General features: G+C 37.5%; 4 protein-coding genes and 1 long non-coding RNA gene across 5 annotated transcripts; 4 read left to right on the plus strand and 1 right to left on the minus strand.

The window, feature by feature from the left end:
• Positions 1-54,305: 54,305 nt before the first annotated feature.
• On the minus strand, positions 54,306-55,348 carry LOC145014162 (uncharacterized). Its single transcript, XR_013665438.1, has 2 exons — positions 54,727-55,348; positions 54,306-54,619 (listed from the first exon to the last, which is right to left on the minus strand). It is a non-coding gene; the product is annotated as an uncharacterized LOC145014162 (long non-coding RNA).
• Positions 55,349-88,901: 33,553 nt separating this feature from the next.
• Positions 88,902-91,676, plus strand: LOC145016325 (protein FAR1-RELATED SEQUENCE 5-like). The gene is made up of 6 exons (XM_078974679.1): positions 88,902-89,058; positions 89,489-89,657; positions 89,743-90,297; positions 90,405-90,663; positions 90,801-91,370; positions 91,533-91,676. Exons 1-6 carry the CDS (start codon positions 88,902-88,904, stop codon positions 91,674-91,676), a joined length of 1,854 nt encoding a protein of 617 aa, XP_078830805.1.
• Positions 91,677-91,709: 33 nt separating this feature from the next.
• Positions 91,710-92,144, plus strand: LOC145016327 (uncharacterized). The gene has a single exon (XM_078974680.1). It carries the CDS (start codon positions 91,710-91,712, stop codon positions 92,142-92,144), a length of 435 nt encoding a protein of 144 aa, XP_078830806.1.
• Positions 92,145-101,443: 9,299 nt separating this feature from the next.
• LOC145017489 (late embryogenesis abundant protein At5g17165-like) lies at positions 101,444-102,940 on the plus strand. Its single transcript, XM_078975513.1, has 2 exons — positions 101,444-101,688; positions 102,471-102,940. The coding sequence occupies exons 1-2, from the start codon at positions 101,459-101,461 to the stop codon at positions 102,730-102,732; spliced, it is 492 nt and encodes a 163-aa protein (XP_078831639.1). The 5' UTR covers positions 101,444-101,458; the 3' UTR covers positions 102,733-102,940.
• A 37,722-nt stretch (positions 102,941-140,662) lies between these two features.
• On the plus strand, positions 140,663-141,365 carry LOC145018037 (late embryogenesis abundant protein At5g17165-like). Its single transcript, XM_078975978.1, has 2 exons — positions 140,663-140,845; positions 140,921-141,365. Exons 1-2 carry the CDS (start codon positions 140,766-140,768, stop codon positions 141,213-141,215), a joined length of 375 nt encoding a protein of 124 aa, XP_078832104.1. The 5' UTR covers positions 140,663-140,765; the 3' UTR covers positions 141,216-141,365.
• Positions 141,366-144,179: the final 2,814 nt, after the last annotated feature.

Here is a 144,179-nt window from a genome sequence, read left to right on the forward strand (position 1 = left end):
GATGTCACTAACGCCTTCTGTATTGGCAGTTGTCCCGATGGGGGCAAAGGTTATACTTGATTCATGTCTTTTTAAAAACAGAGCCCGTAACTAGTGGGAAGAGGTAGGACATGCCTTGGGAGGTGAGGCGATTGAGTCCATGTCATTGGATGATTTTGTGACTATATTTTGAGCTGAGTTTGCACCGGTAGTTGAGGTACAGTAATTCGTGAGGGAGCTTTAGGACCTTCGCCAGACTACTGAGTCGGTGGGTGAGATCACCGCTATGTTCTGTGAGAGGGCGTTGTTGGTTCTGCATTATGTGGCTGATGAGGAGATGAAGAAGGCGAGATACCATGATATCTTAAGGAGTGATATTCGACAATTTGTGAGCTGGTCTTGTTGCAAGACATTGGATGATATGATTGTGAGAGCAAGAGAGAGAAAGATTGATCTATAGATGGAGAGGAAGAGGAAGTTGGATCAGGCTCAAGGTAGAGGGGGTTGGGGCAAGAGATGCAAGGTGTAGGATTCTAGGTCGTGAGGCCAACAGGGTCAAAGCCGTTGTGGAAAGTATGGCATGACGCACGATGAGGCGTGCAGGGTGGGTGGTATCACCAGCTCTAGTGACTCTACGGATCACTGAGGGCCGCCAAGGCAAGGCAGATGCGCTTGTGGTGAAGAGTAGGGCTTTCCAGCAGACGACTGAGGAGACTAACACAGCTCCTGAAGTGGTGACGAGTATGTATCTTATACTTATCTCTTTATTTATATTGATTTCCCTGCTTATATTTGTGTGTTTTATTTTAGGATCGTTCCTCATGAAAGGTATGTCTGCCTTGGTATTGTTTGATTCAAGGGCTACTCAATCTTTTGTATTGCTTGCGCTTAGCAAGTGGTTTGTTGGAGATCCAGGGGATCGAAATTTTCCTTTAGATGTCGAGATTGCAGATGGTCGATTTGTCCGGGTATTGAGGGTTCATCGAGGTTGTGTTCTTCGGATGTTCAGGGAGCATTATCCGATTGATTTGGTTCCCATTCCTTTGCACAGGAACAAGGTTATCATAGGGATGGACTGGTTAATCGCTAATGGGGTAGTGATCGATTGGAAGCAACAGTTAGTGTGTATTCGAACCCCGAGTCGGGGAGAGTTGGTGGTTTAGGGAGAGAGACCTCATCGTGGGCTGATTATATGTTTAGCAGCTAGGGCTAGAAGCTATCTTCATCATGGTTGTTCTAGATATTTTGCCTATGTTATGGATACCCGAGATAAGGGTAAGGAGACCGTGGATGATGTGACAATTATATGAGAGTACGCAGATGTGTTTCTGAAGGATTTACCTAGGTTCCTCCGGAGAGACAGGTAGAGTTCAGGATTGACTTTGTTCCTGGTGCGAATCTGATAGCCAAGGCATCATATCGGTTGGCTCCTCCTGAGATGCAGGATTTATCTACACAGCTGTAGGAGCTATTAGTCAAGGGGTTTATTCGTCCGAGCAGCTCGCCATAGGGAGCGCCGATCCTATTTGTGAAGAAGAAGGATGGATCTCATCATATGTGTATTGACTACTAAGAGTTGAATAAGCTAATGTTGCAGAACTCTTATCCACTCCTGAGGATTAATGATTTGTTTGACTAGCTTCAGGGTGCATCTTGGTTATCCAAGATTGATTTGTGTGTGGGTTATCGCCAGATGAGGTTCATAGAGGAGGATATGCAGAAGACGGGTGTTCGGAATCGTTATGGTCATTACGAGTTTGTGGTGATGCGCTTTGGGCTCACTAATGGTCCAGCTGGACCTCATGAACCGCGTATGTAGGCCGATGTTGGATCGGTCTGTGATTGTATTCATTGATGATATCATGGTCTATTCCAAGACCCAAGAGCTGCATGAGGAGCACTTAAGGTAGGTTTTTGAGACTCTGAGGATGGAGAGACTTTATGTAAAGTTCTCCAAGTGTGAGTTCTGGTTGTGGGAGGTGTAGTTTCTGGGGCACCTTGTCAACCAGAATAGTATTCTGGTCGATCCGGCCAAGATCTAGGCCAAGATGAGATACTAGGTTCTGAGGTCTCCATTTGAGATTCGGATTTTTCTTGGTTTAGCAGGTTACTATCAGAGATTCATTTATGATTTCTCTAAGATAGCGGTTCCTATGACTCGGCTGACGAAGAAGACCGTCACTTTTCGCTGGGGGCCTGATCAGCATACAACTTTTGAGACACTGAGACAAAGATTATGGGAGGAACCGATTTTGACCCTATGAGAGGGTGTTGAAGATTTTTTGTTTTATTGTGATACATCGATCACAGGTCTGGGTGTAGTTCTAATGTAGTGGGATCGCGTGACTTCTTACACTGTGAGGTAGCTAAAGCCTCATGAGGTGAATTATCTGACAAACGATTTAGAGCTGGGGGTTGTGGTTTTTGCCCTCAAGATTTGGCGACATTACCTTTATAGGGTCCGCTCTGCACTATTTACATGGATTATAAGTGTTGGAATAGTGTCTAAGGTTGCAACTATATTAGGCAAGTATTTGACCCGATTATGCATGGTCCTTTTGGGTTGCCTTCACCATAGCAACTTGGTAGGATGATTTATTATGAGAGAATAGATATTATTAATATATTATGAGAATAATATAAGGAATAATAATATAGTTATTTGATTAATATAAGTCATAGATTAATTAGTATTAATTTGGTGACTTAAAGAGATTAATTAAATAAGAGGGTATAAACTGTCAATTGTTTGATAGTTAAACTTTAGACTGTAAATCCTTATTGATAAAGGATTGGACGATTTCTAGGGCTAGGATAAGCCAAAATCGTCCAAAGGGTTATCAAGGAAAGGATATGGACTAACTTAAAGTCTAAATTATCCAACTAGGGTTTAAGCTGTAACCCTTAAGGAGTCTACATGTATAAATAGACCCTATGACTGAGGGAATTCGACACATGATCTAAGGTAGAGAACCCCTGGCTGAATTTCACCTCTCTCCTCTCTCTCAAATCATCCTCTTTGCTAGTTGGTGTTTGTAAGCCATTAGAGGAGTGACAATTGTGACTCTAGAGCTCCAAGACAACAAGATCGAACAAGAGAATCAAAGGTATGTTTCTAGATTTGATTTTGTGTTGTTCTTACACCTAATTAGTCATTAGAAGTCTTGGATTCAAAGCATGTTTAATAGAGAAACCTAGATCCAAGCATTACGGTTTGTATGCGCACTTAGGAATGTTCTTATGTACAAAACCCATCAGTGGTATCAGAGCCTTGATTGGTTTCTATTAAATTGATGCTTGAATGTTTGAATCTTAACTGAAAATTTTGATTTTTATGTTTCTGAGTCATGGACTCGGCGAGTCCCATAGTGGACTCGGCGAGTTGACCCGACTCGGCGAGTCCAGTGTGGGTACTCGGCGAGTCCGAGCGTCAGGATTAGCCAAAAACAGGATTTTTTCATATTTATCTTATGGAAACTTACCTTAATCATATTAGATCAACCCTAATCTGATTTTATGATATATATGACTATATTTTTGATCTAATTGAAGATAATTATCAATTAATAAAATATTTGATTTCCTTATATGATAATTATTAATCAAATATGGATAATTATGTGATTTAGATTATTTGTTATTTGATCCTTTATGTTTTAAATGTTTAAAACTAGTCCTCAAGTTTTGAAATTTATGTTTTGTGATTAAAAGTTTAATTTAGACAATTTAAATTTCAAACCCTAGAATTTTACAAGTTTAAAATACAACCCTATACTAATATAATATTACAAGATTAATATCTATATATGTATAACTTAAATGCTAGTCTTACTGTTAGTAGGCCTCATTCACGAAGCCGGTCTATAAGGTGGGTATAGGGTTGCGGCCTATAAAATGGCACTTAATGGGTGTACACTCACACCCACCGCTCGCTTGATTGGTGGAGGGTCGTTAGCCGAACGGGTAGGATAGGGCAACCTCATCCTCTCCTTAAAAGTATAATAAGAAATACAAAGTAACTACATGTTTTCTTAAAATTTCCCAATCTTAGTTACTTTAGGAAAAGTGAATTGATGTAATCCCATGAAATTACACTTTGCACCTTGCTAAGAAGTTAGTGGAGCGTGTGTGGTTTATCGGCACACTAATTGGTTCTAAGCGAAGGTGGCAAAGGGTTATTCATTGTTTATCATAGTTCGATGGAGCGTGTGTGGTTTACCGGTACATCGAATAGGTGATCGTTACAATGAAGGCACCATGTTAATTTGCATGGTATTTCACACCCTCTTTGTGATCCTCGGTATCCCAGTCACAAACGAGAGGGGCATATTGAGATTTAAACATGCCATTAAAAAGTTTCAATGAATCTCATCCGAACCTAGGAATTCTCAATACATTTAGGACTTAAAGTTATGTTTTTCATGGTGTAGAATTAGTGAATCGTCATTCAATTAACTTCAAATTGTTTGCATGTTAGATTACGACATCCCTTTTCTAATGTGTAAATATTGTTGTTGGATCCTAGCCCTAATTTTCTTATTGGGTGAATATTAGGGATTCATATTCTAATCTATCTTTGTCCTCTCTACTTATAGATGTCGAATGCCAACAATGCTGTTGCGAGTTCTTTCACTTTGATGAGCCTTTGTCAAAAGGTCACCTTTGATGGAACGAACTTTAGTGAATGGATAAGATACATTCGCACGATTGCTCGCTATGAGGATAAGGAGTATGTCCTCGATGAGAAGCTCGCAAAAATCAACCCCGAAATTGCTACTCCCGCCGAAATCACCGCTTTCGAAACTCACGAGCGTGATGCAACGAAAGTGCATTGCATCATGATCGCGACTATGAACTCCGAATTCCAAATGTCCTACGAGGACATGTATCCGTACGAAATGCACCAAGACTTATTGGAGAGATACCATCAAAATGCGAGACAAGAGCGTTATGAGATTTTCACAAACATGATTTCCGATAAGATGGGTCATGGAGAGTCTCTTACCGTGCACTTGCAAAAGATGCAAAGGTATGTCGACCGCCTTCGCAAGTTAAATGTTGACTTTGGGGAAGACTTGGCGATCGATATGGTGCTTCACTCTTTGCCTCCGAGCTACAATCAATTTAGGATGACCTATCACATGAACAAAGAAGAGGTCACCCTAAGAAAACTCCAAGGTCTCTTGAGGGTCGCTGAGAGCAACTTCAAGGACAAGTCTGTTGCACCAACTCCCAATCCGCCCGTTGCTCCTGTCTTGGAAATTGGACAAGGAAAGGGAAAGAAGAGGAAGGCTTCGTCAAAGAACCATCGCATGGTGAAAGCCCGAGATGGAGCCTCTTCTAGCCCTGCTCCAACTCGAAGGAGGCAGAGTCCCACCACTGCCACAAGATAGGACATTGGAAGAGAAGCTGCCCGGAATACCTGCAAGCCATCAAGGAAGGAAAGATCAAGCCATCTTTCGCAGGTATATATACAATTAAATCTAATGATTCCCACAATACTTCTTGGGTTCTTGATACCAGTTGTGGTTACCACATTTGTTCTAATGTGCAGGGACTAAGAAGAAGTAGAGACATGGAGCATGAAAGAATAAATCTAATCATGGGGAACAGAAGATCGTCGCCTGTGACTAAGATTGGAGTGTATTCTTTAGTGCTTAGGAATAGTTTATCTTTAGATTTGAAAAATTGTTGCTATTCGCCAGAAATGGCTAGAAACATCTTTTCTTTTCATGGTTTGTTTAGACAAGGTTTTATATTTTCTTTTAATAATGAGAATGGTTCTATTTTAGCTTATCTAAATGGTGTCTTTTACTTTGAAGTTATACCATGTAATGGAATTTATGAAACTGTTATAATTGTTGATAACTTAGGAAATGATGTTTTGTACTTGGATTCTTCCAATAGTATGGATAAGGCATCCTTATGGCATTGTCGTCTTGGACATGTCAACAAGAAACGCATAGCCCAACTCCAAAAGGATGGAGTGTTGGAGTCATTCGACCTTAGGGAAGATGACACATGCGAGTCTTGTTTACTTGGAAAGATGACTAAGTCACCCTTCGCTGGTACGTGTGAAAGGGGTGAGGGTCTATTGGACCTCATACATACCGATGTGTGTGGACCGTTTAGATCTACCACGAAGGATGGAAACCGCTTCTACATGACTTTTACCGATGACTATAGTAGATATGGGTATATCTACTTAATCAAGCAAAAGTCAGAAACTTTTGAAAAGTTCAAAGAGTTTAAGAATGAAGTGGAGAATCAATTGGGCATGAAGATCAAGATACTTCGATCCGATCGAGGAGGAGAGTACCTGAGTATTGAATTCCACGATTATCTCAAGGAGTGTGGAATAGTTTCACAATTGACGCCACCTAGGACACCACAATTGAATGGTGTGGCAGAAAGGCGTAATCGAGCCTTGTTGGACATGGTTCGCTCTATGATGAGTTCTGCTTCACTATCTATCTCTTTTTGGGGGTATGCCTGAGAGACTGCCGCCCATATCCTTAACCGAGTCCCTACTAAAAAGGTTGCCAAAACACCTCACGAGATGTGGACGGGGAAAGCTCCTTCATTAGCACATATCAAGGTTTGGGGTTGCGAGGCTTTCGTAAGATGAGATACTCACGACAAGCTCGAACCTCGTAGTGAGCGATGTATTTTCATCGGCTACCCGCAGAAATCCTTTGGTTATCTCTTCTATAGACCAAAGGACAATGTTGTATTTGTTGCGAGAAGAGGAGTTTTCCGAGAGCGAGAACTCATAGGCCAAGGAGACAGTGGGAGGCAAATCGATCTTGAAGAGATTCAAGAATCGATAGATGAAGGAACCTCAACCGCTGGCGCTCAACCCGAGGAGGAAACTCCGGTTGAACCAATTGACATATCATTACCTCTTAGACGTTCCGAGAGAGTTAGGTTTCAACCCCAGTTGTATGGTTTTCATATTACTACCGAAGGGGACACGTATATTAGTGATAGTACACTAATAAATATTGATAAACCTAATAGCTATAAGGAAGCCATGGCAGGCCCGAAGTCTGCGAAATGGAAAGAGGCAATGGATAGCGAGATCCAATCCATGTATGATAACCAAGTTTGGAATTTGGTTGATAATGTGCCCGGACGTAAGACCGTTGGGTGCAAATGGATCTTCAAGAAGATGACTGGCGTAGATGGAAAGGTACACACATATAAAGCGCGATTAGTTGCGAAGGGCTTTACTCAAACTCCCGGAGTTGACTATGAAGAGACCTTATCACCAGTTGCGAAGATAAAATCTATTAGAGTGATGCTAGCTATTGCCGCATTTCATGATTATGAGTTTTGGCAAATGGATGTCAAGACCGCTTTCCTTAATGTGAAGTTGGCTGAGGATGTTTACATGGCTCAGCCAGAGGGGTTTGTGGATCCGAAGCATCCGAATAGAGTGTGTAAGCTTGAGAAGTACATTTATGGACTAAAGCAAGCGTCTCGCAGATGGAATCTTTGCTTCGATGAGAAAGTCAAAGAGTTTGGATTTGTACGAAGCGAAAATGAATCGTGTGTATATGTCAAAGCCAGTGGGAGTGTAGTAAGCTTTCTCGTTCTATATGTCGATGACATATTACTCATAGGAAACGACGTCCCGACTCTGCAGGAAGTTAAGTCCTGGCTCGGGAAGTGCTTCGCTATGAAGGACCTCGGAGAGGCTTCCTATATTTTGGGAATAAGGATAGTAAGAGAAAGAAGTAAGAGACTAATAGCACTTAGTCAGAACACTTACTTAGAGAAGGTACTAAAACGTTTTAGTATGGAAAAGTCAAAGAAGGGAGAATTACCGATACAAAGCAATGCCAAGTTGAGTAAGACTCAAAGTCCGAGTACTGAAGCCGAGATAGCTGAAATGAGCCGAGTTCCATACGCTTCCGCAGTTGGCTCAATCATGTACGCTATGACTTGTACTCGCCCTGATGTAGCCTTTGCTTTGAGCATGGTTAGTAGATATCAAGGGAACCCTCGCAGAGCCCATTGGATTGCAGTGAAGAATATCCTTAAGTACCTTCGGAGGACGAAGGAATGGTTCTTAGTCCTTGGAGTGAGTGATGACTTGAAGGTGCGAGGGTATAGTGATGCCAGTTTTCAGACCGATAGGGACAACTACCATTCGCAGTCGGGCTGGGTCTTTACCCTGGATGGAGGAGCAGTAACTTGGAAGAGTTCCAAGCAGGAAATCGTAGCTGATTCAACGTGCAAATCAGAGTACATTGCAGCAAGCGAAGCGTCGAAGGAGGCAATATGGCTAAAGAACTTCATTGGTGATCTTGGAGTTGTACCTGCCATAAAGGAGCCCATGGAGATTTTCTGTGATAATGAAGGTGCCGTTGCCTTGACCAAGGAACCGAGAGATCATGGTAGATCACGACATATCGACAGAAAATATCACTTTATTAGACATCGTGTAGAAGAAGGACAACTCGTAGTGAAGAGGATATCATCAAAAGATAACCCAATAGATCCGCTTACGAAGGGACTGAGTAGGGTTAAGCACTTGCAGCATGCTAGGAGTATTGGGCTGAAGGATGATATTAGCATAGATTAGATAGTATTAGAAACGTGTAATAGAAAAATGTAATTAACATTTGATGATTAAATAAAGGAGTTTTATTTATAAGTAATGTTACTATCTTATGTTAATTGTTTAACTATTGTTTCACTTTGCATGTTTTGACTTCCAGAATTATTGAGTTTATTAAGAATAATCGAATTGTTCAAATTATCCACAATCTTCATGTGTCGGAAGTAGATATGAATGAAGATTGTCATGAATAGGTGTGTAGAGTGTCTAAATGGTTTTAGACATAGCAAAAGATTGCTGCAACATTCATGAGTGCTTATGAACTAGGTTTGAGCATTGGAACAAACCCGCGCTTGCTGGAATCACCTTATGGAATGTGATAGTAAATGGGTGATCGCAAGACGATAATATCATATAGTCTTAAAACCTAGATATATGGTTTGTTATTGATTAATTGATTGTACATTGATAATGCAAAAACGCATTGGTAACTCGATGTTATAAAACGCATTGTTGTGTGTAGTTGGTTAATCAATGAGTAAATGCATATAAGTCGAAGTTTATCTGTAAATTTTATCGTAAGAAGGAAAAAGTGATATCTCGGCCGCTCGATGATTTGATTTGACTTATGTGCCGGGCCCGGTCAGAACTGAATTGATGTGTTTGATTAAGTTCTATGTCAAATAAACCAGAGATCGAGAAACCAAATGCTAGACAGATCATTCCATAGAATTGTCAGCATGATATCTAACAGAGGACTGTACGATCCCTTATCTGAAGGACAAGATTGATTAGATCAGAGTTTGACAGCATCTTTGAGAGCTACGATTGCAAATCGGAATGTAACTGCGCATATAGTTACTAGACTTATCCAAGTGGGAGACTGTTGGAATAGTGTCTAAGGCTGCAACTATATTAGGCAAGTATTTGACCCGATTGTGCATGGTCCTTTTGGGTTGCCTTCACCATAGCAACTTGGTAGGATGATTTATTATGAGAGAATAGATATTATTAATATATTATGAGAATAATATAAGGAATAATAATATAGTTATTTGATTAATATAAGTCATAGATTAATTAGTATTAATTTGGTGACTTAAAGAGATTAATTAAATAAGAAGGTATAAACTGTTAATTGTTTGATAGTTAAACTTTAGACTGTAAATCCTTATTGATAAATGATTGGATGATTTCTAGGGCTAGGATAAGCCAAAATCATCCAAAGGGTTATCAAGGAAAGGATATGGGTTAACTTAAAGTCTAAGTTATCCAACTAGGGTTTAAGCTGTAACCCTTAAGGAGTCTACAAGTATAAATAGACCCTATGGCTGAGGGAATTCGACACATGATCTAAGGTATAGAACCCCTGGCCGAATTTCACCTCTCTCCTCTCTCTCAAATCATCCTCTTTGCTAGTTGGTGTTTGTAAGCCATTAGAGGAGTGACAATTGTGACTCTAGAGCTCCAAGACAACAAGATCGAACAAGAGAATCAAAGGTATGTTTCTAGATCTGATTTTGTGTTGTTCTTACACCTAATTAGTCATTAGAAGTCTTGGATTCAAAGCATGTTTAATAGAGAAACCTAGATCCAAGCATTAGGGTTTGTATGCACACTTAGGAATGTTCTTATGTACAAAACCCATCAATAAGAGCCTGAGATATCTGATGGATCAACCGAATCTTAACATGAGATAGCACCGGTGGTTGGATGTGGTGAATATTATGATTATGAGATCCTTTACCATCCAGGGAAGGCCAATATGGTGGTCGATGCTCTTATTTGTTTGAAGATGACCGCGATCACTCCGCTTTTGTAGCAGATTCGAGAGACACAGGTTGAGGCTATGAAGAAAGAACACCGGAAGAGTGAGTGCATAGTAGGTCTGGTGGATTCCTTTGATTATGATAGCCAAGGGTTATTGACTCTTCATTGGAGAGTGTGAGTTTCACATTGGGGTGGTGTACATCAGGTTCTGATGGAAGAAGCGCACAAATCAGAGTTCTACATCCATCCTGGGGCAACAAAGATGTATAGGGATCTTTGTATGGATTATTGTTGGCCCTTTATGAAGCGGGATGTGGCATGGTACGTAGAGAGGTGCTTGACTTGCAGGAGAGTCAAGGCTGGCATCAGTGGCCTCATGGCAAGATGCAACCGTTAAACATCCCCGTTTGGAAATGGGAGGAGATTACCATGGATTTCATTACAAAGTTGCCTCGGACTCCACACGGGTTGGATTCGATCTGGATCATCGTGAATTGATTAACCAATAACATGAATTTTATCGCAATTTTGGAGAGTATCTAAGCAGAGATGTTGGCTGAGATATACATCAGGAAGGTCGTTGCATGACATAGGGTGCTGGTTTCGGTGGTTTCAGACAGGGACGTCCAGTTTACTTCCAGATTTTGGAAGAGGTTCCACAATGAGTTGGGCACTCATCTGCATTTTAGTACGACCTTCCACCTTCAAAATGACAGTCAGAGCAAGCAGACCATTCAAAGCTTATAGTATATGCTCGAACGTGTATTTTTGATTTTGAATGAAGTTGGGATACATATCTCCCTTTGGTCGAATTTTGTATAACAACAGTTAGCATGCCAACATTGATCGGCCTCCTTTTGAAATGATCTATGGAAGGAAATGAAGGACCTCGATATGTTGCGGTGAGGCCGGACAACGAGTCATGGGGAGTACTGAGGTGGTACTCAAGACTACCGAGTTGATTCAGCAGGTTCGAGGTAGACTCCAGATAGCTTAGAGTCAGCAGAAGAGTTATATCGACAAGTGCCGATCAGATCTAGAGTTCCATGTTGGGGATATGGTTCTCCTTAAGGTGTCACCTTAGAAAGGTGTCATCCGATTTAGGAAGAGGGGAAATTTAGGCCCCAAGTTTATCAGTGCTTTCAAGGTTTTGGCCCAGGTGGGCCAGGTTGCTTATCGCTTGGATCTTCTTGAGGAGCTTAGTCAGATCCATAGCATGTTCCATGTCTCTCAACTACATAAATTTTTAGTAGATGATTCTGCAGTGGTTCTAGTGGAGGATATTCAGGTGGATGATCGCCTGAACTATATTGAGAGACTGGTGGCAATTCCTGACAGGAAGACAAAAACCTTGAGGAACAAGGTGGTTAAGTTGGTAAAAGTTTAGTGGTAGCACCGCAAGGGCTCATAATGGACGTGGGAACCAGAGGATGAGATGAGGGAGCACTACCCGAAGTTGTTTGGGGCAGCGGACTTTGAGGATGAAGTCTGATTCAAGTGGGGAAGAATTGTAACATTCGGAACCCTATGGTACTAATATCTTTCATTTTTGCATTGTGAGGGTCCTCACGATGTGTGACCTTGGGGCATCACGTCGTGAGTGACCATTGACCCGTTGACCCGCGTTTTAGAGTCTCATGATGTGAGTGTGGCTTAATGACCCCAAACCCTAATTTCTAGGTATTTAAGGGAATGAGGGGCTAAGGTTAACCATCCTCATCCTCTCTCACCCTCTAAGCCTCTAGAAACCCTAGTTGTTGTGTAATCTTGAGTTATTGAGTATTTTTCTTGTGAAAAGGAAGGAAAATGAGAGAAGCAGAAGTATCTTGGGAAGTAAGTTGCTTGGGATCATCATCATCATCATCAACTTCTATGTTGTTTGGACCATTGTAAGTATCAAGACTTAAGCTCTATTACATTTCATGGCTAGATCTAGGCTTTTAGTCCATTGTCTTATGTTTTGACTTAGCTAGAGTGGAGTAAGTCCATAAAGTAAGCAAATTTATGGATTCAAATGGTCCTTTGAGTCTTATATCATTCAGATCTGGGATTTGGTGGAGTATTAGATCATGCATGAGGACTTGAGGCCATATTTGAGATTTTTAACTTAAGATTGCGAAAGGACATACATGGTGCATACATGTCCATAAAGAAAGAATTATTATGAATCCTTAGGGTCTGATTTAACTTCCGGAAGAGGTGAGTGATATGTGCATATTTAGTTTGTATTAAGTATGGATTTTTATTCATTTATTAGCTAAATTATTGCATTTCATGGACAAAAGGTACTTAAAGTATTTGAATTGTATTTTCAGTCCAAAAATGAAGCTCGGAAGCAAAAGGAAGCAGGAGAAGCGGTTAGGAGCTCGGGAATTGAATAAAGAAGAAAAACACCAAAAATAGCACCTACTCGGCGAGTAGGGTCGACTACTCGGTGAGTTCAAGTGAAGATAACGACTAGGGAACCCAAATGCTTATCGCATACGGAGATTGTGAGACGGACTCGACGAGTCGATATGCAAATATATAGATAACTTCTCAGATCGAGAAAAAAACTTCTGGGACAATTATGGAGTAATTAGCTGCAATTCAGAGGCCAGAGAAACCCTAGAAGACGAAGATAGAAGCTACAATTCAATCCCGAAGGAGATTTGAGGCAAATTTCATCATTATACTTAATCTTTTGTTTTCCACTATGGTTAGACAATTAGAATTCGTTTTTATGTTGTTATTTACTTCAATCATGAGCTAAAACTCTTAACTTCTGTTTGGGGATACAAAATTGAGACTATGGTTTGATTATTGGTAGGATTAATTCAATGTTGATGATTTATTTATTATTTTAGCTTGCTAAAGAACCTTGTGTGTGAATGATAATTAATTTTCTGTTAATAGGAAGGTAATTAAATAGCATGAACATCGTTTGATTATAAACCTCATATACCATGTGACTACTTTGTTATATGTCTAGGACTAATGAACATAAAACTAGAATTAAAAACCAAATTGATTAACTATTGTGAGTCTAAAGTAATCCGAATAATTAATCTAGTGAACTAAATTGAATTAGACAACTAATCACTATTTAAGTTAGTTTATTTACTAAGGATTAGTGTAGTGAACGCGAACCTAGTCACTTGAATCGTTAACCAACAAAAGAATTAATCCATTGCACTATTACCTTGAAATCAACCATAGGATCAATTGAGTTGAACTAAACAGAAGTTCCTTCGTATTATTGAATCTAGTTAATTATTTGTTTTTCTAGTTTTTAGATTGAGTAATAGTTAGTAAGTTTCTAGTCTTGTAAAAATAGAGAAAACCCTCTACTTAATAATTAATTTAGATAGAATTAGTTTTTATTTTTAATTTGCCGTTCCCTGTATTCGATACCCTACTTGCTTGAACTATTCCACAATTGATAGGTACACTGCCTTTGTGTGCTTATTTTACAACTAAAACTAGGATTAAAACTAAGTGAGTTTACACACATCAGTGAGATTGAGGATTGAAACGATTAACTACTTTGGAAAGGATGTTTTGGCTTCAGACTGTTCTCACGACGTGAGACATAAGGTCTGCAACCGTTGTCTCTTATGTTGAATCCTCTCGGTTGTTTGAAGAACTACCTCTGTCTGACCCATCACCTGTGTCCCATCTCACCCTAACAGATTGGGGTGCAACATCTCCATCCGTACAACAACTCATATGGTGGGGGACAAATACTGGAATGAAAGTTGTTATTGTTGGAGAACTCTGCAAGGGGTATGTAGGAGTCCCAGCTCCCACCAAAGTCAATAATGCAGGCTTTCAACATATCCTCGAGAGTTTGTATGGTTCGTTCACTCTGGCCATCTGTCTGCGGATGATAGGATGTACTGGAGTGCAACCGCGTGCCCAGTTCCTCGTGGAACTTCTGCTAGAAATGGGAGGTGAACTGAACATCACGGTCTGAGACAATAGAGACTGGCACTCCATGGAGAGCAACGATCTCGCGAATATACTAGTCGGCCAGCTTCCCGGCCGATGAACTCTCCCGTATCGCTAAAAAGTGGGTGCTCTTGGTCAATCGATCCACGATGACCCAAATATTGTCGAAGCCCTTCACTGTCCTCGGTAGCTTGGTGATAAAATCCATCCTGATCAATTCCCACTTCCACATGGGAATCTCCAGGGGCTGCAGCTGGCCGTGTGGCCTATGATACTCGACCTTGACCATCCGGCAGGTCAAGCACCTCTCCACGTAGCATGCAATATCCCTCTTCATGCATGGCCACCAGTAACTCAATCACAAATCCTGGTACATCTTGGTAACCCCTGGGTGAATAGAGAAGATAGACTTATGAGCCTCCTCCAGAACAATCTCTCTGACCCTCCTATACATCGGAACCCAAACCCGACCGCAACGGTCAATAATCCCTGGTTATCTTGCACAAACTAGGTGTTCTCACCCCTAATCCTCTCAAGCTTCCAATTCTACTGCCACATACCCTCAGCCTAAGCTTCCCTGATCAAACTCATTAGTGGAGAATACACTAATATCCTCATACATATCACCAGAGTCGAATATACAGCTGACTTGCAGCTCAGAGTGTCCGTAACCACGTTCTCTTTACCTGGGCGGTAAAGGATCTCACAATCGTAGTCCTTGACCACATCCAGCCACCTCACTATCTCATGTTCAAGTTCGGCTGATCCATGATGTGTCTCAAGCTCTTGTGGTCCATGTATATGGTACAATGGACCCCATAGAAATAATGTCTCCAAATTTTGAGATCGAATACCACTACTACCAACTCCAGATCATGGCTAGGGTATCTCGTCTCGTGCAGCTTTAGTTGTCGAGATGCCTATGCTATCACCTGTCCTTTTTTCATGAGGACCACTCCGGGTCTCGTGATGGATGAATTACAAAACACTACAAAATCCTCAACTCCCTTCGGGAGGGTCAAGAATAGAGTCTCGCATAGTCGCTGTCTGAGGGTCTCAAATGCCCTATACTGCTCAGGGTCCCACCAGAAATCCACCCCTTCCTCATCATACGAGTGAGGAGTACTGTAATCTTGGAGAAATCCTATATGAATCTCCAGTACTACCCTGCCAAACCCAAGAACCTCCTGATATCTGAGGAAAATTTCGGAACCTCCCATTGCATAACCGCTTTGATTTTGGCCGGATCGACCAAAATCCCCTCCTGGTTAACAAGATGTCCAAGGAACTGAACCTCTCATAACCAAAACTCGCACTTCGAGAACTTGGCATAAAGTTGTTCTCGTCTCAAAACACTCAATTGCTCCTATAGATGCTCCTCATGCTGCTCTTGGTCTTGGAATACACCAAGATACCGTTTATGAACACGATGAACGAGCGATCGAGCATCGGTCTGCAAACCCGATTCATCAGGTCTTTAAAAACTGTTGACATGTTGGTGAGCCTCAACGGCATCACCATGAAGTCGTAATGTCCATAAAGAGTCTGAAACACGGTCTTCTCCACGTCCTCCTCTCCAACCCTGGCCTGATGATACCCATACCTCAGGTCTATCTTGGAGAACCAAGATGCTCCCTGCAACCGATGGAAAAGATCATCTATCATCGGGAGTGGATAACAGTTCTTCAACGTCAACTTGTTCAACTCCCGGTAGTCAACATATATCTGATGTGAACCATCATTCTTCCTAAGGAAGAGGATCGGCGCTCCCCACGAAGAACTGCTCGGACGAATGAACTGCTTGCTCAGCAGTTCCTGCAGCTGTGAATACAAATCTTGCATCTCTGGTGGTGCCAACCGGTAGGACGCCTTGGCGATAGGGGCTGCACCTTGCACTAGGTCAATCCTAAACTCGACCTTCCTTTCTAGAGGCACTCCGGGAAACTCCTCTAGGAATACGTCAACAAACTCCCTAACTACTGGAACCTCTAAAACAACAATCTGATCCCTGACCCGCGTATCCACCACGTACACTAAATAACTCGCACACCCATGTTGAATGTACTGTCGAGCCTTGGTAGCCGAACAAAATCCTGATCCCAATATGGTGCCCTCACCATATACTATTAGTTCTCCCCCACTTGGGGTTCAAACTACCACTCACCGACCCTCGCAGTCGATCATGACACTGAAGTGACTAAGCCAGTCCATACCCACAATCACACACACATCCCCCATGGGAATCAGAATCAAGTATATCGAGAAAGATACCCCGAATATCTCTAACATGCAACCCCAATAGAGACTCGCAAAAGACACTCTACCATGTGCTCGTTGGTGATAGAGACTCACAACAGACACTCTAGCTCTCCTACTGGCAAACCAAACTCCCTACTAAATGTCTGCGAGACAAACGACCAACTCGCTCCCGAGTCGAATAATATCAAAGCAGGTAAGGAGTTCAATAAGAATGTACTTGACATTGTACAACAAAGATAAGCATAATACAAATATAATCAGTAGGGTAAGGGATAGATACATACTGACAACCACGTTTGATGCTGCCCTGGCCTCCTCTTCCGTAAGCTAGAAGGAACGTCTATGAGCCGTCGAGGGTGCTGCTCTACCCTGACCCCCGTCAGTAATCGTCAGTGTAGCGAGTGCGGGAGCCTGTGCAGGATTGACGACTAGTAGGCGACATTAGGCCTTCATATGACCCACCTGCTCACAATGGTAACAAAGTCTAACTCCGGAAGATGGAGTCTGCTGCCTGCAATCCCTGGCAAGATGAACCTTTTTACCACACTTTTGGCACCCGCTCCCCGATCAGCAAACCCCCGAATGAGCCTTCCTGCATTTCCCACAAGTGCGGCCTGGCTGACCTCCAGACCTAGTATCTGATGGGTTTTATACATAAGAAACATTCCTATGTGCTCATACAAACCCTAATGCTTGGATCTAGGTTTCACTATTAAACATGCTTTGATTCCAAGACTTACAAACCCTATCCTAGCATATTGACAACAAAATTAACATATAGAATCAGATCTAGATGTTTACCTCTTCAAGAGTTGGCTTAGATCTTCTCTTTCTTCTTCTTTTGAGCCTAGAGTCACAAATGCAACTCCTCTAATGGTTCACAAACCCCACAAGCAAGAAGGCAATATGAGAAAGGGAGAGAGAGGCTAGAAATCGGCCTAGGGTACTCTTAGAATCAAGTGGTAGCCGAATTCAAAGCCCTGGGGTCATATTTATACTTACAGGTTACTAGGGTTTCAATCTAAACCCTAATGGACAGCTTAGCCACCAAGCAGCCCATGGAACCTTCTGGAATAAGGCCCTTGGACGAAAATATGATGGTTACCCATCATAATTTCGTTCCCCCTTAAGCCCATTAGGTTTCCTTAACCAAAAACTCAATTATCATACATTTGACAGTTTATACCCCTTTATTTAATTAATCTCTTTTGACCACTAAATTAATTCTCAATTAATTTATGACCAATACTAATTAAATAAATATGATTTCTCCTTTAATATATTACTCTTATAATATATTAATAAACCATAATGCTCTCTCTTTTTCCTTAAATTACCTTGTCAAGTTGCTTTGGAGAAGGCAACCCAAAAGGACCATGCACAACCGTGTCAAGTACATACCAAATATAGTTACGGGCTTAGACACTATTCCAACAGTCTCCCACTTGGATAAGTCTAGTAACTATATCTCACATATGACTTCATAATCCGATTAGCAATCATAGCTCTTATACTTCGCTGTCAACTCTGATCAACTTGTCCTTTAGATAAGGGATCGTATAATCCTCTGTTCTGGATATCATGCTGACAATGCTTATCGTCCAACAAGAGTTCCTTGATTTCCGATTTGTTTGACATAGAATTCAGTTGAACACATCAACTTTATTCTGACCGGGCCCGGCACATAAGTCAAACCAAATCATCAAGTGGCCAATATATCACTTTTATTCTCATAGAATAAAAGGAACAGATCAACTTCGACTCATATGCATCTATTATTTACTAATGGATCACACACAATAATGTGTTTTATAACATCAATTTACTGATGCGTTTGCACATTATCAATGTATAACCAACCAGCAAACAACAACCATATATCTAAGTTTTAAGACTATATGATGTTATCGCTTTGCGATCACTTAAGATAAAACACCACCAAGTGATACAGCAAACTCGAGTTTAATCCAATGCTCAACTCATATTCATAAGCACTCATGAACTTTGTAGCAAACCTTTGCTATGTCTAAGACCTTTTAGACAATCTACAACCAATTCATGACAGTATTCATTCATATCTACTTCCAAAATATGACCGACTGTGGACCTTTTTGAATAATCATATCATTCAGGAAGTCAAAACATGCAAAACGGAAACAATAGATAAATAACCAACATAAGATAGTAGCTTTACTCATAAATAACACAATTTATTTATTCATCAAATGTCAAGTACAAACTATCTAATACACATTTCCAATCTAATCCAAACTTATATCATCCTTCAGCCCAATGCTCCTAGCATGCTGCAAGTGTTTGACCCTACTCAGTCCCTTCGTAAGGGGATCTGCTGGGTTCTCTTCTGATGATACCCTCTTCACAATGAGGAGTCCCTCTTCTACCCGATGTCTGATGAAATGGTATTTTCTGTCAATATGTCGAGATCTGCCATGATCTCTCGGTTCCTTGGTCAAGGCAACCGCTCCTTCATTATCACAGAAAATTTCCATTGGCTCCTTTATGGATGGCACAACTCCAAGGTCTCCAATGAAGTTCTTCAACCATATAGCCTCCTTTGACGCTTCGCTTGCCGCAATATACTCTGATTCGCACGTTGAATCAGCTACGGTCTCTTGCTTGAAACTTTTCCAAGTCACTGCTCCTCCATTTAGGGTAAAGACCCAGCCTGACTGCGATCGGAAGTTATCCCAATCCGTCTGAAAACTAGCATCACTGTACCCTTGTACCCTTAAGTCATCACTCCCACCGAGGACTAGAAACCATTCCTTGGTCCTCCGAAGGTACTTAAGAATATTCTTAACTGCAATCCAATGAGCTCTACAAGGATTCCCTTGATATCTGCTGACCATGCTCAAAGCGAAGGCCACATCAGGGCGAGTGCAGGTCATAGCGTACATGATAGAGCCTATTGCGGAAGCGTAAGGTACTCGGCTCATATCAGCTATCTCTGTCTCTGTACTCGGGCTCTGAGTCTTACTCAGCTTGGTATTGCTTTGGATTGGCAACTCCCCTTTCTTGGAATTTTCCATACTAAAACGCTTTAGTACTTTTTCCAAGTATGTATCCTGACTGAGTCCTATCAGTCTCTTTTCCCTGTTTCTTACTATTCTTATTCCCAGAATATAAGCAGCCTCTCCGAGGTCCTTCATAGCGAAACATTTCCCAAGCCAGGACTTTACCTCCTGCAAGGTTGGGATATCGTTTCCTATGAGTAGTATGTCGTCGACATACAATACGAGGAAGCTTACTATACTCCCACTGGCTTTGACATACACACAAGATTCATCTTCGCTTCGCAGAAAGCCAAACTCTTTAACCTTCTCGTCAAAACAAAGATTCCATCTGCGAGATGCTTATTTCAATCCATAAATGGATTTCTCAAGCTTGCATACTCTATTTGGATGCTTCGCATCGACAAAACCCTCTGGCTGATTCATGTAGACATCCTCAGCCAACTTTCCATTAAGGAAAGCGGTTTTCACGTCCATCTGCCATATTTCATAATCATGAAACGCAGCTATGGCGAGCATCACCCTAATAGACTTTATCTTCGCAACTGGTGAGAAGGTCTCATCATAGTCAACTCCGGGAGTTTGAGTAAAGCCCTTCGCAACCAATCGCGCTTTATAAGTATGCACTTTCCCATCCATGTCCATCTTCTTCTTGAAGATCCACTTGCACCCGACTGTCTTACGACCCGGTACATTATCAACCAAATTCCAAACTTGGTTGTCGTACATGGACTGAATCTCGCTGTCCATAGCCTCTTTCCATTTTGCAGACTCCGGGCCTGCCATGGCTTCCTTATAGCTACTAGGTTCATCCAAATTTATTAGTGTACTATCACTAATAAATGTATCCCCTTCAGTAGTAATATGAAAACCATAAAACTGGGGTGGAACACTAGCCCTAGTGGAACGTCGAAGAGGTAAGGACACGTCAACAGGTTCAACAGGAGTTTCCTCCTCAAGTTGAGTGCCAGTGTCAGAGGTTCCTTCATCGCTTTGATCTTGAATTTCTTCAAGTTCAATTTGCCTCCCACTGTCTTCTTGGCCTATCAATTCCCTTTCTCTGAAAACTCCTCTTCTAGCAACGAAGACAACATTGTCACCCGGTCTATAGAAAAGGTAGCCAAAAGACTTCTGCGGATAGCCGATGAAATAACACTTCTCACTACGAGGTTCTAGTTTGTCATGAGTCTCTCGTCTTACGAAAGCCTCGCAACCCCAAACCTTGATATGTGCCAACGAGGGAGCCTTCCCTGTCCACATCTCGTGAGGAGTCTTGGAAACCTTCTTGTTGGGAACTAAGTTAAGTATGTGGGCGGCAGTCTCCAAGGCATACCCCCAGAAAGCTATTGGTAACGAAGTCCGACTCATCATAGAACGAACCATGTCCAACAAGGTTCGATTACGCCTCTCAGCCACACCATTCAATTGTGGCGTCCTTGGAGGCGTCAATTGCGAAACGATTCCGCATTCTTTTAGATAGTCGTGAAACTCAAGACTTAGGTACTCTCCTCCTCGGTCTGACCGAAGCATCTTGATTTTCCTGCCCAGCTGATTCTCCACTTCATTCTTGAACTCTTTGAACTTTTCAAAGGTTTCCGACTTTTGCTTGATCAAGTAGATATATCCATATCTGCTATAATCATCTGTAAAAGTCACGTAGAAGCGGCAAGCATCCCTTGTGGTGGATCTAAATGGCCCACATACATCGGTGTGTATGAGATCCAATAAACCCTCACCCCTTTCACAAGTGCCAGTAAAGGGTGACTTGGTCATCTTCCCAAGTAAACAAGACTCACACGTGTCATTGTCCCTAAGGTCGAATGACTCCAACACTCCATCCTTTTGGAGTTGGGCTATGCGTTTCTTGTTGACATGGCCAAGGCGACAATGCCACAAGCATGCTTTGTCTAGACTAGTAGACGAATCAATATTCAAAACATTATTTCCAAAATTATCAACAATCATCACAGATTCATAAATCCAATTACAAGGTAATGCATTGAAATAAAAGACACCATTCAAATAAACGTTAATAGAACCATTACTATTATCAAAAGAATATCTGAAACCTTGTCTAAACAACCCGTGAAAAGAAATAATGTTTCTTGCCATATCTGGCGAATAACAGCAATTTTCTAAATCTATTCCTAACCCATTACCCAACACTAAAGAATAAACACTGACTTTGGTCACAGGTGACGTTCTTCTGTTTCCCATAATCAGGTTCATCTTCCCATGTTCCATCTCCTTACTTCTTTTTAGGCCCTGCATATCAGAACAAATGTGGTAACCACACCCTGTATCAAGAACCCATGAAGTAGCAAATGATGAGTTATTAGATTTAATAGAATACATACCTGCAAATGTGGGCTTGATCTTCCCATCTCTTATGTCCTGCAGATATTGTGGGCAGCTTCGCTTCCAGTGGCCCTTTTGGTGGCAATAGAAGCACTCTGCTTCTTTTGGATCGGAAGAGGGTTTAGCAAGGCCAGCTTTGGTCCCAGTTGAGGACGAACCATCACGGGGTTTTCCTTTATGGTGGCTCTTACATGGAGCCTTCCTCTTTTTACCCTTTCCTTGACCTATCTGTTGGAATAGTGTCTAAGACTGTAACTATATTCGGTTGTGCATGGTCCTTTTGGGTTGCCTTCACAATAGCAACTTGATGGATGATTTGTTAAAAGAGAGTAAATATTATAAGGAATAATATATGGTTATTTGATTAATATAATTCATAGATTAATTGGAATTAATTTGGTGACTTAAAGAGATTAATTAAATAAGAGGGTATAAACTGTCAATTGTTTGATAGTTAAACTTTAGACTATAAATCCTTATCCTAGATAGGATGGACGATTTCTAGGGCTTGGATAAGCCAAAATCGTCCATAGGGTTATCAAGGAAAGGATATGGATCAACTTAAAGTCTAAGTTATCCAAGTAGGGTTAAAGCTGTAATCCTTAAGGAGTCTACAAGTATAAATAGACCCTAGGGGTGAGGGAATTCGAAACACATCCTAAAGCAAGGAACCTCTGGCCGAATTCCTCCCCTCTCCTCTCTCCTAAATCATCTTGTTTGCTATTGGTGTTTGTAAGCCATTAGAGGAGTGACATTTGTGACTCTAGAAGCTCCAAGACAACAAGATCAACAAGGAACTCAAAGGTATGATTCTAGATCTGTTTCATCATTGTTATTTAACCTAATTAGCTATTAGAAGTCTTGGGTTCAAAGCATGTTTATTAGAAAGCCTAGATCCGAGTAATAGGGTTTTGCATGCGCACATAGGAAAGTTCTTATGGCTAAATGGCTAAAACCCATCACTATCGCCATCACAGGAGCGGCCACAACAGGGGACGGTGCAACGGATTTGTCTTTGAGGTTGCTCTCAGCAGTCCTCAAGAGTCCTTGGAGCTTGCTCAAGGAGACCTCCTCTTTGTTCATATGGTAGGTCATCCTAAACTGATTGTAGCAGGAGGGCAAGGAGTGGAGGATTATGTCGATAGCCAAATCCTCGTCAAACTTAACATTAAGTTTGAGAAGACGATCAACATACCTCTGCATTTTCTGCAAATGAGAGGTTAGGGATTCTCCACTCCCCATCTTAGCGGTGATCATGTTAGTAATGATCTCATAGCGCTCTTGCCTCGCGCTCTGGTGATACCTGTCCAGCAAATCCTGATGCATTTCATATGGATACATGTCCTCATAGGACTTTTGGAGTTCGAGGTTCATGGTGGCAAGCATGATGCAGTGAACTTTCGTGGCATCACGCTCGTGGGCCTCAAAGGCGGCCAATTCCTCGGGAGTAGCAACATCTAGGATGATCTTCTCAAGCTTTTCATCGAGGACATATTCCTTGTCCTCGTAGCGTGTGATCATGCGAATATACCTCATCCACTCGTTGAAGTTTGAACCATCAAATGTCACTTTCTGACACAAGTTCATCAACGAGAATGACCCAGAAGCGTTGTTGTTGTTGTTTGCAGACATCTGAACAAGAAAGGAACAAAGTTTGATTAGAAATGAATCCCTAGTTAAACACCCAAATGAGAAATTAGGGCTAGGATCCAACAACATTATTTACAACTTAGAAAGGGATGTCGTACTCTAAAAGTAAATAATTTGAAGGTAAGTGAATGACAATTCACTAATTCTCACCATGAAAAACGAAAAAGCAATTTAGGTTTTAAATGTATTGAAAACTCCTAGATCTTTGAGATTCATTGAACTTTTCAATGGCATGTTTAAATCTCGATATGCATTTCAAATTTGCGACTGGGATGCCGAGGATCGCAAACAAATTTGTGAATAACCATGCGAATCAATGTGGTGCACTCAATGTCTTTATCACCTAATCAATGTGCCGGCAAACCACACACGCTCCATTGATCTATGACAAACATCGAGTCACCCTTCGCTACTAATGTCATCCCCAAATTGATGTGCCGGTTAACCACACACGCTCCATCAACGTTTGACAAGGGTACGAAGTGTAATTCCATGGATTAGCATCATTTTCACATTTTACCCTAAAGTAACTAGGAATGGGAATTTGTAAACATGTAGTTACTTTATAATTAACATTATACTTTTAATGAGGAGAGGGTTGCCCTATCCTACCCGTTCGGCTAACGACCCTCCACCAGTCAAGCAAGCGGTAGGTGTGAGTGTACACCCATTAAGCGCCATTTTGTAGGCAGCAACCTTATACCCTCCTTATAGACCAGTTTCGTGAATGAGGCCTACTAACGGTAAGACTAGCATTTTAAGTTATACATATATATATATATATATATATATATATATATATATATATATATATATATATATATATATATATTAACTAAACTTGTAATAATATAATAGTATAGGGTCGAATTTAAACTTGTAAAATTCTAAGGGTTTGAAATTTAAATTACTCAAAATTAAACTTTTAATCATAAATTCAAATTTCAAAACTTAAGGCCAAGAATTGAACTTTTCAAAACCATAAGGGATCAAATAACAAATAATTCAAATTAATCAATTAATTTCATAATTATCTATATTTGACCTAATCTTAATTTTAGTCATTAGATAATTACCAAATAATTTTAAATAATCCATATTTATCACATAAACAACTAATATTAAAAGATTTGAAATTATCTATTAGTTTGGCAAGGATAAACACTTAATTAAGATAAAATTCGGATTTTAACTTTATAAAACAAATTAAGCATCAAGTCCAAGTCAAAACAGCAGCCAAAACCCGAAAATCCCTAATTCTGACGAACTGACTCGCCGAGTCAGACCTGGACTCGCCGAGTAGGGGTCAACTCGCCGAGTCCAGATACTGACTCGCTGAGTTGAGTCGGGCAGGGACCAAAAAAAATCGATTTTCAACAAATAAAGCAGTTAAGCATCACATTCAACTGAAACCATTCAAGGCTCTGATACCACTGATGGGTTTTATACATAAGAAACATTCCTATGTGCTCATACAAACCCTAATGCTTGGATCTAGGTTTCACTATTAAACATGCTTTGATTCCAAGACTTACAAACCCTATCCTAGCATATTGACAACAAAATTAACATATAGAATCAGATCTAGATGTTTACCTCTTCAAGAGTTGGCTTAGATCTTCTCTTTCTTCTTCTTTTGAGCCTAGAGTCACAAATGCAACTCCTCTAATGGTTCACAAACCCCACAAGCAAGAAGGCAATATGAGAAAGGGAGAGATAGGCTAGAAATCGGCCTAGGGTACTCTTAGAATCAAGTGGTAGCCGAATTCAAAGCCCTGGGGTCATATTTATACTTACAGGTTACTAGGGTTTCAATCTAAACCCTAATGGACAGCTTAGCCACCAAGCAGCCCATGGAACCTTCTGGAATAAGGCCCTTGGACGAAAATATGATGGTTACCCATCATAATTTCGTTCCCCCTTAAGCCCATTAGGTTTCCTTAACCAAAAACTCAACTATCATACATTTGACAGTTTATACCCCTTTATTTAATTAATCTCTTTTGACCACTAAATTAATTCTCAATTAATTTATGATCAATACTAATTAAATAAATATGATTTCTACTTTAATATATTACTCTTATAATATATTAATAAACCATAATGCTCTTTCTTTTTCCTTAAATTACCTTGTCAAGTTGCTTTGGAGAAGGCAACCCAAAAGGACCATGCACAACCGGGTCAAGTACATACCAAATATAGTTACGGGCTTAGACACTATTCCAACAGTATCAGCGGTCTTCGACCGCTTCGGTGCCGACTATGACTGCGTCGGGGCCTGCCTCTACTCCTGTAGCTGTAACTCAATCTCCAGCTCACGCTGCCTAGCGGCCTCCTATAAATCCAGTAGTGTATCACATCGCTGGGCAGCAACAAACTGATGGATATCAGTCTTGAGAATGCTCAGATAACGTGTCATTTGAGTCGGCTCAGAAGAAAACTCCTGGAAAAATGTCGCCCTCTCAGTGAACATGCGGGTGATCTCTATCACCGACTCGGTACCCTATCTCACATCGCAAAACTCATGTGATAGCCATTCACGCTCAACCTGTGGAATGTTGCAAGCGCAGATCATCTGCCAGAACTGCTCGCAAGTAATCGGAGCTCTCTAATCATCCGAATACTACCAAGTCATCAACCTCCACCAGTCCTTTGCCTCGGACCTCAACAAGTTCAGGGTACATCTGACCTTCTGGTCAAAAGGACATGAATACGTGAAGAAACATCCCTCCACATCAGATAGCCACCTCATGGCTATGATCAGATCCTGAGTCCCATAAAAAATCGGGGGCTTTGTGTTATCAAAGTCCCGATACTGAAAATCCCGACTAGCTCCTCCCTTGTCGATGTTACAGTTGTTGTAGTCGCTACGACAGCTGTCTCAACAAGGGCTGCATATCTGTCATCAAAATACTCCATCATGGCAATCTTAATAGACACAAACATCTTTGGAATCTGACCCCATACAATCTCGACCACCTCCTCGCGGATGATCTCCCTGACACGATCCTCTATCAACACTGGCCCATCATGGTCGATAGTCTTGGGCACTGTCAGGGCATCCTGACCGCCCTGCCCTGATCCCAATCTGGATCCGGTCACAAATAGCCTCCTAACCACCATGCTGACAATACACCAGGAAGATATCAGATAACTACATAAATAACAAGGAACCATCTCCCAACTAAACCCTAGGGGTCGTGACTTCCTTGATATGCGTATGGGTCCTATGCTTTCAGTAGTACGGGCCCATACTACCTTCCACACCTATCCATATTTGTCTTAAGTATCATCATAACTCCCTAACAATATACATATGCATGGTGAGCACTCAATCCTCACTCCTAGAGGAAGGCTAAGTATCTCATAACTGGCCTATTGACCCCGCACAACCTACCCATCCATGAAATTTCCACTAACCCTGCAGCACTCATGTATGCTAGCCATACATAACTCTAGACCCTATAGACTTTTGAATACCTGACCCTACCCTTATCCCTTCATCAAACAAGAATAGTTAATAATGCCAAACCAAATATTCTCAGGCTATAAGATCTTAATTATGTATGGTCATGATGCGTACACTAAACAACTACAGTAATGATGTCAATTTCATATAAGGAAAACCCTAGGTTACCAGACATCATATAATCAGGCAATTCTATCATACAATTCCTGAAGATCCCTAGCCTAGTACTAGCATGTTGTTCTAACATATCACAAAGTCAAATAATACGTAAGGTGTTTTGGGGTCTACTTACTGGCTCCAGCTGATCATACACTCTGCGTCCTCCATTAATAATTTTGAAAACCTTTTGAAAACCATTTTGAAAATCTTTTCCTAAGTTTGAGACTAGATTCACACGATTTTTCCTCCAATTCACTCAAACTAAGGCTCTGATACAAACTAGTAACACCCATAAAAATAAAGCCAATTTAAAACTTTTTCGACCATTCAAAACCATTAAGTTATTACAAAGTGTTTTCAAAATAGTTTAAACATCAGAGTATCCCAGAAATCCAGATCATCAAAATGTGAGGAGGTGTACAATAATTCCTTCGCCTTCCCACAATCATCTGAAGTACATGAAGCAAAATCCAAAATTGTAAGCCCGAAGCTTAGTGAGTTCCCCCAAAATACCCATACACACAACAGGATACACATAATAACAAATAGCATACCATGGGTCCAATCAACCATCTGGTTGGAATACCCCAGCCCCTCAATCATCGGGTTGGAATGCCAACATACTATGGGTCCGGTCATCCTCGGGATGGAATACCCTCGACCCACAACCATCAGGTTAAATACCCACATATTAGGAGTACAATCATCATCGGGATAGAATCCTCACGGTCCACAACCATCGGGTTGGAATGCCCAGGTCTGTTAGCTCCCGCACAAAGCAGATAAGCCTCAATCACTAATCAAACATGTGCACATATATCAGAGAATCACATAACAGTCTATAAATAAATAAACCGATATAATAGATCATAACAACATAGTAACATCCTATCTATCGGGATACCGATCTAACATATAATAATAGCATAATAACATGCTATCTACCAGGATACCGATCTAACATATCATAATAGCATAATAACATCCTATCTACCAGGATACCGATCTAATAGATCATACGATATTCGAGCATATAACATATCAGGATAGTAATCCAAAGAGGGTCGGACTTGGTGCCTTCAACCCTTGAGTATAGTGAGGAAAACTCATCTCACAAATGTCGAACTGTAGTGATAAGATCAAACCCTCGAATCACAGCCACGAACTCCACCACCTATATTCACCATAAGACCACTTCTATAAATTCCCTATTTACTAAAATACCCCCAGAAGTCAAATTGATCAACCCTTGATCAAAGTTAAAGTCAACGGTCATGGTCAATAGTCCATGTTGACCCAACTCGTCGAGTGTAGCTCACTGACTCGTCGAGTCCTTCCAGAACTCGAGAAATCTTGAAAACCCTAGTTGACTCGCCGAGTTTCAAGACAACTCGTCGAGTCCATGCGTTTCCAAATGTCGAGAAAACCCTAACTGATTCGTCGAGTCTTTTCACTGACTCGCCAAGTCCATGCAGAAACCCACAGCAGTCAATCTTCATCAGACTCGTCGAGTTAATCATGGAACTTGTTGAGTCCCTTTAGTCCATTTCTTATTCAGACGTTTTTAAGCTAGCCCAAAGCTCCAAATTACATATCTAACCTCCTAGGGCATGGTTTCCACGTAAAGTTGCAAAATTTACGTACATGCATGGTCCTAAATGTCAAAACCAAGTTAAGGGAAATGTTTAACCCAAAAAGAAAGGCCAAATCTTGCTAAATCTGATAACTTTATGTCTATAGGGACTTAGAGGAGTCGATATCTGAAGTTACAACTTCAGGTCATGACCAATACCCGAAAGGATTCACAAATATGCTAAAAATGTCCCTAAACCTATGCATGAATAGATCTAGCTAAAGATAAGTCAAGGTAACGACTTGTTACCTTCAAAATGATGCCAAGAAGAAGTAGAGTCAGATCCACAAGCTTCTCTTTGCTCCAAGCTCCTTAGACTTCAAGCCTTCTTCACAAAATCCACCTTTCAAGCTTCTTAACACACAAGAATGGAGAGTAGGCGAGATTAGGGTTTTTCTAAGCTCAAGGGGGATGGTAAGGGAGGCTGAGGGAGGCTAGTGACCATTTAAATAGGATGCAAAACCCTAGAAATTAGCGTTTTATTTTCCATCTCCTACTCGTCAAGTTGGGGTCCTCCAACTCGTCGAGTAGATCTCATAAAGTCACATGGCCTGAATCGTTTCTGCACAACGAGTTGGGGAATCCAACTTGTCGAGTAGGTCTAACAACATGACTATAAACTTTAAATTTTTATACCTAGGATTCGGGATGTTACACTCAGTTTGAGTTCAGACACACCCAAGAGTGTACCTGAATCCCTCAAACCAAGGCTCTGATACCAACTTGAAACATCCCAAAAATACGGTCCAAAATTTTCATTTTTAATTTATAAATAAAACCATAGTAAACCAAATCATCTCATAAAAACATAAGTGATAGTATCTCAAACATCATATCAAAACACTGTATCAAAATCACATGTCCAAACATCAGAGTATAAACATCCCAGGCTGAACAAATGGTGTGCGCACTGCAATCATCCCGAGCTCTTCCCCTTGCTACCAGAAGTACCTAAAACCAAAAATTGAAAACTGTAAGCATGAAACTTAGTGATTCTCCCCAATCTACCACATACCATACACATAATCATGAGACTAGGAGATGCGGGCCCCGCCCACACTCCAGGAGATACGGTCCCCACCCACACTCTGCTAACTAGGAGATACGGGCCCCGACCACACTCTGATGACTAGGAGATATGGGCTCCACCCACACTCCGCTGACTACGAGATACGAGCCCCGTCCACACTCGGTTAACTATGAGATACGGGCCCCACCTACACTCAGCTACTAAGCATACATAAAAGCATCACACAGACAACAAGTATTATCAAGTCTATCAATCAGTCCTATATCCATACTCAAATAATGCTATGAGATATGGGCCCCACCCACACTCAACTAACTATGAGATACGGGCCCCGCCCACACTCAGCTACTAATCAATAAACATAGCATATACGGGCCGACCTTGGTGCCTTCGACTCATTCAAACCAGGAGAAGATGCGTTTTGAGCATTACAACATTCCTATGGTGTATATGCAACCCTAATGCTTTAGATCTAGGTTTTTCTCAAGTTATACATGAAAATAATCATCCAAATCTTAAACCCTAATACCTAGCATACTAATTTCGAAAATCACATATGATTAGGGTTAGAAACCTTACCTCACTTGTTATGTATCAATAAAAAGAACTCATTGACCTTTGAAAGCTTAGTGCCCTAAATGTTGCACCTCTAATGGAGAGGGAAGGATTTCGGCTTATTAGGGTTTTAAGGTGGAAACCATAATTTCCTTGCTTAGGCCTTAATAAATCCATGGAACCCTTCTAGAAGGCCCCTTGGACGAAATCCTTATGGGCTTCCCATAGATTTCGTTCAATCTCTTCTATTAGGAGTCCATAGCCCAACTAGCAACTAACAGTAAATTGCAATATCAATTCCCATAATTTAATCAGTCTCTTTTGATTACCAAATTAATTCCAAATTAATTTCTAATAAATACTAATCAAATAATATGATTTCCAAATAATATATTAATCATATAATATATTAATAAAATCATTCTTAGTACCAATTTATTATTCACATAATAAATCCTACTCTCTCTCTCTCTCTCTCTCCACTTGTCATCCTATCAATTTGCATGAGTGAAGGCAACCCAAAAGGAACATGCTCATAATCAAATCAAGTACATACCAAAAATATTTTTGGGCTTAGACACCTAATCCAACAAAAACTCACCGCATAGCTGACTGTGAAATCTCACGGTGATGAATCTCTAACTGCTGCTCCAACAGCTCTCCGGCTATCATTATCACAATAACACTTATTCAAGGTCCAATAATCCTCCTTAGGGTAAAATGACCATTTTACCCTAGGTCAAAGTCCGTTTTGAGCATTACAACATTCCTATGGTGTACATGCAACCCTAATGCTTTAGATCTAGGTTTTTCTCAAGTTATACATGAAAATAATCATCCAAATCTTAAACCCTAATACCTAGCATACTAATTTCGAAAATCACATATGATTAGGGTTAGAAACCTTACCTCACTTGTTATGTATCAATAAAAAGAACTCATTGACCTTTGAAAGCTTAGTGCCCTAAATGTTGCACCTCTAATGGAGAGGGAAGGATTTCGGCTTATTAGGGTTTTAAGGTGGAAACCATAATTTCCTTGCTTAGGCCTTAAGAAATCCATGGAACCCTTCTAGAAGGCCCCTTGGACGAAATCCTTATGGGCTTCCCATAGATTTCGTTCAATCTCTTCTATTAGGAGTCCATAGCCCAACTAGCAACTAACAGTAAATTGCAATATCAATCCCCTTAATTTAATCAGTCTCTTTTGATTACCAAATTAATTCCAAATTATATTCTAATAAATACTAATCAAATAATATGATTTCCAAATAATATATTAATCATATAATATATTAATAAAATCATTCTTAGTACCAATTTATTATTCACATAATAAATCCTACTCTCTCTCTCTCTCTCTCTCTCTCTCTCTCCACTTGTCATCCTATCAATTTGCATGAGTGAAGGCAACCCAAAAGGAACATGCTCATAATCAAATCAAGTACATACCAAAAATATTTTTGGGCTTAGACACCTAATCCAACAAAAACTCACCGCATAGCTGACTGTGAAATCTCACGGTGATGAATCTCTAACTGCTGCTCCAACAGCTCTCCGGCTATCATTATCACAATAACACTTATTCAAGGTCCAATAATCCTCCTTAGGGTAAAATGACCATTTTACCCTAGGTCAAAGTCAACATTCTGGGTTGACTCAGCTCGCCGAGTTTCGATGATTAACATAACCATGATAAAACGAGCCAACTTGTCAAGTCCCTCCTAGACTCGTCGAGTTCTATCCTTTACAGAAGCGGGACAAATCGTTCCAACTTATCGAGTCCATCCTGAACTCGACGAGTTCTTCAATCTATTAAGCCATCTTAATGAATTAAGCCCATATTCTTCAATTCTGAGCTTCATAATCCTCATATATACTGAAAATGTCATTTTAAGGGTAAACTTTCCAACTTTACCCGTTAATACCCTTACTTAATGGATTTAGCTCAAACCCTAACTCTTTAAGACCTAGATCTTGGTTCACAAGCCATCAATACTCCAAGTTAAAGCACACAAACTGAGATCTAGAACCTAGACACTATATGAACACGTAAAGCTTCCACCTTTCTCTCCATGCATGGCCTTTTGGAGCTTAAAAGGTCAAAATGACATCCTATAGCTTGCATGGGGCTTCAATGGCCATAAAGTTTGCACCTTTATGCCATGAAAGCCCTCCATGATTCCAGATCTAATGGTATACTCACTTGGCACATCCATTTCCCAAAGATCATGCCTCTTGGACCAAAAATCCGATAAAATGATAATAAGACGTTACTAAGCAAGTTTGGGACTTGCGTACCAGAAAATGATGAGAATACAATGGTGTCTCTAGATCTACTAGCTTCTTCTTAAATCCCCAAGCGTCTCCTTCCTTCACAAGCTTTAAACACATAAGATTCACTCAAAAATATCTCACAAGCTCATACAAAGTATTAGGGTTTCGTGATTTAGGGCTTGGGACTTGGAGGCTGGAAAGGAGGCCAGCATGTGGGGATTAGGATGTTTAAATAGGGTGCAAAACCCTGAAATTATGGTTTCACCCCGGCCGGCTAACTCGTCGAGTTGGGACTCTCAACTCGACGAGTAGACTATACAACCCGCATCTAATTCCCATTCCTACTCGACGAGTTTGGGGCCTCCAACTCGTTGAGTTTTTATACAAAAATGAATAAATCTTTAATTGAATACATACCGGGACCTGGGCGTTACATGGTACCTCCTCCGGATTCCACTTCATCCGATGCTTGAACTCAATCTCCCGCTCATGGGCATTCTCGATCATATCATTCAGGGTCTTGTACCACTAAAAGCTCACAAACTCCCTGATATCCTCTATCAAGATGCCATGGTATCTCGTCTTCATCATCTCCTCATCTACAATGTACTGCAGAACCAATAAAGCCCTCTCTCTAAATTTGGTGGTGATCTGCACCACAGTCTCAGTAGTTTGGCGAAGGTCCTGGAACTCCCTCGCCAACTGTTGTACCTCGCTAGCTGGTGCAAACTCCCTCTGGAACCTCAAAAATAAATCTTCCCAAGTCATGACTGCTATTGCTGCAGACCCAACGGCTTGGCCAACCTCATCACACCAGTCTCATGCTTGGTCCCTCAGCATGCAGGATGCAAAACCCACCTTTGCCCCCCCTCAGGTCAAAAACTCATCTGTTGGACATTCTCCATGTCAACGATCCAACATCAGCTAGAGATGGGGTCCTTAGCCCCATAGAACTCAGGAGCTCCACCAACCTTGAACTCCCGAAATGAGAAAGTTTGAGCTCCTATCTGGCCCGCAACAATCTCTAATCGAAAAGACACGAGCCTCTCATCAATCAGCTCCATAAACCCCTCATTGATGGTTGCGAACATCACAAGAGTAGCATCCGAGATGCTACGAGTAACCTCATCTGCATTGAACTTACACAACATCTAATCAATCAATTTTGAGCTTGAGTCAGAACCTGAACCAGAATCAGAGCCAAAACCTCCTCGAGTAGTCATCACCATACACAAGCTGAAACACGAACATATAAACAATCAATATACGACTCGAGGGAATCCTCACTATATAGGTCTCCTTAGAGTCCCCTTATCTGTTATTGTCTCGGGTATAGATCATGTGTTTCCAATAGTACAGGCCAAATACTACCTTCCACACCTATCAGTACCCTCCTCAAGAGTCGTCCTAATTCCTCTAAGTCACCACACTAGAACCATACACCATTTGCATGTTAAACATCATACATATCCTAGACTTTTCTAGGAATCCTCCACCCCCACTGCTCGCAATACCGAGAATCTCAATCAACACCACTGGTTGCCTCATGCATGCAAGTTATACACAACATGGAATCACATAGACTGTCAAATGATGACTCTACCATAAGTCCACAACCAAACAAGGAACATGCATGTAGCACCTGGTTCATGGTACATGAGTTTTACCTAAGTACTTGTGTTTTTAGCCGTGGACTCGGCGAGGTGGAGGCCCGACTCGCTGAGTAGAGACGAGACTTTGGGGCGCGGATAAGATGGCGACTCGATGAGTCCATATTATGGACTCGGCGAGTCCGCGATGTCTGATGAAACCCTAATTTCCAAGGGTTTGCACCCTATTTAAACAACCATTTGCACCCCAACTCCGCCCCATTCACCCCCAAAAGCTCTCCATACGTTCTAGCTCTTGTTCTTGTGAGTTTGAGGCATTTTAGTGTGTGTTCTTGAAGATTTTGAGAAGGAGGTGGAGTAGATCAAGAGGAAGGGAAGGAAGCCAAGCATTTTAGTGTTCTCTTAGTGATTTCTTTGAGGTAAAACTTGTTTTCCCCCTGTCTCTATGCTTATAACTCCATTAAAGTCTTCCTTAAGCCCTTACCCAAGCTTGTATGTGCATTATATTTCGTAATAAGTTGATTGGCCTCTAGATCTAGGAATGGTTGAGCTCCAGGAGCTCAGATCTACTACCTTTATGGACCCATGTTGCATGAAGACATTAGATCTACTCTTTTGGTGCATTTTGAACCCTAAAACCCTCATGGATGAATATCTACACGTAAAGTTGGAAACTTTAGGTGTTATTCATGCTCTAGAAACCCAGATCTATGAATGGAATGGACTAGATTCGAGCAAAATCGCGTATATGGTTCTTGCATAAAGCAGACTCGGCGAGTCGCTCATCTGACTCGGCGATTCTAATCGCGAGTCTCCGAGATTGTCCCCTTTTAGCTGTGTCGAGTTGTGTAGTGAGTCCAGGGTGGACTCGGTGAGTTGGAAGCCAAAACTCACCCATAATGGAACTCGGCGAGTCGATGCCCAGACTCGGCGAGTTCAAGGCAATCTCCTTAAATCAAGATCAGAATCGGCGAGTTGTTCATACAACTCGGTGAGTCGCAGCATAAGTGTTCATCGGATGAAGATGAACTCGCCGAGTTGTTCACACAACTCGGCGAGTAGGATGAAGGATTTGAACATTAGTTTGGATGGAGAACTTGTCGAGTCAACGCCTAACTCAATGAGTAGAAACAGAATCCAGGTCAGTAGATTGGACAGGGACTCGGCGAGTTGGCGAGCCAACTCGGCGAGTCGGGTCTACTGAAAGTTGACTCTGACTTTGACTTAGGGCATGATCAGGGGTAAAATGGCCTTTTTACCCAAAGGACAGTTAGCAGTATTTGATTGAGTAAGTTGTGGGAATTGCAGCCGGAGGATTTCCGGAGCAGCATCAGCAGCAGTAGACAGTCAGTTCCCGATCAGATCAACAGCTACTCCGAGGTGAGTTGCCTTCTAGTAGCGGTGGGTCTAAGGACACAATGCCGGCCCACCAGTAGGAAATGTATGATAGATGATTGTCTTTGTGATATCATCTAGGTTTGCTACTACTTGATATGTTATATGCTAGCATGATATGTTGTATGTGATAGTAGTAGAGTTCGGTTGTTAGGATCGAAGGGTAATCAGACACCCCAGATATGTCTAATATTATGTTTGTGTTATGATATACGTGATGGTAGTAGTAGAGGGTGAAATAGTCCCCGAGGTTCGGTTGTTAGGACCGAAGGGTAGTCAGCAACCTAGAATAGCTCGACATGGGTAGGTTAGCACCCCAGAATGGCTTGACACGGGTAGGACGGCACCCCAGAATGGCCGCACGGGTAGTCGGCACCCCAGAATGGTCATATTGGGTAGTCAGGCACCCCAGAATAGCCTAGCAGTATGTATGTTATGTATTGTATGGTATGTGGTATGATGGGGGAACTCACTAAGCTTTGTGCTTACAGTTTACAGTTTTGGTTTCAGGTACCTCTTCATCAAAGGGGAAGGAGCTGGCACGGTAGCGGCACATCATGCACACACATTGGTTTCTGCATCTATTAGATTTCTCTGGGATTTATACTTTGATATTTCGATTGGTTGTATGATTTGGATTTTATACATGGTTTATGTTGTGATGTAGTTTGATCAAACAATGTTTTTAATTATTAACGTTTTCTAAAGTAATGTTTTAAAAACGAAATTTTTTGACGTGAAAATTGGGTCGTTATAAGTTGGTATCAGAGCCCTGGTTTGAGGGATTCGGACACACCTTCGGGAGTGTTTGAACTCAAATCGAGGGGATTAAAAGATTTTGGAAAGAGAAAATGTTTTCTAAAAGGCTAAGTAAAGGGGTTTTAAGAAAGAACAAAGTGTGTGATGTGTGCGACCGGCCGAGCTCAAGTAAGTATTCCCCAATGTACCCATACAAGTTTATTTATGTTTATCCGTTTCTGTAGTACAACATGCTAGAATAGGACTAAGGATCTAGGAGTGATGCCTTATGTGCCTGCTTTATGTGCTTCAGTATATGAAAGAGTTGCATGCTAGAATTGAGTAGACAGTAGTAGGGTAGCATGTTTAGGTTATTCCTGATAGTACGGGTTTAGCATTGTATGCTAGTTCAGTTCTCTCTACGAGGGTAGAGTTGCTTGAGATTGCTTACCTTATGTACAAATGTTGTTTGCTTTGTGCTATGTGGGTTTTGAAGTGATGAAGTTAACTGTTAGGTGAATACGTTAAAGTCACATGCGATCAGTGTTGAATAATCTCAGAGTGTTGGATTTGACTCTATTGTGTAGCTCTTGTTTGAGTCCTAACCGTGGTAGAGATGAGTCCCTTACTCGAAGGATTATCCGAGCCTCATCATATGTGATTATATTCAGATAATAGTTAGTTGGCATCACCAAGAGGCCTGCAGTAGCTGAGGACTGGATAGAGTAAAGTCATAGATTTCCCTAGGGAAAGCCTAGGAAGAGTATAGCAGTGTTCAACCATAGTAAAAGGGATCTGGTGGAGTCGAGGCAATCCTTGAAGAAGGTACGGATAGATGTGGAAGGTAGGATGGGCCCGTACTACTGGAAGCAGAGGATCCATACCCGAACCAAGGGAGGCCAAGATGAGACCAGGGAACTTGTGGTAGATGTGATCCCTCAAGAAGTAGTAGTATCACTAACAGTTATTCTTTCTATATTGCAGAATGGTGGTACTACGATCGAGGCCAGCAGTGGGCAGTTCAGGTTCGGGATCGGGTTCCGAGCCGGTAGACGAGGGGCTACGTGAGTTCATCATGTCAGAGATTACCAGAGGCATCCTTGAGTCGACCCCAATTATCTTCGGGTCGATCAAGGAAGGGATCATCAAGTTGATGGAGGATCGCCTCAGGGAGTTCAGGAGCGACATGGCATCTGGCCAGTCGGGATCTCGCACGCTGTCCTTTAAGGACTTCAGGGCAGTGGTGCGCCGGATTTCCACGGGGTGAAGGACCCCATTGTTGCCAGGCGATGGATTACAGACATCGAGTCTGCACAGTTGACTAGCTTCTGCCCCGAGGGGTCGAAGGTGAGGTATGCAGCAGGGTGTTTACGAGACCGAGCTCAAGATTGGTGGGAGTCAGTGGGTGACTCTTTGGGAGCCTCAACTATCGAGGCTATGACTTGGTCGGACTTTGTGACCAGGTTCAGGGCAGAGTTTGCGCCGGCTGTCGAGCTTCGGCAGCTGGCCAGGGAGTTTTTGGACATGAGACAGACGATGGAGACCATGGCGGAGATCACCGCCAAGTTCTGGGAAAGGGCACTGCTGGTGCCCCAGTATGCGGGCGATGAGGACATGAGGAGGACCCGCTACCATGACATCCTCCGGGCTGATATCCGGGAGCACGTTAGTTTTTCATCCTGCCCCACCCTGGACTCCATGATTGCCAGGGTGAGGGAGAGGGAGATAGATTTGGAGCATATCCGGAAACGGAAGTCAGAGGAGGGACAGACAGGAGGGGCTTCGGGGAAGAAGCCCAAGGGATCAGATGGTAGGCCGAAAGGCCAGTCAGGACCGAGCCGCTGCAGGAAATCGGGCAGGCTACACGAGGGGGCGTGCAGGATGGGATCATCAGGCTGCTACAAGTGCGGCAAGACTGGGCACTATAGCAGGGATTGCACTGCTCCGGCAGCAGTTATTCAGACATCGGAGTTGTTGTGTTTCCACTGCAACCAGAGAGGCCACAAGAAGTCCAATTGTCCCCAGTTGACAGCTTCAGCGCCGGTGAAGGCGCCAGCTCCAGCGACCCTGCAGATCACAGATGGCCGGCAGGGCAAGGCAGAGGCTACAGTGGTGAGGAGCCGGGCATTTCAGCTGACCACCGAGGAGGCACGCGCAGCACCCAATGTGGTGACGGGTATGATTCTTTCCCTCTCGTTTATTTATATGATGTTATGATATTGATATGTGCTCGGTATATGTATCCCAGTTCAGGGGTTGTTCGACTCGGGTGCATCCCGATCGTTTGTGTCCCTTGCACTTAGCAAGAAGTTTCCTGAGTCTTCGAGCATGTTGGATTGCCCTTTGGAGGTAGAAATTGCTGATGATTGATCGATGTGAGCATCGATGGTGTTTCGGGACTGCGTATTGCGTTTGTTCGAGGAGCGCTACTTGGTAGATTTGGTTCCCATTCCGTTGCGTGGGAACAAGGTGATTATAGGCATGGATTGGTTGAGTCCTAATGGGGGTAGTGATAGATTGCGTACAAAAGCTAGTGCGAGTCTGGACCCCAGGTGGGGGAGAGTTAGTGATTCATGGCGAGAGGCCATAGTGTGGACCCTCAGTCTGTTCAGCAGCGAGGGCTAGACGATACCTTCAGCAAGGATGCGCATGTTATGTTGCATACGTGATGGATACCCGGGAGGCGGGTAAGGCGACAGTGAGTGAGGTTCCAGTGGTGCGAGATTTCGCAGATGTTTTCCTAGAGGAGCTTCCTGGGATACCTCCGGAGCGACAGGTGGAGTTCAGGATTGACCTCATTCCTGGTTCGGCTCCGATAGCCAAGGCACCATACCGACTGGCTCCTCCTGAGATGCAGGAGTTGTCTACGCAGCTGCAGGAGCTGCTAGACAAGGGATTCATTAGACTGAGCAGTTTGCCCTGGGGAGCCCCGATTCTGTTTGTGAAGAATAAGGACGGGTCGCACCGAATGTGTATAGATTACCGGGAGTTGAACAAGGTAACGGTGAAGAACCGTTACCCACTCCCGAGGATTGATGATCTCTTTGACCAACTTCAGGGAGCATCTTGGTTCTTCAAGATTGATTTGCGTTCGGACTATCATCAGATGAGGGTCAGGGAGGAGGATACGCAGAAGACCACGTTTCGGATGCGCTATGGCCACTATGAGTTCGTGGTGATGTCGTTCGGGCTCACCAATGCTCCTGCCGCGTTCATGGACCTCATGATCCGCGTATGCAGACCGATGTTGGATCGGTCTGTGATAGTCTTTATCGATGACATCTTGGTTTATTCCAAGACGCAGGAGGAGCATGAGGAGCATCTGAGAGAGGTTTTGGAAACCCTGAGGAGGGAGAGCTTGTATTCCAAGTTCTCTAAGTGTGAATTTTGGTTGCGCGAGGTGCAATTTCTCGGGCACCTTGTCAACCAGAACAGGATTCTGGTAGATTCGGCCAAGGTCGAGGCCGTGATGAGATGGGAGGTTCCGAAGTCTCCATCTGAGATTCGGAGTTTCCAAGGATTGGTAGGCTATTATCGGAGGTTCATTCAGGATTTCTCCAAGATAGTCGTACCCCTGACACGGTTGACGAAGAAAGTCGTAGTCTTTCAGTGGGGACCCAAGCAGCAGGCAACGTTTGAGACGCTGAGACAGAGATTGTGCGAGGCGCCGATCTTAGCCCTACCAGAGGGCATAGAGGATTTTGTGGTTTATTGTGATGCGTCTATTTCAGGGTTGGGCGCGGTACTGGTGCAGAGGGGGCATGTCATTGCCTACGCTTCGAGGCAGCTCAAGCCTCACGAGGCAAACTACCCGACACATGATTTGGAGTTGAGGGCGGTGGTTTTCGCTCTCAAGATTTGGCGGCATTACCTCTACGGGGTTCGGTGTACCATTTACACGGACCACAAGAGTTTGAGGTATCTCATGGATCAGCCGAATTTGAACATAAGGCGGCGTCGGTGGTTAGACGTGGTGAAGGATTATGATTGTGAGATCCTTTACCACCCGGGAAAGGCCAACGTGGTGGTCGATGCGCTTAGCCGCAAGGCGGCACCGATCAGGGATATTTGCTTGAGGATGACTATGGTGACTCCCCTGTTGGAGCAGATTCGGGAGGCTAACCAGGAGGCTATCAAGGAGGAACATCGGAAGAGCGAGCGTGTGGTGGGTCAGGTTTCCTCCTTCGATTATGATAGTCGAGGACTATTGACACTACACCGCAGGGTGTAGGTGCCGTATCACGGAGGCGTGCGCCAGATCTTGATGGAGGAGGCGTACAAGTCCCGATTCTCTATTCATCCCAGGGCGAAGAAGATGTATAGGGATCTTCGTCTAGATTATTGGTGGCCCTGCATGAAGCGGGATGTGGCATGGTACGTCGAGCGGTGCTTGACCTGCAGGAAGGTCAAGGCCGAATATCAGAGACCGCATGGGAAGATGCAGCCGTTGGACATCCCGTTGTGGAAATGGGAAGACATCACGATGGATTTTATCACAAAGCTTCCCAGGACTGCGCGTGGAGTAGATTCGATTTGGGTCATCGTGGATCGATTGACCAAGAGCACCCATTTTATTCCGATCCAGGAGAGCATCTCGGCCGAAAAGTTGGCCAATAACTACATCAGGGAAATAGTGTTGGGTTTTGAGCAATCTAACACTTCCTAAGTGTGCATGCAACCCTAATAAACCTTGGATCTATGGTTGTCTAAATACATGCAAAATAATAATTTTTCCAAGGTTCATAACCTATCTAACATGGCATGGGGTACTTTTAAACATAAAAGAATTAGATGAGATTACATACCTTTTGATGATGGGTTTGATTCCTAAGGAGTTTGAGGGCCAAGCACCAATAATGTGAATGCCTCAAATGGAATCACAAATCACCACAAACTCTTGGAAAACTTTGAGAGAGTGTATACACACTTATAAAATCGGCCACACACAAACACACACACACTAGTCACACTAGTGGCTATTTCATGCAACATAAGCATGCTTATATAGTGTACATGATTAGGGTGAAACCCTAATAACCCATGACCTTTCCTTTTCCAAGGATCCATGGGTTAAAAGCTCCATGGATCATCCATGGACTTCCATACAAGCCTAGCCCATTAACAAATGAGTGTTAGCCTACACCATATAAAACAAATAGCCCACAATCTAATTAGTCTTCCTTTTAATCTCTAAATTAATTCATAATTAATTTAAGACTAAGACTAATTAAATAACATGACTTCATATTAATATATTATAACTTATAATATATTAATAATCATAAGTGTATAACTCTCATAAAATTATCCATAAATAGTTTGGATGGAATGCAACCCAAATGGACCATGCCGGGTCGGGTCAAGTATGTACTAAATAAGTTATGGACTTAGACACCTTATCCAACAGACTCCCACTTGGATAAGTCTACTAACTATATTTGCGTATGTTACTTTAGGAACCAACCAGCAATCGTAGCTCTCGAAAACTCTGTTGAACTATGAAGCGCCATTTTAGATAAGTGATCATATAATCCTCTGTTCTCATGATATCATCCGTACAAATACATGGAACAACGTCGTACTTATTGTCCAGCACTTTGTTTCCCGATTTTCGATTTGTTTGACAAAGAACTTAATTGAACACATCAATTTAGTTCTGACCGTCCGGTACATAGGTCACAACAAAATCATCGAGGGGCCCAGATATCGCTTCTATTTCTAGAAGGAACAGATAAACTTCGACTCATATGCTTGTTCTACTACTTGTTGAATTGTACACAAAGGCACGTTTTATAACATCAAGTTACTGATGCGTTTACGTGCAATCAATGCACAACCAACTCATAGGTAACAACTCATATCTCTAGGTTTGAAGATTTATATGATATTACCGTCTCACGATCACTCGAGATAAATTCCATGAAGTGATACAAGTGAGCGTGGGTTTATTCCAATACTCATAACTTATGAGCACTCATGAATGTTGTAGCAACCATTGCTATGACTAAACCCATTTAGCCATCTACAAACCCGATTCATGACAGTCTTGATTCATACCTACTTCCAACATATGAACGACTGTGGAGTGTTTAAATAATTTAGTCATTCGGAAAGAATAACCTAGCTATTTTCCCTTTTGCTTTTCTTATATTGCCTCTTGCTGTCAACACAACCAATACATTTCTCGTTGTATGTATTCTATCACTTTCATAAAATCTCACTATTTTCCCTTTTTCTTTTCTTATATTGGCTCTCTGTTTTCTTTCTATGATAACGAAAATAAACACAATATTATAATATAAACTTAATTCAAGTGTCATTAATACCAGGAAGACTTTTTTGGCCTAAAAATGATAACCTGATGCTATGTTGATGTCAATACTAATGTGTTGGTATTTGATTATCTTTTGCTTGTCTCTAGATGTCAGATGCACATGACATTATTTGTCTTATTCATTTTTTTAAAACTAAAGGTATTGTAAAAAATAATGTGTAGCTTGTTTGTATTATTGTTTGTATCATTCATAGTGTTTAATTATATAAAAAGTCATAGTAAATTGATTGTATAATATATATGGTTATGTTTTTTTATTTAAATATCATATTTTTCATGTTAATTTTATTGCTTTATAAACTTTTAGATTCACAAAGCTATCAACATTTAATTCATGATATATTTTTCACTAAAATGATTAGTTGTTTATTAAAATATATCTTTTAATTGTTTATTTGTTTTGTTATTTTTAGTGTTATGTAATTGTGTTATAACTGTAAACTAACTTTAAAAAAACGTAACTTAAAAAAAATATTTATTATGGACTCCTATCTCAACTTTCAGTTTGTCGTGAGTTTGAACCAAAATGAAAGGTTTTTTTATGAAGTTTGATTTCAGTCCCCTCACTTTTATTATGTGTGTTATGCCATTGTGTGTCCAAATACACCGAGATATAAGATCATACATGTAAATGATCTATAGATGTATTGTATTAAATTGTGAATTTTGTGTTTTAAGATGTGAATTTTAATCTTTGTGTATTAAATGTATAAATGTAAATTTTAATTTGATAATATGGCTATAAATATATAATTTTTGTGTAATAAACTGTGAATTTATAGTATTAAACTGTGAATTTTATGTATTAAACTATGGATTTATTGTATTAAGAGTATTAAGTTGATAATATAGTTGTGAATTTACATTTTTTATGTGTATTTAACTGTGATATTATTGTAATAAGTTGTGATTTTTATGTTTTAAAATATGAATTAACTGTATTAAGCTGTGAATTTTATGTTTAAGCTATGAACTTATTATATTAAGCTGTTAATTTTGTGTTTTAACCTATGATATTTGTGTTTAAAAAACTAAATTAATTACATTAAGCTGTAAATTAACTATATGAAGTTATGATTTTTTAATGAATGTTGTATGAGAACATGAATGATTTTATGTATGAATGTTTATATTAACTTACTTGTGAATATATTTATTTTTTGTGTTGTATAAATATGTAAGAGTGTATTAGTTTTTATATTTATTTTGCATTAAAGTCATAATAATTGAATTAATTGGCTTATTAAATTTTGAATATAGTATTAACTTAGGATTTAAATTGTAAATTTTATAGAAGTTGTGAAATTTATGTATTAAATTGTGTATTGATTGTATTAAGTTGTGAATTTACTACATACGTTGTTAATTAACTATATTAAGTTGTGAATTTTATATATTAAACTATACATTTATTATATTAAGTTTTAAATTTGATGTATTAAACTGTGAATTAACTGTATTAAGCTATGAATTGATTGTATTAAGCTATGAATTAACTGTATTAAGCTATGAATTGATTGTATTAAACTATAAACTAATTGTATTAAGCTGTGATTTTTTTATGAACTTAATATGAGATAAAAGAAACATTATACACATATACAATTTTCTCTAATTTTGAATAAAATATGTAAATTTTAAACTGTGACTAGCGTGTAAGTTAATCGTTGAAATATTAAATTAAGTTGTGAATTAGTGTTTGAAATGATGAATTAAATTGAAAATTCTAATTTATTTTATCTAAATCTATTTTTGAGGGAAGGATGTTGGCGGTGCTGGCACTAATGAATGATGGTTGAGATGGTTGATGGTGGCATCTGGTAGTTGGCGGTGTTGATGCTAGTGGTGTTGGTAGAGTAATGATATGTTCTATTAATTTACTATACCGTCACCACTTGCATCAACACTGCCAACTACCATACACCACCATCAACCATATCGACCATCATCCATTGGTGTCAACACCGCCAACATCATTCCTTCAAAAACAGATTTTGATAAAATAAATTAGATTTCTCAATTTAATTCATCATTTCAAACACTAATTCACAACTTAATTTAATATTTTAACGTTTAATTTACACGACAATCACTGTTTAAAATTTACATATTTTATTCAAAATTAGTGAAAATCATATATGTGTATAATGTTTCTTTTATCTCATATTAAGTTCATTTAAAAAAAATCACGGTTTAATACAATTAATTTATAGTTTAATATTATCAATTCACAGCTTAATACAATCAATTCACAGTTTAATACATCAAATTTAAAACTTAATATAATAAATGTATAGTTTAATATATAAAATTCACAACTTAATACAATTAATTAATTAATTAATAACTTATATAATAAATTCACAACTTAATACAATCAATACACAATTTAATACATAAACTTCACAACTTCGTATAAAATTTACAATTTAAATCCTAAGTTAAATACTATATTCAAAATTTAATAAGCCAATTAATTCAATTATTATGACTTTAATGCAAAATAAATATAAAAAGTAATACACTCTTACATATTTATACAACACAAAAAATAAATATATTCACAAGAAAGTTAATATAAACATTTATACATAAATCGTTCATATTCTAACACAACATTCATTAAAAATCATAATTTTATACAGTTAATTTACAGGTTACTGTAATCAATTTAGTTTTTTAAATACAAATATCACAGGTTAAAACACAAAATTAACAGCTTGATATAATAAATTCATAGCTTAAACATAAAATTCACAGCTTAATGCAGTTAATTCATATTTTAAAACATAAAAATCACAACTTATTACCATAAATTTGCAGTTAAATACACAAAAAATATAAATTCACAACTATATTATCAACTTAATACTGTTAATACAATCAATTCATAGTTTAATATATAAAATTCACAGTTTAATACTATAAATTCACAGTTTATTACAGAAAAAATATATATTCATAGCCATATTATCAAATTAAAATTTACATTTATACGTTTAATACACAAAGATTAAAATTCACATCTTAATACACAAAATCCACAATTTAATACAATACATCCATAGCTCATTTACATGTATAATCTCATATAATATCTCGGTGTATTTGGACACAGTGGCAAAACAAACATACTAAAAGTGAGGGGCTGAAATCAAACTTCATAATAAAACCTTTCATTTTGGTTCAAAGTAACGACAAACCAGACAATATAAAAGTTGAGTTAGGAGTCCATAATAAATATTTTTTTAAAGCTAGTTTTTTTAAAGTTACTTTACAATCATAACACAATTACTTAGCACTATAAATAACAAAACAGATAAACAATTAAAAAATACATTTTAACAAACAACTAATCATTTTAGTGAAAAATATATCATAAATTAAATGTTGATAGATTTGTGAATCTAAATTTTTATAAACCAATAAAATTAACATGTAAAATATGATTATTAAATAAAATAAACGTAACCATATATATTATAAAATCAATTTACTATGAATTTTTATATAATTAAACATTATGAATGATACCAACAATAATACAAACAATCTACACTTTATTGTTTACAATACCTTTAGTTCTAAAAAAAAATGAATAAGACAAATAATGTCATGTGCATCTGACATCTAGAGACAAGCAAAAGATAATCAAATACCAACACGTTAGTATTGACATCACCATACTTGATATTCATGACACTTGAATTAAGTTTATATTATTATTCTGTTTATTTTCGTTATCATAGAGAGAAAACAGAGAGCCAATATAAGAAAAACAAAGGAAAAAATAGTGAGATTTTATGAAAGTGATAGAATACATACAACGAGAAATGTATTGGCTGTGTTGACAGCAAGAGGCGGAGAGTGTTAATTGAGTACATGGCTAATGGAAAGAGGTTGATCGGTAATGTTGTAACCGGAGACAATGGCAGATTCTGATGGTTAAACAACACCAGATCTCATCAACTATTGTAGATTTGGACGCCGGTGGTGCCGGAAATCAGAAATCGGTACCGGAGCTAACAGATCGAGACCGGAGTTCACATATCTGGACATCAATGGTGCCAGATGTTGTAGTTTCTGTACTAAGGTTTGTAGATCTTAACAACGTTATGGCAGATTTGGAGGTTTTTGACGACAAATGGTGATGATGATATAGGGTTCTAGAGGTGGTGATTTAAGGTGGATGTTCAAATGTAGTTAAGGAACAGTTGTGATGTATCGGAGGTTCATGGTGGCGGTGTTGAAGAGTCATTGGAGATTCCAGATTGCGTACAAGAAGGTCCAGATTTGATGTATTCGATTTCCACAATATCTAGATTTGAAATTCCGGCAATAGATATAGGTTTTATGGCCGGTGGTCGGAGGCTGCGACATGAAGGTTTTACCGTCGGCGATGTTATTATTGGTGAGGTCGCCCGTCAATGGTGGTAGAGATGGTGGTGTTCATCAGAAATTGTTGAAGTAGGTGAGAAAATATGTGTTTTGTTCTAAGAAAATAATTAGGAAAAGATAAAATAACGATGAAATGGTATCAGACTAGCATTTGTAATATGTTTCTCAAAAAGATTTTTATGCCCTTATTGTTTATTGTCATTTATAAAAAGTTTAAAAAAAATCAAAATAATAGAAAATACACAAACAGCCACTTAAAATTAGTGGTTCTTAGGGTTAACCTTTATTGTTCTTATATATATATATATATATATATATATATATATATATATATATATATATATATATATATATATATAGTTGAGATTAGTTGAGAACTCATAGTTTCCCGAAAACCTGAAAATTAAAAGGGAGCGTTGGATCAAAAGTAATTCATTAAGGACATCATCACCGTCTTACCAGTCTCATATATATATATATATATATATATATATATATATATATATATATATATATATATATATATATATATATATATAGTTGAGATTAGTTGAGAACTCATAGTTTCCCGAAAACCTGAAAATTAAAAGGGGAGCGTTGGATCAAAAGTAATTCATTAAGGACATCATCACCGTCTTACCAGTCTCATATATATATATATATATATATATATATATATATATATATATATATATATATATATATATATATATATATATATATATATATATATATATATATATATTGTTATTTAACATATTAATATAAATGTCTAAAAATTTACATCATAAATCATATTTTCATATTTTTTTAAAAATAGTATTTTTCGTTTTTTTTAATGCAGATTTTTAAATTTTTTTATAGAAAGCATGAACTTTTGAAAAAAAAAAGTTTGAAAAAAATATTTTTTTTAAAAAAAACAACAATTTTCTCAAAAAACTCCAATTTAGGAAAAAAAAACTACAATTTTGTTTTTTCAAAAAAACTACAATTTTTTTAAAGAAAAGTGCCTTTTTTATAAAATAAAAAACTGCAATTTTTTTTAAAAAAAATTGCATTTTTAATAACTACAATTTTTTTAAAGAAAGTTACATTTTTTTTAGAAAAAAAAAACTCTATTAAAAAAAAGTGCAATTTTGTTTAAAAAAACTGTATTTTTTTATAAAAAAAAACTGTATTTTTTTTATAAAAAAAAAAAAAAAAGAAGCCAATTTTTAGGTGCATATGTGCATATTTTTTCAAATGCACATATATACATTTCTTATAGTATAATATTCGTAAGTAAATCACAACAAATCTCATATTTATTAATTAAGCTATAAACATAATAGTACAAGTATTTTATTCGATACAAAATAAAATATAAAAAATAAAAAATGCTACAAATTTCAAAGCGTTTTCATGTCTTCATTTCAATATTTCCTTATTTTCTTCAATTTATCATTTTCACCTCTTCAATATTCACCACAATTTCTTCCAAATCTACAAGAAAAAAAAATTATTGATGCGAAAACACTCACAAAAATACATATGTGATTTTCATGTGATTAACATATGAATCACATGCAATTTACATATGAATCACAATTACATATGACATCATATGTAAATCACATGTGATTTATATACGAATTACATGTGAATCAAATGTGATTCACATGTGAATCAAATGTGATTCACATGTGAATCACATATGATTTACATGTGAATCACATGTGATTTATATGCGAATCACATGTAATTTATATATGAATTACATGTGAATCACATGTAATTCATATGTAATTTACATATGAATCGCATGTAATTCATGTGATTTACATGTGAATCGCATGTAATTCCCTTTATAGGGAGAATTTCATATATGCCCTTCTTAAACATCAAAATATCATATTTACCCAACTCAATTTCTAAATATCATATTTAACCTTGATAAAATTTCTAAATATCATATTTACCCTTCATAAAATTTCTAAATATCATATATGTCCTTTTTAAACATCAAAATATCATATATGCCCTTCTTAAATATTAATATATTGTATATCACTTTTTAAACATCAAAATATCAATGGTAATATTTAAAATATCCTCCATCTAGAACATAATAATAATCAACAAAATCAAAAATGAAAGAATCAAAATATACATTCCATAGAAAGGGTTGAAGATGAATCTTTTTATCTATCAAGAGGTCGACATTCCAATAATTTAGAAGTTCTCATTCCATTATAATAGACGTACGGATAATATGGTTAAATTTCTTAATCATTATAATAGTTCTAAGGTATAAAAATGATTATAAAATATTAAATGCATTATAAAAAATGATTTGGGCAAATATGATATTTTGAAGGTTTATGAAGGATAAATATGATATTAAGAAATTAAGTTGGACAAATATGATCTTTTGAAGTTTAAGAGAGGCATATATGACAAAACTACAAATTTGGTCCTTGTGGTATTCAAAAATCTTTGGATAGGGTCCAAAAAGTTTCAAACTTGCATGGAAGGTCCAAAATCAAAACATTTATGTGATTTTGGTCCAAAATTTTTTGAAAAGACTATTATACCCTTTTATTTTCTTTTTTGTATTTTTTATAATTATTCTAATATCATTTTAATTAAAAATAAAGAAAAAAGAAAAAAAAAGTATCCCCACCCAACTCACTGTTCTCTCTCTCTCTCTCTCTCTCTCTCTCTCTCTCTCTCTCTTCTCTCTCACACTCTCTCTCTCTCTCTCCGTTCGTCTTCTCAAATATCATGAACTTCATCTTCTTAAGATATCCCCAAATTGATGAACAAAATCCAAAATCAAGCCATATAAAGAAATTGAAAGCCAAACACACTAACACACATATTCACATTCCAACGCAAAGCACCAACATCGACTGGAAACAATCTCATCAATAGGATTGAGTCCAGAAAACATATATATTTGTATCGATTTCTTGTGCATCCCCACCCCAAGCTTTTTCTCCTGGAGAAGTAACTACAATCATCAATTCAAAGTCGTCTGAGGAACAAGATTGCAGGGTTCAAAGTTGTGGATGAAATCGCATATAAACTATACATACCAACGACAAGAACCAAAGAATAAATAAAAACCCATTCATCCCAAAATATTTCTTCCTCTCTCCTTCTTTCTCGTTCTAAAACCTTTCTTCTATTACCAATCAATGTGACAATCTGTTTTCAAAAAAACGTTGTAATATCATCAATTATAATGGCGGAATCGATGAGTGGTGGTGAAGGTCGGTGAATGGGCCTGTGGAACGGTTTTTGCTCCGATTTTATTGTGAGGATAAAAGATGAAAACAATTTTAGAGGACATTGATGGTGACTCTTATGAACTTCAATTGCTGACCTGAACCTTCATCTCCCTCTTCTATTGTAACCTGCAAATCGATGATCCACACATGTGTCATTCATGCTTCATCAATCTCAGTGACCAAATTGAGGGAGCATAAAACCCTAAACCGTTCAATCCGATCTAAGAACTAATGATTATAAGAAGGTGAAGAACGATAGTAAGAAGACCGATATTTGCTTACAAGATGCTGATGGTATAAGACTATGGTGAAATTCGGTGTTTCTCTTGGAGGAAGGGCAGTGACGGTAGAATGAAGAAGGTAAAGAACAATAGTGTCCAACAAATAAGGGTAAAAGGAGAGAGAGAGAGAGAGAAAGAGAGAGAGAGAGAGAGAGAGAGAGATTTTATTTTTTATTTTTTTAATTATTTAAATACCAAAATAAATAAAGAAAATAGAAAATGAAATGAAAAAGGGTAAAACCGACTTTTCAAGTTTTTTTGGACCAAAAACAATGAAAAACTTTGATTTTGGACTTTCGGTGCAAGCTGGAAACTTTTTGGACCCCATCCAAAGGTTTTTGCAAACCACAAGGACCAAATTTGCAGTTTTGTCGGCATATATGAAATTCTCCCTAATTTATATGTGAATTATATATGATTTACATGTGAATCTAATGTAATTCATATGTGATTTACATATGAATCACATGTAATTCATATGTGATTTACATATGAATCACATGTAATTCATATGTGATTTACATGTGAATCGAATGTAATTCATATGTGAATTACATGTGAATCACATGTAATTCATATGTGAATTACATGTGAATCACATGTAATTACAACGTTGAACTTTCATATGTGATTTACATGTGAATCACATGTAATTCATATGTGATTTACATGTAATTACAACGTTGAACTTTCATATGTGATTTACATGTGAATCACATGTAATTCATATGTGATTTACATGTAATTACAACGTTGAACTTTCTATAAATTAAGCTAAGTAAAAAAGAAACAACCATAGTTGTTTAGATTTATACTTGTCATGCTGCAAATGAGCCCACGCCAAGTTCCCTAATAACCTAATTCAATTCCAAAACATCAAAAAATTAAAACTAAATTTTGAAGATGACTCATGATTCTACATTTCTAGATTTCTACAACTTTGCTTGGATTGTTGTCTACTAACTATCAACAAAGATTACAAGATCAGCATGTAAAGTTATAAACCCTTAAGCAGTTCAGAATATTAGTTCAGAATCGTTTCACTTTGGCATTTTATCGAACAAATTGAGATCCTTAGAAATGTAGTTAGTTTTCTCACCAAATTAAGAACAAATTGACCACCATTCATTTGGATTCTCTACCAAAATAACATTAAAAGAAAAACCTATAAACCTTTCTAAAAATGATAACTAGAGAAAGGAATTCGCAAGAAATGATAGAAACCAACAATCGGTGAAAAGAGAAAGTAATAAATTGATCACCTGGACATGTTTGGCTCTGACATATGGAGAATCACCGGCAGGAACTTTGTGGATGACATAGAAGAGACTGTTGCTATTACTGGATTGCAATGGTGTCCATTTCTTGTCCGACGCCGGCAACGGTGGTTTCCGGATCGGGAATGGCGGAGAAGAATACATGTTTGAAGAATAGCATCGCGTTTTCTCCGGCTGAGGTAAGCAGAACCCTAGGCGATCTAAACTTCATGAATGTGGATTGATACAAATTTAAACTTCTGAATGGCTAGCGGTGGCTCCAGTAAGATGATTAATTCTATATCTCAATGGAATTGTAGAGGATCGGAGTCGATGCCTTCAAAATCGGTCGGAGATGAGAGATCGATAAGGAACAATAACTCCAGATTTGGACGATGTAGCGCTTATTATAAGGGAAACGAACAAGCTTGATGAGCGAATCATTGGCGATGGAGGTTGAGATAATCGAAACAGTAGATGATCCGGTGTTGGAGAAGAAGTTGATGAGGGAAATCATCGGAGAAGAAGGTGATTATGAGGATGAGGGCAGAGAGAGAGAGAGAGAGAGAGAGAGAGAGAGAGATGCAGTTTTAGTTTATCAGTATATTCAAGATATAATTTAATTAAAACTGTGTTTCTTATAATACCCCTAATCAAATTAATTAATATATCTTTCCTTTTTTTTTCTATTTATTTAATCAAATTAATTAATATATCTTTCCTTTTTTTTCTATTTATTTACAAAAATACCACCTTACATCTTGACTTTTTTTTTTCATCTAACATTCCACGTTTAGTTCTCTGAAACTATGAGTTCTCAAATGATTCTCTCTCTCTCTCTCGCTCTCTCTCTCTCTCTCTCTCTCTCTCTCTCTCTCTATATATATATATATATATATATATATATATATATATATATATATATATTGCAAAAAAGAACTTATCTCGGCATGAATTTCTTATCGTTACTATTTACAATGCCTAATGTCATTCATATACAAAGTAATAATCCATTTCGTATCTCTATTTCTACACCGGACCTAACTGTGAACCACCATCGATTACTTTATCAGGAGATAAGAGAGTCACCAACAATAAAATAATACCCAATTTTAGATAACATGCAAATCACGTCCCCATCTTAATTCGCACATCTGAATAACCTTTGAGTATTAAGGACGATTTTGCTTTTTGATGATAAACACAATACGTGAAACATAATGACCTTTCTCAGATCTAAGATAATACTATTGCATAAAATTATTAGAGCATGGATCAACAATAAATTAACTATCTATGTGAACAATAGAGGCAATCAAGGTCTGGTTGCGCTTGTAAGTAAACCAATCAGCCGACTAAATGTTTATATAAAGTATGATTCTATAAAAGGGTTCCAACACGTTTGATATGTCTTAACTCTGCCATTTACCTAAATAGTAATTTTCTCGCTAAATTTCCCAAAACCTATTCTTTTTTCTTTAAGCCTGTGTTTGGCTTGCTGATGTAAATTTCAATAAGATCTTGAATACTATCGTAGAAACTTCATGATTTATTCAAGAAAAGTTTGGGAATATGAAATATGAATCTTCAAATCAAACATTGAAATATTTGGATAGCATGTTTACTTTCACACTTCTGACACCATGAAGATTGATTGCATATCTTAACTGATTCTACAAGTCAACAAACTTAAAAAGAGTCAAAGGTCAGAGAAATTATCTTGACCTCCCATGGGTAACTGTTTCAAACACCAACACCATCAATTCATATCACCATGCAACCCTTCACTATAAAAACAAACCAATAATAATAACAACCCAACAAATGGTTGCTGTCAAAATTGAATCTTGAAAGCATTCTAGAGCCAAAAGTTTAAGATTTATTATTGAAAACCAAGTTTCTTCATCATGTTTTTTTTTTAATTAACTTTGGATCTAAAATCCTACATGTTACACCACATATTTTAGATGATAAAGCTAAAAGAGTGCATATTGTGTCCTCTGTGAATCTCCTTCAGAGTTCAATAAAGAATCCATCACTTACACAATTACAAATCGGAGAAAAATGATCGAATCAAGTAATAGAAGACAGATACAGATTACTATCAAGTGTAAATAAATTATATTTTTTGTTTTGTTTTTATTTGACCATGAGAGTAACAGATTAGTTTGTATGTATCAAATACACTTAAGGTGTAAAAGCAATGAATTCAATTTGTTTGATCATGGATGCAATGCACTTGCCTGTGTTGCATTTGTTTGCTGTTGACTATCAAGTGTAAATAAATTATATTTTTTGTTTTTAGAAGAAGTTGTCCTTCTACCTTGTTTTCCATCAACAGCATCAAAGGTGTAGTATAAAGATTGAGAAATTGGGAATTAAATCAATGAAGATTTATACCAAAAGTTATAAGAACTGATTCTGATGTTAATATATCTAAATGGAACCTGGTACAAGAAGAGAAGTAGTCCATGGGCAAAATGGACCCATCTTGGTGGAGCAGAATCCAAATGTGGTGAAAAGCTAAGTGAGCACAAAATGAAGATTACCCTGAATGATATATTTCAAAAAAAAATAAAAAATCTGGTTCGGGCATTTTATCGAGCAGTTGATGGGTGGGTATAACTGAAGTGTTTTCTTGGGTAGCATGGAGGCCACTCAGGTACCTGGAACAGACGACATCATCTCATCTGAATTCAGTAAATATAAACGGGTACTGATGAAGCGTTCGATGACATAATAAAAGAAAATTACTGAATTTCAAAGTTCATACTTTGTTAATGTCTTGTCCAAAATGAATGGAACCCAATTGATTTTTAGCAAGGGGGGAGAGAGAAGCAGGTGGCAAGGCAAGTAGAATGATAGTTTTATCTGCATAATCGCTGTCCACTCCTCCCTTTTGAGCACCATATAGCAACACATAGCAGCTGAAAAGCTAACAGTGGTTCCAGAATGCATCTGTTTCGGTGGAATTTGGAACGGGTATAGAATTCTGGTGGAGATTAAGGAACATGAATAAAATAGATTCGATGGCGTTCGGGGAGAAAGCAGAGGCGAGCACGGTAGGGACTGACGTTTCCCTGAAATCCCGTTCACTCCAAATCAAGAGGAATTCGAGTATGAGAGGGGTTTAGAGGAGCAATGGTATGCAGGGGGTCTGGTATGTGAGGTGGAAGCTTAGTCGATTTAGAAGATGGTGGAAGAGATTTATTGTACCGACATAAGTAAGCGATGGCGGAGATGGGAGAGAACGGTAGAAAGTCGGCAAGAAATGGAACAGAAGAATCTCCAAAGATGAAGTAGAAGAGGTGGCTAGCAGCGGTGGAAGGACCTGATTGGAAGACAATGTCGGCAGTAGTGAAAGGCAGTGGAAGATCTTATGGAGGAGATGTGCGGAAATGATTATATGTCTTTGTGAAAAAGATGTTTAAGGTAGGTAAGTATAAAATCCAAAAAAGGGCGTGGCAAATGTGTGAAATCTGGAAACCTGTGGCCTAAATCCAATTTAGTATACATTTCTTATAACCAACTTTATATATATATATATATATATATATATATATATATATATATATATATATATATATATATATATATATATATATATATAGAGAGAGAGAGAGAGAGAGAGAGAGAGAAAAAGCAGATCAAATGAAAACACCTAAAATGTTGAGAACGCGAGAACACATCTAAACCATTTAAAAAACTAAATTTAAAGTTATTATCGAATGGGCCATTTATGTAAATTCTTAAAATTACAGGAATTAAAGTGTAACTTTAAAATTTTCATAAGGGTAAAATGGTAATTGATTGTTTACTTATGTTTAGCAATTCCTATAATCTCTCTCTCTGTCTCTCTCTCTCTCTCTTATCTCTCCCTCTATATCCCTGCTTCTGCATTTTTCACAACCCTAGGGCATCCTCTTATTCCAGCCGTCGCTGGACTGTGAGGTGTGAGTCATCGGTCTTGGTGGGTGCTTTGCTCCAGTCGATAGAAGATGAGCGGATGGGTCTTCGGTTTCTTGCCTGATCGAAGGGACGAAGATAAACAGAAGCAATCGGCTAACAGGTAACCTTCTTGTTTCATTTTTTTTTTTTTGTCGACTTTTATCGATAATAAACTGGGATGTTTTCTTTTGATTGAAAATTGATAAATGTTTGGGTTGAGGCTGATTTGTTTAAATGGTCCAAACAAGTGGTTGGATCCGATTCTTGGTTGATTAATGGGTGGAAAGAAGCACCATTTGTGCTCTTGCTGTCGAGGGAAGAAGAAAGAGGAAGGAAATTGGGTTGTCGGCTACTATTACAACATTCAATGGGGTGTTTGGTTGGTTTGTTTGGACAAGGAAGGAAGAAGCCAAGGGAAGAGTTAAACGAATTCAGTTTATATTTCGATGTACTTTTATTTGTTCTTGAAGATCAAAGAAAATTTGGCCATATCAATTTTTAGATGTGAAGGACGTAATTTTGATTGTACTAAATTGATTGTGAATTGAAATGGTGCTTGTGTAAAATTGGGTGAAGAAATAGTCTAAGCATAAGAAAGAGTGCAAGGTTGTGTTAGCCAATTGGTGTGTATATTTAGTGATTTGGTTTATTGGATGATATATAATTGGATTTCTTTGTATTAATCTTTGCTTGAGTGTTCAGGAGGTAGAATGGTTGCAATGGGAGGACCAACTGGAAAAATTTCTGAAAACAGAGGCAAAGAAAGAAAAAAATCCTAATTTTCGAATTTTTTGGTAATAATTTCTTAAAGGGTGCGTGAATGGTTGTATTTATTTAGGAATAACATTGTAGTTATGTGTGAATGGTTGTATTTAGTTATGAATATCACATGTATTCATTTATGATAGAATGTGTATTAATTTATAAATAGCAGTGTATTCATTTGTGAATTGCAATGTATTCGTATGCGAATGATTGTTTTTATTTATGAATACTAGTGTATTCATGCGAATGAGTGTAATTATTTATGATTAGAGGTATTCATTTTATGAAAAAAATGATAATGTTTACACTATTTTTTATTTTCATTTTATGAAAAATGCATTCAATTATTTGTAACTTGATGTGTTTTCATTTTTGATTGGAAGTGTATTGATTTGGGATTGGATTTCTATTTTTTTTTTTTTTTGAAAAACAAAAATGTGAAATAGTAGAAAATAATATTCTTTTAAGATTTTCTTTTCAGATTTAAAATAAAAGGAAATATTAATTTTTTTAGGTAATTTTTTTGAAACGGTCATAAATATTTTTTTGGGAAAAATCATAAAAAAACATTTATATATATATATATATATATATATATATATATATATATATATATATATATATATATATATATATATATATATATATTCATTAACTAAAAGGAAATATTAATTTTGTTAGGTAATTAAAATCATTATCCCTAGATTTTAGGAAATCATTAATTAATATTTATATAAAGTTACTAATATACCTTTATAAAATGATTGGTCCAGAACTGTTCTCACGTTCTCAACCTTTTAGGTGTTCTCATTTGATCCTCTATGCCTTATTAAAATGAATGAGGACATTTTAGGGATAAAATAATTTAGTCCCTTCGATGAGATTCAATATGTTGGTTAATCAGTTCATCTTCTCTATCTCTCTCTCTCTCTCTCTATATATATATATATATATATATATATATATATATATATATATATATCTCTATCTATCTATCTCTCTCTTTCTCTCTCTCTCTCTCTCTCTCTCTCATCCTGCCTTCGACCATCCATATTCGATAATCTTTAGATCGTTGACGACATCTGGTTTGACCAAATACATGTTTCCGATGAGTTGGATGCCTAAAATCGACGGAGATTGACTGACAATCAGATATGTTGAAGTAGAATCGACGATTAATGGTGTGCACTTTCAATTCGGAAAAAGTTGCATCCGAGGGAATCACTTATCAATGAAGATACATCGTTGAAAATCAATGTAAGTTTTGATTTTTGATCTATTTTATTGAATCAAACAACACACACATACACACAATCTTCCCTCCGGCCCTTAAGCTTCATCCAATCGATCGTTCACCCTCTCTTGCTTATCAACGCATTCTGTAATTGCTGTGTTGTTTAATGTTTCTCCTTTTATGTTTGAAATACCTTCGCCTGTAAGAAGAATTCATCTCTATAGATTTGATTTTGTGTCTCGTAAGCTTACACTATTATTTGTAAATCTACAATTAGATTGTTTCAAATGTATACAAAGAATCGAAGTGTAACGACCCAATTTTACAAAGAAAAATTTTCATTTTTAAGTTAATCAAAACCAATCTCATAAACCATAGTTTCCCAAACATATGTTTTCAAAATAACATTCATTACATCATTGTTTTCCTTTAAAACGTCAGAGGGTCCCAATTACATTAAAAAAAAAAAAAAGAGAGATAGAGTGCACGCCACGTCATCACGCCTTGCCCTTGCCCTTGGGCTCAGAAGTACCTGAAACAAATCAACAACCTTTAAGTGAAATGCTTAGTGAGTTTCCCAGAGCATACCACACATATTCACATACACATATCCTGTTAGCTAATAAAGTTATAACATGCCACAGAAACCATGCAATGTAATCCATCAAGAATGTCATGGGCTACCACACATGGTCCTTACCTAGGACTTCCATGGGCTACTCCACATGGTCTTACATCCAATGCCATGGGCTACCCCACATGGTCTTTACCTAGGAATTCCATGGGATACCCCACATGGTCTTATATCCAATGCCACGGGCTCCCCCCGGTGTCTTCCATACCAACATAATATCACATAACATATCAATTCATAAATGAATAACACACACATAACATGATCACCTAATGGGCTGGCCTTGCTGCCGTAGACCCATAGGTATGGTGAGAAGAATCACCTCCAACTGCTGAATACAATAGCTACTCTCTTAACAGTCCGAAACCACTAGTGCTAAACAATAACAATATTAACCTAAGATTAGAGTTTGATCATGGCCAAACTGAAAGCTCAACCCCAAAGTCCTTTCCTAATGGCCTAAGAGTCTTCCTTAGCTAATGGGCCCCAAGGTCCACATTCAAAATTTATTAATGGACCACATGGCCCATCAAGGTCCAATTATAATACTTTCGGCCCAAGACTGATCAGTTGACCCATTAACTCGAATTATGGTCAGAACTAAAGATAGATTAAGGCCCAAAAGGCTTATGGGCCCAAAACAAGTCCAAGTCCATCAGGGGTGCATACGCCATGCATACCACCATCGTACGCGCAACGTACCAGGCTTCTGCACATTACGCGCGACGTTCTCTATGCTACGCCCATCATATGAACAGATTAAGCACTCTTTCCATTAAGTTCTTATACTCAATAGATCAACATCCCAAAATTAGATCTGAGCACATCTTAACGACCTAGGTCATAAAGTTGGCAACTTTATGACCTTGCATGCTATGAAGGACCTCAAACTTCATTTCTCACTCTAAGACCTTAAGTAAGAGCTCTCAAATCATGCATAGAGTCTTAGCACCCACCAAGCTCATAACATTATGCACTTAGCATGCATACAAAGCTCAGATCTAGACATCTCAGTCTCTGGAGTTGCTTCACATCCAAGAGGGACGTAAATGAGGCTCTACGGGTGAATAAAGTCGGGTCCAAAGGCTTAAAGGTGTTTAAATAACGGGCAAGACCACACATTAGGGTTTTGGTCCTCTGTTGCGTACGCCCTGTGTATCTTCTACGTACGCCTCACGTGCGCACAGTTTCTTCGCGATCCTTCTATCTTAGTACGCTAAGCCTACCCTTAGGTACGCCCAACGTACCCAAAGGAAACCATTAGATAATTAGTTCCATTTTGAGGGTTTAAAATTAATACCTGACTAGGAGTGTTACAACTCTCCCCTACTTGAACTAGACTTCGTCCTCGAAGTTCATAGCTGAAAACAGATCGGGATAATGCTCCCGCATCTCCTCCTCCATCTCCCACGTCCATTCGAAGCCCTTACAGTGTTGTCATTGTACCTTTACCAACTTCACTTCTTTGTTGCGAAGACCCTTCTTCTTCCTATCTAGGATGGCGACCGACTTTTCGACATAATTCAAGCTCCCATCCACTTGAATGTCGTCCAAGGAAACAACTGCGGTCTTGTCCGCAACACACTTCCGAAGCTGAGACACATGGAAGGTGTTGTGAATCCGACTAAGCTCCTCTGGTAGCTCTAAACGATATGCCACTTATCCTACTCGGGCTATAATCCTGAATGGTCCTATGAACCGAGGCCCCATCTTGCTCCTCTTACGAAACCTGATAATCCCTTTCCAAGGAGACACCTTAAGTAGTATAAAATCCCCCACCTGAAACTCAAAATCCGAGCGTCATCAGTCAACATATCTTTTCTAACGGCTCTGTGCAACTCACAACTCGTCGTGCACCTGCTGAATCAAGTCGGTGGTCTTGAGCACCACCTCCGTGCTCCCCATGACTCGATGCCCAACCTCATCCCAACACACCGTGGTCCTGCACCTCCATCCATATAACATCTCGAATGGATCTCGGTCGATACTGACATGATAACTGTTATTGTACAAAAACTCAGCCAGTGGGAGGTGCATATCCCAACTCCCCCCAAAATCCAGCACACATGCTCGTAGCATGTCTTCCAGTGTCTGGATCGTTCTCTCACTCTGACCGTCAATCAGATGGTGATATGCCGTGCTGAAATGCAGCTGAGTACCCAGTTCCTTGCGGAACTTTTTCCAAAACCTGGATGTAAACCTAACATCCCTATCCGAAACTACCGACACTGGCACCCTGTGCCTAGCCACCACTTCTCGAATATAGATGTCTGCCAACTTTTCTGCGGATATACTCTCGGATATCGGAATGAAGTGGGCACTCTTCTTCAATTTGTTCATGATGACCCATATGGCATCCACTCCCCTCGTCGTCCTCGATAGCTTCGTAATTAAGTCCATAGTCATATCTTCCCACTTCCACATGATAATGGGTAACGGATGAACCTTGTCGTGAGGCTGCTAATGCTCGGCCTTGACCTTCCTGCAGGTCAGGCACCGCTCCACAAAACCAGGCGATTTCCCGCTTCATGCAGGGCCACCAATAACTCAGTCTCAAGTCCCTATACATTTTTTTGCACCTGGATGTATAGAAAACTTCAACTTATAAGCCTCCTCTAGTAGTCTCTGCCTCACTCCCCCTGCCAATGGTAGCCACATTCGGCCACACTGAGTCAAAAGGTCGTGGCTATCCTTGACAAACAAAGGATACTGACCCTGAATTTTCTCTGTTTTCCAGTTCTCCTTCTTCAACCCCTCAACCTGAGACCCTCTGATCATATCCAACAAAGGCGAAATCATTGTGGACCCCATCACCTTGAGACTCAAAGCATCAGCCACTACGATGGCCTTCCCTGGATGGTATAGGATCTCGCAATCATAATCCTTCAGTACATCCAACCATCTCCTCTGCCGCATATTAAGGTTCTGCTGATCCATCAAATACTTTAGACTATTGTGATTGGTATAGATAAGAAACCGCACCCCATATAAATAATCCCTCCAAATCTTGAGAGCGAACACCACCGCCCCCAACTCCAGATCGTGTGTGGGGTAATTTGCCTCATGAGGCTTCAACTACCTCGAGGCATAAGCAATCACATGCCCCCGCTGCATCAATACTGCACCCAATCCTGAAATCGATGCATCACAATATACCACTAAATCGTCAAACCCCTTAGGCGGTACTAGGACTGGAGCCTAGCATAACCTCTACCTCAAAGTCTCAAAAGCTCTCTGTTGATCCTCATCCCACCAGAAAGTCACATTCTTCTTGGTCAAACGGGTCAATGGCGTAGCAATCTTGGAGAAGTCCTGGATAAATCTCCAATGGTAACCCGCTAAACCCAAGAAGCTACGAATCTATGAGGCGTTCCTCGGTACCTCCCATCACATCATAGCCTCCACCTTCGTTGGGTCAACCAAATACCTTCTTGATTGATGACATGCCCCAAAAACTGCACTTCCCGTAGCCAGAAATCACATTTGGAGAACTTTGCATAAAGCTTCTCCGCCTTCAAAGTCTCCAGCACCTATCTCAAGTGCTACTCTCTGGTTTTGGAGTAAACCAGGATATCATCAATAAAAACGATCACTGACCGATCCAACATCGGTTTGCATACCCGGTTCATGAGATCCATGAATGTTTTCGGGGCATTGGTGAGCCCAAATGGCATCACCACAAACTCATAATGCCCATAATGAGTCCTGAAAGTTGTCTTCGGTGTATCCTCATCCCTAATCCTCATCTGATGATACCCAAACCGAAGATCAATATTAGAGAACCAAGATGCACCCTGAAGCTGATCAAATAAATCGTCGATCCTTAGCAAAGGATAGTGGTTCTTCACTGTCATCTTGTCCAGCTCCATATAATCAATGCACATCCTGTGTGATTTGTCTTTCTTTTTCATGAAAAGAATCGGTGCACCCCACGGGGAACTACTCGGACGTATGAATCCCCGGTCAAGCAGCTCCTGAAGCTGCGTAGATAACTCCTGCATCTCGAGTGGTGCTAACTGATATGGTTCTTTCGCGATCGGGGCGACACCCGGTACCAAGTCAATACGAAACTCCACTTGCCTCTTCGGAGGCACACTTGGAAATTGTTCAGGAAATACGTCCCGAAATTCCTGCACAAACGACACACTACCCAAATCCGATACGGCCTCCGCTCTCGTATCTGAAACATAAGCCAGAAATCCTGAGCAACCTTGCTGTAGAAACCTCATTGCCCTCGCAGCCGAACAAAGTGCTGGTCCCTACGAGGCCCTCTCACCATGAATAACCATCTCTCCCCCACTTGGGGTACGAACTCGGACCAACTGTCACTCATAATCGATCATGGCCCCATTGGCCCCCAGCCAGTCCATCCTAATGATCACCTTCAGTCCTCGCAACGCTATAGGGACTAAATCCATGCGAAACATCTCGCCATGAATATTCAGGACACAGTCCTGAAATACCCTTGCAACACTCACAATGCAATCGTCTGCAATCTCCACCTCAAGCGGGTATTCAGAGTCCCCGGCACATGTCAGAACTTCTTGCTAAGCCCAAGAGACACGAACGATCAGGTAGCACCCAATTCAAACAAAACATGAGCCAACATATCATTGACCAAAAAGGTCCCTATGCAAAACCTAATACATAAATATAAGCAATTTTTCAAACACAAGATAGAGAAGAATAAACATATACCAGCCACGACGTCTGGTGCTGCCCGAGCCTCCTCGGTAGTCAACTGAAAAACACAGCTTTTCACCGCTGGAGCTTCCGCGTTGACAGGGCGGCCGTCAGTAATCCTCATTGTGGTGGGCACGGACGCTGCCACTGATCCTCCTCCTCCTCCCTGCAACCTCGGACAATTGATCTTTTTATGGCCTGTCTGGTTGCAGTGGAAACATATTAAGCCCTTCTTGGGGAAATCCTTACTCATGTGGCCCTGCTGGCCACAAGAGTAAAATCTGCATATCCCGGCTTTCCGACAACCCCCACTATGAAACCTCCCGCACTTGGCACATCGGACCTGGCCCTTTTGGCCCCTACCCAAAGAATTAGAGGTCTTAGGATTCTTAGCCTGAGCCCCTGTTGCCTGTACATGCTCAATCTTCCGCTTCATGCGGGACTCCAACTCCATCTCCCTCTCACGGACCTTCTCAACCATCTCGGTAAGGGTTTTTCACCCTGTAAAGCTCACAAACTCCCAAATATCGTCCCTTAACATAACATGATATTGGGTTCACCTCATCACCTCATCCATATCATACTGAGGAATTAACAAAGCTCGCTCTCGAAAATTGGCAGTGATCTCTGCCACAGTCTCAGTGATCCGCTGTAACCCATGAAACTCCCTCACCAACCGTTGCACCTCAATAGGTGGTGCAAACTCTGCATCGAAACGTCGAACAAACTCAACCCACGACATCTCAGCAACACCGTCTGCTCCCACTTGGCTAGTAACCTCGCCTCACTAATCTTGGGCCCTGTCCCTCAGCATACAGGAAGCAAATCCAACCTCTGCCTCCTCCGGGCAAGAACTCATGTGTTAGGCATTCTCAATGTACGCTACCCAGTGTCTGCTCACAATGGGGTCCCTGACCTTGGAGAACTCTAGAGCTCCACATGCCTTGAACTCCCGAAACGAGGGAGCTCGGGCTCCACCCTGACCCGCAGCAACATCAACCCTGAATTCCCTAAGTCTCTCCTTCATGATTTGCATCATACCCTCCTTGATCGTCCCAAAGATGATTGGGGTAGAATCAAGGATGCCCCTTGTAACCTCAACCGTAATCAACTCACGCAGCCTCTCATCAATACCATCAGTAGTACCGCCTGTTCCCAACCCGTGTCATCACCATGCTGAACTAAAATATCATAAATTAAAATGATCAGGATTTCAATATATATAAGGGGATCTTCCCACATTGTTCATCCTCGAGGTCGTCAGATCTAGCAATGCTTCGGGTACAGGTCATGTGCTTCCAGTAGTACGGGCCCAATACTACCTTCCACACCTACCTGTACCTTTCCCCACTGCTCTACCTTATAACTTCGATTCATCCCACAATCCAACCATATTCCATAATTAACAAATACATCAGCCTCAGGATATCCTATGACTTTCTCCACTCATATCAACCAAACCAATCATGACAGGCTCTTTTATGCATGAAAATTATACACAGAATGGATCAAATAGACTTTCGAATAAGAGATTCTACCCTAAGACTATATCCAAATGAGGAAAGGAAAATAAGGCTAAATTAATCATTCTAAGGCTATAAGCTCCTAACCGTATACAATTTTAAAAAAACTTACACTTAGCAAGTTCCATATAATCAACAAAGCTAAATATCAGTATAACATGGTTATTCAAATTGGGAAACTACTTACTTGGCTTGGCTGATCACGTGCGTCACACTCTCATCTTTTGGGTTTCTTTTTAGATTCCTCTTAGGTTACTTTTGAAAAAAATTTATCACCTCCTTAGTTTGAGTCCTGACGCACCCGAGGATGTGCCCGAATCCCTCAAACCAAGGCTCTGATACCAACTTGTAACGACCCAATTTTACAAAGAAAAAATTTCATTTTTAAGTTAATCAAAACCAATTTCATAAACCACAGTTTCCTAAACATATGTTTTCAAAATAATATTCACTACATCATTGTTTTCCTTTAAAACGTTTAAGGGTCCTAATTACATTAAGAGAGAGAGAGAGAGAGAGAGAGAGTGCACGCCACATCATCACACCTTGCCATTGCCTTTGGGCTCAGAATTACCTGAAACAAATCAACAACCTTTAAGTGAAATGCTTAGTGAGTTTCCCAGAGCATACCACACATATTCCCATACACATATCTTGTTAGCTAATAAAGCTATAACATGCCACAAAAACCATGCAATGTAATCCAGCAAGAATGTCATGGGCTACCACACATGGTCCTAGGGGTGTAAACGAGCCTGAGCCTGACAAAGCTCGAGCTCGGCTCGTTTAATTTGAGGAAGCTCGAGCTCAATTCAAGCCTTAAAATGAAGCTCGAGCTCGGCTCATGAACAATTTATTGGGCTCGCGAGCCTAATCGAGCCTAAACGAGCCTCTATGTGTGTGTGTGTGTGTGTATATATATATGTGTGTGTGTGTGTATGTATGTATGTATGTATGTATGTATGTATGTATGTATGTGTGTGTGTGTATATATATATATATAGAGGCTCGTTTAAGCTCGTTTAGGCTCGCGAGCCCATTAATTGAAGCTCGGCTCGAGCTCATTTAATAAAGGAGCCTCATATTTAGGCACGAGCTCGGCTCGGGCTCTTTTAATTCGATCTCGAGTCGATCTTTTAACGAGTCGATCCCGAGTAGCTCACGAGTAGCTCGACTCACTTACACCTCTACATGGTCCTTACCTAGGACTGCCATGGGCTACTCCACATGGTCTTACATCCAATGCCATGGGCTACCCCACATGGTCTTTACCTAGGAATTCCATGGGATACCCCACATGGTTTTATATCCAATGCCACGGGCTCCCCCTGATGTCTTCCGTACCAACATAATATCACATAACATATCAATTCATAAATGAATAACACACACATAACATGATCACATAATGGGCTGGCCTTGCTTCCGTAGACCCATAGGTATGGTGAGAAGAATCACCTCCAACTGTTGAATACAATAGCTACTCTCTTAACAGTCCGAAACCACTAGTGCTAAACAATAACAATATTAACCTAAGATTAGAGTTTGATCATGGCCAAACTGAAAGCTCAACCCCAAAGTCCTTTCCTAATGGCCTAAGAGTCTTCCTTAGCTAATGGGCCCCAAGGTCCACGTTCAAAATTTATTAATGGACCACATGGCCCATCAAGGTCCAATTATAATACTTTCGGCCCAAGACTGATCAGTTGACCCATTAACTCGAATTATGGTCAGAACTAAAGATAGATTAAGGCCCAAAAGGCTTATGGGCCCAAAACAAGTCCAAGTCCATCAGGGGTGCATACGCCATGCATACCACCATTGTACACGCAACGTATCGGGCTTCTCCACATTACGCGCAACGTTCTCTATGCTACGCCCATCATAGGAACAACTTAAGCACTCTTTCCATTATGTTCTTATTACTCAATAGATCAACATCCCAAAATCAGATCTGAGCACATCTTAACGACCTAGGTCATAAAGTTGGCAACTTTATGACCTTGCATGCTATGAAGGACCTCAAGCCTCATTTATCACTCTAAGACCTTAAGTAAGAGGTTTGATATGGGGGCTAGGGTTGGAGCTATAATGTCCTTTATATAGTGCTTGTCCAAGAATTAGGGTTTTTAAGCTGTTAGCGTACGCTAGGAGTAATCTCCCGTACGCCGGGCGTACGCCTATAAGACCCGCAACCTTTTGCCCGTTTACGTTGGGCTTACACCAGCCTTATGCTGGGCGTACTCAGCTAAACACGCACACCCCAACACGCATGAATGGTCTTCTATGCAAACTTTTCTCTATAAGGGCCATTCTTGCGAAATCTTCAAAGTGCCATAACTCCTTCATTCAAGATCTGATTCTGATGAACTTTATATCCACGAAAAGGTGATGAGAAACCCTACCTTTCTAACAACACAAACCGACCCGAAAATTTCTCAAACAATAACTCCAAATTTAATAAAGGACTAAAATACCCTTGGCCTTGGCCTCTGAAATTCCATAAACGAATATTTTAGAACAGGGCGTTACAGTTTGCAAACCCTAGGATTTTCGAGATATGCCTCCTCCCCAAGATAAGATCCTAAATTTTAGGGATTTGGATAATCCCATATCTTGTAATTATCTTTTAATGGTTAAATATGGTAATTAAATATTTTAAATTATCCCATCCCATGATTTTTGAAATCTAGAGGGATTTAAGGGATTAGGATAAAATTAATTGTTTAATTTAAGTTAATCATTTATGATTTAGTAATTCAAATTAATTGTTTAATTTAGATAATTATTAAATCAAGAGTTTTAATATTTAAAATTTTAATTTAAAGGTTATAAATTTCGAAAATTTTAAATTGAAATTAAAACCCTAGTATTTTTAAATGTTTAAAATACACCCTATACTATTATATTATTACAAGATTAATATATATATATATATATATATATATATATATATATATATATATATATATATATATATATATATATATATAACTAAAATGCTAGTCTTACCGTTACTAGGTCTCATTCACGAAGCCGATCTATAAGGGGGGTATAAGGTTATGGCCTATAAAATGGTCGTTTAATGGGTATCCACTCTTACCCACCGCTTCCTTGATTGCTGGAGGGTCGTTAGCCGAACGGGTAGGATAGGGCAATCCTCTCTTCATTAATAAGTATAATGAAACTATATAAAGTAACTAAACGTTTTTTACAAAATTATCAATCCTAGTTACTTTAGGCAAAAGTGAATTGATGCAATCCCATGAAATTACACTTTGCACCCTTGCTAAGAAGTTAGTGGAGCGTGTGTGGTTAACCGGCACACTGGTTGGTTCTAAGGAAAGGTGGCAAGGGTGACTCATTGTTTGTCATAGTTCGATGGAGTGTGTGTGGTTAACCGGCACATCGAATAGGTGACTGTGACAATGAGGGCACCATGTACATTTGCATGGTTATTTACACCCGCTTTGCGATCCTCGGCATCCCAGTCACAAACGAGAAGGGCATATCAAGATTTAAACATGCCATTGAAAAGTTCAATGAATATCAAAAAGAAATCTATGAATTCTCAATACATTTAAAACCTAAGCCTTTATGTTTTTCATGGTGAAGAATTAGTGAATCGTCATTCACTTACCTCCAAATTATTTACATGTTGGATTACGACATCCCTTTTCTAATATGTAAATAATTGTGTTGGATCCTAGCCCTAATTTCTCATTTTGGGTGTTTAATTAGGGATTCAATTCTAATCAAACTTTGTTCCTTTCTATTTGCAGATGTCTAACGCAAACGCCAACAACGCTGCTGCTGGTTCATTCTCGCTAATGAGCCTATGTCAAAAGGTAACATTCGACAGATCGAATTTCAACGAATGGATAAGATACATCCGCATGATTGCTCGCTACGAGGACAAAGAATATGTCCTCGATGAGAATCTTGAAAATATCAATCCAGAAATCGCTACTCATGAAGAAATGGTCATCTTTGAGGCCCATGAGCATGATGCAATGAAAGTCCATTACATCATGCTGGCCACTATGAATCTTGAACTCCAAAAGTCCTATGAGGACATGTATATGAAATGCACCAAGATTTGATGGAGAGGTACCACCAAAGCGCAAGGCAAGAGCGCTATGAGATCATCACCAACATGATCACCGCTAAGATGGGGAGTGGAGAGTCCCTAACCTCGCATTTGCAAAAGATGCAGAGGTATGTTGATCGTCTTTGCAAGTTAAATGTTAACTTTGGGGAAGATTTGGCTATCGACATCATTATCCACTCCTTTTCCTCGTGATACAACCAATTTAGTATGACCTACCACATGAACAAAGAAGAGTTCACCTTAAGAAAACTCCAAGGGCTCCTAAGGACTGCTGAGAGCAACCTCAAGGACAAGTGTGTTGCTTCAACTCCCACTCCACCTGCTGCTCCTGTTTTGGCCATTGGCCAAAGGAAGGGCAAGAAGAGGAAGGCTCCTTCAAATAGCCACCACAAGGGAAAGCCCCAAGATGGTACCTCTTTTAGTGGAACCAAATTTGGTTCTGCTAAGCCCAATTAAAACCCTAAGGAGGCAGAGTGCCACCACTGCCACAAAATAGGACACCGGAAGCGAAGCTGCCCGGAATATCTGCAAGCCATCAAGGATGGGAAGATCAAGTCGTCTTTCGCAGGTATTTACACAATTAAATCTAATGATTCATCACATGCTATTTCTTGGGTTCTTAATACAGGATGTGGTTTTCACATATGTTCTGATTTGCAGGGACTAAGAAGAGATAGGGATGTGGAGCGTGGAAGAATAAATCTAGTCATGGGGAACAGAAGATCGTCGCCTGTCACCAAGATTGGAGTGTATTATTTAGCACTTAGTAATGGATTAGGTTTAGATTTAAATAATTATTGCTATTCGCCAGATATGGCAAGAAACATCATTTCATTTCATGGTTTGTTTAGATAAGGATTTAGATATTCGTTTGATAATGAGAAAGGTTCGATTTATGATTATCTAAATGGTGTTTTATATTTTGGAGCATTGCCTTGTAATGGAATTTATGAAACTGTTATGGTTGTAGATAACTTAGGAAATGATGTATTGTGTGTGGATTCTTCGAATAGTTTGGATAAAGCATGCTTGTGGCATTTCCGTCTTGGACATGTTAACAAGAAACGCATAGCCCAACTCCAAAAGGATGGAGTGTTGGAGTCGTTCGACCTTAGGGACGATGACGTGTGTGAGTATTGTTTACTTGGAAAGATGACTAAGTCACCCTTCACTGGCACTTGTGAAAGGGGTGAGGGTTTATTGGATCTCATACACACCGATGTATGTGGACCCTTTAGATCCACCACAAGGGATGCGAACCGCTTCTATGTGACTTTCACTAATGATTATAATAGATATGGGTATATATACTTAATCAAGCACAAGTCAGAAACCTTTTAAAAGTTCAAAGAGTTTAAACAAGAAGTGGAGAATCAATTGGGCAGGAAAATCAAGATGCTTCAATCCGATTGAGGAGGAGAGTACCTAAGTCTTGAATTCCACGACTATCTCAAGGAATGTGGAATAGTTTCGCAATTGATGCCGCCTAGGACACCGTAGTTGAATGGTGTGGCTGAGAGGCATAATCGAACCTTGTTGGACATGGTTCGTTCCATGATGAGTCGTGCTTCACTACCTATCTCATTCTGGGGGTATGCCTTAGAGACTGTCGTCCGTATCCTTAACTTAGTCCCTACAAAGAAGGTTACCAAAACACCTCACGAGATATGGACAGGGAAAGCTCCCTCGTTGGCACATATCAAGGTTTGGGGTTGTGAGGATTTCGTAAGATGAGAGACTCACGAAAAGCTCGAACCTCGTAGTGAGCAATGTATTTTCATCGGCTACTCGCATAAATCCTTTGGATACTCTTCTAGAGACCGAGTGACAATGTTGTCTTCGTTGCGAGGAGAGGGATTTTTCGAGAGCGAGAACTCATAAGCCAAGGGGACAGTGGGAGGACAATCGATATTAAAGAGATTCAAGAGTCGAGCGATGAAGGAACCTCTAACTCTAGCGCTCAACCCGAGGAGGAAACTGCAGTTGAACCGATTGACGAATCCTTACCTCTTAGACATTCCGAGAGAGTTAGAGTTCAACCCCAGTTGCATGGTTTTCATATTACTACCGAAGAGGACACATATATTAGTGATAGTACACTAGTAAATCTAGATGAACCTAACAGCTATAAGGAAGACATGATAGGCCCGGAGTCTGCGAAATGGAAAGAGGCAATGGACAACGAGATTCAGTCCATGTATGACAACCAAGTTTGGAATTTGGTTGACCATGTGCCTGGACGTAAGACGGCTGGGTGCAAGTGGATCTTCAAGAAGAATATGAACATGGATGGGAATGTGCACATGTATAAGGCGTGATTGGTTGCGAAGGGATTTACTCTGACTCCCGAAGTTGACTATGATGAGTCCTTCTCACCAGTTGCTAAAATAAAGTCTATTAAGGTGATGCTAGCCATTGCTGCATTTCATGATAATGAAATATGGCAAATGGATGTCAAAACCGCTTTCCGTAATGGGAAGTTGGCTGAGGATGTTTACATGACTCAACCAGAGGGTTTTGTCGATACGAAGCATCCCAATAGAGTGTGCAATCTTGAGAAGTCCATTTATGGACTTAAACAAGCATATCGCAGATGGAGTCTTTGCTTCGATGAGAAAGTCAAAGAGTTTGGATTTGTATGAAGCGAAGATGAATCATGTGTGTATGTCAAAGCCCGTGGGAGTATAGTAAGCTTCCTCGTATTGGATGTCGATGACGTATTACTCATAGGAAACGACATCCCGACACTGCAGGAAGTTAAGTCTTAGCTCGAGAAGTGCTTCTCTATGAAGGACCTCGAAGAGGCTTCCTATATTTTGGGAATAAGGATAGTGAGTGACCGAAGTAAGTGACTAATAGGACTTAGTCAGAATACTTACTTAGACAAGGTACTAAAACGTTTTAGTATGGAAAACTTGAAGAAGGGAGAATTACCGATCCAAAGCAATGCCAAGTTGAGTAAGACTCAAAGTCCAAGTACCGAAGCCGAGATAACAGAGATGAGTCGAGTACCTTACGCTTCCGCAGTTGGCTCAATCATGTATGTTATGACTTGTACTCGCCCTGATGTAGCCTTCGCTTTGAGCATGGTCAGTAGATATCAAGGGAACCCTGGCAGAGCACATTGGACTGCAGTCAATAATATCCTTACGTACCTTCGGAGGAACAAGGAATGGTTTCTAGTTCTCGGAGGGAGTGATGACTTAAAGGTGCGAGGGTATAGTGACGCCAGTTTCCAGACCGACAGAGACAACTACCGTTCACAGTCGGGCTGGGTCTTTACCCTTAATGGAGGAGCAATGACTTGGAAAAGTTCCAAGCAAGAAACCATAGCTGATTCAATGTACGAATCAGAGTACATTGCAACGAGTGAAGCGTCAAAGGAGGCAGTATGGTTGAAGAACTTCATTCGAGACCTTGGAGTTAAACCTGCCATAAAGGAGCCTATGGAAATTTTCTGTAATAATGAAGGAGCGGTTGCCTTGACCAAGGAACCGAGGGATCATGGTTGATCTCGACATATTGACAGAAAATATCACTTTATTAGACATCGTGTAGAAGAAGGACTCATCGTAGTTAAGAGGATATCGTCAGAGGATAACCCAGCAGATCCGCTTACGATGGGACTGAGTAGGGTTAAGCACTTGCAGCACGCTAGGAGACCCTAGAACGTCCTTATCTTCATTTTATGAGATCTTGACCTTGGAGAACCCTTTTTGGTGGATTAAAGCTTGGAAGCAAAGAGAAAAAGGTTGGCAATGAAGAACCTTTGAAGCTGGAGCTTGTAGATCTGGGATAAGTGCTTCATTTTGGACCTCTGCAAGGTAAAAAGTCTTGATCTTGTTGATTAACCTCTTAGATCTCCTTAGTACAAGTTTATGGACCTTTTTGGTCCCAAGATTGAGACTTTATGACTTAAGCTCGTTTCTAAGACCAAGATTGCCTCCCGTAGAGTCATATGAGTCCCATAAGCAGTAAAGTTCCGATCTTTACGGTCCCAATGAGTTCATGCATGAGTTAAGACCTTCTTTCATGGATTTAGAACATGGTTTTTGGAGTTGGGACTTATGTAAGTCCTGGAAGCCATAAAGCAAGCAACTTTATGGATTAGGGAATGGAATAAGACCTAGATCTAAGTTTATGGATCTTGAGTCGGAGTATTAAGTGCTTAATGGAAAGTGTCTTAACAGAATGAGTACGCCGAGCGTAATTGCAGGTACGCCCCGCGTAGTCTCTAGCAGGCCAGTACGCTAAGCGTACAATAGAGTACGCCCCGCGTAACGCAGTTAGTTGGGCTTATTGCTTTTTGTGCCTCGGTGTGGGTTGAGTTGAGACTTAGGGTCCTTGGGCCCTATTGGGCCATCATAATTCAGTTACTAAGGATCAAGGATTTAGCATTAGGCTTAAGTAAGGTCCAATAAAGGGCTTTGGGCCCAATGAAGCAAATTGGGCCATGAGTGGGCCTTTAGTGGGGCCATGGATGGGCTTAGAAGAAATTGAGGGTTTTTGGGGCATGTTGTGACCATGGCATATCAGGGGTAAAATGGTATTTTTACTCATAGGAGAATCCCTATTTTGATTTAATATTTTATTTCCCATGATAACTAGGAAGCACTCGGAGCAGCAGTCGGGGATTTCTCATTCAGGAGTTCAGCAGTCAGCATCACGAGGTGAGTTTCCTTCCAGTAGGAACGGGTCTAAGGCCACAATGGCGGCCCGTTTAGTTAGCAGTAGTTTTCGGACTTCGGTCCGATGCAGTAGCTAGTATGTTTGATGCCTTCGTGGCTCAGACAGGATTATGTGTTATGTGTTCCGAGCTACAACCCGATGCAGTATGCAATATATGAGTTTATATTATATGTTATGATTATGTTATGATATGTTCAGTTAGTTCCGGACCTCGGTCCGATGCAGTAGTTAGAGTGCTTGATGTCTTTGTGATTCAAGCATGTTTTGTGTTATGTGTTTCGGACTCTGTTCCGATGTAGTATGCAGTTTATATATTCATGCTAGTTGATAGTTTTATGCTATGTTATATTCAATCAGTTCCGGACTTCGGTCCGATGTTGGGGACTTCGGTCCGATGCAGTTATATTCAATCAGTTCTGGACTTCTGTCCTATGTTATGTTGATAATCGGTCCGATGCAGTTAGTTCCGGACTTTGGTTCGATGCAGTTAGTTTCGTACTTCGGTCCGATGCAGAGGGCAAGGCCCTAGTTAGTTCCGGACTTTGGTCCGATGCAGTGGGCAATGCCCGGTAGATGCTTATTATGTTATTGTATGGTATGTGGTAGTTTGGGGGAGCTCACTAAGCTTCATGCTTACGGTTTCCATTTTTGGTTTCAGGTACTCAGCTTTTAAAAGAGGAGCTCGGGAAGATTTCAGTGCATACACCATAGTCAGTTAGCCTGTGAGCATTTTAATCTGATAATGAGATCATGTTATGAATTAATACTCGAAAATTATGTTATGACTTATGATACTGCTTTTTATAAATATGGTTTCAGTAATGTTTTAAAAGAAATTTTCAGTAGTGATTTTTGGGTCGTTACACAAACCCTAGATTTCGAAAACTTGGGCACTAAGGAAAGGGATTCAAAGAACCCTATCAATTTTCGAAAACAGGGTTTCAAGAACCCTAATTTCAAAATCTTGCCTCCTAGGGTTTATTGGCTATAAACCCTAAAGTGTTAAATTCATACAATTGTATAATTTTAATTGAAAACAATATAACCATAAGCTCTGATACCACTTATAGGTTTTATACAAACAATCCTATGTGTGCATGCAACCCTAGATTTGGATCCATGTTTTCTCTATTAGATACATAACTTTATGAACACAAGAAGAACCTAGCATGCACCTAGGTATTTCGAAATCTATGTAGTAGAAGGGATTACATACCTCTTGTTGTTATATTGTAATAACAACACAAATCTTCAATCTCTTTGTCTTGGAAAGCAAGTACCACAAGTGTAGTACCTCTAATGGCTCACAAACACCACAAGCAAATGGAGAGGTAAGAGAGAGAGAGGGAAGGGGGAGAGGCAAAAATCGACTCTAGGTCTTCTAGGGATCAAGTGGCGGCTTTCCCTTAGCTAAGGGGTCTTTATATAGGGTAGAGATTAGGGTTTCCGTCTTTATCCTTATCTGGTTACTTGCGCACCAAGCAGCCCATAAGATAAGCCTTGAATCCTTATCATGGACGAATTCTAAGGCCTTATCACCTTGAATTCGTCCACCCCTTCCTTGGGGCAACCAATGCCCTAATTTGCAACTATCACATAATTACAATTCAGCCCCTCTAGTTTAATTAACTACATTTGATCATATAATTAATTCTAAATTAATTATTGACCAACATTAATTAAACAAATATGATTTTTCCTTTAATATATTATTCCTATAATATATTAATAAATCATAATAACCTCTTTCTCGATTATTTCTCCAGTCAAGTTGCTTTGGTGAAGGCAACCCAAAAGGACCATGCACAACCGGGTCAAGTACGTACCAAATATGGTTACAGGCTTAGACACTAATCCAACAATAATCACATGTGATTATATACACGAGAAAAACTAATGAATCAAAAACACAATAACAAATCTTTGTCCACATTAACCATATATGATTAACTATTATATAATCAGGTATAATTAAATACTTGAGAAAAATTATTGAATGAAGAATATGAAAACGAATCTTGTCTTATAAATCATATGTGATTTGATAGATATAATCATATGTGATTATATGTATTTAACCAGATGTAATTTATGTGACTAAATACATATAATAACATATTATTTATAGGATTATATAACATATGGTGGTGGTGTTTGTAGTTGTGGGTGGCGGTGGTGGTGGTGGATGAAGATGGTGATAAGGATGTATAGTGGTGGTGGTGGTGGAGGTGGGGTAGGTGGTAGTGATGGGTGGTGGTGGAGGAGGAGGCCGAGTGAGTGATGGTGATGGGGGTGGTGGTGGTGGGTGGTAAGTGATGGGGGTCGTGGGTGATAACTGGTTGGGTGGTGATGGTTGGTGAAGGAAGGTATGTGATAGTGGTGGTGGTTTATGGGTAATGGTTGTGTGGTTGGTGGGTGGTATGCGGTGGTGTTTTTGATGGGTGGGTGGTGGCGGTGGTGGTGGTGATGATGGGTAGTGGTGGCATATGGTGATGTTTGATGGTGGTGGTGGTAGATGGCGGTGGTTGGTGGATGGTGGTGATGGGTGGTGGTTTTTGTAGGTAGGGGTGGTGGTGGTGGTGGTAATGTGTGGTAGAGGTGGGATGGTAGTGATGGGTGGGTGGTTGTGAGTGGTGGTGATAGTAATGGGTGGTGGTTTTGGTGGGTGGGTGTGGGTGGTGGTGATAATGAGGTGGGTGTGGGTGGTGGTGATGGATGGTGGAGGTGGGTGGTGGTAGTTGGGTGGTAATGATTGTTGGTGGCGATGGTAGTGTCGGGTGGTGGTTAGTGGTGGTGGTGGTTGGGCACCGGTAGTTCACAGCAACTATATAAACATGGCGGTGACTGAGCGGTTCACGACAGTTAGCCACCACGAAAGGGATGGTGGCGTGACAACCCTAGACTTCTTGCATCCGACTGGCTCGCTCTCTTTCAGACGTAGGAGGGGGGTGGCTCCGACGATTTCCAATTCCAATGGAGGATATGAGGTGGCGGGTGAAGGATGGGGTATAAGTTGCGGCTGTAGCACCCTCCTAGGGTTAGGGTTCTTATTGCGGCGGCTGTAGCACCCTCTCATCCAAAATTGAAAGTTGCTTTGATGCACACCAAGCGCTCGTTAAAATGCTTCAACTGAATGGTATTTTTTCGTTTATAGTATTCTATCAGAAAATAATGTTTTTATGATAATCATGAACATATTCTGTTAGAATTCCCCGAATTAATATAATTATTGGTAAATGATTTCCAATTCTATCATAATGGAATCACGAAATCCAATTATGTTGGAATGCAATATGGATATTTTATCACTAATTTATTATTGAATTTGTTTCTACAGAATGTGATGCTTGAAGAACGGACCACGAAATTTGAACGATGCCTCTTAGCAACATTATTCTTTTAGAATGTAGTAGTGTCTTTGTTAGATTTTGATGTTTTTTTCTAGATTTGAAAGTTTTTTAGTTTTAATCTTTAACAATATATGTAATTCTTAACAATTGTTATATATATTATATAAGAATTAATGTAATTTTTGTTTTAATTCTTCAATTGATGGTTCGAGAATTTTGTTATTCTACAAGAAATTTTTAAAATCATGATCAAGAAATTTGTTCAAGAATATTTTTATTATTTTATGGTTCAAGAAATTTTTTATTTTTGAACTACTCAAACATATTCTGTCAGAATGTCCGAATAAAAAACCTTATAATTCGTAAAATCGGATTTTTAAAATTAACAGAATATATAATCCCTTAAAATATGCAAATTTCTTTTAATTAAATCTATGTTAATTGACTAAACTAACCTTCTAGTTAAATTAAATGGTATTTCTCAATTATATTTAATTCAATAATATGTATTAATAACTTTATTAAAATAAGTAAAATGATTGGCTTACATTTATATATACAATAACATAGTAATTACCTTGAATATAATAACCTAAGCTTATATATATATATATATATATATATATATATATATATATATATATATATATATATATATATATATATATATCTTTACTATCTTATAAAAGAAATTTCACTATTTCTAAAAATAGATTGAATATAATAATATTAGTTTTTTAAGACGTCCAAACCATTAAGCTAAAAGTACAATTAACAATGAATATAATAATATTAAATTTAAACTTAAACCATCTAATCTTATCATTCGTATCTAATTCCCTAATTATCTCTCTTTTCTTGTTGACCTGACTTTTTCTCTCTTAACTTGACTTTTTCCGTTTGAGTTACCACTTAATCCGCCACTTTCTTGTACCCACCACACCTTACAAAATGATCGCATAATTATTGGGTCAACTACTCTCAGTCTCTCACCCACTCCTTCTCAACCTCAAGAGAAAACCTAAAAACACAACCACTGGCATAGGTCATTCTAAAAACACAACCACCGACATTACCGAATGGCCTGACCACACCACCGACTGCCATCGGACCACCATCTTACCAGAATCCCTCTACCAACGCACCATTGAAAACCCTATCCCCGAGCTCATCACTACATACCTGTTGTTGCTAGATTTCGAACTCCACATGGGGTTGATTTTAGGTTTCAAATGACACCTCTCTGATCTTTTTGGGTGAGGAAAATGTAATCCAAAGATCTATCCTCATCCATTAATCTATATTCTGTTTATGCGTTTAAACTGTTTATAAAGTTGAGCATCTGAATATGTTATGTAAGAGTGGTTTGTATGTTGTCGGTATGATTTTGTTTAAATTACTTTATACCTTCATGATTTTTGAATTACTCGTGGTTTTTTATGTAGTATGAATGGTTGATGTCAGGTTCTGGTTTTTTGCATGGTTATTAATGAAAAAGTGATGATTTGAAAGAATGCTTCAATAGTCTTCATGATATCATAATTATGGAACTATCAGATTATTGGTTTTCTTCTCTCTCTAAACCATCACTCATTTCTATATCTTCTTCTTTAGTTTATTAACTTACTGATTTGGTTTCGTTTGGTTACATGCTTGGGGAAGATAAAGAAGTAGCCCAACTAATGATTTGGCATGTACCCTAGATACGACGGTAGGATGTGTGGTTAAATAATAGCTTCCCTTGTCGTCTCTTTGAGATTGACACATAAAATTTGTTCTAATTAATCTTACGAGTTCTATTTATAGCTTTAACATTGAGATTTAATGGTTGGTTTTCAGATGCTAGAAAAGATGTTCAAGTGAAAAGATTACAGAATGATGCAACTTGTATTTGCATTGGTTGTATCACCATTTTGTGTTGTTTTAGTTATGGAACCCCAAAAGTTTTCTTATAAACCAATAGAATATTTCTTTTTTTTAAGATTCTGTTTTGTAGGGATGAATTATTAGTGATTATTAGGAAATTTTGACTTGAGCAAAAAGTTCACCTCAGTACTTTCTTTTTCTTTCGAACAAGTTCTATTATTTTCTTTCATTATTGTTTTCGATTTTTTACTCCTTTATGATCTCATAGGTTAGATTTCTAATGGGTTTTATTCCAAAGAGGTGGTTTCAAGTTCTTACAGGTCTGAGTTCTTACTGGTTTGTTTTTTTAGTAATTTCATTTCTTTCTTGTTGTTCCAGTGAGTCCGCTATAGACTTCTGATTTATTTTATTCCAAAGAGGTGGTTTCAAGTTCTTACAGGTTTGAAAATATGATTTTTATACAGGTTGAAATGCTGATGTTGATTCGCAGATATATCTAGATTCTGGTGAAGGCTATAAATCGCATAGGATTGCTGCCTATTATGGTTCTTACTGTGGTTGAACAAAGTTTGTTGCTGTTTCAGGATATCCACCTTGCTATTGATAAATCATCTTGGTTGGAGTTGCATATCGCCTCTTCTGATCAATTTTGAGGTGTGATGCCTAAAATGTTTTTGGGTTTTGTTTCTTATTCTAGCAAAGTTACTTTCAATTTATGTTACTTACAAATTACCACTGAGAAATCATCTAGAATGGATTTTGTTTGCTGCTTCTTTGGCAGCTAAATATTATTTGTTATTTGTTGTATCTATGTCTAAAGTTGGAAAATTTCTTTATTTATTGGTTAGTTTGTCAGATATATAAAAACATAGAGTCAGAATTATGGTCGTTTGCTTTTTTATTTGAAAATGTTAATTATATATAATAGGTTACTCATATTTTCTTAGTGGTTCCCTTCAGCTCAACAATTATATATTGGTATTGTCATGTTAGGTATATATTGTTATTTTTGTAGATATCATACCGGGTAACAATATAATAAACATCTTCAAAATATTATGTTGAATAACAATATAATAACTTTCTATTTTAAACCAATCTTGCATTTGATTATACAATTACCAAATTAATTAATCTTTGAATAATAATGATAAAAGTTGTACAATACAATTGGTTTTTTTAATATTTAATTTGATAATTAACAACAAAATGAAAATAAATTTCTAGTGTATGCGGTTCTGAAAACGCCATGAGACAGAAATAACTGATAACTAAAAGTGATGGATTTGGAGAATCAAGACTACCTTACCCAGTTCTAATTATTAACTGAAAAATAACCAAAAATAAAAAATAATGGAGTAGGGAGAACTGAGAACCACATCAAATAAAAAATTTCGGTTCCTGTTCAGTTTCGATTCATATTAGATTTTTTGGTCGAAAAGCTCATTCGTAGACATCTATATTAAGGAATTTTAAACTAATGAAACACTTTCCCTACAACTACTAACGTCAAAGTTGGATTCTATTGTCTTCGACATGTACTTTCTTTAGGGGCATAAAATGTTTATAAACGAAACATATCGCCGAAAGAAATTATGCACCCCCGCCGCTTTGTGCGGGTCCACCACTAGTGTATATATATATATATATATATATATATATATATATATATACACACTAGCCGTCTACCCGCGCAAAGCGGCGGACGGCGAATAATTTGATCTCTTTAGAGTTAAAACCATTGTGCGTTCACTTCGAGAAATGAATATTAAATGACATCTTTTTTTTCAAGAGCATTACCATACCATATTAAGGGAGTGTTTGGCTAAACTTTTTTTAAAACAACTTATTAGGTTCCACATCACTATAAGTTAAAAAAGTGTTTGGATTAAAATAACTTATTACGGTGGGGAACCTCAAATACGTTATTTTTTCATAAGTTACCCTACACTTACTTATTAACTTATAAGCTAATAAACTAATAAGCAATAAGTTTTTTTTGCCAAACACCCCCTAAATGGTTATTACTTCCATTTATACATACCCAAACCACTTATACTGTTTATCGTCCTCTTTTTTGTTTTTTCGTTTTCCTTAATTCTTTTATTAATTTAATGTCCTACTAAGTAAAATGCTAAAATATATAAATAATAGTTTATAAAAATAAACCTTTAGAATATCAGGTGTTTTGATTCAAAAGTCGATAAATAGGCTTTTGAGAAGACCAAAATACTCAGGTGTCAACTTGTTCATTGTGATTTTAAACTAAGTTTGGTCACAAATTAAAACATGTTCAACGATGTTATGTAATTCAAGGATTCATATTGATTTAGGTTCTCGAAACCTTAAAATATTGAACAAAATCTATATAGAATCTTATAATAAGGACAATAATCACTGTAATCAGGAAGTCCGTGTGATGAAACTTGATATTATAAGGACCAATTATGAAAAAGGTTTCATTTTTAGACTAAACAAGATGAAAAATATATAAACTACCTTAATCATATCAAATCTTGTGTCTAACCGTTCTTTATTGCAAAAGTAAGATGCCAAAATATACAAACTAATGATAATACAATGCTCTAACTGGCCCTCTTGGTTGAGTTCTTTGAACCTGCAAAACCAACACATTAAAGAAACATAGTAAAAACCGTTTTAGGAACAAACCTAATATAATAAAGCCTTCATCCAATATATTTATAACATAAAAATACAAAAAGTTAAAAATGATGAAATCAATTACAAGTAAGGATTAAAATAAAAACATGTTAAGAAAGAGCGATCTGCAGGAGGGATATTTGAATCAACATGTATTTTATGATTATTTCAAATTATGAATTATCCGAAATTCAGGGAATAAGATAGAATTTGTTGAGAAATATAAAGATTCAAAACCCAGGTTAAAATTTAATATTATTTTATTGATGACTATTTGTATTATTAGCTTAATGATTTGAATGTTTTAAAAAAAATAATATTATTATATTCAATCTATTTTTAGAAATAATGGGATTTCTTTTATAAGATAGTATGTATATATATATATATATATATATGTATGTATATATATAGGGTTTCAAATGAGAACACTATTTAATGTGAGAACGTGAGAACACTACTTTATGTTACTATTCTACTATGAATTTAATATGTATATTATTGTAGTAATTATAATATGAATATATTCAATTTTATATTGCTATTCTACTATAATATATATATATATATATATATATATATATATATATATATATATATATATATGTAGTAATTTAGTAAATTCTAATGTAAATGTTAAATATGTGATTGCTCATATATTTGGTGATGAGTAATGTCATAAAGTTGTATATACAAAATTTTAATGTGAATATTAATGTGTGATTGTTCGTATATTTGTTGATGAATAATATTATACAAAATTCATAGTAGAATAGTAATATAAAGTAGTATTCTCATTTGAGCTATATATATATATATATATATATATATATATATATATATATATATATATATATATATATATATATATATAACGTGTCCCTGTCCACGTTTTGTCACTCGTGGTTGCTGATTCTATAGCATAGGAATGTAGCCGCCCATATTTGACCCGAATCTAATATTGATCCCCCAAGCCACAATAGAGTTTATTACTTCTTTTCTAAGTTTCACGTTTAAACCAAGGATGGTTGTATTCCGGGTGGTAACTTTCTCGTTTAAACCAAGGATGATCGACGGATAATAATAATAATAAGTTCATCGAATGAGTCTATTTTTAATTTGTATTTTGAAACAATGTGATATTTTACATCTGTAATTTTTAAATTAGAAAACCGCAATTTTGTATTTATTTATTGACTTGAGTGGGAACTAAATCTAAACTAGAATCGAACTGTACCAATTCGATTTATACCTGGTCTAAGTAGAATAAAATGTTTAAGATTCATCAGCTTTATCTGTCTTTTTCTGAGCTTCATAAATATTATTAAAATAATTCAAATTGGTCCTTTTTTTTTTCCTAAGTTTCAAATATTGGAATATTGCCAAGAACGCCCTTAAGCGTTTTAAGCTTCTATGGTTTAATTTTTATATATTTTTTTTTTCTATCATCACTTTTACCCTAATAATTTTCATTCAACTTTAGAGTTTTATTTATTAAAGAAAAAACATCATAAATGGTTCATGTGGTTTTTCAAAATCTGAAGTTTAGTCCTGTGATTTAAAAACGTCATAGATGGTCCTTGTACTTTCAAAACTTTTGACGATTAGTTATTACTGTGACAATCCGAAATTTATTCCGTCATTTTTAACCTCTTCTTCCGTTAATAAGTCTCGTTTTATTTAACTGTCCGTTAACTTTTGGACTGGTTAATTAATTTGGGACTTTTTGAATGACTTTATGAATGTTGAAATAAATTAGAAACACCCCAAAATTTTTCCCTTCAAAAATTTTAGTTTCAACCAAGTCAAAATACGACCACTAAATCGGGTGCGAACAAAACCCCCGTTTAACAGCAGTATCGGGTAGATTTCCACTGAGCCCCAACTCAAACCCCTATATAAGGGTGAGTGGAGTCCATTTGAGACTTTTTCACTCTCTCTCTACACTCTCTCTCTACAACTTGTTTTCGATCCAAAAACGCCCATTTCGAGCCCCAAACTAGTGAGTAATCTATCCTAACTTGTTGTGTAGCTTAGTTAACATACAAATTCGTGTTTAAGACATAAAATAGGGGCCAACTTATGTGTTTACGGCCCAAGAACACTCTTGGATCGCGAACACCATTAAATGAGGTTTTTAAGCCCCAAAACCCCTCTAAACTACCCCTAAGGCTTAGATATGGCTAAATGACTTATGGAAACGGACTTAGAACACATTGAACTTAACTTTTGGGGAGTAAACTTGAGTTTACTGCCCAAGAACATGCTTGGGCCGTAAACTCCTCTTCATGGGGAGTAAACTCAAGTTTAAGTGTTAGAAATGCCCTCAAACACCTCCTATGGCCTTGGAAAATATCTAGAACCAACCCCAATTGAAGTAAAGGCTTTAAACTTCAATAAATCCAAGGAAATAGGAGTTTACGGCCGTAAACCCCCCTAGGAAAGGTCCATGGGCCGTAAACTCCTAAAAGGTGCCCAAATGATGCCCTAAACTCCCCATTTGTCTTGGAAAAATGCTTAGGATTTTATTCTCTATCATTTAAGCCCTTAAAACACCAAAAGAATATGTACATAGGAGCTTACAGCCGTAAACTCCTTGTTTAGGGCCGTAAACTCCTTAATTGGTTCATTTGATGCCTTAAATCCATTCATACACTTTATATTTGGACCTAGCAAAATTCCACAAGTGATATAAGACATTTTGGCATCGTAGAACACCCTCACCATGAGTTTACGGCCGTAAACTCATGGGGAGTTAGTCCCAGAGCCATGAACTCTATAAAGAGTTTACTCTTGCAGAGTAAACTCCCTATCTAAGCCATACACACCCTTAAATGTTACCCGCGACACTCCAAGCACTTAACCAAAGTGTTTTCCGCACTTTAGGATGCGTATACATGTTTAATTAGTATTATCTTTACTAATTGTATGTAAACATATGTCATCATATGTTAATAGGTCACTAAGTGTGCTCAAGTCTTTATTTGACACCGAGCACCCAACCGGCACCTTCGTTCGATCCACTTACAATAGGTGAGTTCATACCCCTGAATTAACCTCTTTAATGTTTTTACATACTTTTAGGGGGGGGGGGGAGATACAAGTTAAACATGCCAGTTATCATATCAATCACATGTGATTGATAACCCGCATGCACAAGGATTCATTACACTGTTAACTGTTTTACCAAGTATGATACTGTAAATGGTTTTCTAAATGTCTTTACTTATTCAAAGCTTTTCTCAAATTGACACTCGCGTTGTATTTTATATTTCAAACTCTGTTACAACAACATTTTAAACAAAGGTTTTCTCTACTTTATCTAAGTTATAATCAAAACTTGTTTATGAATGATTTTCTTAAAGTACAAAGGTTTTCCAAAGTTTTCATCAAAGTTTTCTTCCATGTTTTTATACTCCTACTTCGTTAGATACTACTGCTTCGTTATACTTCTACCTAGTTAATGCTCCTACTTAGTTAAATACTACTACTTTGTTAACGCTTTTACTTCACGATACGCTTCTACTTGTTAACGCTTTTACTTCACGATACGCTTCTACTTGTTAACGCTTCTACTTCACGATACACTCCCACTTATTATCACTCCTACTTTATTTATGCTACTACTTCGTAAACGCTTATACCTTATTAGCACTTCCACTTTGAGAAACGCTTCTACTTCATAAAATACTTCTACTTTGTTAATGCTTCTACTTAGTTAAATGTATGCCTGTGCTTGTATAGTTATATAAATAATGTTTAAAGGACTTAGGAAGGCTAGTTCGCCCTATTTCATTTTCTTCGTTAAGATGTGGTCTGGTGGGATCGGATATCCGTTCGAAGGTCGTTTGATCAGTAGTTATATATTATGTATACAAGCATAGATATATAGGTTTACATCGATCAGTTCATTTCCCTTGGGTAGCAAGGGCATCCTCCCACTCGTCACTCATAGATCAGAGACACTAGTAACTATTATAGGAATGGTTGGGAGACTCTATCTCTCACTCTCTCTCTCTCTCTATATATATATATATATACATATATATATATATATATATATATATATATATATATATATATATATATATATCTTACTTTAGAATGTGACACACTATTTCCCACTACGGCGCTTCATTGCGCCAACGCCGTGTAACCAGAGTCTCCGGGAAGGAGAGCGAACATCATGTGTATAGATCTATACGGGACTGACACTCCCACACCCTAACTACTAGCTACAGTCTGCACCGGTAAGGCCTATGTGTGACATGAAGCCACTACTACTGCCACTACCTCTACGCGTGACCTGGAGGGTCATCGGATACTCTATCGTCGATCAGCATGGTTACACACGAGTTCACATTCACTCTTTGTTTTAGACCTTGCTAGACTTATCATTCATTTGATACTGTCTGGGGTCTGTGTTCACTGTTTTTAGACCTTGCTAGATGTATCATTCATTTGATATTGGTTGGGTTCTGTGTTTTCTCTCGTTAGACTGAGTCAGGCGCGTCGTTCATTCGATACTCTCCTGGAGTCTATGATTTCTTTTGCCTTAGTCAGCAGTCTTCACTGCTGAGGCATATGTTATTTTCCCTGATACTCTCCTACTTTCTTTAAAATCAATACCATCTTTTGATAATGATAGTGTTAAGGGAAAAACTACTTTTACAACATAATTCTGTCTAGTCTTGGTAGAAGATTGCTTTTAAATCAGAAAATATAGGATTTTCTGGAAAGGACTCTAATTCACCGTGTACTCTAAAAACTACTACTTATATAAAGTTATATGGATAAAATGACACTAAATACTTATGAACTCACCAGCATTTGTAAAAATGCTGATACTCGCTTTCAAATAACTTGTATTCTCAGGTCAGTAATAGACAGGTACATCTCAAGCTCTTTTGGTGAAGACCGTTTAGTACCAAGCTGCATCTACATTATTACCTGTATTACTTTGAAGTTTCTATGTAATGTAAGTCATGTAAAACTATTACTATTAATGCAATGATTGTTGTACTTTGATTACTATACTGCACATGTTGTGATACTTGACATGACGTCATCCACCCCAGAACGTTTCCACCGTTCCGGTTTTGGGTTGTGAGAATTACTGCTAACTCCGTTATGTTTTGTCTGTTAACTGAAGGGCATTTTCGTCATTTCACTACCACAGGGACCATATATGATATTTTTCCTTACTTAAAAAAAATAAAAATAAAAATAATTGTTTAATATAAAAGGGTCCCACCCCTCTGTGTGTGTGTGTGTATGTGTGTGTGATAAACACCCAAGAGCATCCCGCCTAAAAAATATCCCTGAAATAAAAACCATAACAAAATCTGGGTTTATTCTTGAGTTAGCCACTAAAAATCATGCCAACCTCTCCATCTTCATCTTCATCTAAAAACCATCCTAAGCAAAACATACATATTTCATCTTTTTCTAACAGGTGCCATAACAACACCTTCCTTCTGAAAGTCTGATACATACACCTGTTATGTAAATCAAGTTCGATGGCCAGATCAGAAGTGGATACATCTTCCATGGAGGGGGTTTTATAGTGGAGAATGGAGTAGTTTCCGTTTATGATTCAGATCTAGTTTAGGCATGCGTTTCAAATAAGAAATCGATTCAGATCCGGTTTAGATTTATGTTTCATATAAAAAATCGATTCAGATTAAGATTATGTTTCAGATTAAGGGGGTAGTTGTGAATGGTTTCTAGGTTCAAAATCAGAGCAGAAGATGATGAGGGCAGTTGAGGAAAAGAACTTCCACCCTGCCTCCATTAACACAAAGAAGGTGTGTGAATCTTGCATCTTCCTTCATTATTATCGAATCAGACCACACCCCTCCCTTCTTTAGAATTAGATGGGAAAAACCCATGAATGCCTAGTCAGAATCACCATTGTAACCACCAACGAACACCACTACTACAACAACCAGCGATCATCGTTGCTGAAATCCCTAATGGGGTTTCAAACCTGCAAAAACAACCCAAATCATAAATGGGTGGTGTGTGATGGAGCAGATCTAAAACGCATGAATGCCTCGCTGGAAACTGTTACTCAAGGTATAGACAAATGAGAAAAGCAAATCAATTTACTGGTTGCCGGGTGGTGGTTTTGATTGGTATGGGTTTTGAATAAATTTGATATGGGATGAAAATTAAAGAAGACGATGAGAGAGAGAGAGAGAGAGAGAGAGAGAGAGAGAGAGAGAGAGAGAGAGAAAGATCTTTTATATATTTAATTATATATATTTTTTCTTTTTTTTTTAAAATATGAGAAAACATCATAAATGGTCCATGTGGTTGTGAAATGACGAAAATACCCTTCAATTAACAGAGAAAACTTAACGGAGTTAGCAGTAAGGACCAATTATCAAAAGTTTTGAAAACATAGGGACCATTTATGACGTTTTTAAACTATAGGGACTAAACTTCAAATTTTGAGAAACCATAAGGACCATTTATGATGTTTTTTCTTTATTAAACAATCTTTTTTCACATGTTTTCTTGTTTCTCTTTAAGTGAAACTTCCAAAAAAAACTTTAGGTTAGCAATGTTTTTACGGTTTTTTCATACATACATTTTTTTCCTTCCAATTTTACCCCATACTTTTTATGCAACTTATTAATGAAATAAGATTCAATCTTTTAATGCAAATTTGAAGTTTTTTCTTGAAATTAACAATTTCTAAAAAAAAACTTTTATATGTACTAGTATGTCTCTTTTGAGGAGTAAGCTAAGCACAATATGTGTACTAGTAAACATAATAATAGAGATTCTTTTAGGTGCAAGACATGACACTTATCGTAAATGACGTTGATTGTATACAAGTACAGTTAATGTGACATTAATCAAAATACATTTTTATGATTAAAGTAGCATTGATTATAAAAAATATTACTTATTTCAATGCTAAGTAGCATACATGACTACAAGTTCAAGACTCCTTATTACCATTCTTTTCATATCATTTTATAAGACGGACAACGAAAAATGTTTAATAATAAACATGAGAAAAAGTTGATAAAATGTATAAAAAAATAAGGTGAAACTAAAAATAAAAGTGCTCAGGTAAAAATATATATATATATATATATATATATATATATATATATATATATATAGGAGTAGGATCAAATGAGAAGACCAAAAAGGTTGAGAACGCGAGAACAATTATCAGCCAATCATTTTATTAGGGTATTTAAGTAAATTTGTATTTAATCTATTTTTTAATTAATATAATACAATTAATAATCAATATATTATCCATTAATATTTTCTTATAATTAAGGGATATTCTATAGTTATCGTTCAATGAGATATTGAAGTGAAGATACGATGTCCAAGGACCATTCGTGTATAGCAATCGAGTATAGCAATCGGATTTTCAGTCGAATGTTGTATATTGTTAATCATTTACGTTTGAAGATAACAACGCAGTATACCATTCGTGATTCAAATCAATATCGATGTCGGACTGTTTTGATTACAGTAGCGATGATACAGAAGATGATGATCAATATGGCGAAGAAGACGTCAACTGTAATGAATATGACGACGACAATTTCTATAAGTCTGATGATCAATTCGACGGAAGAAATCAAATCTCTGATTATGCTGGTGAAGGTAACTAATGAAAACAATGTCAATATCTTGTAATTACAGATCGTGTTTTTCAATAGTTATTGAGTTTTTGTATATGTTGAATAAGACCGAGTACATATTTGTATATGATTAGTCATATACGTTGCATGTATTAATTACTTAATGATGGTTTATATCACATATCGTTGTACAGGAGTCCCTCGTTGGTGATTTTTTCTTAAGTTTAATACAATGTTGATTAAGTACGATAATCATTGGTGATTATGCGTTAATACGACTCAAACATGTAAACAATTCAACTTTGGTTACTGTTTCACATACGTTTATTATGATTATAAAGTTCTTTAGTTTATGTATACGTAATTCATAGAAATTTATATTAGGTTTTGCATGTCGCATTATTGTTTTTTGTTGTCTTAAAAAACAAGTACAAATCAAACTGATTCTGAAGAGGAATCATTCAATAGTAATGTTGTTGACTCGCCTGGTGGGAAAACCATGTTGTGGAAACCTATTGTTCCTAAAGATTTTATGCCAGATGTAGATGCTATATATCAATCATTAGAGGAGGCGGTTGAAATGTATAAATTATATGCAGATAAAGCAGGTTTTGGTGTCAGGTTAAATACAGTAACGAGGTTTGGTGACAAAACCATTAAAAAAAAGGTATGTAGTGTGCAACAAAATGGGTAAAATACCTAACAGGTCAACTGACACTTTGGATCCTGAGGGGAGTGGAAGGAATAAACGAAACTCAAACTTCAAAATTACGGACTGCAAGGCATTGATAAAGTTTGAAAGGTTACACATGCAAACTAATGCTTGTAAAATATATGCGTTTGAAGAGAATCACAACCACCCCCTAGAGACTAAAGAAGAAAGACGGTATTCCAAACGTGCACGACGACTTAGTTACAAAGACAAGGAGTTTATAGTGCGTTCTTCAACATCTAACATTGGTGCAACAAAGGCACACAAGTTACAAGCTAGTTTGCAAGGAGGTTATGAAAACGTTGGCCCTGAATCAATTGATTATAAAAATTTCAGAAGGAAGGTGGGAAACATTATAGGTGACAAGGATGCACAGCTGGTTGTTGACAAAATGAACATGAGGAAAGATGAGTTTCATAATTACACATTTGAGTATAAATGTGTTGATAGTGTGTTAAACGCAATGTTTTGGGCGGATGAAACCGATAAGTTATATTACAAGGAGTTTGGAGATGTGATATCATTTGATGCTACATTCCGAACAAATAAGTATGATCTTATACTCATTACACACTTTTTTTTTAAGTATGAATATTGATGTTTTTTTGACTTCGTAATCAATATTGAATTTGTTTTTAATTACCTTTTTGATACAGGTATGGAATGATTTTTGTGCCGTTTACAGCCATTGATAACCACAAACGTTCAATAAACATTGGGGCAGGTTTGTTAAGCAACGAGTCAATAGAATCTTATCGTTGGTTGCTTGAAGCTTTTTTGAAAGCACATGTGAAACACCCTCAATTAGTGTTAACAGACCAAGATCCAGCAATTCTACAAGCCTTTGAAGCAATATTTCCTAATTCTAATCATCGTTTATGTATGTGGCACATTATGAAAAAACTACAAGCCAAGGTGTGTATATTTTGGCCTAAGTTAGCACGCAACATTTTTATTCATCAATGATTTACACAGTTTTACATATTTCTAATAACGATTAGCATACATATTGTTTATTCATAGTTAATCTAATAAATTTCTATTTTTTTTAGGTTTCAGCCGATTTTTTGAAAAACACTGATTTTCGCAAGCGTTTTACAAAGCTTGTATGGAATGTCTATATCGAGCCTGAAGTGTTTGAATCAAGGTGGAAACTGCTTATGAGAAAATTCAAACTACAGGACAAAAGATGGTTCAAAGACATGTACAGGGATCGAAAACTTTGGATTCCAGCCTATTTTAAAGACATGCCACTACACGGTCTGATGAAAACTACTTCAAGGTCTGAAAGCGTGAACTCATTTTTTAATAAATACTCTAACTGTGGTAATTTGCTTATCTATTTCATGATGAACTACGACACCGCAATTGGAAAGCAACGAAATGCTCAACAGAAACTAGAACATGATACAAAAAATGCAAAGCATGAAATGACGCTTCCAAGTGGCTTACTAGAACATGCAGCTGCGGTTTACAAAAAAAAGATTTTCTATGAGGTCAAAAAGGAAATATTTAAAGCAGCCTGGTACTGTTCTATCGACAGTGTTGAAAAGATTGATGGGTGGCAAGTTGTTATGATTACACAAACGGATAAGAGCAAACAGTTGAAGATAAAATGCAAGGTTATATTCATCGTTTAAATGCTTTTCATTAGTCATCATACAAGTATAATATCTAATTATTTTTAAATTACATATATTTTTTTCATTATTATGCAATAACCACCAACTAATATGTTACTTCAATCAGTTACTAACATACATTATTTTTATTATACAATGTAGGTTGAACTAAAGTTGCCTGAAAAAGAAGTTAAATGTTCATGCAATCACTTCATACATACTGGCATTTTGTGTCGTCATATTTTTGCTGTACTGAAAAACAACCATATTGAAGAGATTCCAGAGCAGTATATTCTAAGAAGATAGAGTAGGGATGCAATTTCCAGCCATTTGTTTGCCATGAAACATGTTGCCATGGAAATAGAAGATGACACCTTTAAACTTTTAACAGAGGCATACAACAATATTGCATACTGCTTGGATCATTTTAAAAGAAGCAAAGAGAAATTGTTGGAGTTTGTTGAAAAAACACGTACGTTGAAGCGGACAGCAATTGAGTTTGCCAGTTCTAACCAAACATCATCTGATAACGATGAAGAAGAAATTATTCGGATGCTTGGAATACGCAACATTCCTGATGAAATAAATATCCATCCACCTGCATCTATACGTACCAAAGGTAGTGGAACTAAGAAAAGAATGGTTAGTGCTATTGAGAAAGCCGTTGCAGCTGCAAAGAAAAAAACCAGAATGTGCACAGGTTGCAATCAATATGTTAACCATAATTGGAGGACTTGCAAAGTAAGACTTGCACGAGAGTCAAAAGCAGCTTAAAATTGCCCAGTCATTTTCCCATTAGATTTTACTTTTCTATTACACTTATGAATACGAATATGTTTCTATGATTTAGTAGGTTACGTTATCTTAAACCACTTTCATTACTTTTGAAGTTTTTATTTTATTCATAGATGAATAATAGCAATGCCAAATTTGGTAATGCTAACAGATTAATGACAATATCTGGTATTTAAACCTCTTTTATTAGATTAAAACAGTTCGCACTTACATTAGATATACTTGTGCTTTTTTGAAATTATAAAACCATCAATCATTATATACTATAGTCATATACAATCCAAGCAATATTCATAGTTTATTGTATGCTGTTAGTAGTATATCTTAATACCAAATGTTTGTACGATTAACTTTTAAAATAGCTATACATCATATATTGATTTACGTTTGCGTTTGGGTAAATTTTAGTCATAAGTTTAACCATGGTTGACTTTTTAACCCTTAAGTGTAGTCAATAATGAATAACATCATAAATACATTAATTATTTTCAACATATTGATGATATGAACTTGTTAAATACTATTCTGTTTAAGATAAAACAATTTGCATTTAAATTAAAATATGTTAGGAATACTTCAAGTAAGTGTTTATGTTATTATTCAATATTTAAATAACAACATACTTTAAGATATAAACCCACCAACAATCATTATATAATATAGATATGTTCACTTTAACTATTAAAAATTCTGATTGTATGTTCATATTAAAATAGCATATTAACAAATGTTTGTTAGTTATATTCATTACTGAATATACATTAAAACTATACCATCAATGTTAATCATCATTTTCTAAGATAACTTAATTATTCAAATGTTAATGTAAAAATATAAATACTAAAATATCACTAGTTCATTACTAAAATTAGCAAACCAAAGGTAAGTATGTAGGTTGAACTAAAGTATAATATGTTAGGAATACTTCAAGTAAGTGTTTATGCTATTATTCAATATTTAAATAACAACCTACTTTAAGATATAAACCCACCAACAATCATTATATAATATAGATATGTTCACTTTAACTATTAAAAACTCTGATTGTATGTTCATAGTAAAATAGCATATTGACAAATGTTTGTTAGTTAGAATCATTACTGAATATACAGTAAAACTATACCATCAATGTTAATCATCATTTTCTAAGATAACTTAATTATTCAAATGTTAATGTAAAAATATAAATACTAAAATATCACTACTCCATTACTAAAATTAGCAAACCAAAAGTAAGTATTGTACGTACAGCAACCCAAGTTAACATCCTTAGCATACAAAAGCATTGTTTTTAATCCATCCAAAAGAAACCATTAAAGTCATAACTAAAATTACTTTTTTAAAACAATTAACTTAAAACATCCAATCTCCTGTGAATTTCTTCCTTTGCAATGGCCAACATTTGAGAACGTTGTTTTGAAGGAATCTTGTGGAATTCATCAACCTTTTGCAGCACATAATCCTTTTGCACATTATATTCATGAGTGAGTATTTTGTATAAGTACTTTGTCCTCAGTTTAACAAGTTGATCATCTTGTGCAGAAGACTCGTTCTTGAATCCAGCTTTAAACTCATTCATACTTCCCCCCATATATGTTTCCATGCGACGCATCGTAAACACACCACAATCAATGCTGTTGTTTATTGTTCTCCAAGGCATTTCCAGTCTATGTGACATCACATGTGAAAACATCTCAGCTTTTGGATGATTCTGAGATTTTAAGTAATCAACTATGTACTCTTTTTGAAAATGTAAAAAAAACATTGTTAACACATATTAAATTTTATTAAGTATGTAAAGTAATTTTTATTAATCACTTACAATGATTTGGGGCAACTGACCATATCTCTCACCATCAGGATCATCAACTTTGCTGTTGTCAACGATTACAAACTCTGGTTGTTGTAGATTGATCACAAAAAGGAAAATGTGGAAGGAACGGATGATTGGTAGGAAAAGCTGCAATGTTTATTAATTACAATTGTATTCACTTTATTTAATATTCATATTTGATCAATGATAAATACACATGTAAGTAAATTGTGGAGATATATATCTTACCAGTCCAACAAAACGTAGGCTTGCGTCCATATCTTCAATAGAAAGCACCAAATTCTCAATGAATTTATCTTTACGTTGACTTTCTGTTAAACCACTTTCTAGATACGAATTCTGTGATCGATTTTTAAAAACTCGTTAACTTCTTTATATGTTTGTATTTAAAAAATAATATAATCAACATTGAACAATATTAACTTATACCATCACATCTGTCTTGCAATAAACTCTCAGGGGCAATTCAGGTGCACGCTTACTTTCATCAAGATTCAACACTTGACTCCAACAATCAATGATATGGCCAAATAGTTCACATGTTGGAAAAAAACTTTCCATATGACACCTCTGTGCAGAAAACCCATCCAGAGTGTGGAAAACTATATCACTGCAATAGACGTGAACAATTAATACTATTTTTAATGAGCAAACAATAAAAGTAAGTAATTTTAAAAATATTTTAAATGCAACTTACTTTGGATCTCCCTGGAGAGAGAATATCCATTCTGCTACACGTTTTTCCTGCCGTGGAACTCCTTTGATGATATCAACAGCCCGTATAACGTAAGGAGATTTCAGATATTCGGATTTCATGCGAGGCCTGTACCCTCTTCTACTAACCCAATGTTCATCTTTGTTGAATGGTACTACAGACAAAGGAATTGGCATTTCCATTTTAGATGGTGGTGTATTCTTAAAAGATTTTGTTCCAGATCTATTCGCGAAATCTGCATATTCCTGTGACATTTGAATACTACATTTTGCTAACGCGGAGTTGTCAAACTGTTTGTTAGTTGTAGCTAGAATCAGCGTACGTTCAATTTCAGCCTCGTTATCATACCACCATTGAGATTGTTCTGGTTCCTCTGATGCAGAAACTTCAGTAAACAAATCATTTACTTTGTTTTTCCATTCTTTGACCAACTGATTATCAGGATATTTCTTGACAGCATCATTTATTTTGTCTTCCAACACTTTCTTTTGCTGCAATATCATGTCGTACATCTCCTTTATTGTTGAAACAGTTGTCTAAATAGGTCACCACAATAGAATTATTTTACAAACCAAATAAAAATATTAATATGTCAGTTAGTATTAATTAATACTGTAGAAACTCATTATTCAAATGTGAATAGGTAGTTAACTACCTCAACACTTTCCCCACTTCCACTAAAAATATCATCTCCATGATTTCCCTACGAAAAGCAACACAATATTAGTTGTTGTACTAATAACTTATTATTTAGTTATGATTATATTATAATACTACCTTACACCTTACATCTCCTGCATCATTTCCCTATCAATAATTTATGAATGTAATTAATTTATACTATACCAAATAAACAAATAATAAATTTCATATGCATTGTTCAATACAATAAAATATTACCTGAACTTTTTCTTGCCCTACATTACCAGTTCCCGATGCTTCATTGATGAATTGAAATGGATCTTGCAATTCACCCATACCCAGACCAATTGTCCTACACTCTACTCTTTCTCGCTCACGTAGTTTATCAACACTCCAACAACATATTGCTGGTCTGCATCGTACAATCTTCACTGAATCGCATCGAACACTTTCTACGTATAGCAACTACAACAAAGACAAATAAAAAATGTTTTACTTAAATATACTTTAATGAATCTGCACACATAAGGCTACAAATATTGAATGACAGTTTAATTTAAAACAAATTTTACCAGCAGTAATATAATTGGCCCAACATAGAATCCTTTTTTGCTGTTTGGATTCCACACACTTTTTGTCTCCTTAAGGCAATCAAAAACATATCCACACCAATCAATGTCACTTAGATCCAGATCTTTCGTCACTTTTGATAACATCGACAGGTCACACGTGCCCATGCTCATCGACTGACCTAGTGTATTACACAACAGGACAAAGATGTTTACTTTAAACATTAAATCCGCACGTGTTGACTGCATAATAACTTGTTGAACTGCCCTTGGTCTAATATTATCTTCATCTTCGAATTGTTTTCTCCAAACAGTTATCGTGTCATCTGTGACTTCTCTATAAGGCATAGACTTTATTGTAACATGTCCCAGAGGCAGACCCAACATTTCGGGAATAACTTGCCGATTGATTGGTATCTCTCCATGATGAAGTTTGAGTACCATCCTATCTGCGTTAAAATTCCTTACAATATAATGCCCCATAATTGATGCACACCCATCCACTTTCATCTTCAACAAATGCCCCAGACCAATAGAAGAAATATAAGCTTCCTGTTCCTTGCTAAGGTTATGCATACAACTGTACAAAACATTTGGAGATGTTCGTACTTGTATTCGCTTAGCTTCTTCTGCACCACTTGCTACAACTTTAGGATGTTTTCTTGGCTTCAACACATTTCTTTCTTTATTCCTTTGTCTTTTAAATTTCTTCACATTTTCTTTGTCATTATCTTTGAATGAAGTATGATGCCTTCTCTTTTTCCTTGTTACCACGGTTATGTCTGCCTCAAAATCAGAGTCTTCATCTTCGTCAAGGTTCTTGACAGTAACATTATCTTTTCCTGTTAAGACAAATTTAACACAATAAATGATTATAAATAAATTACCATACCAATGCTATAGTAAATTTATTAAAGAAAATAACACTACCTGAAAATGAGTTTATAACAACAACTTCATCACCTTTTGTTTTACATCTATCAAAACGTCTTTTTGTTCTCAATTCATTTTCCCTATTTAATCCACTGTCTTCTGTCAAGTCATAACTTTCAATGAAACCTATCAATAATTAGACAACATAATCATCACTGAAGATACTTTAATATATAAGTTACATTTCATGAAATCATCATTCATACCTTTTTTTTTCTGTATATTTTTTTTAGCTTTAGAGAACCTTGAATTTCCTCCATCAACCTTCTTCACATTGACTTTGGGTTTCCTGTTTTTTTCTATTAATAAATACAAAACAAACAAGTTATTAAAACTAACTACAACATCAAACTGTAAATAAATTTATTTCTAAACAAGTACATTACTTGAATCTGAGCTCAAAACTACAACTTTAAGATCCCTTCACATTGAATGAGCTGGTGTGCGATTAACACGTTCCCCTACACCTGTCCAAAAAATAAGACATATAATCACTATAGATTCAAATTGATATTTAAAATTTTAAATTTCATATAATCATCATCACCAATAGTTTGATTTTTAGTTTTCTTCTTAGGTGTTGAAAACTTCTTCTGTCCTTCTCTTCTAATCTGAGGTTGTACTAGTTCGTTTCCTTCATTGTCTGCATCTTCAATATCAATAAGCAATGGATTGGATTCTTCATTAGTGAATTTGCTAAATGCCGTCTTTAGTAATATCCTCTCGCTTTTCTTTCTACCTAATAATAGCATTAATATACCTTAATCATTTATAACTCAGAATTGAAACATTAACAACTCAAATAATCATCCATTATACATTCTACATTAAACACATACCCAAAAAACAGAGGAATGTTTACAATAATCATCAATAAACAAAAAGTGTAGTTAACTTACTGACGTAAAACAGTTGGGACTCATACATCATTATTCTTAACATACAAAACATAGTCAACAAAGTACATATTCACAAATGACTATGTCTTTAACAATATACAAATCATACAACCAACAACAAGGAATAATAATAGAAAAAGTACTTATGTCTCAAAAACAATCCGTTTCTACAAGTAATCAGTAGTAATAAATGACATTTATACCCTTCGTTATTATTTTTCTAATAAAAACCATTCACAATCGAATACTAACATCAATGACTCCTCTTCTCCCCAAAATCAGAGTAATTTTTACAACGATCATCAACAAACAAACAGTGCAATTAACTTACCCACATAAAACAGTTTGCACTCCTACATCATTAATCTTTACATACAAACTCATGTACATGATCAAAACCACATACATACTCAATAAAGTACCCATTCACAACTGAATATCACTTTAACTATATTGAAAACATACAACCAACAACAAGGATTAATACTAGAAAAGTACTTCTGTCGCATAATCGGATTTTACAAGTAATCATTATTAATGAATGACATTCTCACAATTCGCTATTATTTGTCAACTAAAAAACATTCACAATCGAATACTAACATCAATTACTCTTCCTGTGCTACTTATGATGTAAAAAAAAGCCCTAATTTTTGGGTTTACGTAACCTTATTTCAGTTCAAAGTAGTCGACTACGATTACACATGTATATTCATTTTATAACTATCAAACACAATCATAAACTGTTGATTTTTAAGCACATTCAAAATCACAATACCGTAAATTCGGAACTCATCTATAATTACCATTTTCATTTTAACAATCAAATACACCAACGTGTTATTTGTGAAACAAAACATTTAAAACAACATTCATCAGAGATGAAGAATACCTACAGTTCATAATCGACGATATAAAGAAAAAACGAAACACCCATCTTCTAGGGTTTTAAGAATCGTCAAATGTACACATTATAAAAACCTAAACACACTAATACACACGTTTTCCAGTCAATCGACATTCAATAAAGATTAGAAAACTTACTTCTTCCACTTCGATTGATCAACGACGACATTGCTCCACCTACGACGCTTCACAAAGTTCAGAATGCAAAATAACTCTTCCCGAATGAACAATATTACTCGAATGTGGTATAATCGTTTATCTGTGACGCTATTTTTCTTTCAAGATATGATCAAATCATCCAAAACATTAGAAGTTAACTGTGATTACTAAAACATAGGAACGGTTTCTTTTAATTTTCAAACTTACCCGATATATTCAAATTGGATAACATCATAAAATTACTTGAATACCCTTTTATATTTTTTTTAATTAAAAAAACAATTAAATTCATTTATTAATTTCTTTATATTAATTAACAATGAGATCCTTAGATTATAAATATTTAATGTACCAGATTTGTTCTCGCGTTCTCAACCTTTTAGGCGTTCTTATTTGATCCTTTCCCTATATATATATATATATATATATATATATATATATATATATATATATATATATATATATATATATATATATATATATATATATATAGAGAGAGAGAGAGAGAGAGAGAGAGAGAAGTAAGTTCATGCGAAAATATAAATATCCTGCGAAAACGCGAAAACAGATTTTATCTTATGAAAATTAAACACATGTACTATAAAAAAGTAATTTTATTAGCAATAAATTAAAGATAGTGAGTTTGAATTGGATGGTGTTATAGTAATATAGATTTAAAGACGGTTTTTATAATTATATTTTTTTTTCACGCCTTTAATCATTTTTAAATTCATGTTTTCATAATAAAAATGTTAAAAATCATACTTTGCTAATATGAAACAGTTTATCATCTATCATCGATTATCATCATGTATTTCAAAGTTTGGATGAATTATTTTCCAAAATATAATGTTGAGGTGACATAATATCATAGGTTTTTATTGTTTTCGCGTTTTCGCAAATTATTTGCATTTTCGCATGAACCCTCCCCTATATATATATATATATATATATATATATATATATATATATATATATATATATATATATATATATATATATATATATATATATATATTTCAAATTTAAGGATTTTTTTTAATGTTTTACTTTAAGACGTGAAAATGATAAATAAATGGTAAAATAGTAACACTAGGAAGTTGAATGAAAATTATCGAATAAAACGATAAATATAAATCTTAAATTAAAACGGTAAAAAAAATAAAAAAATTAGAGGTTTTCTTTGCAATACCACATTACTTTTAACATAAATTCGATATTATAAACATCTTTACAGTTTTCAAAACGCCTTAAGAAGCAAGATAAAAGACTATGAAATGATCAAAGAAAAACATATAAATTGTTTTTCTTTTGTATCCACGTCATGTTGAGTATTAACGGATGCTAACGGATATACGCCGGAATATACCAAAAGAAGTCAAGGACTGGGTCAGGTGGTCAAATAAGCACCGTCGACCGTCTTATATGTTTTATCCGTTTGGGTGACGTCATCCTCCTTTAAAGTCTCTTTTGGGACACAATTACTTTATGTACCGTGTGTATTGGCACCAATATCCACGCCAATAAAAATCTTCCACATTTTTACCTAAACTTGTTTTTTCTCTAAAATTACCCTCAACAAACTTTTCAACATGTAGAGGGTGTTTGGTATAGCTTTTTAAATGATTTTTGATTTTATCTTTTAGAAAAAGTCTCAAAAGATATTTAGTAAAGGGAAAAGAACTTTTGTAAATGACTTTTTCCGTCTTTTTGAAAAGTTAGGATTACCTGACTTTTCCTAACTTTTCATAACTTTTCACCAGCTAAAAATATTAAATCACCAATATACCCCTCATCTACCCTAAACATGTATTTTTTTTGTCATTTTACATGTAAAAGTTAAACCAACACTTTAATTTTTGATTTTTTCTGTTCAAAAGTCAATCCAAACACATTTTAAAAAATAACTTTTGTAAAAAGTTCTTTTACAAAAAGTCCTTTTACAAAAAAGATTTTTGCCCCATAAAAATGCCAAACACCTCCTAGTTTCTACCAACACACTTTTCATTTCTTAAAAGAATAACCACAGACAAACGTCGATGATGATGCAATGGATGTTTGGATGTATCCCAAACTCCATATCAGTATTTCACTTGATATGATTTAGATCAACATTTGAGATCAACCCAAAAGACTAAACCATTATAGGAAAATAATTGATGTTTCAAACGTGTGATCAAATAGACCATGTTGATACACATAACAAAAAATAATTGTAATACTTTCTATTTTTATTGTAGGTTAAAACACAGTCAAATCAATACTTATTTATCTGGTTATTACTATAACAATATGGTAGTTTATAGTTGATAATGAAAGAAAGATGGTAGTTTTTATTTATATAAAAAGAAAAATCGAACATTGCTCTAATTATATTGTTTTCTGCTACACTCAATTTTAAGTTTATAACTTACGTTTGTTCATTGTTTTATTTTGTTTTTAATTTGTATTTTATAAATTTTTTTGCTAGTTTTATCTATGCATTTATGACTGGCGTTCAAAAAGAAATAGTATTTGACTAAAATTATAATTAATTTTATGGTACAATTTAGACTAATTACAAAGTAGGGTGCACGGATCAAAAATTACAAAACTTTATTGCCCTACCCATTATAGAAATATTATATATATAGACTATGGAGCACACAACACACCTACTACCTTTTCCTATTGATTTCTCCGCTGTCTTCTCTCTTCTTCTCTCTTTTGCATCTACAATCTCTCCTGATCTCTACTCTCTTTCTACATCGGAAAACGTTTATTGTATGGCCGCCAATTCGCAAAGCCGGGGAATCGCGACTTTGGGGAAGCGATTTGTCAGCCAGATCCGAAGCTCATCTGCTCGTGATTCGTCACTGAATCTCAGGTATACATATTTTATAACTTTTTGAGCATTGAAATATCTGTTTAGAGAAGTTAATACAAGTGTAACGAGTTGCGCCTGCTGATCGTAAGTATTCTAGAGTATAATTCAAAATATTCTCACATTAATCGTCAATGTTGGTTATTTGAGACGGAGGTAGATATGTATTCGTTTAATCATATTAGTGTTAGGCATCGCATACACACATACGGAAAATATATACGCAACAAAAAAAAAAAATCTCTGAAATTAATTCTTCTGGATCGCGTATGTGGATTTTGCTGAATTAAACATTAAACATTTAGTTGAAGTAGATCGATCGAGGATCAGGAAGTAACTGCATATGATCTTCGTCATAGTTATTTAATCCCTTGATTGAATTCCAAATTTCGTGGTGAAATAGAGTCCGTGCAAAAGTTAAAGAGTAATCCGTACGCTTTTTTTCAGAAGGATAAAGTGAGAATAAGTTTCACTATCATTTCCATGTCGTTTTGCTAATTTCCATCCATAGTGCCCGTCATTGGATAAGCTCTGGACCACTGAGGTAGTTGAAATTTGGTGACTGATTAGGGCCCGCCACCAACCCGACCCATGTCTCTAGAACTTGGGGTGTAGTCCAAGACAAGATAACGAATATATCATCATTGCATTCGCATCATCACATAACATATCAAATCATTTCCATGTTGATTGTTGATGTTGATGTTTATGTTCAAATTTGAAGCTAATTCACTGTGGAAACATGTCGTAATTTGAAACTTGGTGATTATGTATGGTTTGTACAGGAGAGGAGTGCATGTTTCAGTGTACGACAAGAACATAGACGAGCAGGTCCGTCCAACATTGGTTCCTGAAGAAGCGATAACCCGAAAAGATTCGGAACAGTACTGGGCACCACACCCAAAAACTGGGGTTTTTGGGCCGGTGGATGAGGGAGACTCCGGTGGTGCAGCTGGATCTGAGGCGGCAGGAGTTGATGGTTCGGTGTTGGAGGAGAAGGCCTTCTTCCGTCCATCAGAGAACTTGGACAAGCCTGTTCACCCTTGAGTACTAAGTGATAGTCTGATATGAATATTACTAATCTGTATAAGGACTGGTGGTATGTTGGTTTGTTATATATGTGTGTAGTAAGAATAAAGGGTGGTAGTGGTGGTGGATGGTGGTGTAATTCGGTGGTTATGGTAGGTGGGATGTGTAACTAGACATGAGCATGATGGAGCATGAAATATATGTATGATATGTTTAGTTTTCTATATTTTGTAAAGTTTATGATGGGTCTTGTAATTGAGGTGTCGGGTCGGGTGGTTTGGGTCAAAATGAGTTATGTAACTTTACTTTTGACATATTTTTACAAAAAATGTAGAAAAATAAACATAAAATTTTAACGTTAGATAATCACTTTTTTTTCACGATATTGTATGATTAACATGGATTACTATAATTTAACCTAGAAATATACACAAGTAAAATACTAATAGCAGAATTCAACTACCAAACACGAAAGTTAAATTAGTTACTTCCTATGATCATATTTTGACTAAAGTAAAAAATTTACTATTCTTTATATATATTGCGGCATATTCAGGATATACTTTCTTTACATCTCTATATTTCTTAATGAAAACAAGCATATTCATCCTCTTGTGGCTGAGATTGCCGTTTTGCATATCCCGAGTTCTCTTTTTCTTATTATACTCGAAGAAACTTTCCAAACATGATTACTTTCAGAATTCAACTGCCAAACATGAAACAAAAGTACTTTCAGTACAGAGTGTCTATAATGAAAACATACATGGTTTACAATTTAAATGAAACTAATATATAAAAATATAATAAAAAAATACTTGTAGTTGGTTAGGTCATATAAAAAAAATTAAATTAAATTCTTATAATTGTAACTGTCGAGATCTAACTTCTTAAAATATTTTATAATTGTATCGTCGTTAATACTATCTAAAACTATTTTTCTATATATGACATTAAATGATTACTCTAAAAAGTAATCACTTTTTTTTTTCAATATGTGACAAATATCACTCAAAAGTTGTATAGTGTTATTTTTTATCAGGCAATATTTTATATTTAAAAATTAGATTTAAAAGTCTTGATTTATGTTAATTTCTTTATAAAAAATTAAGATAGGTCACTAGTAAAATTTTAGATAGGTCACAAATATATTTTATATATTACGTATAACAAAAAAAAAATAAAAAAAAATAATAGGTGGGTCAAATGAGTAAATGATCTACCTAGATAGTATGTATACTTGTCATTGTTTTAGTCACATCTTGATGTAATTTTTTCCTTTGCCCTCAAACAAAAAATAAGCTCATTTAAGAATCATTTGTCCTGTTAATGTTATGTCACTTCGAATTGCTAAAGTGTGGTGGGAGAGAGAGCAAAACAAAATTCAAGAGCAATTCAATAATTTTTCATTTTTGAAAAAAAAACTTTATTAAACTGAGTTACTCAAATCCAACCAATTACATCAAAGAAATAATAAGTTTAAGACTTTTAAGCCAACCTACCCAATTAAGGTTAACCTTATACTAAACTTCCATGCCACAATTTTATATATAAAAAAAAATAAGCCTTATTAAGGCTTTCCCTTACCAAAGAGGACAACATTATGAAAGAGCCACAAATGCCACCGTAAGGTAAAAAATCAAGATTCTAAAAAGCTTGTCATGGCGCGTCATGGTTCCAAGGCTTGTGCCTCCTGCCAAGCTTAACAAAAACGTCGTCTTAGCTCATATATGTGTATAAAATAGAATAATAGTTGAAAATACATATACAAATATTAATTATATACAAAACTAACGCATTAAGTCATGCCTTACAAACGATGTGGCTCGCCAAGACTCGGAAAAACTTGATGCTTGATATTGCCGTCAAGTCATGCCTTACGTTATTTAGAACCTTGTAAAAAATGACGCATCAAAATAGTCATTGTGCAACTTCTACAAACGCAAGTTGCAAAAACAAGAAATCTAATCCCAAAAAGAAGCTAGAGTCGACACTTGAAGGCCCACCAAGTTCCCAACCGAGCCAAAATAGTAAAATCAAAAGAGCAGCCAAATAAAAAACGATTCACAAAATCTATGTTTGCATCACACACAGTCGCTCACGGAATATCAAAGCCTCTACTAGTAAGGTTGGGTCGAGTAAGAAGTTTATTCAAACCCATCTGTTATTTAAAAATATTAACATTCACCGGAACAAACCGACACCATCGTAGAAGTATTACTCAAAATCATAAGATCCTTATCCACGAGAACTCTCATTGATGCTACTTATTGTCACCCATCCCTAATAAATCCTAAACCCACCTATCCCGGTCGAGGACAAAAAACTTAGGATAAGAGGTTAGTAAACTCCGCCCATTGCACCTTTCCACTCCTCCTCTTGGGTTACACATCAAAGTACTTAAAACCCGAGTTGTTACAGTTTGTCTAAGATCATGACTTTCTTTCCAAACTCAATGGGATGTATTCTCGAAAATCTCACTTTTAAGGACGCATCACAAAGCCAAAAGTGCTCCCAAACAACACTAAGACACCCATCACTGACCTTTTCTCTACAATATGCAAAAGACTCACACCTTAATCCTGTAAATTATCCACCGCCTTAAGAATGTTGCTCCAAAATGAGTTCAATCCTCTTTGTGTATACGTTGATGGATAAAACCATGGTACCTTTGAATAGCCTTGGCTATCTTAACCCAAAGAACATTAAGCGAGGACCGGTGTAACACCTGTTTTCCAGATTGGTTTAGCTTGAAACTTAGCAAGATCAAAGATGGAGTTTTTTGGAAAAAGTCCATGTCATGACATGGTGCATGGATGCCCACGATGTGGCAAGGTCATTTTGGAAAGCGTGTTTTGGTGGGCTCCACAACGTGGCAAAGGATGACCATGACATGGCAGCTGCTGCAACCTAAAACTTGGGATTTGTAAGGTTTCTCTAATATATAAACACCTTAACCCCTATTTTAGGTCATTTTTCTCAGCCTCCATCACTCCTAATCGTAGAAACCCTAACCCTAATCCATTTTAGTGATCCTTGGCTCACTTTGGAACTTTTAGCAGCTTGAAGAAGAAGAAACTGTTCTAGTGTGTAATCCAACAAACAAGCCTCATCATCCTTTTCTTGTGCATTATCTGGACCTTTGTAAGTTTTTAAGATCCTAGCGTTTTGGTGATATGCTTCTAGATCCAGATTTCTTGTCCATTTCCTTCATGATTGTGAATGTTTGAAGGAGTGGATTCCATAAAGTTGGCAAATTTATGGATCCACCATGTTTCTTCGAGGTCATATGTTGTAGATCTATAGTATATTGGAGTATTTGGTCCCATGTAAAAGTTTAAGTTCATTTCTCCCATGTGTATGACCTAAAAATATAGATACATAAATTGGATATGCATGTCAATAAAGCCCCCACTTTCATGGTCCTCTTGGTGTAGGAAATCATTTTGGAAAATTTTGGTTGAGTAACTTTGGTGATTAAGAGCTTATTGGTTAAGTTATGCTTCATGATGTCTTAAGGGACCTAGGCTTAGAGATCTTGTCACATTGGTATGTCTTAATGGATAAAGTTGGAACTTTATCCATCAATACCTTGGGAAGGACCACATATGAGCTTTGGTGCTCTTGAAATGGGAAGAAAATAGCTTAAATCGTTAGGCTGTTCAGACCCAGTTTCCACGGCATGACGACTGTCTCAGTTGAAAACTATGAAACAAGTCTGCGGTAGTTCAAAACTGGAATTGGCACAATTACGTTTATTAGAAGCGGACAATCGAGTGGTTGTACCAGCCAAAAGTCATCTACGTATCGCCGGACCGCCCCCGCCGACGAATAATAGGTACCACCACTCTAGGCAGAGTTAGTGAGCCGTGTAATAGGCGACCATTTCGCGCGGTTCGGGGGGCACTTGAGTCAGCCGCCGGCTCCCGACAGCGTCTTGACCCCTATTTAATTTTTGGGCCAATTCCCCCTTGGAATCATATAATATTTTGTTGTTTACGCACCATGATGTGGCCAAAGGGTGGCCACGACATGGAGGCTTGCTATTGATAATTTTGAAATTGACTTTGGATCGTTAACTTGGTTTGACTTTTGGTCAAGATTGCAAATTTTAGTGTGTAGACTAAGGTTGGACCTTGTATGTTTTGATAGGAGTGTTATAGCATCTTTTGCGGGGCTTTGAGCCTTGGTTTAGCTGATTTCATGAGACAGGGGAGTCTTCTTAGTATATAATATAGGATGCTAGCTGTATTTGTGACTCTTGCATTGTGTGTTGGGTTGGGCCATTGGTATGCATGTTGGGATGGGCCCATTTTCATGTTGGGTTGGGATAGTTGATATGACTCGATGTTTTAAAATGAAAAATTTTACTAGAATTTTTGGGATGTTACAAGTTGGTATCAGAGCCTTGGTTTGAGGGATTCGGGTACACTTTCCGATGCATCTGAAATCAAACTGAGGAATCAGTAATCTTTTGAAAGAAAATAAAATTTTCTAAAAAAAAAACATCTACAAGAAAAGGTACGATGCGAGCAATCAACCGAGCTCAAGTAAGTGATTCCCAGAATACCCATAAATGTTGTTATGTTATATGTTTTGTATGCTAGAAGTTAGCATAAGGATATGTTTAGGTTTGCATGCTAGAATGCCTATTAGGAAGGATTCATGTTGATGTTTTGTGCCCTATAGAGTTTTAATGCTCAAATGTTGCTTGCTTTGTGCTTTATAGGACCCATATTCATGTGAGTTAACTATTAAATGAATATGTTAAGTTACATGGTGCAGAGGTTAAATAATCTTAGAGTGGTTGATTTGGCTCTATTGCGCAGCTCATGCCTGAGTTCAACCGTTGTAGGGTTGAGTCTTTTAGTCGAAGGATTATTTAAGCTTTGTTGCATGTAATTGTATTCATGAAGTAGTTAGCTGAAATTAGTATGGGGTTTTCAACTGCAAATGACAGGGTGAGGTAGGGATCCTAGGAGAGCCTAGGAAGTGCTTTGGTGGGAGTGATGTGGAGTTTAGCAGGTATGGGGTATATCAGTATGAATAGGTGACTTAGTGTAACATCCGGGATTCCAGGTATATTAATTAATCTTTTTATTTTGAGTTTTGTGGAAGGACTCGGCGAGTTGGTGCGTAGACTCGCCGAGTTGAGACGCGATTTTTCACCCGGATTGATGCCCGGACTCGGCGAGTCGCCTTGGTGGACTCGGCGAGTCTTCGCTGTTTAATGAAACCCTAATTTCTCGGGTTTGAGGCCTATTTAAAGGGCCTTATGGTCGTCATTTTCTCTCATTAGTCCCCAGAGTGAAACCCTAGAGCATTTGCGTGATTCAAGTAAGGGAAGGAGCCATTGTTGATTCTTGGAGTTGTTGTCTAGCAAAGGAAGAGGAGATCTAGCCAAGAGGAAGCAAGAGAGGGGTGGATTCTTGAAGAACTAAGGTCCAGGACATCACATCTGAGGTACCATTTGAATCCTTCTTTGTTAATGTGATCTTCATATAGATTTAGGGTTTTTGAACCCATTTGTGGCTAGATCTAGCATCCTCATGGTCCCTTGGCGAGTTATGGCTCTGAATCTGGACCCATAGAGGTCCAGAGCACCTCCTTGCCCAAGATTTATGTGCATCCATGAAGGTTTTGGGTTGAGATCAATGTATTTGAGGCTAAAACACCATTAATGAGCTATTTGATGCTTAATGAGCACGAAGACTTGGACTTTACGTGGTCAATAAGCTTAAGGGGACTGGATCTATGAGTTACTAGAATGGATCTGACCTTAGAAGGTCGTTTGAGGTTGTGCATAGAATGCACTCGCCGAGTCCAATCCCAGACTCGGCGAGTTGGTGCGGGTTGTTCAGTGATTGCGAACCAGGGACTGAGTAACCGAGTCGGGTGAGTGACTCGATGAGTCGGAAGAGATTCAGAGGGATCGGGTTTTCGTAGGGACTCGGCGAGTCCACGCCAGACTCGGCGAGTCGGGTCAACCGTTGACCGTTGACCGTTGACCAGGGTTGACTAGTTTGACTTTATAGTGTTAGTCAGCTAGAGTCAAGGTGGTATTAAGTAGAGTTATGCTTGTGTTGTAGGAGGATGATAGCTCGGGAGATCGAGCACTAGTAGTTACGAGATTTACGAGTTACCGAGATATGCGAGGTGAGTCTTCTCACTATACATTACCTTGAGTAGGTATTTCGAGTTGACCAGAGGGTCTCATGTGCTATGTATGAGTTTATGTGTTGTCTTAGAGATTTTGTGCTATGTGTTATTTGTATGCTACATGATTATATAGACCGGGCCGGAGGGCCCAACGATACTGACCGGGCCAGAGGGCCCAACAAGCTATGACTGGACCGGAGGGTCCGACGAGCTGCGGGACTGGAGGGTCCCGCTGAGACATCTTGACCGGAGGGTCGGGTTTAGCCTTGAGTGGCATATTTGTGATATGTGGTATTTTGGGGAACTCACTAAGCATTTATGCTTACAGTTGTTGTGTTTGATGTCTCAGGTACCAACGAGGACAGTGGGAAGGCGAAGGCTTGACTTGTACACACCCACACCGATGGAGTTTATGTTAGAGAGATCTTGGGATTTGTTTGAGAACACTGTTGTTATGGTTTTGAGATTATGATATGATATACATTTTTGTGATTTAAAAATGAAAATTTAAATTGGAAATTTTACGTTGTTACACTTAGAGGATTCAAGATGATTCTTGAGGAAAGTATGGATAGGTGTGGAAGGTAGTATTGGGACCGTACTACTGAAAGCACAAGATCCGTACCCGAATCGGGAAAGTCATGAGGATTCTTTGGGTATGTTTTTATCATTTGTATGGTTGCTTTCCAGTATGGTGATGAGCACTCGTGGAGGAGGTTCTGTTTTTGGTTTAGGCTCAGGTGCTGGAGTTGAGTCGATTGATGAGAGGAATCACGAGTTTGTTACGTCTGAGATCACTTGTGGTATTTTTGATGTGACTCCTATGTTTTATTGTACTATCAAGGAAGGGATCATGGAACTGTTGGATGAGTGGGTTGGGGATTTTCGTGCGTAGATTGCGGCTGGTCAGCTTCTGGTGCAAACTCTCTCTTTTCGGGAGTTCAAGGCCTGCGGAGCCCTAGAGTTCTTTAGGAAGAAAGACATTATTACTTCTAAGAGGTGGATTTCTGACATGGAGAATGCTCAACAAACTAGTTTCTTCCTGGAGGGATCGAAGATGGGATTTGTATCTTGCTTTCTGAGGGATGGAGCACGTGATTGGTAGGAGGAGGATGGTAACTCTCTAAAAGTTATAGCTGTGGAGGCCATGACTTAGGATGATTTTGTGAAGAGGTTCATGGTTGAGTTTGCACTAGCTATTGAGGTGTGGTAGTTGGCGAGGGATTTTCAGGACCTTAGCCAGACGATAGAGACAGTGGTGGAAATCACCGCCAAGCTCATGGAGAGGGCTTCATTGGTTCCGCAGTACGTTGCTGATGAGGAGATGAAGAAGGCAAGGTATATAATATGTTGTGGGATTATATTTGGGAGTTTATGGGACTATAAAGCTGCAAGAAATTGGATGACATGATTGCTAGAGCTCGAGAATGGGAGATTGAGTTGCAGCTTCGGATGAAGCATGGGCCAGAGCAGGTTCAGACCGCAGTGGGCTAGGCGAAGAGGCCCAATGTAACATCCGAATTTTGAGGTACTTTGTAGTCATTTTTCTTTCATATTTAGGGCTGTCACGATGTGGTGAAGGACCACCACGACGTGGCAAGTCAAGATTAAAATGCAGGTTTCATTTAGCCGTCACGGCATGGCAGCCTCCTGATGGCAAAAACCCTAATTTTCCGAGTTGCTCCATATTTGAAGGAATGAAAAGGCTAGGGTTAGCTCATCCCTAGTATCCATCAACCTCCTCAAGCCTTCAAGAAACCCTAATCTCTTCCCTCCATCATTGAAGTTTTTATTGGTGTTCTTGGAAGCTTTTAAAGGAATAAGGAGGTATTATTGAGCTAGGATCTAGCAAACAAGTTTCCATTATTTACCTTGGCACTCTTCTGGACCTTTGTAAGCATCCTAAACTGTACTTTTATCATGTTAAGATGCTAGATCTTGATCTTTGTCCCATAATCTTCTTGTTCTGTTTAGTTAGAATGGTGGGATCTCATACAATTTGCATCTTTATGAATCTATAGGACATTTAGTGTATTTTGTGGCTTGGAACTGAAGTTTAGTTGTATTTTGAATTCATGCATGATATTTAGGTCATAAAATCTCATTTTGACCTAATATGGGTTCAATACATGCATTGGACATGAATATTTATAAAGCACCAACTTTCATGTCGGTTTTAGTGTTAGAAACACTTTTAGAAAAGATGGACTTTAGACTTAAGGAATAAGTGCTTAATGGTTAAATCAATGCTTTGTGGAACCTAAGGTTTGAGTTTTGAACCTTTTTGGATGGTCCTAATGAGTAAAGGTAGAAACTTTATCCTTATAGATTATGTTTTAAGTTAGATCTGATCTTTGAAGCTCGTGAGGTTGAAGAAAACAACATAATCAGTTAAGCTATTTAGAACCCAGTTTCCACGACGTGGCATCAGGTCACCATGTTGTGTCGACTAGGGATGAAAGTGGGTACAAACCCGGACTGGATGGACCCGGACCCTGATAACCCAGAACCGGTTAATGGGATTTTTTAGAACCGAAAACCGAACCGGTATATAGGAACCGGTTCCGGTGCGGTTCCGGGTAAAGTGGGTCTAGAACTGGAAAACCCGGAAACATCAAAGTGAGTAGGTTGGAACCGGATAAAGTGGGTTTAGAACCAGAAAACCCGAAAAAACCGGATTTTTTTTAGTAATTACTTACTACTTAATGGGTTGAACTTTGAAAATTTTCAAATTGATATACCGACTTTGGGGGACTGTAACTCATTAAATATGAAACCAAATTTAACAAAATTATAGTCTAAAATCATGTACAAACTCTAAAATATACATTGGAAAAAACCGCATGTCAATTCGACTTTAAACGAATGAGATATGTATGTGTTAACATTTTCACAGAATACAAAGTACAAAAACAAATAACTGAAAAGTTGAACATTTTCAGTTTTGATATCCCGACTTCTTAGGACTGTAAATCATTGAATATTAAACCAAAAATGACAAAGTTATAGTCTAAACTCATGTATAAACTATAAACTATAATTTGGACAAAAAACCACATGTCAATTCGACTTCAAACGAATTAGATATGCATGTTTTAAAACTTTCACCGAACACAAAAAAACTAAAAAACTAAAAACTTCCAGCTTTGATATTTTGACTTTGGGGGACTGTAAGTCAATGAATATAAAACTAAAAATGGAAAATTTATAGTCTAAAATCATGTACAAACTCTAAAATACATGTTGGAAAAAATCGCATGTCAATCGAAGTTGAAACGAATGAGATATGCATCTTCTAAACGTTTCACAAAAACCGGTTCCGGCCCTAAAAGTGGTTCCGGTTCCTAACACCAGTCCGATTTTTAGACCCGGTTTACTTGGACCCGATGGACCCAAACACGGATTACCCAGAACTCGGATAAATCCAATTTTTAAACCTAGAACCGAAACCGGTTCTATATATTCTGGTTCTAACGGTTCCGGTTCCGGTTTTCCGGTTCTAAATCTCATCCCTAGTGTCGACTGGTGTCACACCTCCGAACCAGACGGTGGAAATGTCTGGGGGATTGTGCGTGACTTCATCTTGAAATATCATTACAGTGAATATAATAGAAACATAACATCATCATCATCACACATGTAATATAACAACATTCATTGTTTACATCGAGTATTGTATCTGAATATTATATGCCAAAATAGTAAGAGTATGATGAAACAAAATATAACACAATATCCATTAGTTTTTTTCGTTCATCCTGCTTCAACGGTTTCCTGAGAATACAAGTTATTTTGAAAAACGGTCAACATAAAAATGTTGGTGAGTTCATAAGCATGTTTGTGTAAATGATTTGTATAACTTTGAAAACCACCAGAAATCCGATATTTTCTGAAAACTGTTTAGTGTGTTTGTGTTAGATCTTGTATTATGCATGTATGTTATTGTTTATTTAACTAAAAAGGTAAAGAGAATGTAAGAGCATGTAAAGAGAATGTTCCCAGACAACCCAACGTTGCCTGTAAAAAAAATGGTCTTCCATAAACTTCATAACGTTAATTCCTCTAAGCGAGCCATCGTAACCATACTAATAATGACAATTTAACCTGTCTTGGCATCGTTGGACGCCGATTTTGACTTTGATTATAAGGTTTTCGTAACCCTAGACTAAGTTAGTCTAACTGTAGCGAACAATTCAGGTGTGGGGTGTCATCCCCGTATAGACTTGACAAGGTAATTTGATATGTCTAAGTCAGTAACCATATTTGGTATATACTTGACCCGAGTGTGCATGGTCCTTTTGGGTTGCCTTCACCAAAGCAACTTGACAAGGTAATTTGATATGAGAGAGGAGATATTATGATTTATTAATATATTATAAGAATAATATATTAAAGGAGAAATCATATTTATTTGATTAGTATTAGTCATAAATTAATTAGGAATTAATTTGGTGACTAAAAGAGACAAATTAAATAAAGGGGTATAAACTGTCAATTGTATGATAGTTGAGTTTTGGGCTAGGAAACCTAATGGACTAAGGGGGAACGAAATTATGATGAAGGATCATCATATTTTCGTCCAAGGCCTCATTCCATAAGGTTTCTTGGGCTGCTTGGTGGCTAAGCTGTCAATTAGGGTTTTGACTGAAACCCTAGCACCCTATAGTATAAATACATACCCTATGCTTCAATTTAAGGCCACTTGATTCCAAGGGAACCCTAGGGCCGAAATTAGCATCATTCCATTCTCTCTCTTAGTTGCCTTCTTGCTTCAAGGTGTTTGTGAGCCATTAGAGGCACTACAATTGTGGTGCTTGCTTTCAAGAGTTCTAGAGAGTTCAAGAGATCAAGGAAACTAGTTGTTATTGCTATATAACAACAAAGGTATGTTTTCTACACTTCTATGTAAATTTCGAAAATTATAGAAGCATGCTAGGGTTTATTTTGTGTTCATAAAGTTGTATGTCTTATAGTGAAAACATAGATCCAAACTAGGGTTGCATGCACACATAGGATTGTTTGTATAAAACCTAACAGTTATAACTGCAGGCTACGATCGTACACTTAATAGGTGCCAACCAGCAAAACTCACTAGATCCTTAATCGAATTTACGTGAAGAAAAAGTTATAAGCTCATTCCAGGCCCAATGATCCATGTAAGTGAACCACTAAGGCATCGCTAAACATGTAAATCATTTCAAGACCCAATTGGAATGAGATTATATAACATGGGCAAGAAATATATATGAAAGGACAACTAAAGCCCATTTCACATGTAAAGTATTTACAGGCCCAAATAGCACACAAATAGTATCCAAGGTCCGTCGCACATGTTAATGGGTCAGTGAGGCCCAATAAACATATAAATAGTATACATGACCTCTCACACATAAAAAAATGGGCCACTAAGGCCCAATAACCTAGAAAATGATCAAATTAAATCCGTTTGTTGGTTTATCATTGGTTTTGGCTCAAGTATTCACTAAAATAACATAAAAAGAAGAACACATATAAAACTCATTCTCAGACCCAATAAACATATAAGTGGACCACTAAGGCCCACTATACGTGTCTATTATTTCCAGGCTCAAAGGAATATGAATGTCTATCCTAAGCCAAATATACATGTAAAAGGACACTAAGGCCCACTAAACATGTATATTATTTTCAGACCCGATAAGGATATGAATATCGTTTTTAACCATATTGCTATTGTTTTGTTTATTGTAGCTTGATTATTTACAAAGTTGATATAAAATCCCACTTTTTGTAAAAATAACGTTCTTGGCCCAATAAGCCAAAAATTTACAATTAAGGCCCAAATTTTGTAAGAATAACACTTTAATCTCCAATTTTGTTAAAAACTTGTGTTGATGACTACTTTGCGATAAAAATAACATTTTAAACCCATTTTTTTCAAAAATATCATTTTGGCTTGATTTTTGTGGAAATACATATTTTTCTGGTTTTGGGCTTTTCCGACCTTGTTTTTGGAAAATTTGTAGAAAAATTATCGTAAGTTGAAATTTGGATCTGTAAATTCTTGAATTTTGGAAATTTTGTCTACTTTGTTAAAAAAATTCTCATAATTTTTAATGGCTTCTAACAAGTGTGAAATTGCCCACCTTCACAGGCTGGTCCGAAATTATTTCAAATTTGATAGGCAGTTTTGTAAAATTCGCCAAAAATTGTAGAAAAATCGTATGAAAACATGAGAGTAGTCATTTTAAAGATATAAATCTGAAATTTATCCATGTAAAGAAGTTTTGAAAAATACTTCCATTAAGAGGGTCAAAACAGTCCGAGATTGGACCAAAACTTTCCTGTCAAGGGCTGTTTTATGAGTTTAATTGATAGATCTTACAACACAACACTCATTTTTGCTATTTAAAGTGTATACATCTCAGATATACTAGTTTAAATGTATTTTATGTGATAAAACATACTTTTCTCAAGGTTCTTATGAAGATCCAAGTGATAAACTTCAAGTTCTTAACATATGTTTAGATTAATGAAGAAATCAACACATAATCACCAAATAATTCATGGAAAACACACATAGTCATGCATATACACATAAATATACACAAATCAACTTGTATTCTCCCCTAAAAACAAGTAAAAAACAAAAACAAGGGGGTATGAACTCATTTTGCTTGTTGATTTCGGTTTTAGTGAAGAAAAGTGGAAGCTTTCGGCTCTTGCAAGTTCCCCTTGAGTAGATCTCGAGTTGTATGGAGTTCTAGGGTATGGATAATGAAATGATGTAGGTTAAGGAGAGATTTAAGGTGTAACTTGGAGTTAAAACTATGAAGTCCATCTAAAACTTACCAAATGTGATGAACTTTGTTGAAGAACCTCTTGAAATCTGGCTCCAACTCACGAAATTTTAGAGAGGAAAGGAGGGTTTTTGAGTGAAGTATTGAGAGTGTTTGGAAGGAAATGAGAATTTTTTGGGGTGAGTTGTGGTTCTCGGCCATAACTAAAAGAGATGGAAGAGAGAGGATTTTCAATTAGTTTATTACTCCATGGCTAATATCTTACTTAGTTGCATGTTATGTAATTACTTGGTTGTCCTCAAAACAAAAATGAGGTGTCACCACCTATTTTCATGCAAATCTCTTTCATCATTTTTTTTAATTGATGGGCCGAAAGTGAGAAAGAAGAGAAAAAAAGAAGTGGCTTGGGCCTTACTTGCTTGGTTATGATCCTATGAGGCCCAAATTCCTAATTCTCGACCCATTGGGCCCTTTATGAGGGTCTATGGCCCAATTGAAGTCTATAAATGAAATCATTTGTGGCCCATTAGGGCTAATTAAATCAATTATGGCCCAATAAAACTAATTAGGTTAATTATATCCCAACAAGGCCCATTAGATAATTTTATTACATTTTAGGCCCGAATGGTCCAAAATGTTATAGATTTGTGAATTGGGTCCATTTAGAATACAAATAGGGTTTCCAAGCCCAAAATAGTCGAGTTGAATGCTTATTGGTCCGTTAGGCCCAGTAAGAAAATCCTAGTTCATAAAGAACTTGAACCGGGATTTCTATGGTTTTCAGCCCTTAGTTGGGCATATGAGATGTATTTGGATAAGCATAGAGTATGATATTCGCTTAGAGTACCAGTTACTATACTAGTTGAATGATTATATGAGAGTAGAATTTCCTAGCAAAATGCTAGTTGTGACAACTGGGGTCAGATCATCGATTTTGTCCTTTTGGGGCCACAACATGGCAAAGGATGGCCACGACGTGGTGATTCAACATTGACCGTTCAATTTGACTTTTGACTTGCATTGAATTTTGGTAAACGCCCTAGTATTGGAGGAGAAGCTAAGGGTGTACTTTATATGGCTTTATAGGTGGTTGGTAGCATATGTGTTCGTAGCAATAGTAGCAAATGCATTTGATCATCGTTCAATAGGTAAGTTCCTTTACTGTACTCGTGGGTCGAAGGCACCAATGCCGACCCACTAGATTATGTTTGTAGGATGATAGTTCTCTTTGTGACACTTACTGTTATGCCTATATGTACTTGTTGCTTTTGTGACTCTTGCTTATGTGATTGTACGTCTAGATGTAGGGGTGAAATAGACTTGATAGCGGTTGAAAGATACCGAAAAGGGTGAATAGACCCATTACCGGTTTAAAGAGACCGAAAGGGGGGTGAAATAGACCTAGTGCCGTTTGAAAGATACTGAAGGGGGTGAAATAGACCTAATTATGTTTTGACTGTTATGTAGGCTTGGTATGGGGTATTTTGTGGAAACTCATTATGCTTTGTGATTACAGTTTTATGTTTATGGTTTCAGGTACTTCCAGTTCGAAAGAGAAGAGCCTGACATGATCCGACCGCATCCACCGGCATGTCGCATTTTATGACTCTATTTGTAGTCTGATAATTAATTTATACATTATCATGTTTTGAGGAGTTTTTGAAATGAATGAATGATGCTTTTGTTAGTTTAAAATGAAATTTTTGCTTAGAAAATTTTGGGACGTTACACCTAAGACTCAGGATTCGCGATCGAGAGGCCATCCGGTTCAGGGCCATTGTGCCAAGTATGGATGGACTCACGAGGGGACATGTCATGAGCAAGGAAGGGGCTGCTTTAGTTGCTACCAATATGGTCATTTTATCGGGGATTATCCTCGAGGTTCGGGTCCAATTTGTTTTCACTGCAACCAGATGGGCCGAAAGAAAGTCAACTGTCCAAGGTTGATGAGTGGAGCGGTGAGGGCACCTGCTCCAACCACGCTAAGATTATTGATGACCGCGAGGGCGAGGATGAGGCTCCATTGGTTAGGAGTCAAGCGTTTCAGTTACAGGCCGAGGAGACCCGAGTTACACTAAATTTTGTTTCAGGTATGGAACGTATTCGCTTCTTTCAACCTTTTATTATTTATGCTTTTGATCATGTGATTATGTGTGTTACATTATGTTCGGTTTATTTAAGTCTCCATATAAGAATTAGAGTTTCTTTATGATTGCCTGCTTATTATTATTCGAGGGTTTTTCATATGCCATTTTGCATAGCGGGAATTGTGTTTGAAGGGTATATGGTTGAGCTAGTTGTAGGCATCAGCACAGGAGGTAGCTGTCATTGTTAGCATGAGCCCTAGGTGAGATTGAACTAAGTATTCTGTTTGGAGAACCAGCACCGATATTGATTTTGATGGTTTCAACGTAATGGGTCGGAAGAGGTTGTAGTGTAAGTTCATTGGATTTTTGGAATACGAGATGGATAATATCTTTCATGAATAAGAGGTATAAGGGATTGGTCAGAATGTGGGTTTAGGGTGGTTTGCTATCATATTCATGTTTTCAGTGTTATGTGTGTGGCTCTCGCATTGGAAGCTTGTAGGCAAAGATCTAACTGTATCCATTTTCCCTTATAGGTCAACGAAAATATAGTTAAGAGGTGTGTGTGTGTGTTCCACTCAAGTTGGATGTCAATTGAAGGGTTTGTTAGCTCATTGAACTGATCGCTATCATTAGTAGTGTAAGAGTTGTGATATATCAACTTCCAAGCATGGCTGATGCATGTGCACATGGGTTTCGCCTAGTAGCAAGTAAATGTTGGAGTAGTCATCTATCTTTTCTGATATTGGGTTATTCGTTATTTGGCATTAGTTGAGGTTGTTCAAGGATTTAGAACTGTATCAGGGGAAGGTGCTTTGGATGCTGACATCTTTCGTCAAGAGTAGCATAGTATTTAATCTGGTTTAGAGTGTGGGTACCCTAGATTTTTTGGTCTTGTAATCTTAGTTCTTGTAAGCTCAAGATGATAGTGATGGTGTAGTAAGGTGGTGAGATGGTTCAAAAATCCATTGGTTATGAGGTTGGCAAAGTGCAGCTAAATCCAAGTGGGGAGAATCGTTTGTATTAATGGGAATATTTCTAAGTGCGAATCAATGTGGAATTCTATATCCTAGGTCAAGTAGAGAGCCGGTTTTTGTTATAGTATGCGTCGGGGTTTATTCCAGGAATAATATTCATTGCTCATTCGTAATAAGGGAGGAAAATGCTGAGCACTCAGGTTATCTCGTCCAAGGACGTGAAACACTGGCAGTGGTGTACTATGGGTTCGTGACTAGGTTCAGGTTAAGGGTTGTGTTAGAACCTCTCTGTCTGTTCTTGTTTGATGAAGGCTTTGGGATTCAAAGCATGACCCAAATTTCTATTTGGGGTTTAGCAAGCTGAGGTTTTGGCCCATCTTAATGTTGGCTCGATATTGTTGATGGTTGGTAAGACCATGGGTTGGGCCCATGGCTATAGTATAAGTGTTACGAGAATACGAACTAGCCCGTAATATCCACTAGATGGAATTTGTCCGTTAAAAGAATGGTTGTAAGACAATGAGGGGATCACAACCTTCGTTTGGGTTGAGCAGAGCTCATTATTGTTAGAGCTTTATCGGTAGGTAGACTAGTATAGCTCCCGGTGGAGGATGAGGATTGTTTAGCTATGTTAACTTGGGTGAGACCTGTGGGCGAGGCCTATTTGGATATCCTAGCTTGGGTGAGACCCAATGGGCAAGGCTCGCTTGGTTATGTTATCTTGGGTGAGTGGATCATTTAGATTTTTGAGGTTATGCCCAGTGCATGTAGAATTGGTGATGAGTCCCCATGCCAGTGATGGAACATTGGCAAGATTAGGGTGCTATGTGATCTTAACTTTCGAGTGGATTAAATAATGTCATAGGGTATTGCAAACCAATAAGTGTATGACTCATGAGGGTGGGACTCGATAGTGACCGGTAGGATTGGAGCATTTTAACAAGTTTGGAGTGGGGAATCTCAATGGCCAGTGGGTTGGATCTGTATGGCATGTAGACTATGGTAGCCTTTTTTAGTTAGACTCTTGGTCGGACTCTCATTGTGAAACTGTGTGTGGGGTTATCAGTTTCAGCAAACGGTCAGAGATTTTGTATCCCAGTTAATTTTTAGGACATCATGGAGTCAGGAGATTTTGGATAGATCGAGTATGCAAGATTTTGATTAGTAGGATGTGAGGTATATATATATATATATATATATATATATATATATATATATATATATATATATATATATATATATATATATATATATACACACACACAAACACACAAACACACACACATAGGATCCAATGGTTGAGACTCGTATTGGGGACCACTTTCGTATCCGGGAGCAAGGTTATAGACATCGGCAAATGGTCATGGTTTATACTTTCCCGTTATCAATGTGATAATTCAGGGTCAGAGGGTTTTATGGTTGGTATGGGTAGCGGATTAGAGTTATTATGGATATGGTTAGAACGATTTTGTCTGTTTAGAAGTCAGGCACATTCTAAGGTTTTCATATTATAGGTAGAGTAGTTTGACCTTGTCTTAGCTAAATGTGACGTGCATGTGACTTCTGTTGAAGATTGGTTTAGTAGTAGTAGCGAAAGGTGGTCGTCTGTGTTAGATGATTTCTCAGTTTTGTTTTGGTTTTAAGAAAGTTTGGTCAGGATTATCTTGTGTAGTAGAGTAAGATGTAATGAATGATTTCGAGGATGAAATATAGTTTAAGTGGGGGAGAGTTGTAACACATGTTTTCCAGATTGGTTTAGCTTGAAACTTAGCGGGATCAAAGATGGAGCTTTTAGGAAAAACTCCATGTCACGACGTGGCAAGTTCATTTTGGAATGCACATTTAGGTGATCCTTGGCTCACTTTGGAAATTTTAGTAGCTTGAAGAAGAAGAAGAAGAAGAAGAAGAAGAAGGTGTTCTAGTGTGTAATCCAACAAGCAAGCCTCATAATCCTTCTTGTGTACTCTCTATACATTTGTAAGTGTTCAAGATCCTAGCTTTTGGTGATATGATTCTAGATCTAGATTCCTTGTCCCTTCATAATTGTGAATGTTTGAAGGAGTCGATTCCATAAAGTTGGCAACTTTATGAATCTATCAGCTATCTTTGAGGTCATATGTGGTAGATCTACAATATGTTGGTCGTATGCAAGTTCATTTCTCCCATGTGTATGACCTAAATATGGAAGAGACATGCATTTGACATGTATGTTAATAAAGCACCCACTTTCATGGTCCTCTTGGTGTAGGAAAGCTTTCTGGAAAAATTTGGTTGAGTAACTTTGGTGATTAAGAACTTATTGGTTAAGTTATGCTTCATGATGTCTTAAGGGACGTAGGTTTAGAGATCTTGTTACATTGGTATGCCTTAATGGATAAAGTTGGAAAATTTATCCATCAAGACCTTAGGAAGGAACATGTTTGAGCTTTGGGGCTCTTGAAATTTGAAGAAAACAGCTTAACTCGTTAAGCTATTTAGACCCAATTCCCACGATGTAGCCACTAGGCTGCCACAACATGGTGACTGGGGAATCATCGACTGTTTTGTCGTTTTTCGCCACGACGTGGACAAAAGGAGATCACGATGTGGAGGCTTGTTGTTCACATTTTTTATTTTTACTTTGGACTGTTGACTTTGGCCTGTTTACTTGAATTGACTTTTGTTTAAGATTGTTGGTTTTAGTGTGTAGACTAAGGTTGGGCTTTGTATGTTTGATAGGAGCGTTGTATCATCTTTTACGACGCTTTGAAATGTGGTTTAACCGATTTCATGAGACAGGTGATTCTTCTTAGTATACTGTGTAGGATGCTCGTTGTCTTTGTGACTTTTTCATTGTGTGTTGGGTTGGGCCTGTTGGTATGCATGTTGGGATGGGCATGTTAATATGTTGGGTTGGGCCTATTTGTGTGTTGGGTTGGGCCAATTGATATGTGGGGCTTTGCCCATTATTATGGGTTGGGTCCAATGTGTGGGTTGGGCTCATTGATATATACGGTATGTGGGATTTTGGAGAACTCACTAAACTTTGTGCTTATGGCTTTTGGTTTAAACATTTTATGTATATCCAGTTCTAAAGGGAAGGGTCCGACTTGACTGCACCACATCCCTTGATGGCTTTTTCCGCATTGATTACTTTTTAGATATTTTGATGTTTGAAAATACATTTTTACTTTGTTTGGTTTAAGAACAACTAGTTGTATGACTGTATGTCTCAATATGAAAAAATTTTACTGGCATTTTTGGGACGTTACAATTAGAATCATCAAATCCACTAAAAAGATGAGCATGGTTAGAAGCAAACAAGTTAATGACCCCGAGACCACCAAATTTTCTTAAAAAAGAACATATTCTATAGGAACTCCATGTGTCTAAGAACAACATATGGAGCCTTGAAAACAAACATAAAATAGGTAGGGAGAGATCCCAAACCGGAACTGATCAAACTCAATCTACCACGACTTAAAGAGTTTTCACCTTCAACTTGGAGAGCTTGGAGGTTACTTTTCTGATCGCCCCATTCTAAGACTCAATCTTAGATATGTTAGCTCCTACTGTCAAAGCAATGTAAGAGCATGACACTTTAGAAGCCTAACAACCATCAAAATTCGTCATCTCCTCCACCACAAATTACTTGTAACAACGTAAATTTTCAAACAGATTTTTCATTTTATAATCACATAATTCTCAACAAGACATTTCACTAAATTCCCCATTTATTTAATTTATAAAACGCAACTCCATAAATGTTTGATTAATAATCCAGGATCCTCAAAACATAACTCTTTCTCTAGTGTGTGTACAATCAAACCAACGCCTTCCCACGATCCCGAGGAGAAACTGAAACACATATCACATAACACAGTAAACACGAAGCTTAGTAAGTTCCCTAAAATACCACACACAACTCATTACCCACTCGAGGCTACAACTCAGTAAGACCCTCCGGTCAATGTGTCTCAGCAGGATCCTCCGGTCTCATAGTTCGGTTTGGACCCTCTATTCTTGTCTCAGTGGAAACCTTTCGGTCCCACAACTCGGGTTGGACCCTCCGGTCCTATCTCAGTAAGCAAAAAATATAGCGTGCATATCATACAGACAAAATGCATAATATCACATAACTCAATAAGCATATAAGACCCTCCGGTCACACACATATACCACTCATGGTAAATTATATTCATATTCAGATGATGAAAAACCCCTATGAACGCTGCTGTTGCGCACCTGCCTCTATTTCTGAACCAAACCCATATATAACCCAATTAGGATCTTTGTCCAAACTCTCACTCAGAAGGTATAAAGGTAGACCACTAACAAGCACATCCATAACCCAAAACCCATTGGGCCCACCAAGGCCCGATAATACAGTGGGTCTCTCGAGGCCCAACTCTCAAGTGCAAGTGGCAAGCCCAACTCAAGACCCAAAGCACATACTTATATTCATATGGTCCAAAAATCCAGTACAACAAACCCAAACTCCAGGCCCACAATGAGACTTAGCCCAAAAGTCCACAGTGAGGTTACCCGGGGCGTACCTCCTTGGTACGTTCAGAGTACGTACAAATCCAAATTGGCCATCAGGGACATTTGGTCAGTACACGGGGCATACTGGAATTACGTTCAGTGTACGTCCAGGTTTTCTCTTCCTACTCTTTTGGTCTTAACCCGTTAAGACTTTAACTCAGTTCTCAAATTTGGACCCTTAATGGCTCTTACTCCATAAAGCTTGTTACTTTAAGCCTTTGCATTGCTGAAAAGTCCCAAACACAAACACTCTCACTCTTTACTCTCAAAGAGGCTCATATCTCATGCACGACGTCCAAGACCTCATTTTTATGGATCCTCTCCGCTAAAAACACTTAAATGGACATATATTCGGTTCTGGAGTGCAACAACTCATAAAGCTTCAAGCTTTGGGACCAAAACCCTAAAATGGACCATATCATGTACAAATCAAAAAGGATGGGAAAGCTTTGAGCTTTATACCTCCAAATGATGCTCCAACCAAAGAAAATCTCAGATCCAAAGCTTGCACTCCATCTCCATTCTTTTCTATGCTCCTTCTTCACTCCAAAAATCCAACAAGATCACTTACAAGTTCACAACTGATCACTCAAGCCCAAGGGATGGAAATTAGGGTTTATGAGGGTTAAGTTTCTGGAAATGGTGGCCAAGAATGAGGCCATATTATTCTTTATATAGGGACACCCCCCCCCCCTATTTAGGGTTTTCATTATGTTCCTAGTACGCCCAACGTACCCTCTGGTACACCCAACATACTAGGTGGCTCCGCTTCATTTTCACGCTTATGAGTACGCTAAGCGTACACACATGTATGTCCCGCATACTCATCTGCCACCTTTCTCAAATAAGGGATCTTTCTTGCCAACACTTCAAACTATCATAGCTTCCTCAATATAACTCCGTTTCCAATGAACCTCATATCCACGAAAAGGTGACGAGAAGCCCTATGCCTCTAGCAACTCGTTGCAGCCCCCAGGCTTCCTCATGGCCGGGTTGCAGCCCACGAACCCTAAATTACAGACGAACCGAACTAGATGTTACAATTCTCCCCCACTTGAATTAGATTTCGCCCTCGAAATCTCTCCTTATCAACACATAGATCAAACCCAACAACTCGAGAAGCACCACCAAAAAGGACCTCATATCATACATCAATCTCTTCCAAAGACACCTGAACCCAAACAGGAACTTTCAATCCCAAAAACGGATAGACTCATCTTCCGCTGCGGTACTCGTTCTGTCTCTCCAAAACTTGAAAAATCTAGTGGTCTGTCTCCCTGCCAGACCGCCCTAAAAAATATCATCATGTTAATTTCTCATCGAATACCAGACTCTAAGAACACTCTACCGATTCTGATTCTCTAATCGATCCCATTCGTAACCCAAAAGGAATGGAAAGGTCATATTCCACTAAGGACCCACTTCCTGAACAGCTATTATAACTCTTTTGAAGGAATGATCCTCAAGACTCATTCCTCAGACACAAGAAAATGGTCAAACCAGATCAGAACGATCCTCTGACACTCTTAATCATAAGCCCTAGTTCTTGTTAAATGTTCCTTCTAACACTGAACATCAGGTCAACTCTCGACCCAACAGTTGGACCTCCAAGGGCTACTCATTGCCCATCCAACAGTCAACTTTTTAATTCCTTTTCACAATAGCTATCTCAGCCCATCATGTGACCCACGAAGACACGAAATTTGAATTACCTAAAGCGAACTCTACAATCCCCTTTAGAATTCACCTCACCTCCGACCCCTGTCCTCTACCACTCGCTAGATCCAATCATCTCATGGTCCTTCCCAAACCAACGAATTGGCCAACTCAAGTCTAAAACACCAAACATAAACACATCCTTCCCAGAATGAGATCCACCTGAAATCCCAAACCTACTCGTCCTCCACACAACTCACCCATGCTCCATGATTACACGTATGCATTAGACCTCGATCAATTCGATTCACGACTGTCCCTCTCTGAATAAAGACACAACGGGTTCCAACCACTGTCGAGACCCAGGTCTCACCCTGGGTTCGACCCCCAGGCCCTCACAGACTCCTCCGGTAAGGCTACCCAGGCCTAAGAGTCCCTCTACGTCACCCCTGACTAGCAAGGCTGCGACTCTCGCAGTTATACAACACACTCTCACTGACTAACAATTGCTACAGCTCCCTGTAGTCCTCTGGCACTCTCTCATTTCCTCGTGAATGCTACGGCTCCCCGTAGTCTTACGATATTGTCTCCCTGACTCATGCATGTTACGGCTCCCCGTAATCATATGTTACTCTCTTTCTGACTCATGTATGCTTACGACTCCCTGTAATCATACACACACTCTCTCTCTCTCTGACTCATGTATGTTACGGCTCCCCGTAATCACACGATACTCTCTCTGACTCATGTATGTTATGGCTCCCCGTAATCATAAGATACTCTCTTTTACTCTCCATGGGGTCTTTCCACGGTCTTTCCTATCAGTCCTAAGTGATTACCCCCATTCGGATCTGTTCACTCTCTTATCACCCCACATTCTCATCCTCAAGTCGTCACTCCACTGAGCGCACTAACTCATGCTCTATGGTCCAACCATAGATATGTGCACACACCTACACAGATTAAGCATCTCTACTTCTGACGACAATTTTTGCAACAAGACACTTTCTCCTGCTATAATTCACATTTTGATATTCCCGTACTATGACAATTAGCTGAAGGGTTCCCACTGGAACAATAGTCACTCGGTACACCACTTGTCATCTCACAACTCAAGCCTCAAAATAATCCCAAAAGTTTATGTGTCATACTCAGATACCCCGGTACACCATCATAGAACCTCACGATGTCTTGCCTTAACCACTAAACTTCTACTCGCACAACTTGCCATTTCGAAATACTCCAACTCACAACTTGAAATACGGAGGAATCATCAATGACACAGAACACATTGACGAGAATCCGAAATCCCATCTCCTACTCCTCAAAATTCATGCGATAATACTCATATCGACTTTGAAGTTGATTGCCAAACCATTGTTGCTATTCCTGGAGTGCATATAAAAACCCATACATCAAACTAAATTCGCAAGTCGAAACTGGACCTCAACGAGCCAATCGCCTTGAATCTCAACCACTACACTTGAAAAGTTCCTAACCACAATAAGGTCCCTAGCCAACGACTACTTACCGTGGTTGCATTATCTCACTCTCCACCCTATCTCATTCACCAATGACCAAAGTCTCATATTTCCGTTTCGCAGTTCTCTATAATCAATTCTCTAGCCACACTTGAACAAATCTCTGATCTTATTAATAAAATACTCAGTTCTCCCCTACTCAGGTTTCGAACCATCACCAATTGGCATCCCAACAGTCTACTCCACAGACTGTTTCACTAGGTACATCACACTTGACTCTTGGAATGTACTATGTAATCACTCAAAGATCTTCCCGATGGAAACCAAGAAACTCCAAATATCTCGTAACTCAGACAAAAATCTCAGAATCCTCCCAACGTGACTGCCTCTAGTCATCTCAAAGCCTCAGACCGACACACCTCCGGATACCCCGACTGTGCCGAATTAGTCATGACTCTCAGTTTGGAAATAATGCACTATCATGCACCTCATCTATGATTCCTCTACCACCCTCCCATCGCGGGAATCATCATTAAAGCAGGAGACCTCACTCCCACATTCAATACACAATGTAGACAATGAGGGTCACCGCCCCGATATACTCCTCTTAATCACCTGGAACTTCTGCTAAATGTATGCCTCCCTCGATAAGTCACTTCCTTGCTCTCTTCCATCTCATCCCCACTAATGACTCTCTCATAGTATAAGAAATACATCGCAACAAACGTACTGCCCAAATACTCTGGTGAAAAGGTAGCAACCCTATGCTACCCCACGGTTTTCCTCCAAATTCTGAAACCGGAAGCTCGTTATCTCTTTTTCTTCTCCCAGGAAACGGGGACAACACAACTCTTGTCACAGAAGGTGACGTCTCATCTATTAGTAGATTACTCCACTCAGACCACGATCCTTTATAAGCATCATCTCTACTCATCCATGAGTCTTTCAATTCTAACATGCATTGCACCCATAAAATCTCTCGAAAACTAACTCGATTTCCATTTCAAGGTATGCTCTAAAGAAACTCGTTCAACATGGCCCTTTAGCCCCACACTCTATCATATATGTTCTTAGTCCAATCAATCACAACGGGATAACTGGTAAAGTCTAAAGCACTAACCGCCACAAATCATGGTACTCGAACCATGTTATCACCTTCAATCTGCCACAAATCATGCTACTCGAATCATGTTATCACGTCTCATTATGCTAGTTAGAACTCCTGGAATTCTCCCTGTTTTGAGTATGGTTCCTCTACTTTCAGTAGTACAGGCCCATACTACCTGCCACATCTACCCATACTTTCTACACGGATCATCCCAGATTTCCTAAGTAGTTGTTCAACCTTCTCGATCGCCAATCCCGTTATACCAGGTCGATCTCCAACGAATACTCTCCTCTATCAACGTACTCATATGACTAAGGTCACTCCCTAGGCTCTTCTTAGGTTCGCACTCATCTCTGTCATCAGCTGTTGAGGAACTCCTTATGACACCAACCATCTACCTCCTGAATATCGCCATATTCACTTAGTAGCTGACTCCCATCATCAAGAGTTCCACAAAGCACAAAGTAAGCAGCATTCAGGTATTGAATAATCTCCACCAACACATAAAACCACTATAGGTTACAAATCCATTTGCTTTATTCACACTCAAAATGTATCTCCGAACTCAAGCAACCCTACTTCTCGTGGGTCTAACTACTCTCTCAGTAGGCTCCACCAATGCTTATCTAGGTATCTCTCCTAGATTACTCCTTTACTCAAAGTTCTCTCTAAAAGATTCCTGCTGGATATTCTTACTCCGTTCATACTTAATGCACATCACAAATAGCAAAGATTCCTAGGCTAAGGCATCACCAATCAGACAACTCTAGCCCTAAGATATGAAATACCTAGCCTATCTTCTAGCATGCATCACTAATATCCCAATAAAAACTCATAACACAAAGAACTAAAGGTATTTTGGGAAATCACCATTTGGGCTCTGGCTGATTGCACACACTGTTACTTCCCGTTTTTTTCTTAGAAACTCCTGCTTGTTTTAGAAAAATCATTTCTCTTGATATTTTTTTCTCAAATCCTCAGTTTGAGTCCAGATATCCCTGAAGGTGCATCCGAATCCCTCAAACCAAGGATCTGATACTAACGTGTAACAATGTAAATTTTTAAACGAAATTTTCATTTTATAATCACATAATTCTCAACAATACATTTCATAAAATCCCATTTATTTAATTTACAAAACGCAACTCCATAAATTTTTGATTAATAATCCAGGATCCTCAATACATAGCTCTTTCTCTGGTGTGTACAATCAAACCGGCAACCTTCCAGCGATCCTGAGGAGAACTTGAAACACATATCACATATCACGGTAAGAACGAAGCTTAGTGAGATCCCCAAAATAACACACACAACTCATTAGCCACTCGAGGCTATAACTCAGTAAGACCCTCCGATCAATGTGTATCAGCATGACCCTCCGGTCTTACAGCTCAGTTAGGACCCTTTGGTCCTATCTCGGTGGAAACCCTCTGGTCCTACAACTCGGGTTGGACCCTCTAGTCCAATCTCAGTAAGCACAAAATATAACATGCATATCACATAGACAAAATTCATAATATCACATAACTCAATAAGCACATAAGACATTTCAGTAACACACATATACCACTCATGGTAAAGTGTAGTGAGAAGACTCACATTGGATGATGAACAACTCCTATGAACGTTGCTGCTGCGCATCGGCCTCTATTTCTGAGTCAAACTCATAATTAACCCAATTAGGATCTAATTCCAAACTCTCACTCAAAAGGTCTAAAGGTAGACCACTAAAAAACCCATCCATAACCTAAAACCCATTGGGCCCACCAAGGCCTAATAATAAAGGGGGTCCACCGAGGCCCAACTCTCAAGTCCAAGTGGCAAGCCCAACTCAGGGCCTATTTTTATATTCCTCTGGTCCAAAAATCCAGTGCAAAGAGCTAAAACTCCAGGCCCAACACTTAAGGCCCAAAATGAGACTTAGCCCAAAAGTCCACAGTGAGGTTACACGGGGCGTACCTCCTTGGTACGCTCAGCGTATGCACGAATTCAGATTGGGCATCGGGGACATTTGGTCACTATGCGGGGTGTACTGGAATTATGTTCAGTGTATGTCCATGTTTTCTCTTCCTAATCTTTTGGTCTTTACCCGTTAAGTCTTTAACTCAGTTCTCAGATTTGGACCCCCTAATAGCTTTTACTCCATAAAGCTTGTTACTTTAGGCATTTGCATGGCTGATAAAGTCCTAAACACAAAGACTCTTACTCTTTACTCTCAAAGAGGCTCATATCTCATGCATGAAGTGGTTCTCACGTCCAACACCTCATTTTTATTGATCCTCTCCCCAAGAAACACTTAAAAGGATAGATATTCGGCTCGGGAGTGCAACAACTCATAAAGATTCAAGCTTTGGGACTAAAACCCTAAAATGGACATATCATGGACAAATCTAAAAGGATGGGAAAGCTTTGAGATTTATACCTCCAAATGATGCTCCAACCATAGAAAAGATCAGATCCAAAGCTTGGAATCCAACTCCATTCTCTTCCATGCTCCTTCTTTACTACAAAAATCCAACAAGATCACTTACAAGCTCACAATTGATCACACAAGCCCAAGGGATGGAAATTAGGTTTGAGAGGGTTGAGTTTCTGGAAATGGTGGCCAGGAATGAGGCCATCTTATTCTTTATATAGGGACACCCCCTCATTTAGGGGTTTCATTATGTGCCTAGTACGCCCAACGTACCTAATGGTATACCCACCGTACTAGTTGGCTCCGCTTCATTTTCACACTTATGAGTACGCTAAGCGTACACACATGTACGACACGCGTACTCATCTTTCACCTTTCCCAAATAATGGATCTTTCTTGCCAATACTTCAAACTATCATAGCTTCCTCAATATAACCCTGTTTCCAATGAACCTCATATCTACGGAAAGGTGACGAGAAGCCCTACGCCTCTAGAAACTCATCGTAGCCCCGAGGCTTCCTCATGCCCTGGTTGCATCCCACGAACCCTAAATCACAGACGACCCAAAACAGGATGTTACATTACTTTTTTGGATATTAATCTTTTAGCATACATAAGGGTAGAAACAATGAAACATTCAAAAAATAGTGATTATTAGGGTATGGGAAGAAGATGATCATTTCTAGAATCAAGAAGTTTCCTGTATTACTTGAAGAATCATGCAACAACTTTTCAAATTTGATAGTTTGACTCTATGCCTGGATATCATGAAGTCCAAATTATGGGGGTAATCCTTTAAGGAACAAATTCAACTGAAGACACTGATAAAAATGACGAACTAGAGATTTATATGAATTCAAATTCTTTTGACTACGAAAGATAACCAATAAATCAACATTAGATGCTCATTATATATATATATATATATATATATATATATATATCAAAATATAGGATGTCGGTTTCAGATGATATCAAGAAATAAAATTCGAAATTGTATTTTCCTTAATAATTTCCTTAGTAAAGTAAAGTTTTGGCTAAAAGTAAAATTACAGGCATAGTCGATGCCACTTGGATCCCTCTAGGGGCTGTACCTAATACCCCGCAAGGGTGTGCAACATTCTTGACTCTCACCATTTGGTCGGATCGATACAAAACTCATTTTATATAGGTTTGTGCTTCGCACCTCCTAACTTGTCTACGATCAAGACTTGAACTCCATTAGTAATCGTGCAAACTCCATTGATAATATTCGTAAATTCCATTATACTAAAATAAACTTGTGACATCAAAATCACAAACATTAATAGCATTCGTTCTATAACAATTACTAATAAAAATCGCATTTTCGGCACAAAACAAATGTTTGACATAGAACAAATGTGTGAGAGTAATGCCATCCTCATTGCACCCATGAAGCTGTGTGAAAATATCCTTAACAATAATTCCTCACATACATCATCTTACTTTCTAAATAACATGGTTTTTGGAGCAATCAATCCTATAAAAACGAAGATTTTTTCTAATATTGTTTCTTAATCTTATTTTTGCATTTTTGATAAGATCATCAGATTCCAAATAAGTTGATACAGATTCACTCCCAAGTAAATAATACGATTTACTTTGATATATAAGAGTCCAAAACTCTAAATCATCGTACACCAAAATGACTTACTTTATAACTTTCTTTATTTATTGAACGACTAACACATACTATTTTTAGAGAAAATTCATCAAATGACCTAAAGGAGGGGTTTGTAGCAAATGACCATTAAAACACAACTTTATTAAATGACCATGACTTCCGCAGAGTGGGGATCTATAGCAGTCCATGCGCTCTGAGGAATGGAAAAATAGATGAGGAAATGAGGCGGCAGAGTTAATTTCATAAAATCACTCTTTCCAAACCCGATTTCTTTATTAAGGCTATGGAAGAAGAGCGAGTTTGGCCTATTGGGGGAGGTTTGCGGCAGAACGAAGACGCGACGATGAAGGAATCGATCGATCGATGAAATAGGAACGATAGTTGTAAATTGATGGTAAGGCGATCTTGTAAACTACAACAGATAGATGAAGATGTGTTAGCAGATGACTATGGAACTCATGTAAGTTATCATCTTCCTTTTGAAATTATATGAAACCCTAGATTTTTAATCAGCAAAATAAATGTAGTTTTACGGTTATAATTGTTGTAGTGGATCAATTATATGTTCGTAACAGTGTATCCTAGTTAAATTGACAAAAAAACAGTTAAGAAATCCAAAAGTTGGCCATGGTTAACCGAAGAACAGTTCCTCAAAGATGTTTAGATGCAGAACAGAACTGTAGAGGGCCTTTCTGCGGATCCATATAGCCCTCTACGGAATTCAATTTTTTAAGTGGATTTTTTATGATTTGGACTATTTATGAATGCACATTACAATTTATGAATGTGCCAAAATTAAAAAAAAAAAACATACTGAAATGCCCTTCTTCCAAATTATAACATAAAGATCTCAAATTCCTTTAACGATATAGCAATGTAGTTTGAAAGAGGGTCAGTTTCTGTAAAACAATTTAAAACAGGGACCAATTTTGTCATTTAAGGGAATTTTTGTTCATCCAAACAACTCTGAGGTACTGTCCTTCTTTCTGAAACTGTCCCTCTTTCAAAGTACATTGCTATATCGTCAAATTCCATATAGATTACATTTTCTTCATTTACGGTCTTAATTTGTATATAAACAGAGACCAAGCTTGGTTTCAACATTTATATAGGATAAATTATTATACTATATAAAATTTAATGGGTTATTTTTTTAAATTGTATATAAACATTTATATGTATACGTGTTTTCTTTTGTATCATAGTATGCGTGGATGGTCTGCACAATTAACTTTTAAAGCAGTGGCGGGGACAATATTAAAAAGTTCATTCCAAGACTAAATACTAGGTGAATTGAATTATTTCAAGAGACACTATTTAGGACATTCATTGGTATGCCCATACCGAATGGTGATTCGATGCTATGTCATTTGATGATGTTGCATGAGATTCGTGATGTGGTGGCGACCAGGGATGGGAGGTTACGGTTCGAGTTACAGAACGGGGTCGTGGAATATGGTGAAACCGAATTTTGTTTGATAAGCGGATTGAGATATGGACCTTATGTTGATGTAATCAATACAAAATGCAACAAAAAAAATTGTATTACAGAATCAGTTGTTCCCAAATGTGAGAGATGAAGATTTACAGCTGAAAGATATATACGACTACATAAAATGGTCATAATTCTTGACTTGTGGCAATGATGATGCGGTAATGCTTATGCAATTTTCTTTTTGTGTTGAAAGGTATCATAGGATGGGATACAGATATGTGCATTCCGTCGGTAGTGTATGAGCTCGCCGATAATGTATATAATTGGAATTGGTACTAAATTTAGAAAATCTTTATAACATGAAAATGATTTATATTAATTAAAATGATTTCGACAAGTTTGTGTGGGGTATGTTTTTATGGAGGTATAGCCAAACACATTTACGACTCATGTTTGGGAAAATCCACAGATTTTTACTAGATTAGGACAATGTGGGTTCCCCGAAGACGGTTAAGTGTATGGTGACTGATTTTCAGCTTTTGTTTAAGGTGAGTTTTAAGTGAAGTTAATATTATACATTTACATTTTAAAGTGTTTATAACTATCGATAAATCATCACATTTTAAAGTTATAATAGGTATGGATTTTGGATATATTTCTAGAAGCTTTGAGGTATGTGCATCACACCGCAAATGAATTCCCAAGAATGAGGGCTTGGAGAATAAAAACACAATTAACTATCGAGCAAGGTTTACGTATATTAGATGTGTCACTGGTATAGTTATACATTCCTTATAACGTTATATATAGTTAAAAATCACAAAAAATATATGTAATTAAAGTTAATGTTTTTATTTTGCAAAAAAACAACATTCTACGTGCTGTTAAAGCAGTGGATTTTGAGATCCAATTGCCATTTTATATGTGTTATCTGACTTAGACTTTGCATGGAGTGGAGTCTCCACCGATGCAACAGACCCCCTAAACATCGGTCTCTATCAGCTCAACACTCTCAGTTTCAGCAAGCAGATTACATCATCTCACCTTCTCATGTTTGGGAAGCAGACCACATCATCTCACAAGAAAGTAAAATATACAAGTTAATGGGTGTTGTTAATCATTTGACAACCACAATCGAGCACTTTACGAAGAAATTGACAAATGGGAAAACAAAAGACAATTTGGTGTGAATGATATTGATAATGTGGATGCCCAAGAAACATTTTTTGATGGTTTGGAAACGGAGTCACCCCATATGTATGTGGAGTCATCACCGATTGTTGTTGAAGTTAACGATAAGACAGTTACACCGGTAAAGCTTACACCAGTAAAGGGGGGAAGTGAAATCGAAGTATTTTAGGGAGCCTTACATACAAGTATTTAAATTAATTACTTTATGTTTATAAATTATATCAATGAAGAACAAAATGGAAGAAAACCGAAGAATGACGGTACTGTAGAAAACGTAGAATTACTATTGGACAGTTACATGTCTTTCGATGAGGAATTTTGGAAATTATGAGGAAAGAACTAGGCAGCGGTTTTTTTGGAGTGGGTGGTTGGACTCTGCAGTAAGATATATCCCTTATTTCATAGCACAAAAAGTTTTGGATAACTAATTGTACAAAATGTAACTTCTTATCTTATAACACACAATATTTGGGAATATGGGCATCATTGCTCAAGGAAATCAATCCCTTGACTATTAGGTGGACGATTATTAATCCTCAAGGCACCACTTTGGAAGCTAGGAAATAATTTTATTTGAGGCATATAACAACATGGAAGGTTGGCGGACCTCGTTGGAAGGATATTGACCGGGTTAGTATATTTAGTTATATATCATAAAATTTTAAAATTATATATATATATATATGTGTGTGTGTGTGTGTGTAAATTAACATTTTTATGTAGGTTTTAATTGCCATTAATGTTGTGCAAATTCATTGGTTTTTGGCCAAGTTGAATCTCATTACATGGAAAATGATCATATACGATTCAGCCAAATGGTGTGGTTACTTTAAAAACTATGGGGATAATGGTTGTTTCAAAACCTTGGTTGATAGTATTTTAAGTGAACTAGATAAAATTTCACATTGGCAACATTTTTCCCATATACAGAAACCTACTATGGTGGAATTTGTTGAATGTGAAAACATGCGGCAACAGGAAGAATGAGATAGAGGAGATTGTGGAGTATATGTGTGCATGTTCATGGAAATGCTTGCATCGGGGGTGGTAGTGGAGACACCCCAACAAACTAGAGTTACGGAATTTAATTATCATAATAGGATGTCAAAAATTATTTGGGCAACTAGAGTTTGCTTGTGTAGTTTGATTACTGTTTTAAGACTATTTGCTTATGTTATGATTATATTAGCGAATCATTACTTGTTAAGTAAAACTCATAAACTAACTACAAATCGACAATAATACATATAAAAAACCAAAGATACATAATAAATGTACCACAAGAATTGAAAAAAGATCTAACTCTTTACCAAGAATTAAACGATCATCTATGTAAATTTATAAATCCTTAAATCCACAGAGTTGTTTTTCAATCCGCGGAGCTATCTGTCATTCCACAGAGCTGTTTTTCATTTTGAAGACCTACTTGTTAGTCCGTAAAGCTATTTGTCAGTTTACAGAGCTGTTTATTATTCCACAGAGCTGTTGACGGCATCGTCATCATATCATATTATCATACCGTTGTCACGTTTAAGTTCTTTATAAGTACGGACAATTACAGCTCTAACCACTTCTGATCTTTCTAAAGGCATGTTTGGAACCGTGTCTTTGATCACAGCAACAATAACGTCACAAATATGAGCATATCGGCGATTGCTAGCTCCTATGATTCAAATACACATCAATTCTCGAGCCCCGCTGTTATCTGCTACATTCAAATGGGTCTGAGGTTGAATCATATCGTTTTTTTATATGTTTTTTACAATACAAAGGTCGAAGAAAAAAAATAGATTGTTTGTCCAAAAAAAGAAACCCGCACCCGCTATTATTTTTTACCCACGACCAATTTCTTTTTTATCCCGAAATGATGAATTGAGCTCGTATAGGCATTTTGGACGTTGCTATTGAAATAGCCTTTCTGGCTATATTTTGTCCTAACATTGCCACAACCGTTTTTCTTATTTAATTAATAATTTATTCTTCAACAAACTCACACATCTATTCTGAAATGTCAAGCAATGTACCAACTTCTTCAATTGTAGCGACATCATCTAATGCTTGATGTCCATGGATGACAAGAGAGTTGATGGTGCTAACACGATGTTGGACAGACGTTTACAAGTGTGTAACTCTAATAGATCCCCCTCATTTCATTGTATGTAATAAATGGACCCACATAACATGTTTGTTTACCCATGAGATGGGAGAAGGACAACACCAACTTAAAGCATATGTTGTTAGTAAGTGGATGGAATTAAAGGAAAAAAATCACATGGCTCAATTGATAGTATCATTATGTTAAAAAATATGAATTATTATGCAGGCAATGAAGAACTTTTAAAGATCATTACATGATTGTGCGTGATGGAAGTGAGTTCGAATACGAGGACGTTTGTAATGTAGTTAAAAATAACCAATATTTCATGTAGATGGTTGTTTTATGTGTAATGTTTTATGTAATGTTTGCTACTACTTTATCTTATTATTTGTATTGTTTTATGTTTCCATGTATTTGTAATGTTTATGTTTTTTGTTTCCATGTATTAATGTAAGGTTTGTAGTTTATGTTCCATGGAATAAAATAGACAACAACTCTAAATAACCTAATACAAACCAAATACATAAAAAAACCTAATACAAACCAATACATATAAATGTCCTAATAAAAACCAAATACATAAAAATAACCTAATACAAAGCAGTACATCTAAATAACCTAATAAAAGTCATATACATAAAAATAACATACTACAAACGCAATACAAATTAAAAATACGAGAGATCTTTTATAAGATTCCAAGGGGATTTATAATCGAATTCCGATTATATTCCTCTTTCGACACCTCCAATATCACTTCCTCATTTTCATTCAGCCGTGTGTCACCAATTTTGTTATAAAGATCGTTGAATAACAAGATTTATGTTTTCAGTTCATACCAGTTTGCTATGATATCAAGGGTGCTACGATAGTTTTCTATTATGGTTTGAGGGTCGTCATTGAAGGTATAGGTTAAACGGGTCCAAAAACTTGGATCATTCACACTGATGTTCTCGTAGACATTAATATATACACGAGTTAGATGTAGCTTCTCCTCAGCGATCCATGGTCTGGAACCCATTGTGAGTGAAAATATGAGGGGTAATTTTTCAGAAAAATGAGATGTAGAAAAGGTACCGAGTAGATGAAATGATACACATTCTAAAGTGATTTTATAGTAAAATATTACTACTGTGGTACTAACACGATTTGATACACAGTAGATGAAACAGTACTGCGGAATTAACACTACTTTGTTGCAGAGTTAATGATAAACATATTTAAAATAAACTTCATTCATTCAAATTAACACTACTTTTTTGTCTTATACAAACTTCATAATAAACAGATTTTAAAATAAACTTTATTCATTTAAATTGAACCATGTAAAGTATGCTCCGTCTTTGTATTTCGTCCATTGGTTTTGTGAGGCTTGCATCCCTAGGTTTTCTGTCTCGTGCATCCGTTGGTTTTCTAGCTCCTCCTTCCATTGGTTTTCTGTCGCTTGCGTCCCTTCATCTTCTGTCGCTTTTGTCCCACTTCCTGACGCCCCACTACGTTTTCTACTTTTATTTTTCTTCTTTAGGATAATTTCCTTACATGTCCTTGCATTATTTGTTGTACTATAGCATCTACTACATCTTCTTATTTTCGGTTTCTCACATTGTGAAGGGGATATAGTTGGTGTTTTTCGGTTTACCCACTTGACATATTTCCATTACAGGAGGGGTAACAACCATAAGGTCATTGATACTTCCCAATCATGATGTTCTGGAAGGGGGTAGAAGGCCTCTTCATACGTTCTTCGATACGTTTCAATTTTATAAGCATCTATAGCCATATGCCCGTAATTTTCATTTTTCAAGCGCGTTAAAACCATTATCACATGACCACAAGGCAAACCAGTTGGTTGTCAATAATTGCAAGAACAAGTCTTTTGCCTTAAATTAGTTCCTTTAATGATAGCTTTTTGCCTATGCTCTGGGTGTATAAATAATGAAGAACATGTGTGCTTTTCAATAAACGTCTTAATTTCAAACATTTCAGTTCCTTTAATGACAGCTGCATATAAATGCCAATGACAGTATTCTTGCAAACAAACAACCTGGTACCTTGATTTGGTAGCTTTTTGTACCTTAATCTGAAACTTTTCTGTAACTACTTTGAATTTAACAGAAGATGCTAGATATTTTTTTGGTGTTATAGGTTTGATTCACAAATATTTTATCATTTGGACATAAACTGTGAAATGGTCCAGGTTCAAGAATAGGTTCTGGACAATCAGTAATGGGAGAAATACAACACCATAGGTTAAAAGCAATTTTTTGTTGCGTGTACTCATCTTCTGACCAGCCTTCAATTGATTTTTCATCAGATAATCGATCATCAAAATTAGGTAGTTCTCCAAACTCGAATAAAATTTCTTGTTCTAATTCTGTTATGTGCAAATTTGGTTCTTGATCATTATCTGATACAAAGTTATCAGGAACTGAAGCTGTCTTTTGATAATCCACTCCCACTTCTTATCCTAGTCCACAGGAACGGTTTCCATTGGATTGTTTTTCTCCACAACCTCTATTACCTTTTGCTCCAATAAACTAGCTGTTATGAAACTTCACCACTGACTGTTCTTCAACTTCTTCACCAACACCGATAAATACAAATGCATTGTTTGCTTTATTTCAGACATTACATGTCTCAGTTGAAATACATCTAATTCATCTGCAAGCTTCATGGCATACCCACAATCTGGGTGTTTGAAAGAAAAAGATATATGACTATTGAACACATCTGCCTTATTTCTAACAATTTGTAATAACATCTGATAGTCACAGTTAGGAGGAATATTTAAACCAAAGTTTTTAACATTATTTCTAAAGTAAAGCTCATTTCCATTAATCGAATGCCATAATCCTCCTTATACACTGAATAATAAAACTCATTCTTTCGAAACACTCTCTGACTAGATAATCCAAAACGAGTTATAGTGATTAAAGCTTTCACAAAAATGAAAAAAAGGTTTCTGGTCAGTAAAAGGGTTAAAATACCAATAATACCATTAAAAAACGAAAAAAAAAATGTCACTAGTTGCTCAAAACCACTATACCAATCATTTCCGCAGAAGAGTAATCATTTCTCAGAGGTGTACATCGTTCTGCAGTGACCTGCTCTTAGGAAATGCCAGAAAAAAATAAATGCTTTCAACTACTATTTCCTTAGAGGTGTACATGCGTTCCTCAAAAGTGTACTCATTTCCGTAGAGCCCCTCTCCATGGAACTGTGTAAAAACATTTTTTTTTGTCATTTTCCCTATGTGTCCGATTCCTCAGAGCATATGGACTTACGTAGAACCCCTCTCTGCAAAGTTGTCGTGATCATTTAATAAAGTTGTGTTTTTAATGGTCATTTGCTACAAACACCCCTCTCCATTTGGTCATTTGATGAATTTTCTCCTCTTTTTATCTAATGCATGACTTCACCAGATTACCTTTTATTTAATAACATAATTTGAGAAATGAAATATCCCTACATTTGATTTCTATTCATCATCCTATCATATGCTGACAAGTGGATTAAATTAGTTTTAATTTCATTAAATGTGTCACTAAATGTGACACATATCAATGTTTGATATGGTAGGGGATGACTAGTAATAAAATATAAGAGAATATTTATTTTCTCTTTATCTAAATATAACATTTTTTTTCATTTATAAATATAAAAAGAACAATCTTGAATCTGTATAGAACTCTATTCAATACAACAATAAAGGCCGGTAATAAAAGCTATAAATTTCTTATTTGTTCACTTTTAACAATCAATTGACATAGATAATTTAGCACCCACAATAAACTTTAATACCTTTTTGAGATCATAGATGTTACAATGATTTTTTTTTCTTGCTTTTTTATGATATCTAAGATACATGTATCCATAATGCAAACCTCAAACTTCATTAAATTAACACTATACATTTCCATGATAAACATTATACTTTACCAACACAATACTTATCTAAAGATAATAAATGTATTGATATATCTATAATTGAATCTCATATTAAACCAACAATCAAAATGAACTATTACTTCGGGTTTGTATTGACATTACTATATTGGTCAATTATTAATAGAATATTGATGTTTAAAAAGTGAGAAAGAGAAAGATCCCAAACTTAATAGTTACTGAATTAGGATATTTTTTGGCTAAAAAGAACACCTATTAAATTCTGTTGTTACTAAATGTGTCGAGTCATAATGAAACACCAGCTTAAACTTCAATACGTTACTTCCGTTATTCTAACACGTGATCAAGCGCTCATGTGTCTAAAAAGGAAGAAATTAAGTGTTGAGATTGAGGAAATAAAATAAAAAACAAAGAAAGAGGTGGCACCTGTAGCTTTTAAGATAGTCACATAACTTATTATTGTTTATATATTTAAAACACACAGTCACACACAGAGGACCAGAGAGTCGGTTGCTGTATTCACAGTATATCTATATATGTATATCTGTAGATACATCGTCCATATCCATATCAAACATCAATCGCAGGTGCCATGGCTGGGAAGCTCATCATAAGCAACAATCTACGCACTCTGACTCCTCCTTCGCTTTGCTTCTCCCTCTCCACCTTCAGGTAACTTCAGATTTTATTTCCTTCCTTTGATTTGATGACGAATTTCATCGTGTTTCCCTTTTGATATTGTTGCAGGAGGAGATTGCATGAATCTGCGTACGAGAAGGAAGTAGAAGATGAGGTGGAGTGTGAGATCTCTGCTGTAGGAGAGATCACAGATAAACCAGAAGAATATTGGGAGCCTGATCCGGAGACTGGGGTATTCGTCCCGGCCAGTGAACAGAAGTCGGAGGAGCCGGCGGTGACATGCACGACGGAAGAAACGGTGTTGGATGAGAAGGTGTTTTTCCGTCCACAGGAGGATTTGGAGCCGCCTTCGTCGGAATCTTTCACCGGAGAGATTCCTCCTGTTGATCCTTTCGCTGAATAATTAACTTCCATTTCCATAGTCGCACAGAATGTTTAGAAATAAGAGTGTTGGAGGTTGTTTTGTTTGAAGTGTTCCGCTTGAGTCTCGATTTTTTTTTCTTCGAACTTCCAGAAACACCATGAATAACCATAAATAGATGTTTTTCTTAAAGTTGCTTAACCATGTGTTAGTTGTTAGATGTACTAAAAAATCGGCTAGGACGTCAACTTGGTGTAATACGACAGGTGAATGTAGGACAAATTTTATCTGACATCAAAAGTTCTAGAGCATTCATAAGGCTAGACGAAATGGGTTCGACATAGCTGAGGTGCCTCGTCAAACACCTCTTCTTCCTCTTCAGCTTGGCACGCTTCGGCCGACCCGTTGACGTCAGGCTAAAGATGAAAATTTTTATTATTAATTTTTTTTTTCATTTTTTACAAATTTTCAAAATACTATATTGTTTTTTTTTTTTTTTTTTCAAATTTTAAATCCCCTCTCGATTAAAATAAATAACAACAATCTTAATTTTTCAACATTTTCAAACCTTCAATATCCATCTCTCTAAAACATTCAATATTTAAAAACCTCTCTTAAAACTCATCTCTAAAAAAGGCTCATCATTGGATCCTATGACTCCATTAGCAAATACTTACTTAAATGAGTCTTCTTTTTGGAACAAATAGGCATAATGAGTCAACTAAGAGTATTAGTTTTAATTTACTCTTCAAAAGCTGTTTCAACATTTTTTTTTTTGTGATCTTTGGACTGAATGTAAGATTCAACTTTGTCCAGTGCTATCCTATAAGCATCCGAGACTTTGTCAGATGAAACGATAGATTCACACTTGTAACAATCAGCATCGATTTCGTCATATTTTAATTCAAGAAAGAGAAAATCATCTTATGGATTTTCTTTCTAATTTCACAATCAAGATGTAACTGGGTAATATTGAAATAAAGTCTTTTAGAAATTAAACAAAAAATGTTTCTTTGTTTCAACAACTCCAAATTGTCTCATTGCGAATAAATTAAATCGTCCCTAGACCTAGACAACTCTGACTCTAACTTCTTAATTCATATGCGCATCTCTTCACTTTTTGACGTTACTCTGCCAAGTTGATCGGTTAAGTTAGAATTATTCAGACGGATTCCTTTTAAACCATCACCTAAATTAGAGACTGTAAAATTTAAATCATCAAGTTCAGTTTCATACCGAGAGATAGGGATATTTAAAGAATCAATAATAGAGTGTACCTTGTTGATGATCCTCTCACATTCGCTTATCTGCTATGGGACTGGTTTCGTGGCGAAGCAGTTATCCGAGACCTGGCCACCATCAGTAGCGTAGCCCCTTCCCTCTGAGATGTTATTGCTGACCATCAAGCATCTTCCACTGAACTGCGAAACATCTTCTTTCGCCACGAAGCTTCTTCCGTGAGTTGGCCTACGAACCTCCTCGTCCTCAGAGTCAGTCGACCACACTTCGACTCTTCCAAACTGATCATCTTGTTCCTACACAATTAAAGCAGGTTTAGCGTTATCTCCCCCCTCCTCCTTCTTCTCGTTCATTCTCCTCAGCATGCATTCCTTTGCTAGATGATTTTTGCCATGACAATAATTACAGTCATAGCCATAGTCGCCCATTAGCCTCTTTTCCTTCTTCGTATCTTCCTTTTAAGAGTTATTAGCACTCTCATCCTTTACCTTCTTAGAACTGTAATTACCCTACCAGTTTCGATTTTTGTTACGTCTGAAGTTTTTCTTTGCAAACTTTCTTGGGTTAGACACCATCATAGCATACTCTTCCTTTGAGAGTTCACAATCGGAGAGATCAGACTCTAAAGCTTCTTCCTCTGTAACCTTCTTGCCCTTCGCAACTAGGGCCAAAGAACCCATTCCAAAAACGACATTTTCCTTCCTTTGTCACTTTATCTTCATGTGACCTGAGAATACCAACAAGCTTTGCCAGAGAGTAGTTTTTGAACTGCTCATGCGCTTTAACCGTCGACACTACGGCTTTCCATTCAGATCTCGACCCATTCATGAACGTGACTGCCTATTCTATCACTTCACGTCCAATCTTGTGTTTCATCATCCTGCTTAGAAGATGATTGTAGTGGTTGAACGTTTGGTCGAGACTTACCTATGGCATCTGAACAAAGGCTCCAAACTCCGAAAGCAGGAGCGTTTGAGTAGAGTACTCAAGATTTGCATCACTCGAGTAAAGTTCTTTGAGCCTATCCCAAGTGGCTTTTGCTGTATTACAGGAACTTACGAGACGAAATGTGTCTGGGGAAAAGCAAACCTAATAATCCTTATTTCCTTGATGTTGTTGATTAGCTTATCTTTCTCATCCTGCGGAACGTCTTTGACTTGAAGAAGAAGATTATTATAACCAACTTGAGTCTTTATTTCTCTCTTTTTTCCAGTATGAGAGAACGACTGCATGGTCATGGCTTCCCATATCAATGAGCCATTATGTTCAAGACCAAGTACATAATATTCAAAAGTAGTGCCCACACTTCATAATCATTCGGAAAGTATATAGGGATCCTTGTGGTAGATCCAATGTTGCTTGAGAGATTTATTGAGTTAATGTGGGAATCGTCAGGCTGCATGTTGTCGATTTAATAAAAACCTGTAAGAACCAAATGTGTAAACCTAAAATTGAGGTTAGGGTAAAATAAAGATCAAGATTCAACGTCTGTAATCGATGAAATCGAAAAAGACGGAAAACTCCAAATCCTATTAAAGCGGAAACCCTAAAACTCTTTAACAGAAGATATGTGTATATATTACACTGTCTCCTGCTCTGATACCAATTGTTAAGAATAAAATTTGAGTGATCGAATAGATTCAAACAGATAAAATAATCAAGAACACAGAATAAAGAACAAGTTATGTCGAATGATTAATAATCACAACCTTAGAAGAGCTCGATGAAGAACTGCTACTTTAAAGGCTTAGTTGGGTTTACAAGATT

The sequence above is a fragment of the Lactuca saligna genome, chromosome 9, assembly GCF_052625555.1.
Source record: "Lactuca saligna cultivar CGN05327 chromosome 9, ASM5262555v1, whole genome shotgun sequence".
Lineage (NCBI taxonomy): Eukaryota > Viridiplantae > Streptophyta > Magnoliopsida > Asterales > Asteraceae > Lactuca > Lactuca saligna.

What these genes read in the sequence shown, in the direction of transcription:
- LOC145016325 (XM_078974679.1), top strand. Translation starts at nt 88,902, where the DNA reads ATGTCGGACTGTTTTGATTACAGTAGCGATGATACAGAAGATGATGAT. An exon ending in AAAGCAGGTTTTGGTGTCAG is followed by an intron (nt 89,658 to 89,742) that starts GTTAAATACAGT and finishes AATACCTAACAG; the next exon opens with GTCAACTGACACTTTGGATC. An exon ending in TGAAAAAACTACAAGCCAAG is followed by an intron (nt 90,664 to 90,800) that starts GTGTGTATATTT and finishes TATTTTTTTTAG; the next exon opens with GTTTCAGCCGATTTTTTGAA.
- LOC145016327 (XM_078974680.1), top strand. Translation starts at nt 91,710, where the DNA reads ATGAAACATGTTGCCATGGAAATAGAAGATGACACCTTTAAACTTTTA.
- LOC145017489 (XM_078975513.1), top strand. Translation starts at nt 101,459, where the DNA reads ATGGAGCACACAACACACCTACTACCTTTTCCTATTGATTTCTCCGCT. An exon ending in GATTCGTCACTGAATCTCAG is followed by an intron (nt 101,689 to 102,470) that starts GTATACATATTT and finishes TGGTTTGTACAG; the next exon opens with GAGAGGAGTGCATGTTTCAG.
- LOC145018037 (XM_078975978.1), top strand. Translation starts at nt 140,766, where the DNA reads ATGGCTGGGAAGCTCATCATAAGCAACAATCTACGCACTCTGACTCCT. An exon ending in TTCTCCCTCTCCACCTTCAG is followed by an intron (nt 140,846 to 140,920) that starts GTAACTTCAGAT and finishes ATATTGTTGCAG; the next exon opens with GAGGAGATTGCATGAATCTG.